The 144,179-nt window shown below is 35.0% G+C and overlaps 1 protein-coding gene and 1 long non-coding RNA gene across 2 annotated transcripts in view; one reads left to right on the top strand and one right to left on the bottom strand.

The window, feature by feature from the left end:
* Positions 1-437: 437 nt before the first annotated feature.
* On the bottom strand, positions 438-63,494 carry LOC143223372 (uncharacterized). The gene is made up of 5 exons (XM_076451273.1): positions 63,202-63,494; positions 40,844-41,971; positions 7,148-9,311; positions 4,037-4,187; positions 438-684 (listed from the first exon to the last, which is right to left on the bottom strand). The coding sequence occupies exons 2-5, from the start codon at positions 41,514-41,516 to the stop codon at positions 610-612; spliced, it is 3,063 nt and encodes a 1,020-aa protein (XP_076307388.1). The 5' UTR covers positions 41,517-41,971; positions 63,202-63,494; the 3' UTR covers positions 438-609.
* A 66,424-nt stretch (positions 63,495-129,918) lies between these two features.
* Positions 129,919-144,179, top strand: part of LOC143224272 (uncharacterized) — a 14,701-nt gene continuing 440 nt past the window's right edge. The window contains exons 1-4 of the long non-coding RNA XR_013013305.1: positions 129,919-130,183; positions 135,019-135,115; positions 139,473-139,664; positions 141,550-141,693. This is a non-coding gene — a long non-coding RNA (uncharacterized LOC143224272). The remainder of the gene's footprint in view (positions 130,184-135,018; positions 135,116-139,472; positions 139,665-141,549; positions 141,694-144,179) is intronic.

The following is a 144,179-nucleotide window of genomic DNA, read 5'->3' on the forward strand; positions in this document are numbered from 1 at the left end:
TCCGATGGTGTTATACCAACCTTTTGAAGGATGTAGTTCAATTATTTCGTTCAGATGATGTACTTACAAGCAATTTGAAGGAGGTAGTTCATTTATTTCATGCAGACGCTGTAGTACAAATCGACTGAAGCCTCTAGTTCGTAAGTTCCATTCAGCTGGTACATTTCTGGTCTAATGAAGGATTTTGCTCGCTGATGCCATTCGGATGGTGTATTCCTAATTTATTTAAGGATCTAATTCAATGATTTTATTCAAATGGTGTGCTTCAAAGCTCTGAAAGATGTGGCTCACTGATCTCATTTAGAGAGTGTGTGTGGAAAATTAAAAGCCATATAATAATTCTTTATTTTCATACTTAGAGTACCTCATAAAAAATCAAAGTTATCATGATATTGTTAAGATTCCTGCAATGCTCCAGCCTCCAGTGTTATGAATCCCCCCCCCCCCCCGAAAAAAAGTTTAGCATAGGTAGGTAGAACATATATAGATTTCGTTGTTGGTTCTTGTAATACTCACTCAGCATTCCAGTTCGTCAGCAAAAAAGTAACATTGCAACTTTTAAGCGATAGATAGAGTTCAAGCCAGGTTCGTTGACCGTTAAGATCTAACCTAGGCTTCCTGCATCTTCTGTTCCCATTGAGCGATGAGCACACTTCGTTTTCTTTGACCACTGAGAATCGAAGGCTGATAAAGAAATAAAAGAGTTCATTACCAAGGAATAAGTTTCACGTAGGTTTTAGTTCTGTACAATACCATAAACATTAAGAAAAAGATAATTACCTATACGTTTCGTCTGCATTTATCAAACAGTATTGGTATTATACTGTGTCTAATTTTTATCCTTTTTTAATAATACGTTTCTATAATCTCGGGAAATACGCATTTTCTTTTACGAAAAATGACAAATTTGGAATATATGGAGTTAGTAGGCTGCAGTTAAGAGCAGCTCTACGCAGTGAGCTATCTGTGCTCTGCAATTTTCCAATGAGTTACTGCGTGTGCGTGTGTGTGTGGGGATTGTGGTGCAAAATAAGATAAGAAGTTTATCCATCTAAAGGAATCAAATTTTCAGAATAGTTCTGTCGAAAATGGGTTAATTCAGCTATTTTTACAAGTTATTTTTAAATTTCTTAATTGTCAATACAACAGTTGAGGTTAACTCTGGAAAGGCTAACTACAATGTACATATAAGATAACAAAATCTGTGTTATTTTTATTTTCAAAATATGCTGAAACAAGGGTGATAATTCCAATGACGTTCGAGCTTAAATTTCAAGTAGCTTTTATACGATTTAAAGTATAATATAATAATTTAAAAAATATCCGGATTTATTAGCTGTAGATTATTGACAAGATCTGGAACAAGTGGATTTTTAAATAAGTGTTTTTAAAATATTCACACACAAAATGTGTTTGCTTGTTACGAATTCTTAATATCATATGAGTCATATAAACCATTGAAACACAAGTATTCTCATACTGTATTAATCTCAGTAACTGCTCCTTTGGTTTTATATGTATTTAAATAGAGAATGAGTGATTTTACAGTTTTTACTTAGTTTGTTTGTGCAACTGATTAGTATAATTGGCATATACATTTCTTAATATGATACACCATGTGCACTCCACAAGTGAGACGAATTTGGCTCAGAAACTGGCGTGCCGAACTATGGATCTGCGAGTCCACCACTCGCAAGGCTTAGCACGACCTCATGGTTAGGGAGTTTGATTCGCAGAGCACGGATGGCGGTTCGAATCTCTTCAGCAGAAATGTTCACTCTTTCATTCATTACGGCGTTGTGATAAGGCAGGAGATCCTATTTGTTGTTGGTAAAAAGTAGTCCGAGGAGTTTACGGTAGGAGGTGTTGACTAGCTGCTTTCTATCCAATTTATTACTTCGAACTTAGGGACGGTTAGCGCAGATATAGCTCTCAAGTACCTTTACCGTCCCTTGTGTCTCGTGCTGGGCAAAAAATCGTTCTCCGCGCTTTGGAACCGTAGTTGTGTTATAAGGGTAATGGTCAAATCGCTTTATTCGATTAGTCTAAGAGCTGGCAATGGTTGCTGTTGACTACCTGCCTTAGTTTACGTTGGTCTATCATAAAAAAGCAGGCCCAGCATGGCCAGGTGGGTTAAGGCGTTCGACTCGTAATCTGAGAGTCACGAATTCGAATCCCCTTTGCACCAAACATGCTCGCCCTTTCAACCGTGGGGGCGTGATAATGTGACGGTCAATTCCACTATTCGTTAGTAAAAGAGTAGCCCAAGAGTTGGCGGTGGATGGTGATGACTAGCTGCCTTCCCTCTAGTCTTACACTGCTAAATTATGAACGGCTAGCACAGATAGTCTTCGAGTAGCTTGTAACAAAAAACAAAAAAACATAAAAAGTAAGGAGTTTTGAGAGAACTAGCACACATAGCATTCAAGCAGTTTTGTGTAAATATCTAAAATGAAACAAACCAAAACTCATCAATATTAAAAAAAATAAAGTCAGTAATTCGATTTTAAAAATATTTTATCCAGACGATATATTACACTGTAGAGAAGTTGATTTGGATAAATTCTATCTTTCAATCCCTATATCACTATATTTTCAAAAGACAGAATAATTCTAAGCATTTGTCTCACAATAAAATCAAAAACATCTTTATAGACTGAAGCTTATAATTTTCATTTATTTTATCTGAATATTTAGTATTTTTAACGTGTTCCAATATTTTAATGGGAGTTTCAGCTGTCAGCTAAAATAAAAACACCCAATAATAATAAAACACAATGCATTTGGTCGATAGTTTCATATACAGACATGATCTTGTTTGGGACAATCATAGGTTTGCGGACTTAAAACTAACAAATCAGGAATTTGATTCCTTGCAGTGGAAATCGCGCATTTAACTCATTATCTAGAATTAGGCTAAAACTAAATACACAATCAAACAAGCAGACTCTAAATGCTACACCTGCTGGTTAGACAAAACCACGTAACACCTATGCACTCTAACATCCATAAATGATTTGGTTTGGTTTTAAAACCACACGAGGGTTATCTGCGCTAACTGTCCCTAATTTAGCAGTGTAAGACTAGAGGGAAGGCAGCTAGTCATCACCATCCACCGCCAACTCTTGGGCTACTCTTTTACCAACGAATAGTGGAATTGACGGTCACATTATAACGCCCCTACGGCTGAAAGGGCGAGCATGTTTCGTGCGAGCGGGGATTCGAACCCAGGATCCTCGGATTACGAGTCGAACGCCTTAACCCACCTGGACATGCTGGGCCATCCATAAATGAAGGCAAATGATATTTCATAATGTATAATAATATGTTATAATAAGTCAACTACACTATATCTGCTGTATCATGTGCCGACGAGGACTTTCGCATATTACCAGTATTCACGACGCCGACTGGAAAAAAAAAAAAAAACAGGCATAGTAGCGATCTAAAAGCTGACAGTGTAAACTATATTATTACATCATTTACTAATCAGATTAAAGTATGCTTGTTTATTTTAGCTCAAAGCCACATTGGACTATTTGTACAATGTACACTGTAGGAAATGGAGTCCCGGATTTTGGCATTGTTAAGCCAGTCAATTTTCGCCAAAATAGTGGCATAGCGATATGTCTTCGGACTAATACTGCTAGAAATTTGGTTTCAATATCAATAGTGGGCAGAGCACGGATAGCCCATGGTACTGATTTATACATAATTCCAATCAATCAACCGTCAATTTATCGCTGACTCACTGAGGACTTTAGGGTAAGAACTGGTATTACAGTATAATCCGTATATGAATGGTTAATATCAATTATTTATCCATGACTTTACTATGATTCAGAAGAACTGAAGTACCAGTTTCTTGTTCCCAGATCTGGTCCAGCAACCTCAGCATTAGCAGAAGAAAACTGTATTAATTATTCTAGGAACTTATGAGTGAAACATGTAATTTAACATGACTTCTTTCTCCTATTTATCGCAATGTTGTACACATACTTTATTCGATAGCTTAAAACAAGTTATACCAACGTACCTTTGGTTGTACGTGACTTTCTAAAACACCATTTTCGGATAGGTCAGGGTTGCTGTTTGATCTCTCTAGATCTAATGGTTCAAGATGGTCGTCGTTCTCCAAGTTGTGGAGATTGGGTTGAGAACTTGCGAGAAGGTGCGCCCTCTGAAGTCTAAAAGGACAGAATTCAAAGAGATTCAAATACATTGAAGGTTAATAAAAAGCAAACCACATTGGATCAGTAACACTTCAGCGAAGTGCACTCAGATGGATGTTGAAGAGAATATAACGAACGAAATTAATCGAATATGACGAACGAAATGTTTAACAAAATATGAATATTGTTTTATTATTTGTAACTTGTTTTATGATCAAACGTAAGCAAGTTAGTTCATAAATAAAAGAGCTTTACAATATGAGACACAAAAGTCGACACAATTAAAATACATCAGCTTTGAGTAACATTAGCAGTCTTCAATTCAATTATATAAAAGGTTTACTCAGTATAAATGTCGGTGTAAGTTTAAGATAAAACTAATTACACGTTACATTTCGAGTTGGTTGTTTCACAAAATTAACCGAATTAAAATAAACTCTGAAAATGAACCCAAGAGATTCTGAAAACATGAGATCAAGCTATTATTAAACATATTTTGATTGAAAATACCGCATTTAAAAAGAAATAAAGTAACAACATCAAACACTCATACGCTGCAAACAATTGAAAAGTTCATTATATAGTAATGGAAAAAGCCGAGGAAAAAGCACGTATTATAATTATGGTGTGTGTGTGTGTATGTGAGTTTACGTGTGCGGACGCGTATATTACTTTTTGGTTCAGACGAAATATATAGGTGAATTTTCTCGATAATAGCAACTTTTTAGTACGTTTTCTCTGAACAAAATGAGTACCTTTCACAAAATACTACAATGCCATATGTAATTATAGGGTTCAAATATAGAAATTACTGTTTAGAAAGTTACTAGAAGAAAGAATAGCACAGATGCCAAGAAAGAAGCACTTATTATTCTCAGATTAGGCACAAACTTGTTTTACTAGTTTTATCATATTCGTGTAATAAAGCAACAAGAGAAGTACAATGAAATATGGCTCCTAAACTTAATGCGGTAGGTAAAATAACTACGTATAACTAGTTTATCGTTCCACAAATTATACTGGAACTGTTTATGTAGCTATGTCTATTTCTTGATATGGCACACTTTTTCACGTTATTTATTTATATTAATATTGCTCTACAGGTTTGCACGTTCAATAATAAGCCATAAGTTCTCCGAATAAACGTGATACAATCAAATTTCAAGTAAAATTACGTAACACTCCACCTATTTCTCGCTTATGTTTTGTTCAACGATTACGTCTATTACAAAGAGCTATTTTCCATGGAAATCTATACACTTGTTTCATTTTAAACACGATTGTAGCAATTAGTTGAGCAAGAGTCCTTTTAGAATGATTTGTTTGGGCCCGACATGGCCAGGTGGTTAAGGCGTTCGATTCGTAATTTAAGGATCGCAAGCTCGAATTCCAGTCGCATCAAACATGGTTGTCCTTTCAGCCGTGGAGGCGTTGTAATGTGACGGTCAATCCCACTATTCGTTGGTAAAAGTAGCCCAAGAGTTTGCAGTGGGTGGTGATGACTAGCTGCCTTCCATCTAGTCTTACACTGCTAAATTAGGGAGGCTATCGAAGATAGCCCTCGAGTAGCTTTGCGCAAAATTAAAAAAAACAACAACAAAACAAACAAACCTTTCAGTCATGGTGGCGTTATAATGTGATGGTCATCTCCCACTATTCGTTGGTAAAAGAGTAACCCAAGAGGTGGGTGGTGATGACTAGCTGTCTTCCCTCTAGTCTTACACTGCTAAATTAGGGACCGCTAGCACAGATAGCACTCGAGTAGCTTTGCGCAAAATTAAAAAAAGCAAGATTTTTTTTAGAATTTCGCGGAAAGCTACACGATGGTTACCTGAGTTAGTCGTCCCTAATTTGGTAGTGTAAGACTAAAGGGAAGACAGCTAGTCATCACTATCGAACGCCAACTCTTGGGCTACTTTTTTATCAACGAATAGTGGGAGTGACAGTCACATTGTAACTCCCCCAGGGCTGAAAAGGAAAGAATGTTTGGTGTGAAAGGGATTCGAACCCACGGCCCTCAGATTACGAGTCAAGTACCTTAACCACCTGGCCATGCCGGGCCTTTTCCAAAGAAAAATGGGTTTTTAAAAAGATAAATTTGACTTTAAAAGCCACAGTTTTCGCTTATGTAATTAAATATTGTTAAGTTCCGATTGAAGTATCCGTGTGTAGGTCTTTGGTTTAACAACTTGAATTTGCTAAACTATTTAACGAAACATCTAAATAGTAGAGATGCCAATATTTACACGTTTAGGATACACTTACCATTTAAAACAATTAAAGAAATATTTGCCACTATCTCCTCAAAATTGTGGAAACAGTCTTATTATGTTATTCCAAACGATATATCAAACAATGAGTTCTGAAAACATATGACTAAAGGTAAATGAAAGAATGTAATCATATGCCAACCACACTACATATACCGTATTTAGAACCCGAATAACCCTTTTTTCCAATACCAGAGATCATCCGTTCATTTGAAACATAACAGACATAGTAGACATCGAGGTAAAAAAAGAATAGTAAAATATCCCCTCCCCCAATAAAAAACAAAACAGACTACAACAACAAAGAGTAAATGTGTTCTTGAAATGCAAAATGAGGAACCACAGATTTGGCAACAGACAAATTGGTATCTAACTTCTAAGTTGCTAACATTACATATTGGTATCTAACATCTAAGTTGCTAACATTACATAATGGTATCTAACTTCTAAGTTGCTAACATTACATAATGGTATCTAACTTCTAAGTTGCTAACATTACATAATGGTATCTAACATCTAAGTTGCTAACATTACATATTGGTATCTAACTTCTAAGTTGCTAAGATTACATAATGGTATCTAACATCTAAGTTGCTAACATTACATATTGGTATCTAATTTCTAAGTTGCTAAGACTACATAATGGTATCTAACATCTAAGTTGCTAACATTACTTTTCAATGTAATACAAATCTGAATTCTTACTTCATTTCCTCTTCTCGATCTTTCAGGTGCTTTAATTCCTCTTGAATTTTTGATTCCACAGATGGAAGAAACTTTTTATTAAACATAGGTGTTTTTTCTTCCTTAATGTCCTTACTTGGAACCACAGGAGGCAAGGTGTTGAAATGATCGTTTGTGTGTTTTGTTTGCTCTACAACTGAAAAACTTCTAACTGGTAAAGATTGTGCGAGGCGTTCTTTGTAATTCGTCGGGTTGCTGGTAGGGGGACATTTCGAGCTAGATAAAGCACGAATTTCCTTTCCTCGACTAGCAATGAACCTATGCATACTTATTCCTCTATTTCCTGTTGGATTTTGAATGAAAATTCGTCCTGGCAAGATGATGTTACTAGAAGAACCAGTGGAGTGAGGAGGGGAAGGAATATTTCTGGGTGTTTTTTGATAAATAAAATCATTCTTGAGAGAAGTCGATTTGACTGGTGATGGAGCATTGTCCACTGCTACACCACGAATCTGAGAAGGCATTTGCCACAAAGCATTATCAGAACACATGTTACGCGATTGAACTGATAATAAATGTGATGATGGGGTAATGCTGCATGGGGGTTCTTTCTGTTGGGTTGATAATGAAGTTATATAATTATTTTGTTGTGGTTCTAGAGTTTCTGAAGGTACTTTTTCTTGTATGATAATATCACCTTCACCTAACCGGGTAACTTTGGAATCAGTTCTTTCTTGAGATATTGTTTGAATGTGACCATCAGCTCGAAGCGCCATCTCACGTTGTGTCTGTTCATCTATTTCCTTCTGGATTCTAGATGAGGCAAGCATTTTCTGAGTGTTACCACTAAAAGTCGAAGATGTAAGTGATGTTAATTGTGGGATGTTGTTTGAGACAGGACTTTGAGGATGAGGTTTCCGTGCTTTACCTACTGGAGTTAACCAACTTCGCTCTTTCCTTAGAGCATCTTCCCTTTCTTTATATAAACGAATTTCTCTTTCTACGGGGGTTTCATTTAATGTTTTACAAAAATGTCCTGTTTTCTCATTCTCCTGGTCAAAAAGTGGACGCACTTTTACGTTTTCTTTCCGTTTATTAGCGAAAGCAAATTCCAAATCGTAATGTTGACCACCATAAAAACCATTGAATGAAATGGCCGAAGTGACATTATTTTCAGGCTGGATAGAACTTGTAAGTGGAGTCTGACGTTCAGAACACGAATTGTCATCAAAGGAGCTTTCATACTTTGGAGAACATTCAGGCTGGGAAGTTCCAGTGTAAATACCATTATTTCCATTGCTTGGCAATGTTTCATTGCTAAGAAGTGGCTGAGCTTGTTCTCGCAGTTGCCTGAGTTCAAGCTCCCGTTCTTTGAATTCTCGAATTTCCATGGCAATCTTCATATTGGTGTCATGACCATTGTAAATATTTTGTGTCTTTTGGTGCATGGGAGGAGTAGAAGATGACACTCTTTCTATTGGATGCTGAGGTACCAAAATTTTATCGACTATTGTCGAAGGGTTATCGCTAATAGACAGCCGATTTATAGCACTCGGAAAAATGTTTTGTCTTTCTTTAACAATCATGTCTTCCCTTTCCTTTTGGACTCGAATTTCTCGCTCAATACAATTTTCCTCCATTTCAAAAGACTGTACAGCTGTCTGTGTGTAAAATGCTGGCTCGATTGTTTTGTTATCGTTGTCATTTCGGTGATCAATATTAACGTCGGCACTCGGAAAATTATCTTCTGCTTCACCGACTTCAACAATTTCATCCGAGAGTTTGTCTGCTAAATGGTCGCTCCGCAGCAAAGAATCTTGAGAACAGTCAAGTAGTCGTGTCAATGTATTACCACTTTTTTTTCGTCTGTGCTCGGTTTCAAGGCTGTCCAGTGCTAGGGTGCCAGAAACAGTATTCACAGTAGTATCTAATGGAGCATCATAGTAATCGTTCAGTTTGAAAAGAGTGGCTTCCTTATGAGAAGTGTCACCGTTTGATTTGGACATAGTGTTATATTTATTGTGTTCGTTATGATCAGTCAGCTTCTCTCTGCAGATCAAGCTTGGGTTGTTAACCTCGGTTCGTGAATAAATAGTAGAAACTACTTTTGAACTATCAAAATTCTGATGAGCCATTCTCACTGTTTTCCAATATTTCGTGGTGTTTAGAGGCAGGGAACTCGAATCTATATGTTGAAAAAATGAAATCCATTTAAAATATGTTAAATGATCGACGGTTTACCTCAACATTTTTATTGCTTCAGATGTTATTCAATATTTACCACATCATTAAATTTTGATCCCAGTAAGACTTAGTGTGGTCAATTCGCTCACTTACAAAGCTAAGTATACGCTTCTGTTGCTTACTTTTTCTCTGGAGTATAGTTTACGACTTTAAATAAATTAAATTATACTGTTTTGCTAAACTATAAACAATACCGAAGCTTTTAAACCAAATTTTGCTTATTTGTTTGTTTAGAATTAAGCACAAAACTACAGAATGGGCTATCTCTGCTCTGTCCACCACGAAACCCGTTTATAGCAGTGTGAGTTTGCAGACATACCGCTCTGCTACTAGGGGGCGCTAAGCCAAATACTTGTTTAGTTTTGCTGCAAAACGTTCAGACATCCAAGTTTTTCTCATTTTTCTTGTTTTGAAGTTAAGCATAGAGCTACACAATTGGATATCTGTACTCTGTCCGCCACGGGTATCGAAACCGGTTTCTAGCGTTTTGGGTCCTCAGACATACCGCTATGCCATGAAATAAAAAAAGGTTACTTAAAATATTTATAAAAATTCTGAAATTGAATATCAAAACGTGGTTCATAAAGCCCTTATTTTTTAAAGCTTACTCTATATTTGATCTTTAAGTGAAAAATTTAAAGTGATGGTGAAACGGATGACACCATTTCTAAATAGATGACAGGGGAGTCTGGATTGGCCAAACTACCATTATGTGTTCTAGAATCATACTAGTTTCGTGTTAATGTTAAAGCACGAGTCGTTACCTGCTAAACAAAGCAAACTCTCTTTATAGGTCAGAACTGTTTGTTTTGTTTGTTTTTTGAATTTCGCGCTAGCCGTCCCTAATTTAGCAGTATAAGACTAGAGGGAAGGCAGCTAGTCATCACCACCAATCGCCAACTGATGGGCTACTCTTTTTTAACAACGAATAGTGGGATTGACCATCACATTATAACGCCTCCACGGCTGAAAGGGCGAGCATGTTTGGTGCGACCGGGATTCGAACCCGCGACCTTCGGATTACGAGTCGAACGCCTTAACACACTTGGCCATGCCGGGCCCAGGTTAGAACTAAACGGAGCTAAATTGAAATGCCGTTCCTATTTATAATGATCCCAACAAATTTAATTTTTTAGTCGTAAGAATAACATCTCACGTGGTTTGACCATGTTAGTCCTAAATCTACATATTAAGACAGCAGTGCAAAATAATCTAAAAGATGAAACATATATAATAACAAATAAAAAACAATAGAATAAATATATATATATATGTGTGTGTGTGTGTTTTTTGTATAGCAAAGCCACAAAGGGCTATCTGCTCAGCCCACCGAGGGGAATCGAACCACTGATTTTAGCGTTGTAAATCCTGAGACATACCGCTGTACTAGCGGGGGACAATATATATATATATATATATATATATGAAACAATGTAACCAGTACTTTTAAAGAAAATACGGAGTAAAACGTAACTTAATGATAAATCGAGTACCACATGAAATTTACCTATGGAGACAATCCTACAAAAAGTAGTCAGGTTTCTCCAAATGAAAGTTTTGAAAATATTCACACAATAAAACAACATATTGAATCAAAACTCACTAAAGTTAATTTTTGTATTCATCTCCATATTCTGGATAATTCTAAAATGTTAAAAAATACAACAACAAAAATAAATGTTTTGCACTGTCTAAATGATTTCAAATGACAATTGTATCTAGGTAGAAAATTATGAGGTAAAAAAATCAGTTATTAAAAGTCAATCGCCGAAACGTTGACAGCATAACATAATCTCTTTACCCAAAAGCCGTGTCCGGCATGGCCAGGTGTTTAAGGCGCTCGACTCATAATCTGGGGGTCGCGGGTTTGAATCCCCATCTCACCAAACAAGCTTGCCCTTTCAGCCTTAGGGGCATTATAATGTGACGGTCAATCCGACTATTCGTCGGTAAAATAGTAGCCCAGGAGTTGGCGGTGGGTGATGATGACTAGCTGTCTTCTCCGTAGTTTTACACTTCTAAATTAGGAACGGCTAGCGCAGATAGCCCTCGTGTAGCTTCGCGCGAAAGTCAGAAACAAACAAACAAACAAACCTAAAAGCTGGCAACCCAGTGACACATGCGCAGGTATGCGGTCTTACAATGCTGACAACCCGTTTAGTAGCTTTGTGTTTAATTTCAAACAACAACAACCTAACAATTTTTTTCAACCAATTAAGCTGCAGTTGATTTCTGTTATCCATATATTTATAAGGTGGTTCAGTTTGTCTCCAAGTTTTACCTGTAGCATTAAAGAGCTACTTGAATCGAATAGTGAGATTTGATCATAGCTTTTATAACCTACCTATAGACTTAGAGTGCTGATATCCATGTCTCGAATCCTCGCGTTTCACTTTAAGATGGCTTTTCTCTAGTCCTAACAAATAAACTTCATAAGTTAAGTACGTTTTTCTTCCGCTCTTTCACTGTACCTCAAAAGTTTTCATATAATCAGACACACTTATACACGTTCTAACCTAAGCCCATTTTGATATATTTTCGGTCCTCAATTGGCTTTGATTTCACTTCAGCGCAAATGTATTTCCAAAACGACCTGTTGTAAAGTTTAAATTTAAGTGCTACATTTTCTGCTTATCGTGTGTAACACATACGTTTCAACTGCGTTCAACATATCAGTAATCCGATGAAGAGAAACAACCTTCAATTACTGCAAATTTTAACTAAATCTGTCTGAGAAATTGTGCACACAACATTCTATAACTTTGATCTGCTACACTTGATGGAAGGCGACTAATTAACAACATTTATTGTCATAACTTGGGCTACCCGAGGTCAACAAATAAAATACATTTACACATAACGTTTTTATTTTACCATGTGAAATTGCCAAAAAACATTGCAACAATCTGTTCTTAAGTAACAACACCCCCTGAAGGCTCAGAGGTATATAAGAGAGCTTATAATGCAAGAAGTTTCGATACCCGTGGTGGGCCTGACACAGATAACCCATGTGCAGCTTCGTGCTTAACCAGTGACAGTAATACCAGGAGGGAAAGTGTAATAATAATAATCGAATGTACCTACTTTTACCTCACGAGCAACATTATAAAAAAAAAAACAAACACTTTTGCCCTGACAGTTGTTAGGGTCTTGAACATTTACAAGTTTACCTCATTGACCATAAAACAAAAAATATAAAATTGTGTTCAATGTTTTTATTATATCTAAACTTACTTCAAAATTCTACAAATTGGGCTCTTTGTTTGTTTTGCAGTTAAGTACAAAGCAACATAATAATCAGTACTGAAGCCAAGTATGTTTGTTTCTTTGTTTAGAATTTCGCGCAAAACTACTCGAGGGCTATCCGCGCTAGCTGTCTCTAAATTAGCAGTGTAAGATCAGAGGGAAGACAGCTAGTCATCACTACCCCCGCCAACTCTTGGGCTACTCTTTTTAGCAACGAATAGTGGGATTGATCGCACATAATAACGCCCCCACGGCTGAAAGGGCGAGCATGTTTGGTGCGACCGGGATTCGAACCTGCTACCCTCAGATTACAAGTCGAACGCCTGCCGGGGCGGAAACTTAGTCTTTATCATTATAAGCCCACCGACATACAAAGTGTCAATGGCGAGAAACTATATTGAATGCTAACCCTGATGGTGGGTAGAATCCATTCAATAACACAGGCTTGTGAATTTAAACTTTATGAAAGTTGTCTGGTTTTCATAATAGATTTTCCATAATTCAGTTACGCAAGTTTCGAAATTAATATTTATTATTTCTATCATGTAAGGATTTTTTTTTACAAATTGAGAAGAAGAAAAAAACTCAACCATAGATCAAATTATTGAACAGTGAACATATTCTATTATTATAATTATTGCAAATGATCAAGAGAAATCTATAGTCAGTGGTTGTTAGCATTTTAAGGGTTAAAAGACGTGACGCTTTTCAAAGAAAATGATTCACTTTTGTAAAACTACATATGACGTTTTGTGAAAAATTTGTACGTGCTAGAGAACAATGGATATCGTTTTCAGATTCAGCGAACAGGAACTACTAATGAACAAGTAGAAGTGTCAAGAAAGTAAAAACATCTCAGACCTGTGTTATTAATACAGTTTAGAGCTTTCCAAAACTGTCTGAATATACCCTCATGTACAATCTTCTTCCATCTTTGGATCAGAGATCATCGAATGCTATTGAACTAAAAGATCATTGTCCTTTTAACGTCAGAACTAAAGGTGAAATGTGCCTATAATCTGTTATTGAATCGGCCCGCCATGGCCAGGTGGGTTAAGGCGTTTGACTCGTAATCTGAGGGTCGCGGGTTCGAATCCCAGGCGCACCAAACATACTTGTCCTTTCAGCCGTGAGGGCGTTATAATGTTACGGTCAATCCCACTATTCGTTGGTAAAAGAGTAGCCCAAGAGTTGGCGGTGGGTGGTGATGGCATTCCCTCTTCTTACACTGCTAAATTAGAGAGGGCTAGCGCAGAGAGCCTTCGTGTAGCTTTACGCGAAATTCAAAAACAGACAAAACACACGGTAGGAAAGACTGCAAGACGTGGAAAGATAATGGTTTGAATATCACGCAAAGTTACTCAAGGGCTACCTGCGCTAGCCCTCCCTAATTTAACAGTGTAAGAATAGCGGGAAGGCAGCTAGTCATCACCACCCACCGCCAACTCTTGGGCTACTGTTTTACCAACGAATAGTCGGATTAACCGTCACATTATAACGTCATTATTAAGGGCGAGCATGTTTAGTGTGACAGGGATTCGAACCCGCAACCTTCAAATTACGAGTAGATCGCTCTAACCACATGGCCATGACGCGCCTTTGTTTAAATCTATAACTAACGAATCAGTTACTAAAATTTAACGTTGGTAAAAAACAGCAAACAAATAGAAAACAACACGAGTATCGTTAATTTATCGAATGTTAATTTTGTTAAACTTTCAGTTTGTGCTGGGATTAATTAAAGTAGTATAGGAACTTTGGAACCTTTCAACTTTGAACCTGTTGTTTGAATGCTTCGATTGTAAATTTGAGCTTTAAAGACAAAGAAAAATGGCTCTAGGTTAAAAACAGAACACAGTAGCCTTTGTTAAAAAAAATCGAATATCTTAAACTAGAGTTGTAATTTCTCTGATTTTTCACGTAGTCAAGCTAACCGTTCATTAGAGCAACTGTGTCACAAGCTGAGCCGATCACCGTATAAGTAACGATTCTTCCTTGTTTCGAGTTTCGTTTTTAAAACCTGATTCATGATAGATGTAGCATTGAAAACTATCTGATTACCTTTTAACCTATGTTTAAAAATAAGCTCAAAGCGAGAAACAAATAAATAACTGGGGGATGGGCAGCTAAAGTATTCAGCGAATGTATTACACCAGCCCTGAAATACACACGATAGTTTCAAGGTTATTATGATCTTTGTATGTCGAGTCTCAGGTAAGCTAAGGTTTCTGAATCAACCCGAAGGATGTATAATAATAGTACATGGACCAGACGTAACTTAGTGGTAGTGTACACGGATTGTCAATTGCAGGGCTCGTGGTATGCAGCTCGTGACTGCTGAAACGTACATTGCACTTTAGTTTAAGAGTTTGCTATAAAAATGACAGTCTGTTTGGTGGCGAATGCTGTTTGTTCTAGTTTATTAGTTACTGACGGTTTGTGAGGGTTGACTTTTTTGTATCACGAAATAGATACCAGTCAGTTAAGGAATCTCTGCTTTAGATATTTAATATTGTAAAGATATTGTTAAAGGACATCGACAAAACTTTCATTCTCATTGTTATTTTATTGTAGATCAAAGAATAACATTCTCAAAAATAATTAACTCTTTAATTTCTTGATGTTATAAAAACACTTAGCTTCAAGAAGTCTGGACAGAAATGAATAAAAACCTTATGATCCAAGAGCTTTCGAAGGGTGGACCTCTCTTCTATTAAACCTTTAATTTATTATTGTTGCATTAAGTGTTTGCTTTGTAAGTTAAACCATAGCTAGAAGGACTGAGCACTTTTTTTTAACAAGATACACTTCTTTGAAGAAGGGATTATATTTTGTTCACGTTTAAACACGTTAAACTTATTTACAGAAGAAATGAGATCTGACCACATTTTAACAAGATAACTTATCTGTAGAAGAAAGGACGGTATTCTGAAAACGCCCTTCCCCCCTCCTTATTAGCTTACTTGTTTTGTGATTTATCTAAAGAATGAACACTGATATCACGAATTAAACTAACATAATGACAGCCACTGAAATGAATTACAGACAAGACAGTCATATAAATATAAATACTGTTTGAAGGAGTGGTATTTAATTAAGTATTAAGAATATGCGATACGATAAACCTAATTTGCTAATTAAAAAAACAAGAGAACAATATCTTATTTGTCTCACTGAGACACATCTATAAACATTTATGACTAAACTACTGATAAACATTTGATTTTGTGACAGTGTACGTATAACAGCTTTCAATGCTGGAAAAAGACCGAGTGACGATGCTATGCTATTCTGATAAGCAGCAATATCTCATATTATTGAAGTTTGATTAACTTGAATGGAAATCTTGTAGGATAACAATTCAGCATAATACATAAAAATAAAAAGTGAAATTGTCAACATATTTACATATTTAGATTGATAAAGAAAGAAAATATGTATTTGTTGAGCTTTGATAAACCTACATAATTACTGTTAGCATTCGCACTAATTTGTTATAAACATTGTATTTGCTGCTTGTTGTGCTAATGTTTACCGCTTTTCTTGCAGTTCTTGTAGTTTTGTAAAAATGTTATATATAGCTATATACACGCGTATGTATTCACACATTCAGAATGAAAGAATACGAGAGAGATTAACTTATATGGCACGAGCGTGAAATTAACAGCATTAATTCTAACGCCCATTAACAAAACTTACCTTATTCTTGGTGACAAAACATTTCAACAACCAACTTAAATTCGAGGACTTACGCATTTATATCTGTCTATGTGTTAGTTAATGTATATCTAAATCAAAACGCCGTAAAGATAGAAACTTCTGAGAATCCCCAAGTGATACGAAACAAGTGAGGTTCTTATTAAGGCCAGATGGTGTGCCGGAACAAAATGTAACAGAAGCTCACCTGATTGGTCAGCCTAGTTAAATAAGAGTCACGAAGTACTTCAATTCAGAGTTTACGCTTAGTTAAGCATACGACTGGCGTTACTTGCTTTAAATCTTGAAAATGTACCCCAGTAACAAATTATAATTAACAATATAATGACTATTGTTACTTTCTCTCTCTTCTGTAAGGCTCAGTAAATCTAAACACTTGTAATGCATGATGAACTGAAATATTTTAACCCTAGATTAACAGATTGGATCCAAAGTGGTTCCCATCAGAATTTTACGCACATTTTTTAAAAGTAATTCATAATGAAGAGAAACCCACTTAAAGTAAAATGTATTCTAAAAACGACTGACATGGATATTAAAACTTCAATTAAAATAAAGTTGAGGACAACGTTTTGACCTTCTTAGGTCATCTTCGGGTTAATTAAAGTTTTAAAACCCATACCAGCCATCTTATGAATACATACTGCTTGTGGGCTCATGACCTTGTTAGTTACAGGGTCCCTAATAACACATGAGTCATACGAGGGCTGTTCAAAAAATACGCGGACTGTTTGAATTGCGCGACTCCAGTTGGTTCCAGAGGAATCCGCTTGGTGTCGCTAGGTTTCCACAAATCAGCTGATTACGACGCCATTTCCCGATTGCAGATATCTTCATTTATGTATTAGCTATGCGGTTTTAAGTGAAGTGCGATTTTTGCGTTTGGCGGATTTCAGAATGAATGACCTGAAGGAACAACGACTTGCTGTGAAATTTTGTGTTAAACTTGGAAAATCTGCGACTACAACTTTTGCTATGCTTAACACGGCTTACGGTGATGTTGCTATGAAGCGTACGGCATATTTCAAGTGGCATGAACGTTTTAAGGATGGTCGACAGTCCATTGAAGATGATGAGCGTTTTGGACGTCCTTCCACGTCAACTGACGACCCACACGTCGACAAAATCAACACTCTGGTGCGGGCAAATCGACGTCTGACTGTCAGGAAGCTTGGTGAAGAGTGTGGGATATCAGTTGGATCTTGTTACGAGATTTTGACCGAAAAATTGAAGATGCACCGCGTTGCTGCAAAATTCAGCCCCTCAGAACTCGTGAGTTTTTGACCAAACACTCGATCACTGTTCTTCCCCCCCCTACTCACCTGACCTTGCTCCTTGCGATTTTTTCTTGTTCCCCAAATTCAAAAGACCCTTGAAAGGAAGAAGATTTGAGACGATTCCCGAGATTAAGGCAAATGCGACGAAGGAGCTGGAGGACATTACAAAAGAAGCGTACCAAGACTGTTTCAACAAGTGGAAACACAATTGGGATAAGTGTGTGCGTTGGAAGGAGAGTACTTTGAAGGGGTCCCAGACCTGTAACTTCTAAATAAAATACAGGCCCGGCATGGCCAAGCGCGTAAGGCATGCGACTCGTAATCCGAGGGTCGCGGGTTCGCGCCCGCGTCGCGCTAAACATGCTCGCCCTCCCAGCCGTGAGGGCGTATAATGTGACGGTCAATCCCACTATTCGTTGGTAAAAGAGTAGCCCAAGAGTTGGCGGTAGGTGGTGATGACTAGCTGCCTTCCCTCTAGTCTTACACTGCTAAAACGGCTAGCACAGATAGCTCTCGAGTAGCTTTGTGCGAAATTCCAAAACAAAAATAAAGTACATTTTGTTTTATGACGTCAGTCCGCGTATTTTTTGAACAGACCTCGTATAGTAAAAAAGTTAAAATTACCATCTGTATTGAAATTATTCCCATTTGATATTGCTGGGGCATTCTATGTGTATATTCCCATGGTAAATAAATAATTTTGTTCACTTTTGCCAGATCAGGATTTTACAATAAATGCTGTAACAGGCAAACATAAAATTACCTGTGATGCACTATATGGACCTCACCTGTAGGAGCTCTTCCGTATAGTTAGATTTTGTGCTGTATTTTCTGTATAGGAGTAGTAGCACTGCTGCACATTAAACTTTCATATGTTATACTTTGTATAATTCTGCGGTACAAGTGTGATTAGTAGATCTAGTCACGTAGAGATTATAACCATAAGTTTGAATGTTGTTTGGCACACTAGATTTCGAGTTGTCGGGAACCCGAGTTTAACGTTTGTAACTTTGTCAAAGAAAACTCAAGTCACATAACTAAAATTGCATATAAACGTGGGAGAGATGTATTGAGAAAAAAACTGAAAAAATAAGTCCTCATAATTGTAGTTACTGAATTATTTAGTGTTAAGAAAACTGAAAAATTATGTCCTCATAATTGTAGTTACTGAATTATTTAGTGTTAAGAAAACTGAAAAATTAAGTCCTCATAATTGTAGTTACTAAATTATTTAGTGTTAAGAAAACTGAAAAATTAAGTCCTCATAATTGTAGTTACTAAATTATTTAGTGTTCATAATTGGTGACAAAATGTATTTATAATTACTCTACAACACGGTTAATTTTGTTTCTTTCTGACAGTAAATCCCGCTATTCGGTTAAAAATAATTTTGAGGAGGTGGACTCTGCTGGTTAATCGTACTGTCTCTGGTTAACAGTTCTAATTAGAGGTCTCTGATCCAGCCGCTTAACTCACGTGCCACGTAATGTGCTGTCAGGTTGAAATCATTAATAATTAATCTACCAAAGTCAGGTTGACAAATATTGTATCGAGTATATCAACGCTCTCATCCTCACTGTGAACACGTTTAATTTGAACCACCCATAAGACCTTATGTTCATTAAGAAACACGGCACGAATAGGCAGGTGAGTTGCACTCGTTCCACATCTAGCACATTACTGAAGTACAAGTGATCCTTTAAGTGTTGTCACTGCTGTTGACGAAAAGGTAAAATGAAGCTTAAAACGAGATCCCGTTGTCTTAATATTACAATTGAAATGAAAAGATTCTATATATATGGTAACTTGTAAGACAAGTTTTGACTAATTTAGATGAAAGGAATTCTTTAACATAATTGTGAAATTTATTGTTTATTTGCTGAATACTCCATTATCGAGTACCAACGTGATTACATTAATATAAAACAGTCTACAATTTATTTTAGCTTGCTGGAACTTTGTTTCATTCGTGATACTAGTACAGAGAGAGGAAACGACTTGACGTAAACATTTTACTTTCAGGATAATAAATATGGGAAGAGCTAGAATGTTGTGCTTTTTTAGGTAGTGACTAAATGCAACAAAAAAAGCAACACAAAAAAACACAAATAGAGAACCAAACACAATATATTATTCTCGAGTTTAATGTTATTGTGATACAAGACAAGACGTACTGAAATCATGGTGTCTTTGAATAACTATTATATGAGTGAAAAGTTAAAATAACAGGCCAGACCTACTGCTGTTATAATGTCTTCGTTTAATATAGTGCACCGCTGGTACAGCGGCAAGTCTACGGATTTACAACGCTAAAATTAAAGGTTCGATTTCCCTCGGTGAGACTCAGCAAATAGCCTGAAGTAGCTTTGCTAAAAGAAAACACACGCACACGCATCCGCTTAATATATAATTTTCAGTATCTATGTGTGTGTGTGTGTGTGTGTGTCACGTAACCCATCTCAAACCGATGGCCGTACGGACTTCTAAGTGGAACCAAACGTATCGTCTCGGTTCCAGGGTTTCCTGAGAGGTAAAAGGTTTCAATCCACTCCGTAAGAAATCCTCGGATTTCCCCAAACCCCTTGTCCTAACCTGCTAGACTCATTAAGTTCTAACATTTAAATGGTGCCAAATGAATTGTCTCGGATCCGAGGTTTTCATTCAACTCTTTAAAAAATTCGGGTATTTCGCGAAAACGCTTTCACGGGGATTCCCCGAAAACGAACTCCAAAATTGGCATTGATTTACGGTAGACCACGTAAATAAGTAGGCCAACTAATGACTGTTCGTTACTCGGCTATTAAATTTGTATGAAAACGGCAATTATTATTAAGCCTTAAAACGCAAAATAATAGCTCAAGCATTACATTTGCACTATAGCAGCCCTGTAAATGTGGGCCTCACACTCATGGGTTTTTTAGTTACATGCATAAAGAGTGGTACTTATAGCTCAGACTTGCAGAAACAACGGTGTTTTTGTATAATCATTAGATGCATATTAAGTGATAATTAGAATACAATTATGTAAACCCCAAGAAGAATTCGTAGATGAATTAACCTCTTGCATATACGCTGACAACAGCATGCATTAGCCAGCCAAATCAAGGTTATTAACCCTCAACAGAAAATATTCAAGTCTCATGGAAAGTGGCAAGATCTTGTGGTTAAGCATAACAAATATTTCGACTAAAGATCACAGTAAAGCATAACAAATATTTCGACTAAAGATCACAGTCAAACATAATTTCAAATGTTTTCTTTTCATCTCAAAATTTCATGCACGTGACAACTGAAACGATGGAAGACTGGGATCGAACCAGTGAACCGAAACGTTCGTGAAAATGTTTGCCGTGTTAACGTGCGACGATCTTATTTCTTATTTGAATTGTAAATACACAAATCTTTGTTGTGTTCAGTATGTAGTTTTTTGTTGTGGAATTGTTTTACGGTTAGTGACCAGTTTGTTTTATTTTAACTACATCCTGCAGTAGCTGCCTGGAAAGAAATCCACAGACTTACGTCTGCCTGTGTAGCCCTCAAAACGCTGTCGTTTCTATTGGAAAGGTCAAATTTAACAACGGATTCATTATTTCGATTACTTGATGTTTTTCACAATAATTCATATTTAGAAGGTTAATAAGGACTTCTATATTATTATATATATGATTTCAGGTCATATAACAGGTAAATTAAAGTTACCAGAACCTATTTGCCAAACAATCTTTAAAATTTTCATAACAGTCAACTTTATGTAAATTCTGCTTTGTATAAACGCGAATTTCTCCTAATTATCAATTCAGGTCGTACGTAATATGCTTATTACGTATCTTTATATTCCTTAGTACGATAACTTGATAAAACCACGATAAAATATACAGGCAAGTATTTTTCATAATGGACAAAGTTTTAATGAAACTGCAAATAGATATTTTCTTTTATGTGAGCTCTTATTGTAACATAACCAGCTTGCTGCAAAAAAAAAAGGGTTATATAAAAATGGTCTAGGTGAAACATAATGGTTAATGTGTTGGGCTGCGCACCATATGTTTGTTGTTAAGCGTCAAATTACAAAATTGGCTATATGTGTTGTGGTCACAAGGGGTGTCGAAACCAGATTTTAAGAGTTATATGTCCGTATACTTACCGCTGAGCCGATGGGAGTATTTACAGACTAAACATTCCTCACAGTTTCAACTGTGGGCGTGTTTCAGAAGTGACAGTCAATTCAATTATGTGTATAATTTTTTTTACGTCTTCGCTTCGTTCATAATATAGGTGCTGGCTCTCTAAAGACACCGATTGTATGATGTACAAAGCATTGAGTATTTATATGTTACAACAATCTAATCTTCGTTTATTATTGAGTGGTAATTCTGTTAAACTGTGTACTTAAGTTTTTTAATCGAACACCAGATACTTATAAGAAAGCAAATTCCAACGAGAGAATGACAACATCATTATGATGGTTTTTTGGCTTATGTGAAATATAGAAAAAAATCGTCTTTTCATTGCCTTTTGCAATACCTTATTTACTATTCCGTGACAGGTTTGGATGCCGTATACCAACTTGTTTTTGTTGAAGGCTGGTGGCCCGGCATGGCCAAGCGTGTTAAGACGTTCGAATTGTAATCCGAGGGTCGCGGGTTCGAATCCTGGTCGCATCAAACATGCTCGCCCTTTCAGCCGTTGGGGCGTTATAATGTTACAGTCAATCCCACTATTCGTTGGTAAAAGAGTAGCCCAAGAGTTGGCGGTGGGTGGTGATGACTAGCTGCCTTCCCTCTAGTCTTACACTGCTAAATTAGGGACGGCTAGCACAGATAGCCCTCGAGTAGTTTTGCGCAAAATTCAAAAACAAACACAAACAAAACAAAGGCTGGCAAGGAATTAATAATAGGAATATTTACAAACGGGCTGTCTCGAGCGGATTTTTTCCTTGTAATAATAAAATGTGTACTTTTTGTGCATTTTAATATCTGTACGGCCTTTTGTAGCTGTCAATAGTAACAGTTTTGAAATGTTAATTGAACTTAATCTTTTCTGTTTAAGGCTCTTTTGCCCAAACGGTTTATTAAGATTTTATCCAATTCTTTGCGACCTCTATTATGAACCACTATTGTTGTTAGCGGTATATCATGAGAAAGAAGTTTAACACTACTTACCTGATTATATTAAATTCGAAAATTGCTCATAAAATTCCCAAACCCAAATTTCTTTATTACTATTATTATTACTATTACTATTTATGCCATATAAGGAACTACCTATTTTCTGTGTATTTTTCCAGTCCATTGAAAAACTGTGACGCCAAAATGCTGTTGATTGACGAGACAATCACCAAGCTGATGCGATGGGGCATGTACAGCGCTTTCCGCAACCAAAAGAAATCTATTTGGACTTCTTTGAAAATTAGTTTTCTTTATCTTCCAGCTTGTTAAGAAAGAAATAAGATAATATATTGTAAATTGTGTATAGTGCATAATACAATACGGAGAAATTGAATAACAAAAATCCAGTTTTAACTTGTCTTAAAACAGTTTTTGTTTGTTCATTAAAATAAGAAGAAACTAAACCAGACATTTACGAGCATTGTTCTAGAACAAACAAGCTAAAGATAGCAAGAAGCCAATAATAAAATTGTTCAAGTTTTAATGTTTATGTTTGCTCAGAACAAAAATAAAACTAATTATTATATGACCTCAAAATATTACGAAAATAGTATATACGTGAGAATTATTACTTCATATTACTTGTCACTGGAATGTTTATAAATAAATAATTCAATATACTTTATTGGTGGTAGTATCCTTCTGGCACCGCAGACTGGGTGGAGGCACTACTGGTTTAAAGAGAGGTCTGAACAGTGCTAAAACTGGTTTGAAAACTAAATGAACACGATTTCATGGTGGTGTTCATGTGATTCAGTGCGTTGTCTATGAAGTCTAAGCTTTATAAAAAAAACTCGACCTCAAGGCCAAAGATTTAATTGTGATTTTGGTAAAATGTCTTTGATTTCTTGAAAAGTATGCACGCAACTGATATTTGGCTTACAGCACTGGCTCATAAACATAATAATACTTCACTAAAATAACGAGAAACGTACACCTGAGTATAGGTTAAAATAGATTTAAGTTATAACGACCTTCCAATCTTTAGTCTATTTCCTAGCTGAAACAAAACAGCTAAGCCTAAAAAATCTTTTGCATCTTTAATTAGTTCTAACAGAATGAATTGAGCTAGCACTTTTGATTGTTAGAGACATTATTTAATTAAAATAAATATTGCTGCCAAAACCGAAGGTAAACAGGCGCACAAACAAGTCACCACGAGTAAGTAACTCATTAACAGACAGCCTGGAAGACAAATATAACCCGAACTAACGAGCGTGTAGAAAGTCTGTTTGTTTTTTGAATTTCGCACAAAGCTACACGAGGGCTATCTGTGTTAGCTGTCCCTAATTTAGCAGTGTAAGACTAGAGGGAAGGCAGCTAGTCATCACCACCCACCGCCAACTCTTGGGATACTCTTTTACCAACGATTAGTGGGATTGATCGTTACATTATAACGTCTCCACGGCTGAAAGGTCGAGCATGATTGGCGCGACGGGAATGCGAACCCGCGACCCTCGGATTACGAGTCGTACGCCTTAACACGCTTGGCCATGCCGGGCCCGTGTAGAAAGTCACCTATTGTAACGTAGAACTAACTCCGTGTAGAACAATCAAAACGTATTATTTCTTCTAATGTTTGCTACTCCTTACTTTTTCTAGATTTTTCATTTTTATATTCACCAATCTATGTGTGTGTGTGTTTTTCTTATAGCAAAGCCACGTCGGGCTATCTGCTGGACCCACCGAGGGGAATCGAAGCCTTGATTTTAGCGTTGTAAATCCATAGACTTACCGCTGTACTAGCAGGGGGCCTTATCTATGTATGTAATTCTGTTTGCTATTTGAGGCTTCACAGTATAAAGTATGACAATTTAACTTCATAGGCAAGTGTTTTTTTAATTTTCCTTAACTTAAATATAATGTAGTATTCTTTCAGAATTGTTGTACTGTACAAGGAAAATATCACTTAAACTAGAATAATAGATTTGTATCTGTTTGTTTGTTTTTTGAGTTTCGCGCAAAGCTACACGAGGGCTATCTGCATTAGCCGTCACAACTTTAACAGTGTAAGACTAGAGGGAAGGCAGCTAGTGATAACCACCCACTGCCAACTCTTAGGCTACTTTTTTTACCAACGAAAAGTGGGATTCACTGTTGCATTATAACGCCCCTATAGCTGAAGTGACGAGCATGTTTGGTGTGACGGGATTCGAACCTGCGACCGTCAGATAACGAATATTTGTATCTAAAAAACATTCGTGCCATAAATATCACCTTCAAGTACTAAGTCAGAATATAAGAAACCTAGTAACGTGAGTGGTTAGATAAACTTGACGTGTTATAATTTAGGAAGGATAAGAAATACTTGACCATTTATTACGAACATACACACGGTAACGAAACATTATAACGTACCTAGCCATTCTTCGTTAGGCTTCCTCCTTTAAAACACCAATAACAAGTGCACTCTTCTCGACTTACAAATCCTCGTGGACTGTGTAGAATTCCTAGAGCTAATAATACTCAGTAAAACTAGAGCAAATAAGAAGCAATGTATTACTTAGCCCAACTATACCTAATAGGTAAACCATATTTGTATCTTATCAAAAAATCTGGCATTATCTGACCAAGAGAGGGCACTTTTATCACTCATTTCATTTGGCAGCAAGCTGGAAAAGAAATAAACAAAAAAATGAATAATGATCTGTTTCACGTAATTACCGGCATTATTTCATTTTGGACTTCAAATGATGTAATAAACCTTTTATTTTTGAGAACCTTAGAAATATTGAACATGAGAGTTGCTGAGTTTATCCTGTTATTTAACGGGCTTTAATAAAACAAAGTTTTCTTCGAATCAAGTAAATTAAACACACAAACTAAGAAGAAGGAGGAAATTAACCCACATTTTCGACCTTCTAAAATAACACACGTGTGGACATAATAAAACTTGTAGTGTTGGTTAACGAATCCGTAACACTTTGGGAGTTAAAAGGAAGTGTTTTTCTAAGTAATTATTTTGTGCCAGACCAACTTATTATTGACTACAATATCCTGTTTCAAGATTATGTCAAATTTTAATTCATAAAAAATTTCTATTGGCCTTTCTACTTGTTACTAATAAAACAGAAACAAGGAGATAAAAGCCACTTAAAAATAGCACTATATCTTCTATGGCTACAGATTCAGAAATAATAAATACGCTTAGTACTTTGAAAATTCTTAAATCTCGAAGTCTAAGTTCAACTTATACTTTAATTAAAGTGTGTTCTTGGGTTATATTAGTTTAGGGGAATCCTATTCCCTATCAGTAACCCTGAACACAAGTTAATCAAAGAGGGAAAAGATGAACCTATATCACAACGAAAAGTATAAAACATATTAAGTTTGAACACGCTCTGTAATCACTAGAACAAAACTGGTATGTGAAGTTAAGAACAAGTGTAATTAGACACGTTCACACCAATATATAGAGTGTTTCAAGATTTCAGAAACTTGTAATAACGGGGTTCGAAACAAAGCTTTGTCGTTGAAAACCTCCCAAACTGAACGGTTCTCTTAAATCGTCACAGTTATAGCTTCGATCCATTCGAATATCTTTTAAATGTTCAGTTTCAATTTTGCTCAATTACATATTTGTATCTGAAAATTTCATGCTGTATATATCACTTAAATACTAAGTCACAACATAAAAACCCTAGTAACGTGAGTAGTTAGATAAACCTGACGTCGTAAAACTTAGGAAGGAGAATAATTTAGCACTGAAGAACTAGAAGGAAGGTAGCAAGTCATCAACACCCGCCAACTGTTAGGCTACTTTTTCACCAGCGAATAATGGGAGTGACGGTTACATTATAACGGTTGTAAGAGTAAGCATGTTTGATGGAACGGGGATTCGAACTGCCTGTCGAGCCTAACTTTTGTATGAAGTTAAGCACAAAGCCGCACAATGGGTTATCTGTGCTCTACTCATCACTATTGAAACTCGGTTTCTATAGTTATATGACTGTAGACTTACTGCTGTGTCACTGGGGGCCTTATTAGGGGGGTGTCATTCAACTTTTCTTTATAAAAGTGCTGATGACGCCTCTTGGAATCTCAACCTGAGCGATGTTTTATACACATGTAGGCTAATTGCTTAAGTCAGGAAGATAGTCATCTAGCAGCACTCGCCGTCATTAAGGGAAGTACAAACTAGTGTGCAATAATTTAAAGTTTAAAAATAGGGTAAAACTAATTACTTCATAAAATGCATTTTTTATGGGTACCACCACTAGAAAATACGGCATCTTTGGTTAATATCACTAGAAAATACGGCATCTTTGGTTAATATCACTAGAAAATACGGCATCATTGGCTAATATCACTAGAAAATATGGCATCGTTGGTTATTATCACTAGAAAATACGGTATTGTTGGTTAATATCACTAGAAAATACGGTATCGTTGGTTATTATTACTAGAAAAAGGCCCGCTTTACCCTTTCAGTGACTCAGCAGTAAGGTTGAAGGTTTAAAAATGGGTTTCGATACTCATACTGAAAGCAGCACAGAAAGCCCATTCTGTAGCTTTGTGCTTAACAATAAAAGATCATCAAAAAATGTGCTATCTGTGACGTAAACATCTGCCTTTTGGATTTTACTGCAATCCACAAAACGAAGAGATAAATTTAGTCATGTGTTAACTCGCAAAAAAACGAACACAAACCAAAATGTTATCAAGACAAAAGGTTAATGTTAGCTTATTGGTGATGTCAATGTTTAGTTTGTTGATTGACTGGTTAATAAAGGTGAAACGTACATCTTGAGGCTTTTGCGGTCAAACACTTGATAGAAGGAAGAGGTCTATTTTTACGCGAAAAGGTTATTTCTATCTCATCTGAATTACGAGTTCGCTCAGAGTGCTAGCCATTGAGTTGATTGTACAAATCATATATAACACCAGACCTGATATTTTGTTTTACTTGTTTATATGCAGGTTCCTAAATTTCATATACACCAAGGAAGTTCAACAGCCGTAGGTCCTGACGTGAGTTTTTACTTACAACTCTGTTGAGTTGTAAACTAGGAAAGAACGGGTGGAATGAAGTTAAGATATACATCCTTTGAAATTAACAGCTGATGATGGATCTGAGTGAAGAGTCAGTAAGTTTTTAGAGTTTTAATAAAAAATATTTTACTAAATAAGTAGTAAGGAAGTTTTGAATGGACATGCAGCTGGTGAATACATATTTGTAAGTACATCTTTGTCAGCTAGTCACTATTTACTGGTTATGTTTGTCAAAGTACTTGTGGATCGAGGAATCAAGAAACAACTACAATAAACTGAGAAACACATAAAAGTACTCTTTTTTTTTAAAGTACGCCCCCCAGTGGCTCAGCAGTATGTCTGCGGACTTACAACGCTAAAAACCGGGTTTCGATACCCGTGGTGGGCAGAGCACAGATAGCCCACAGCTATTAAGCTTTGTGCTTAATTCAAAACAACAACATATAAGTACTCTTTTTTATATACGTTTAAGTGAAGAGTTTCTTTTCATTTTACAAATAGACTTCGACCACCATTTTATTAGGCTTAGAAAGTAAGTTGATTTTCTAAATTTGAAATCGTTAAATATAAATCACCACCAGAAGGCAATGACCTGTCAGATTGTTTGACTATATTTTGAAATGAGTCTAGTAATCTAAGAGAAGAAAAAAATCAGTAGTTTGTGTGTTTATAAAACAACTCATAAGTGATTTACGAACTACTTTCTGGTCTCTGTAAATACTAAACTTTTGGTTGTTTAATCTGAGATACATGGCATCAAATAATAATAGGAAAGTGAAATGCTCAAGCATTCTGATTTGTTGGAAACCTGTTCTAAACAACATGTTTTCAATGCACATCGTAGCTTTATGTTAATCATTGCAAACATAATTTTTCTTGAGGAAGTTCATTAATTATCACATATTCTCATCTACACAGTTGAAATATCACAGACAAGTGTATCTGCACATTAAAATTGTTTATGTTATCAGTTTGCACATTCGAAATACCGACATATCAGCGTATTCGTAAAAACTAATAAAGTTACGCAAGAACATTATTAATATTAGAAATAAGGACCTTATAACACCAAAATGTTGTTTTCATTTAATCAGACACTCAATGTCTCGTATTACACCATCTTCAAGAACGTTCAGTAAAACACAAACTAAAACTAACAGTACAAAGCTTCAGGTTGAAAAGCAGTGTCAAACAGACATTGTGTTGTCTGAAACCACCATTAGCATCTGGTTAAACTGTCAATGTTTTATCCAAAACATTGTCAACATTCGGTCATACTGTCACTGTGTTGTCTAAAACATTATTAACATCAGGTTGAACTGTCACTGTGTTGTCACTCAACAATCTAAGACCGCTATTAACGTCTGGTTGAACTGTCACTGTGTTGTCACTCAACAATCTAAGAACACTATTAACATCAGGTTGAACTGTTACTGTATTGCCACTCAACAATCTAAGAACACTATTAACATCAGATTGAACTGTTACTGTATTGCCACTCAACAATCTAAGAACACTATTAACATCAGGTTGAACTGTTACTGTATTGCCACTCAACAATCTAAGAACACTATTAACATCCGGTTTTTCTGTTGCTGTGCAATTTTTGTTTAATATTCCGCATCGTTATGCAGAATATGGCTGATTCTATGATGCTTAAATTTACAAAGAACGTGATTAACAATCATTTTCCACAAAACATCTTCAAAATAAGATAAAGTAATAAAGTTTCTTATATAAATAGGTTACGAGGACATTCTGTGCTGATGAGTTAAGGTTTACATCCGTTGTGTGTTTGAAATTACATGATCTCAGACAACTTATAAAGATTTTAAGTAGTAAGTGGGAAATACCCGCGGTAAATCCATTATTCTTCAAGGTTTTAAAAAAGACACCAAATGTTGTTTAACATACTCAGTTCCAACTACTTTTTAGCCTGCAGGTTAAAAGTGCCAAATTTTTATTTTCTTCACTCATTAAATAGCAGGGTTTATATAGAGTTTAAGCTATTAAGTAAATTGAATTTTGACTTAAAATTTATAAACATTCCTCATTGTATTCCCGGAGTGTTCTTATTTGGAACATACATTATATTCAAATGTTGTTTCTTAACAACTTACTATATTTACGAAAAAAAGGTTTTTAAATTTTTTAATGTTAAATATTCACCTCAAATCATTAGCTTTGGAGGTGGTTAAAACATTGTAAAATGAAACGAATAAATAAGAATTAAAGATAAGAATTACAAGTACGATACCTCTCTTATAGGGCTTTATATATCAAGTTTACAAGAAACATAGTGCGTTTTAGTACTATTTTTATTCATTTTAATCCGAGACAAAAAATATCGAAAGTTTTGAGTATGTCTTTATTTAACTTATTTAAGATAAGTTTTACACAATAGAACTCCGAGTACCAAATGAGAAAATGGCTAAATTGCAACAAATCTTTCGAACATAGGGAACTTCTTTCTTTGTTCTTTTAGCACATAGCTACACAATAGTTTATACGCGCTGTACTCATCACAAAAATCGATCCAAAGACTCTAACTGCTGCTCATAAAAATACTGGAAAGTTGTGATCAGAGGAGTTTGTGGTCATCGGGAGGGGAGGGGGGCAGGAAGGACTTAGATAACAGGTTAACCTAATTTAATAAAGTTGTGTCCGACAAATATTTACAGAGTCGACACCCACTCATATTTTTATGGGTTTTTTTCACACTTTGATAAACGTTAAATTTACTTGATTGTTTCTTATAGTGGTACACGGATTTGATGTACTTATCTTGGTACACAATACGCCTGTATACATATCGAAAAAGAAATATTATTTACTGCCTTATATACTTCAAAAAATGTTTTCTTTATTTATAGTATGTTTTAACTTTTACCCTATGTTTTTTACCATTAAGAAAATTGTGGCTAGTGAACTAATGAGATTTTACAACTAGACATAAAATATGTATCTCAGAATGGCTGGTATGGGTATTAACACTTTTATATGTGTCTCTGCTTATCAATAAAAGTGTTAATACCCATACCAGCTGTTCTGAGATATATTTTTATTTCAAGTGGATTTCTCGTCATCAAGAATAGACATAAAATATTTACTATTTCTATTTATTTTAAGAGATATGCCCATAGAAAGGCTGAGAGAAACTTTTCAGCAAGCTTGGGTGGTGTGGCCAATTTCTTTGTTTCATTCTCATCACAAAGGTTTACATACTAACATTCAATATAAGTTTGCTTCGTAATGTGACACAAAGATACATAAAGGGCTATCTGCACCTTGTAGTCCATAAAATTGAATTGATAGATTATAGAGAAGACAACTAGTCAGCAACACCTTCTACCAACTCTTGAGCGAGTTTTGTTTGAGCAAATGGTAGGATATGACTGTTACTTTTCACTTTTATAGCGTGCCCATAGCTACAAAATGACGAATGTGTTTTTGCGGTTACGAACCACAAACCACGAATCCTCAGATTTATAGCAACAAAAAGAAACGATAAACACTAGGCCACACCCTGCCGTGGTGTGGTCAGATACTTATTTTGGTAATTTCAGCCCAAACAGTATATTATGTGATATATGAACTAAAGGGGTAGATCAGATATTCCAAAAATCCAGCCTCCTCCAGCGGCTCAGTGATAAGGCTGAAGACTTACAACTCTAAAATTTAGGTTTCGATAACCGTGGTGAGTTAAGTAAAGATAATCCATTCTACAGCTTCGTGTTTAATAACAAACAATAGGACAATAAACCTAAGATTCAGAAGTAGCCATTCCTAATTTACAAAGACTGAGCATAAAGAATCAGACAACCGTACCCGCCACTTACTCATAGCCACAATTGATTGTCACAACTATAACCTTTACACATCTTGTAACATTCGTTTGAGTTTAGTTATCAGTGGTTAACCCAACGAATAATCAGTCATCTCTACTGAACTTGTTAATCCTTTTATACTCACATGGGTGTTATTTAATGTTATTATTTGTGACTAACCCGGATGTCATCATCGCATCATTTTTAATATATCAGTTTTATTATTATTTAAAATTTCAATATGGTAAACTCAACTTCCAAGTGAATAGAGTCATCGTACCATTGTTGACCATTGTAAGTTCATCCTAAATTACATGCAAAGATTCTTCGTTTAGTCTGTCACCAATAGTTTCAAGCCAACAAAAACTTCGTAGCACTAGTTCTATCGGATCCTGCAGAACTGGTTGGCATAACGTCTCATTTCACCCCTGTTTCCAAAGTTGGGTCACACCAACGTATGCCCTACGTTCCATCCTCCACAGATTTCTTTGTTCCTGTTATGTAAAACAGCCATCTTCAACTAGTTATCACATGAACATTAACCTGTATACTTAGAATCGCTATTCAAAAAGTCGACAGTTATTGTCGTGAAAACTGAGAGAAAAAAACAACAACAATGTTCTTTATGAGACTCATGTACTTTGTCTCCTAATCAGGGCTGAAAAAATTATATATTATCCTCTGAACACAGTAAGTGATGACAAATCATGACGTAAAAACTGTATTTCACGTGATACATTAGTTCCATGCTATGCCAAAGTCAAAAGAATATTGTTTGATACAATTCAAACAAGCTTTATAACGCCCCCACGGCTGAAAGAGCGAATATCTTTGATGCAACGGAGATTTGGGCCCGCGGTCCAAAGATTACGAGGCGAGTACCCTAACTACCTAATCGTGGAAGAACTTCCATATTTGATGACTTGGTATCCTTGATAATTCAAAATGGGCTATACCGCTCAGAAACAACTTCTGAGATTATACGAACAGAGTTTTTAAGCCGAAACCTTGAGTTCTTTGTGATAAACCTGAACTACGTCAGATCAACTTGATTTAAAAAAAATTGCGTTTTCAAGATTTTTATCTGACTTCTTCAAAACAATTAAGTCAATTAGTAAAAAATCTGATTTTTTTTCTATTTATATACGATATTTTTAACGTACTTAAATGCCTGTTTAGAAGAAGCAGTGAAATAGAACTTATGAGTTGCCACCCAATTTACTTTGAAGATGAAATACGGATTCAGATTCACTTACTCCAAAGGAATGATAATACACGATCAGTTATTCCATTCAACGTATTTGAAAATACACATTCATCTTGTTCGCTCACCTCACTTCAGTAGATAATACATACCGTACACCAAAAGTACTTTGAAAAAAATAATAAACATTCATTCAGTTCACAGGCCCCCCCCAGTGGTTCAGCGGTATATCTGTGGACTTACAACGCTAAAAACCGGGTTTCGATACCCGTAATGGGCAGAGCACAGATAGCCCATTGTGTAGCTTTGTGCTAAATTCAAAACAACAACAACATTCAGTTCACTCGTTTCATCTGAAGAAAGAACTCGGCCCAGCATGACCAGGTGGTTAAGGTGCACGACTCGTAATCTGAGGGTCGCAGGCTCGAATCCTAGTCGCACCAAACATGCTCATCCTTTCAGCTGTGGAGGTATTATAGTGTGACGTTCACTCCCAATATTCGTGGGCAAAAGAGTAGCCCAAGAGTTGGCAGTGGGTAGTGATGACTAGCTGCCTTCCTTCTAGTCTTCTACTGCTAAATTAGGAACGACTAGCGTAGGTAGACCTCGTGTAGTTTTGCGCGAAAATTTAGAAACAAAAAAAATAAACAAAAGAAAGAACTCCAATACAGTAAATAAATACGGTTAAGAATATTTCGTGTTTTATTAGTCATTTTATTCAACATTTCTTAGTTCCTTAATACTTTAATTATTTTGGTGTAACGAATTGTTATTTTTTTTAATTTAAGAATGGTTAACATTTACTATATGCTTTATTTTTTGCTAGGCGACTCAGTAGTTTAGTTTGTCTGTTTCTCAATTTTGCGCAGAGATGCAAGAGGTCTATTTGCACTAGCCGTCCCTAATATAACAGTGTACGATTGCACAATATTTACCTATTTCTGTAGATTGTAGGGAAGACAACAAGTTATCACCCTTCACCGCCACATCTTGGGCTTCTCTTGTACCATTGAATAGTATGATTAAATGTCACATTATAACGCTTCCACAGCTGAAAGGACGAGCATGTTTGGTGTGAAGGGGATTCAAACTGGTGAAACTGGTCAAACGCCCTTATCGATTGATCAAGGGATAAATAAAAGATACCAAACAGATATTAATAAACAGGATTAAAATATACTCTTCAAAAAAGAGAAACGCAAAAGGCAAAATTTGAGACATACTGTTAACAAGTTTATTCCGGGTAGTTCCGTATGACATGTGTGAAACTTTGCACATTCACTGCTGAACATCCAAAGTCTGCAAAGGCAGGGTCCACGTTTACTAGTTGAAGTTTAACGTCACTCAACGTCAATAACGAGTATGCCCCCCGTGAGCATCAATAACTGCTTGGCATCTCCTGCCCATGGAAGCGATGAGATGATGAATCACATCCTGTGGAATGGCTGTCCACTCAGCCTGCAAAGCTGCTGCAAGCTGAGGTAGAGTCTGCGGTTGAGGTTGTTGCCGTCGCAGACGTCGGTCCAACTCGTCCAAAAAATGTTCGATGGGGTTTAAATCTGGTGATCTGGAGGGCCAGGGAAGAACGTTGATGTTGTGGTGTCTCAAGAAGACAGTGGTGAGTCGGGCTGTGTGAGGACGGGCGTTGTCATGTTGAAAAACGTCGTTGACGTTCACCATGATGGGTTGCACACGGGGCCTAAGAATCTCGTAGACGGTTGCGTACGGTCTCTATTGCGTGTAGGTGGCTTAACACTGAGCTATGGAAACTGAGAACCAGTCACTTTTATAGGGATTTTGCACATGTTGCACTTGCAGAACATGCAGATCTCTCAAACAAATTGATTGGACACGCATGCGTTTTGGCGAAAAATTCGATGTTTTCCTCCGTTTTCAAAGTGCACAACTTTTATTGTCATTTTGGTCTGACAATCAGTGCCTTAACACGTGTAACATCACATACTCTGAGCTTGTAACGTTATTACATATATTTCTCTTTAAAATAAAAAAAATGTCCCTTTTGCGTTTCTTTTTTTGAAGAGTATATATTCATAATTCTACATAAAAGCAATGAAATCCATTTCATTATTTTACTTTTGGAGAACACATTTCTTTTAAACGCATCTAAATTGTATAATTGTTGCTAAAACGAACTCTCCAGCAGTAAGTTTGTTTTACTTGTTTGTTTGTTGTCAGGCACAAAACTACATAATGGCTGTTTGTGCGTTTTTAACCTATCAACTTAATGCTGAACCATCCGTTGGAAACAACAAGTTTGGTTGTAAGTTTGTATTCCCAACCCATTGTTTTCTTCAGGAAATGTTTTATTTTTTTGTACATTTGATATTGTGATTGATACCATGGATGAGAGGACTGATAGCTCATAAACAACAGTTTGTTCACGTTCTATGTTTCGTTTTAACTGACGATGTTAGGCAGGTTTGTTTTTTTTACTTGTTATACAGCCTGGATGTTGCTGTTTAAGTATAATTGTTTCAATAATTTAGTACAAATCCAAGAGATGTTTGAAATGGTACCTGCAACATAATCCAATCCATGAGCAAATAGAAATAAAATGAGGTGGAAAGAAATATAAAAAGAATGTTAAATGTAAATACTGAGGTTAATGAGATGAAAGGAGAACAACAAGTGAACTCACTGAGTCAAGATGAATCGACTGTATAACAAAACTCGGTAACAGACAGTAAAAAATAACAGGTAAACGTGTTTGCCGATAAATTATTAATCAAATAAATTAATTCAATTACAGAAGGGAAGTGCGGATGTTGAAAATGTCTCGGGAAAACCAAAAAGAAATGAATTTGAAAACACATGTATATAATAAAACTAATAGTCTTTCCAGACATGCCATGGAAGAAGCGAACAGATGATTTGTTGCTTGAATCGCTGCAAAAAAAAAATAAAAATTAGAGAAAATCAAATGTAATATCTTATCTGTCTCCTGAGCAGACACCGTAGAGTTTTCGAAAGAATACAAAGTTCGAAAAGAAGACCTCAGAATATTCTGAATGAGTTTTACCTCACAGAAAATGATCTCGAGAGCAATGAATTCCAGTCTAGATTAAATTTATAAATTACAGCGGATGTAGAGTTGGAAAGGATAATTATATTTTGTGGATAATTATTGATGGTTTCCGTTGTTTATCTTAACGTCAGGTGCAGGTAGGTGTTTTCTTATAGCAAAGCCACATCGGGTTATGCCGATTTTAGAATTGTAAATCCGTGGACTTACCGCTGTACCAGCGTGGGACTCTTTTAACTCTTAACGTCAGCTGACTAGCAATGAAGTCAGATGCGTGTGGCAAGTGGCCTGATGAGACACTCACAGTTGAAAAACACGTCTGCATTCAAATAGTTGCATGTGGTAAAAGAACAAAATACCTTTGGAAGTCCAGTTTGGGAGAGAAAAAGAATAAAATAACAAAAATAATCGTGACATTAATTAAGAAGAATAGCTCGCGGTAGTTATCAAAGTGAATTTATATAGGATGCTTAAAAATAATGGTAGACTTGTAAGTAATGAATCAACAAACGTGGAGTAAAAGAAAAAAAACAAGATATATAGGGATCAAAGACACTTGAATGTCATTAAGAGGAGACAGCTACTGTAAACTAAGAGAAAAGTCGAAATATTAAAAGGGTCTGCTTGTTTTAATTGTTTGTTTAGAATTAAGCACAAAGCTACATAATGGGCTATTTATGTTTTGCCCATTACGGGCATCAAAACCTGACTTCTAGCGGTGTAAGCCCACAGACATACTGCTGTCCCTCTGGGGGGGGGGCAGTGTTAAGAGAAAGAAAGACGTAACTAAAGGAATATAACGTGTAGGAATGACTCAAATGGAGATAGTGAGAAGTGTTATGTATCTATATACAATAATGCAGTGAATTAATAAGTACTGGGAAAATCGAACAGAAAATACAACATGAAGCAGACAGCAGGCTGTTTGTTTTGTTCAATCACAAAGCTATAAAATGAGATACTTAATCTGTAGTTGTTATGAAGAATGATCCCTGATTTATTGTAATATAAATTTTCTCATGTTTCCCGTTAATTCATCGGAGAATATAAGAAACTAAAACAAAAATACCAAGAAAAAATATTAATGGAAAAGATGAAGCCAGGGGCAACATTTGTTTAGAAATGACATAAATCTCTAATAAGAGTTTGGTTGCCAACTGTGTGAATTCAAGGACTTCACAGCTCAAAAAGGTGACGCCGTTCAGACTAGGCCTTTTTTTTTTTCGACTAGTGATATCACCATGTTGGACTAGGAATTTTTATTTCGAAGAGAGGGCGTAACCGAACAAAACATTGTATTTGTTACATCTGGAGATTCAATACTGTTGATCTGTGAATTTGTGAAGGTGGTTTGTTTTTTGAATGTTTGCTCGTGATAAGTTTGTCGAACTTAGGAGACTGTGAAAGGGACACTCCAATCGCACAAGTTAATGTTTTTGTGGTATTTTGATGTAGCTCAACTGGGTGTGGTATATACTGGAAAAGGTGGGTGATAGATGCACTTCTGATAACTGCAGAAGGTGGATAAAACAAGCTGATAATATACTGACTGATACATCAACAGAATCATTTGGTAATTTACGAAATCTATGGAGGAACTCTGGATTTTAAGAATAATATTAACATACTTGAGATTTGCAAATAAAGTGATGAGTTTATGGAGTGGACAATTCGCCGTAGGAGCAGTAGTAACTTGCTTGTTAAGGTCAACAAGGAAAGCGATGAGTTCAGGGAGTAGAAAGTTGAACCATGACGGCACTAGTATCACGCTTGTTGGAATCAGCAAAGAGAGTACGTGCAGTAGTAACTTGCTTGTTAAGGTCAACAAGGAAAGCGATGAGTTCAGGGAGTAGAAAGTTGAACCATGACGGCACTAGTATCACGCTTGTTGGAATCAGCAAAGAGAGTACGTGCAGTAGTAACTTGCTTGTTAAGGTCAACAAGGAAAGCGATGAGTTCAGGGAGTAGAAAGTTGAACCATGACGGCACTAGTATCACGCTTGTTAGAATCAGCAAAGAGAGTACGTGCAGTAGTAACTTGCTTGTTAAGGTCAACAAGGAAAGCGATGAGTTCAGGGAGTAGAAAGTTGAACCATGACGGCACTAGTATCACGCTTGTTAGAATCAGCAAAGAGAGTACGTGCAGTAGTAGACAGATGAACCATGGATGTAGAAGGTGAAACTTGAACAATTCCGTATTATACTGAAAGAAATGATGTTTGAGTGGAGGTTTCAGAAGCTATTGGGCTCTTTAAAAAAGGACAGCGTGAGTCACCTTATTTCATCTTAAGAATATTAAAAATAGATTAGTAAGATGACAGAAACAGGGTCCTGTGTGATCATCTGTGTTATATCTAATCTGCCAGATGGGCTAGGAAAGCTAGAGACATAGGGTCGTGTGTGATCATTTGTGTTATATATGATCTGCCGGATGGGCTAGGAAAGCTAGAGGCATAGGGTCCTATGTGATCATCTGTGTTATATAAGATCTGCACGACGGGCTGGAGACGTCTATAAATAAATAGTCTTGTGTGATCATTTGTGTTATATATGATCTTCAGGACTGCCGCGTGATCCACAATCGAATTAAAGTAAATATCCATGGCCAAATGGTTAGGGCGGTCAACTCGTAACCTGAGGGTTGCGGATTCGTATCCCAATCGTACCAAACGTGCTCGTTCCTTCAATCGTGGAGACATAAAAATGTGACGGTCAATCCTATGTTTCGTTAGTAAAGAGTTTCCTAAAAGTTGGAGGTGGGTGGTGATGAATATTTGCCTTCCCTCTAGTCTTACGCTGCTAAATTAGGGACAGCTAGCACAGATATCCCTTGTGTAGTTTTTCGCGGCATTTAAAATAAGATAAATAACATACAATTATGAGTTCATAAGATCTTCATAATTCACTTTTGTGTTCAACCGTCATCTTATTAAGCCAATAGAGTTATTTTATAACGTGTAACATGGCACTTTCTGTTACTTTCATACCGACACTATAAATAAGTTGAATTTATATTCATTGGTTTTTGGTTGAAGAGAACCATAATTCAAAAATGGAAGACAAAATCTTAAAAAAAAAAGGGTAGGTTGTGCGTTTAGCATGTTATTTGTTTCGTATTTCTAACTTAAACGACACCTTGTGCAACACCTAGGCTAAACGGCGAGATGAGAAGTCTCTACGGTTCAGGCAAAATGATCATTAATATAAAACTACCGACCAGAGATAAGGTAGCCAATCAGTAGCACATGCTTCTTGTGCGGAGGATAATCAGTAGAATATCGCATATTTGACTTTGGACCACCGACCACAGTTTGACATGTTAATCACTAGTCAACCCGAAACCATTTATAAAAATGAGTTAAAATGAGCAAAACAGTATATTCAGATACTGTAAAGACAAAACTGCGTAAGTTCCAACTTTATAGACTGATATCTGATACAGTGATCCAGTGAGTTTTTAATCAGATATGTAGTTCTAAACCTAAACAATTCAGAAATGTTCTTATGAACTTTATCAGTCGTTTCAGTTCAAGTTATAAATGCTGATCGAAAGAGCATAGAAAGTTTTCTTGGATTGGAATGTTACTGCTGTAACTCGTTTTGCAATTAATATGAAATATAGTATTTAGAACTTTAAAACTTGAAAAGAAAAGTGTTATTCAACCCTTGTAAGTTGATAAACCAGAAAATAAGACCTATGGTATTAGATCGCATTGCTTCATCAGTTGGCACTTTGCTGTTTATTGCATTTTCGGCCATTATTCTAGCCAATCTTACAATGATCGACTGACACAAGAGATTGAATTTGATTCTAAATATACACATTATTCATCAATGAAAATAGTATTTATAATCATAGTTCAAGAAATATTATGTACAAATTACATATATATATAACATATTTTGTATTTTGGAAAACTAGTTAATATACACCATCATACGAATAATTTTATTATTTAAGAATTACATTACGTGCAGGGTTAAGAAATAAAAAAAAATAACCAAATGAGAGACTAATTCTACCTAACTTTTATGACGTTTTCAGCCAACTAGATATTTTGTAAAGTATTTAAAGACAATAAATTGCCAAAAAGTACATTTTATCAGCAACTCACCATTAAAATAACAGTTTTTACAAAAAATAGGTAGTTATTCAGTACGTAAATATATGTAGGTTAGTGGCGCCATCTAGTATTCATAAGTACAACTGCATAGAGTTAATAGAATATGTGACAGATGTCAACCAATTTGTAAGCGGCAGGTTTACAGCCTTACAACGCTAAAATCTGAAGTTAAAATTCCCGTGGTAAAAAGAGCGAATATAGTATATTGTGTATCTTTGTGCTAAAACAAACATGTGGTAAGTAGATTGACATACTTTTTTATAATATAAATTGATAGCAGGTTTTATTATTATGTCACGATTTCTAACATCATAAGGTTTTATCTCACCGAAAATATTATCATATATAATGATAATATATAATTTAGTCTCTAGTATTTTCACCAGACTATACTGAGATCATTTTATTATGAGTGAAAACTGCTATTCACTTAGGTGTAAGTTTGTGAAAACTTACATGACGAAAAAGTTCAGAGCTAAACAAATTTTTAAAAGTTTTAAAAATGTTTTCCACTAGATGCTGCTGCAATCACAGTTTGTATTGACCCTAAATTAATTAAGGAGCATTCATATAGAAAAGACCATATAATATGCATTTATTTTACACATGTTCACACTTTTTACATAGTACTTTAATTCCAATGGCCAAAATGCATTTTGTCATTTTTTTCATGCATTTTTTAAAAATATTTTCATATTCTTCAGTGTTATGTTATAACCTCTAGAAAGTATCATTGTGACTTTGTAAACAGCGGCAAAATGTAAAAAAGAACAAAATTTGGTTTTCATTACCAGACTTTGTAATGAAATAAATCACATTTTCTTCATTGATAGAGTATTTCATCTAATCAAGGATCGTATAAAATTTCATCTTACCTATAGAATCAGTCTTATCTTCTATCTTAGATGGGCATCTTGTATCGTGATGTTTCCGAAACTGATCAGTGATGTTTTTCTCCCGTTTGTTTTGCTTATCAAACTTCTTCGTGCTTTCCTGGAAATTATTTGATGAAGAACAGGGATTCTTGAGTGATGCCATACTGGTCAAGTTCCGAAGAATTCCCAGATTGTCCTCGTTAGTTTTTGACTCATCCATATCATCTTTCTGGTCTTTCAACGCCCACTGCTCGATTATCTTTTTCCTGACAACCTGCTTGTCGATTATTCGACGCCTTTCCATTTCTATCTCGTAAAGATTCAGTTCAGAATCTGAGTCTGTTGCATCTGAAACGTTTTGAGGATTTGATGTCATATCATGAAGACTCTCTGATTTTGAAATCATGTCTGAAATATTCTGAGACTTTTCTGTTTCAGATGGAGCTTTTTGTGCGTTTGATGCCACATCTGAATCTTTTTCCGGACTTAATATCAAATCTGGAAATATATGTTGCTTAAACAAATAGTCAGTTTCTCTTCTATTTCCCTTGTTTTGTTGTTCAGTAGAACCATTTTCGTTTATATTAGTAACGAAAACCATTTTTGCTCCAACAATTCCATCTAAACTTACGTTTTTGGAAACACTGAAGTTTTCTGACTCCTCAGTTTCCATGTTTCTCTGTGTTTTGATAGGTAGTCTTGTTCAAGTTCAATAATATGTTCTTCCCATTTATAGTTTGAAGTCACAAAAATATTTGTAAAGTTAATGTATGTTCACTATCGGAATACACTGAGATTTACTCAAAAGGCTCCTTGACTTCTTGTAATCATCATTTTTATGGTCTTTACCCTTTCATTTGATTTGTGTTCAGCGTTAGTTTCCCTCTGATAAAATCTAAAGCTTTCAATCTAGTGTTGGTTTCGTAGTCAATGTCTTTCTCAGTTAGTGGCATTAGTTTCACTTTTCGATGCTATTCGATTGGCTAAAATACGTCACTAAGGATCTCAAGATACCACATATTCCAAGGGACAGGAAAAGTTTGGAATGTTTGAACTTTCACCCTAGATGCCTCATTATATCTAAACCCCATTGTAGCATCTTGAGAATATCCAGTGATGGTAGATAATCTAAAAATATAAGATACAAGTTTTTTGACATGAATGTTTACCAAACACGTACATCACAATTTTGTTGTTTATTTGATTTGATGAAATTATCTTCGTGTATTTTTATATACTAAAGTCAGTTAAAAATATCAAAAAACAGCATATTACCATATCTTCTAAACTTCTCTACCCTTGCTTGAAGTATCAAGCCATAATAAATACATCACTCATCCACGTACACATACACAAATTAGGGCCCGGCATGGCCAAGCGTGTTAAGGCGTGCGTCTCGTAATCTGAGGGTCGCGGGTTCAAATCCCCGTCGCACCAAACATGCTCGCCCTTTCAGCCGTGGGGGCGTTATAATTTGACGGTCAATCCCACTATTCGTTGGTAAAGGAGTAGCCCAAGAGTTGCCTGTGGGTGGTGATGACTAGCTGCCTTCCCTCTAGTCTTACACTGCTAAATTAGGGACGGCTAGCACAGATAGCCCTCAAGTAGCTTTGTGCGAAATTCCAAAACAAACAAATACACAAATTAGAATGAAAATCGCAAAAACACAATTTTTGGAATTATGGAAAGCTTTAAATATTTTTCACAATGTCTCAACTGTCAAAGACATTCAAGAGATGATGTTACACTTTTAGTCCTTTATTATTATAATTGATGCAGTTTATATTCATAATTTTTTATAATTTTGTGTTACAAACTTAAAGGTGTTCTTCCAGGAAGTATAGAGTTTTAAAGTACAATTTCGTTTTTGTATATCAAGACCTTATTGACGTTCGAGACACTTTCTTCGTGATTAGAGCTGTGCTTAATAATAATTAACAATAACAAAACCTATTAATGAAATTGTGACACAGTGGTATGTCTGCAGGTTTACAAATCTAGAAACCGGGTTTCGATACCAGTGGTGAGCAGAATTGAGGTAGCCCAGTATGTAGTTTTATGCTTTAACTGAGAATAAATCAGTCAAATTAATCTAAACATCTTAAAGTATTCCTTAACATGTTGGCTCCCACACGACTCACTGGTAGAGGTCGTGCTCTATTTTCTTTTTAAAGGCCCACTTATTGGCTGGAACAAAATGGTCACACATACACTCTTCCTATAAAAGTAATTGTAAAATGACTAGCGAGACCCTAGAATGTATCGACAAAATGGGCTTGGGAGTCAACGTGTTAATGATGATAATATTCATATACTAAATCATACAAGTAAAAGAAATATTTTAAAAAAATGAAATTATAAGAATGAATGCACCAAAAAGTAAGGAAACAAGGTAGGAATGGGCGTGGTGCAATAAAACTTCCTCTGTAAAGGGAGCGTGTCCAGCCTCTAATCCATATCTATTTCGTTGATTCTTTCTATCCTGTACACAAAAGTACGTATGCACTATATTTATAAAAAACTGTGTTATATTTATCACCCAATGACAAGAGGCTTATGTGAAATGAATTATTGGAAGTGAAACACGCATTCTGAAGTCTGTTTATATGACAGCGGATGAATCAGATATTCGTGTGGACCCATAACTTTACAACTTGTCCCTCCTTTATCAATTGCACGAGAAACCAATAGGATTTAGTACATTAGCTATATAGGTGTATTAATATATTAATATACAAAGGTAAAAATTTCAAAGAGGTTTCTATGTATCTACGTCATAGATTCGTTACTGTATATACAATCGTAGACACATTTCTGTACGTACCAGTAAATTTAATAAAAACATCATGAACGCCCTATTTGGTGCCCCCATTCTACACCTTTAATTTTATTAAATATATTTCTGCTTTTTCATGTTTCCAAGCCTTTTTTTTTCATACAAGCTGATATAATCTTATGAATCAATGATTCATTTGTGTTGATATTATGTATGTATATCATCAGTGTTTGTGTGCATCATATTATTAAGTTACGTATTAAATGATTCATGAATTCAAATTAGATTTAATTTACAATACGTATCATGCATTTCTCGCAAAAGAGGATGGCTTATATTTTAGCCTAGAGAGTGAAGCTTCTCTCAAGGCTCACCCAACGTTGATAAACCCAATACTTCTGCCAGTTTCCAGATCTTGTCACGCAGTTCTGTAAATCGAGACGACCAGATTCCTTTCACTGTTTACATACCTATTTAGTGGACGGAGTGAGCAGTCTGACCCATGCACTTTAAAATGACATCACTGTATTACTTGATGTACGTCAAATAGCTCTTACTTTTGGCGATGTTTAGTACATAAAAACGCTAGCAGTAACACGGAATCCTTCTGCTATTTTTCTGTTTGTTGAATCTGTTTGTTACGCACAGCTAGAATTATTCAGTAATGTCAGTTACTTAGTGGAATTAAGTTCTGTGTTTTTGTAAATATTTTGTATCTGCTCTGCTGACTTTTACAAGTGGTTCTGTGATTTTTAATGTTATATGTGGTTTGTTTGTCACGTAAAAACAAATGAAAACAGACATCATCTTCTTAATAAAAACTCACCTAACAAAATGCATTATTAGCTGTTGTTTGATTTCTTTTAGCAGTACTTAAAAACACCCATTTTGAGTATTGCTAAAAGAAATTTAAAAAGAAAACGGTTCTGTTTCTTTGTTTTGAATTTCGCCCAAAGCTACACAAGGGCAATCTGCGTTAGCCGTCCCGAATTTAGTAATGTAAGACAAGAGAGATGGCAGCTAGTCATCACCATCCACCGCCAACTCTTGAGCTACTCTTTTACTACCGAATAGTGAGATTGACCGCCACATTATCACGACCCCACGGCTGAAAGAGCGAGCATGTTTGGTGTGAGGGGGACTCGAGCTCGCGACCCTCGGATTACGAGTCGAGTGCCCTAACCATCTGGCCATGCCGGGCTAAATACGGTTCTACTTTATTCTAATGTATTTGCTTTAACTCTTAACTCTGCTATGATATAAACTTTCAATACCATTTCTATAAGTGTAGGTAAAATAACAAACCTCACGGTAATGACACTGTATTTTTTTTTTTTACTTTTTTATGTTGGAATCTTTATGTGATTTAACACAGACACTTTGAAGATTTATAATGAGCTGATAAGTGAGAATATAAATACAGTTTAATGATTGTTGGCCCATCTTGTTTATGCGTATTTGTGACATACATATTCAACCTATCACAAATATCTCACAGACATTATAGAAAATTTATTGTAGTTATGTGATTTGACAGATGTTATTAGGAAAACATATAAAACTATGTTGATTTTGAAGATATATATTTTCTTCTTTTTACAAAAAATGATCACTACACTTATTAAATATTTTTTTTCCATGATTATTTGTCACAGCATTAGTAAACATGCAGAAATAAACAAACTGGAGGATAGAAGAATAAATCTAGTATTTGGAAATAACGGATCGAGGTTCGCGTGAAATGTTTTGTTTGTTTTAAATTTCGCGCAAAGCTACTTGAGGGCTATCTGCGCTACCCGTCCCTAATTTAGCAGTGTAAGACTAGAGGGAAGGCAGCCAGTCATCACCACCCACCAAAAACTCTTGGGCTACTTTTTTACCATCGAATAGTGGGATTGACCATCACATTATAACGTCCCCACGGCTGAAAGGGCGAGCATCTCTGGTGTGAGGGGAATTCAAATCCGCGATTCTCGGATAACGAGTCGAGTGCCTTAACCACCTAGCCATGCCGGGCCTTGTGTGAGATATGCTCGAAGTATTATGTACTTTTTATAAAGACTAGATTTAAGTTTATGAAGATTGTAGTTATCGAACAAAGTGTCTTTTCGTTTCTTCAGATAAAATAACATTTCTGATTTACGTAAGTTTGTTAAAAATAACCATAAGGTGCCATATCTTATAAGTTATCAATCAATGAAGAGTATTAAAACTGTAAGAAAATTCACGTTTAGAATGACAAATCTTGTTTTAATCTCGCTATAAGATAAAAACATCAAACACGAAATCTGTTTAGTACAGATATACTTTCAATACTGTACTTGTATCTATACATGTATAGCAAAGAATAATAGGTTATTTTACAGAAACATACCTGATAAAAGCCTAATATGTAAAACAGATATGTAATTAAATACATGAAATAATTATATGCCAAAATCTCGCAAAAAAAACGCCCCGTTTAATACAGGTGTATGATCTCTATATGTATTTATACATATACAGCAAAGAATAATATATTATTTTATAGCCCATACATGGTTAAAGCCGGCTATATAAAATAAAGACGTAATTAAATACATAACAACGTTTTATACAGCGCAGATAGCCCTCGTGTAGCTTTGCGCGAAATTAAAAAAAAAAACATTTCATGTGTTTTTCTATGGAGAAAGGAAGTTACAGTGATAAGGATCTTAAGTAAGAGGACATAACGTTAATAAACGTTCTCATCGAATAAATGAAACATTTACCTTTACGTCCAGAAACAACACTCAGACTTTCTGTCACTGTCGATGGTTGGTCACGTTATTTAGTGAGAGAAGCTATTAAATTTTATCTCCTTAGACAGACGAAGGGAAGCGTAATAACGACATGTCTCACACGTGAATACCCTACATCTCATTGACCACGTGAGAAGCGTGGTTGTTTGAGAAACAATCCAGCAACTTTCATACTCTGGCCTTGAATATCTTTAGAATATTCAACATTGTCTAACGGATCAGCTAACTAAGATTGTTCGACATTGACTCGATAGGCTGGTAGTAATTAATCAACAGGCTTTACAAAAGAGAAATAGGGTTAAGTTTAATTTTGGCCCCCTTAGGATATTCTCCGTAGTTTACAGTGTTTACATAACAATTTTAGTTGAGATTGGCCTAATAGGCTCGGAGAAGTTACGATTGGAAACAGACATTTCGTATTTATATATAGATATAGACGACTACATTATACATAGTAGTCTGTATAAAAACTCAGTCTAGACTACATCGAAAGATAAACTACGCAAACTCAAAAATGCTATATTGACCCAATTCAAATGTTTTGAACTCAAGCCCTAAACATGAAATTACTTTACATGTATTTCAATTATAGATTTGTGAGGTTTTTAGCGAAAAATAAAACATTTATTAACGAAAAGCAAACTATATTTCATTCCAATAATTATACCGTAAAGCATAACGTTAAAAGTCTTTCACTTTTTACATGATTTACAAGTAAATAGCTGTGGTACACTTCTGTATGTGACATTCTTATGTCTTAACAAAAACTTTATCACAGTAAATAATTGATCAGAAAAATCAATAACATTACATTCTTCAGCTGGACTTGGAAACTATTTGAAAATCTAAGATAAGTAACAGTTATTAAATTAACTTTATGAAATATTTTCTAACCTTACCTTTAACATTAAACTACCATAGGTTAAAAGTTTTCTTTCTTTACCTTCGAATGTTTGTAAGTTTTCAGTGAAAATAAGTGGTCGTTTATCGGCGAGATCAGTATTAATTTTGATTAGGGATTTACAATATTAAAATCAAGGGTTCAATTCCCCTCGGTGGATTCAACAGATAGTCCAATGTGGCTTTGCAAAAAGAAACACATATACACACACACACACATGAATTTGGAAATGAAAAAAAAAAATCTTTTACAAATTTCTTGTGTGTCTCATTCATCTACTACACTCACTTAACGGCAGATAATCTGATTATTTCTGTAGGTGAAGGGGTAGCATGTCAGATCCGGAAATCCAGAAACTTTGAGTGAGATACATGACTGTTCAGAGCATGTCTCGTGAATTATTATGCTGTTTTCTTTGATCCGAGCTGTCGTTAAGATGTTTCTATCCTACCAGATTCAATCACTCACACGTTGTCGTCATGCTATTTCTCCAGCAAGGTTAGTACTCTTATCCTTGTAATAATCTTCTTAACTCAGAAAACATATTCGTGTACTTTCGTCCTTACCTGATCTTGATCTGTCTCCCCTTTTACTCTGGACCCAGTATAAGTCACCGTCTATATTTGTAACGTTACTGCTCCTTTATAAAAAAAGTACTTCTCTTTGGGCGCTTCACAGAACCTCTTCCTTCGAAGCTCCTCTGACCTTTCTTACGGCTAACATTTCGAACAACTGACGTGTCATCGTGAATCCATCCACACCTGCTACACTTATAACATTTCAGACATTTCGTTACATTTCAATTAGCTTTGAATCCGACCTCGTTTCCATTTCGACAAGAACAAACTCTTAGAGATTCTGACTTGTTGTCTCAGCAGTTTCTCACAAGTTTCACATGCAGTTCAAGAACGTTGACTGTTTTATAGGTAACATGTTACGTCAATGATATGATCGTTGCCTAAAGTAGGGTCAAACAATTACCCAACTCTAATGACAAAATATAATTATAACCCTTTTGAATGTTATCCAGTTATAGATCAGCGCACGCCTCCAGATTTATCATTAAAAAAACATATTCCTGTAAATCCTCAGCCCCCTACAAAAAAAAAATTAAATGCCGGATATGGCTCTTACAGAGTGTTCTATGTTTTCTGCTGCCATTGAGTCGGAGATCGTTTGTTAAACTAAGCATGAAATTACTTTTAACTTGGAAATTAACTGCATTGTTTGAAACTGGATTTTTAAATGGGAACAAGAATGTTATTAGAGGTGTTCGACCTCAGTAACTTAAAATACTTTTATAAGAAAGAATATATGGCGTTCTTTCCAAAGAGTTACTAGTTAACCACAACCGTTCTCAAGTTAAAATGGTTTTTGATTGTGCTGAATAGAGGTACTTCGGCAACAGCAACAAATATTTGGCACGTGCAGTGACGTGAAATTAAGCCTTCCTTTCTTTCCCCCAGTTTCGTATTATAGTTTATCTCGGACGAGTCTCCGATTCGTTATATTACCTACGATACGTATTAGTATTTTAAATAATTTTAAAGTTACTAACATATTAATATGTAGAAAATTTATGATGTTTTGCCAACAAGATTAATACGCACAATTTTCTGTTTTTTTTAAACACAAATATATTTTAATATACAAACACAAAATACAATTCATAATAACGGTTATTACTAATAGTTTTACAGACTTACAAACAGTACTGATTCTTATATTCATTCTACAACTGAATATTTTACCGACGATACAGGCCCATGACGAACAAATTACTTCTGAGTTGATATTGTCACGCCTCGCTCAAGCTAGCTAGCTTGGTTTGTCTCACACCTTTTCAAGCTAACTTTTACCGATGACAATATTTAATGTTCTCGTAGGAATACTAACGTCCGAAGTAATTCACTGAAGTTAAACGGTTTGTAATGTTCCACATCTATAAACATTTTTAGTTAAATGCTGTAGTTTTTGGACTAGTAGGCGTTAATCACAATCATAGCTTCCTAGGCCTATAGCACACTGACTGTAGCTACCCAATAATATTCTTTTTCTGTTTCTCGCTTAACTGCCTTTATATGAATTACAGATTTTCTTAAAGTTTCAACAATGATCAAGCATACTAGCGTTTTCGTAAAACGAGTGTTGATGATTCTTTCCATTAAGAGGATAGGCGGAACTTACTCAATAGACAGTCAACAATATACATCACATGCAAAACAACAAACAACACAGAAACAAACGTAGGCACTAAAATAAATGTACAACAGTAAATCTGTTACACCTCCTACTTTTCAGTCTAAATCACAATTAGGAAAACTATTCTCCGAAAGAGCAAAAGAGTTCATAAAGTTTAATCGAAACCTAGGATCTTCCAGGGTTTTAAAGTAACCCCTGAATCCTGGTTGTAATGGGTGCGCCTATGGGTGTACTCGTTCAAATAAACCTTTCAATCACGCCACTTTAATTTGCATCCTTTATTATTGAGATGTGAGAGACAATAGACATTTAATATTTTGTTTGTTTGCTTGAAATTAAGCACGAAGCTACACAAAGGGCTATTTGTGCTCTGCCTACCACAGGTATCGAAACCCGTTTTATAGCATTGTAAGTCTGCAGACATACCGCTGTGTCACTGGCGGGCAACATTTATTACTCAAACATTTTAAAATACAAATATTACATATTCAGTAAACTCTATTAGACAAAATAAAATATCAGATACAAATATTCCATATTCAGTAAACTCTATTAGACCAGGTAAAATATTAGATACAAATATTCCATATTCAGTACGCTGTATTAGACCAGGTAAATATTAGATACAAATATTCCATATTTAGTACGCTGTATTAGACCAGGTAAATATTAGATACAAATATTCCATATTCAGTACGCTGTATTAGACCAGGTAAATATTAGATACAAAGATTTCTAAATTTATAAGTTTCCAAAATCTTATAAAGTGGAATTAATAAACAAAGTAAAAGAACGAAATGAGTTCAGACAAAGAAGTATAGGTATACAATAATTATTAGAATGCTACAGTTTTTAGAGGAATTTCGGAAATTATTTAGAGTTGTGAGTTCATTTATAGCCCTCTTTAACTAAACATTTAATATCTGATGATCTATATGAGATGACATTCAAATTTTAAAATCAGAATAGTGTGGAAGCTGTTTGAATTATTCAACAAAATTGTTGAGTCTGGTGATTTTGATATTTTTTTTACCATTTACGCTTGATGCTGACATATGTTGACAAGCGTAACATACGTATAGTTTTGTCAGTATAATTGGCATTGTAACCACCACCTGTATATCTATACATGATCCTGGAAATATCAGCGCAGGTAATGGGTATTTAAATCGGAATAAATTTTTTATACTAAATGGTGGTTTTATTATTTTTAGTTTGATCTATAAATACAAATTTTTAATTATTCTTAAAGTTTGTAACTCTAGTATAAAATTTTGTTTACCATAAACAAAAAATACCTAGTTTTTCGTTTGTTTCGAAATTTCGTACAAAGTTACTCAAAGGGCTACCAGTGCATAATCATTTCTAATCTTCAGCTAATAGACTAGAGAAGAGACTTTGTTTGTTTGTAATTTATCACAAAGCTACACACTGGGCTGTTTGTGAACTGCTTATTACGGGTATCTAAACCCGGTTTCTAGCATTGTAAGTCCGCAGATATTCTGCTGTGTCACTGGGGGAAGAGAAGAGACAGCTGGTCAATAACATTCACCGCTAACTCTTGGGCTTCTCTTATCAGCCCAAAGAATGAGAATTTACCGTCACTCTTATGATACATCTAGGCTCCAAAGTGCAAAACGCGTTTTTGTAGCAGTGGATCGTGAAGTCGAAATATCCGGATTTACAGCTTGTCATCAGACCACACGCGACTCAGGTTAGAAGAAAACGAAACTGAAGACGAGCAGGAAAGGTCATCAGAAACTAACTAGTCAAAGTTATTTTTTTTATATTAATTTTGTTGGTTTCAAGCAATTTGAGTGTTTTCTATTACAAGAACCGACACACAATTTAAAACAGAAATCCACCGAAAAATCACCCAGACTGGACTATACATTCCTTGGGACTCAGCACATGAAACAAAACAAAAACTCAACATACAAAGGAACCAAATAAACACAGCCATAAAACTATGCTCACCAGATAAAATTAACGATAAATTAGACAAAATAAAACAATAGTTCATCAACATCAATAAGTTTCCTCCACAATCCGTAGAAAACATTATACGCACACACCTAGACAGAAAGCAAAATCAACCAACAAAAGTAAATATATCTCACGAATCAAAAAATCACGAAACCATATACTGCTGTATACCATATATTCCTGACATCAGCAGAAAAATAACCAACAGTTGGCAAAAACTAGTAACAAAATATGACATTCCAGTTAATACCAAATTTATTCAAAAACCAGCCACAAAACTGAGGTCTATACTATGTAAAACCTACACTGACGAACACAACACCAACATTATGTATAAAATACAATGTGATAACTGCCACGATAAGTTGAACCCAAGTTATATTTTATAAGCCTTCCTCTTTCGTAAATGTCAGCATAGTTTATTAACACTCATTTCCGGGAACAGATAACGTGTCAGTGGGGTGTAGTGGTCTAAGGTAAGGCTTTAGTAAATTGAATTAAATGTTTTGTTTTCTAGAGGGACTTTGGCATAACATAATGATGACATGTCATATTTAAAAGTTTCATGAATTCTAGAATCCAAGTTACATGCTGAGCACGAGACATTTCAATATTTTTAAAACGGTGGGGTAAAATAGGTAATAGATATATAATAACACCATAATATTGTTAGGTACTTAGATACTGATTCGGAGAGAGTTGATTAGTAAGGCAGGGAAACAGTTAGTCAGTTAGTGAATTGTTTGGTTTGAATTTCGCGCAAAACTACACAAGGGCTATTTACACTAGTTGTTCGTAATTTAGCTGCAACAGACCAGAGGGTAGGCAGCTAATTAACACCACCCATTTTCAAGTCTTGATCTACTTTTTACCAACGAGTAGTGAGATTAATTGTTACGTTATAACGTACCCACAGCTAAAAATACGAGCATATTCGGTGATGGGCATTCGAACCCTCGACCTACAGATTGAAAATCTAACATCTTAATCATTAGTTAATTAGACACTCTTGCTGTGTTAATTATTTAGTGTGTTGATCGGATACCTCTGTGTTGTATCGTAGACGCGAAAGGATATTTATTAATACGTAAGTGACTATGAAATTTTATTTATGAGTTAGGCCTGTCAGCGTAATTTGTACAACTTGCACGTTACAGTTTAAAAAATAGATCACTTTCGTTATCGTCGTATGGTCCAGACTTTTATATTATTTTTACCGACCAATAATAATAAAATGATCCACAGAGGGAAGAATTTTTTTTTTTTTTTTGGAATTTCGCACAAAGCTACTCGAGGGCTATCTGTGCTAGCCGTCCCTAATTTAGCAGTGTAAGACTAGAGGGAAGGCAGCTAGTCATCAACACCCATCACCAACTCTTGGGGTGCTCTTTTACCAACGAATAGCGAGATTGACCGTTACATTACAACACCCCCTCGGCTGAAAGGGTGAGCATGTTTGGCGCGACGGGGATGCGAACCCGCGACCCTCAGATTACGAGTCGCACGCCTTAACACGCTTGGCCATTCCGGGCCGGCGGTCATTCAGCAACTATTCTTACTTTGCTTAATATACTGTAGCTACAATTAGTTAGCTATCTACTGTTCATACTTCATGTACAAGCAGCTTTCGCATTTGACTGATACAAATATTTTTGTTAAAATCCATCTTTGTCTACAAACTCAGAGCAAATATGCGAATAAATTTACGTCCGAAAAACGAGGTTAGCGGACATGAACATTGTTAAATTGGTAGCGGGAGACAAAAAATACATGTCTTAAAAAGTATTGTCATAATTTAAACTTTAACAACAACGAAACATTTAAATGCCTGAGAATCAACTTTCATTATCGTCAAATTCTTCGGCAGGTTGTGCTGAATCAACAAGATGAGACAGTACGATTGTAGTCTGAGAAGTATGTTTTTGTGGTCGTAGAAATGGAATCTGTGAGGTATATGTTTGAGATTTCGTGACTATTAACACCAGAATATGGGCTACGTTACAGATTTTTCTCTCCAGGTTTACATGGAAAATTTTCTTAGATGTGGCATTCCCAGCTTATATATATATATATATATATATCTGTGTATAAGACAGTTCTCTTTTGGTATCACTCCATTTGTTTGTGTTGTTTAATAACAAAACCATGACCTGATATTCAAACATTCACAAGGACTGGTTTGAATTCTATTTTTCTGATCGTCTCACATTTTAGTTTGTGCATAAATTTAGCTTTACGAAAACATTTCGAAGTCCTTAGAGAGCACTAAAAAGCCTCTAAGCTAGAGTTTAGTGAACATAATTTTTAAGTTGTCGTGAAGTTTATCAGTTTTATTATTACTTTTTATATAAAACATATTTCTCTTTGGAGCAAATAAAACTATGAGACATTTTTTTTTCTCTTTTTATTAGCTACGTTTCGTGCGCTATCAATACCAAGCGTGGAGCGCTCCTGTATCAGGTTCACTCTTATCACTCATCAGTATCTCTAATACCCTACCATCGAATTGAAATTATTTTATGCAAAATTAAAGCAAATTAATCTATGAGACCTTGGACGTGGTCAAGTAGATCAGTCTAAAGGAGTTGACCTCCTGAGTCCAAAAGTTAATTACATATCAAGAGATGACGGAGCTGTGACCTAAAAGTTTGTACATGAAAAAAAATCCCTAAAAAAACAAACCAGAGTCGTTCTATGAGTCACTATGCTATGGCTAAAAATCCTGAATTACAATGATATTTTCGGATAAAATTCAATAATAGATATTGTCTGACTTTGCAGCACACATTATAATATACCATGAAATTTCACTATTTTCCTCCAACACTGCTAGGTGGCGTTACTCACATAGTACCACTGCCAACTGCAATTTTTTTTTTTTATCGGACATGACGACTGCCCGTTTTTTTATGTTAATTATAGTCCTACGGTTTTGAAGAACAGGAAACTGGATAATTATATCGATTAAACTAAGTTCTATACCTTCTACAAAAAAATGAAACTTCGGATATAATAATAATAATAAAATAACAAGTTAGATATAATAAATTAAAAAATATATATATTAAGTTTAGATCGTAACAACAATACATAGATGTTTTATACTTTTAATTTGACATTAATATTTAAAACATTTAAATTCATTTACACACACATACACAGATATATTTAAGGTTAACAAGTTGGATATATTAAATGGGAGGTCGAGCACAGTCCATTGATTAGTGTTTCGGACAAAGAATCCGTACCATGAGTCTGTGGTTACATTATAAGAGTAACTGTCAAGTTCAAACATGCGACCTTTAGAGAGCAGTCCAGAAGTCGGTGTTGAATAAGCTGCTATCCATCTAGTCTATAAAGCTCGCGAGTAATTTTGCACTAAATTCAACAAACATCAAATTTAAGTGCTATTACTAAAATATGTAATGAGCATAAGTAGAGCACTTTAACAAAATAAAGTGTTAACTTAAATGTCCTTCCGCACGGTCCCCGAAAATGTTCTATTTCATGACTAAATAAAAACCAAAAGTAAGTCGAACAAATATTTTTACTTTTGAAGTTTATATGTCATGCTGTGTTGTAGCTTACAGAGTATATAGTTCTTCTCGTGATTCATGTTATGCGTGTGTTTTACTGAAGTCATGACTTTAGGCATTCTTTCTGTGGTGTCACTTCCACGTTTGTTTGTTTGGTTTTGAATTTCGTGCAAAGCTACACGAGGGTGATTTGCACTAGACGTCCCTAATTTAGCAGTTTTAGACTAGAGGAAAGGCAGCTAGTCATCACCACCCACCGCCAACTCTTGGGCTACTCTTTTACTAACGAATAGTGGGATTGACCGTAACATTATAACGTTCCCTTGGCTGAAAAGGCGAGCATGTTTGGTGTGACGGGGATTCGAATCCGCGATCCTCAGATTACGAGTCGAACGCCTTAACCCACCTGGCCATGCCGGGCCGTTACTTTAGTGTCTACTGACTGACTGACAGAAACCACACTATACTGTTTAGTGGTGCAGCTAGAAGGGAAGTTATCTGTAATATGCTTTAATCGGTTCTTTAAAGATAATATATACATATATAAGTGACTCTAGTTCAATGTTTTTCTCAGAACATCACAACATATGGAAGAAAAAGGTCTGATGAGTTAAAAAGTAAATAAGTCCCAAAATCTGTTAACCAGCAGTTTTCCAGAAGGAAAAATAATTCAACCACCACTATTTATAACAGTAATGAGTAAAACAAAAACAAAATTATGAACTGTCGTAAAGTCTACTATTGAGTTAAATATCAATAACATACTTTTACAGATGCCCATCCATTTTCTACTGATATTATAGGATAAAAGTTATAAAGTTATCTGTATGTGTTTTTAATTCCACTAAGCATACCTTACCAAAGCCAGAAACTGCCTTATGCGATTATAAGAAAACGAAGTAAGAGACGGTTTTTGTTTCTTTGGAATTTCATGCAAAGCTACACAAGGTCAGTCTGCGCTAGTCGTCCCTGATTTAGCAATAAAAGACTCGAGGGAAGGAACCTAGTCGTCCCTGATTTAGCAATGAAAGACTAGGGGGAAGGCAGCCAGCCGTCCCTAATATAGCAGTGAAAGATTAGACAGAAGGCAGCTAGTTGCCCCTGATTTAGCAATGAAAGACTAGAGGGAAGGCAGCTAGTCTTCCCTAATTTAGTAGTGTAAAACTAGAGGGAAGGCAGATAGCTAGTCATCACCACTCACCACCAATTTTTGAGCTACTGTTTTACCAAAGAATAGTGGGATTAATCATCACGCCATAAGACCCCCACGGCTAAAAGGACGAGCATTTTGACGGAATAGGGGATTCGAAAGCGCGATCCTCAGATTACGAGGCGAGTACCCTAACCACCTGACCATGCCGTGCCACTAAGAAAAGTAAGTGAGGTTTACATAATAACCGTATGTGTTAAACCTTTGTGTATGATAATGAAAAAAAGCTCTTTATGTTTATGTTTATGTTTCTTTATGTTTCATTTCTTAACGATCTAAAACCTAATAAATAAATAATGATGTGTATTTTTTTTAATAATATAATTAGTATTTTAATGGTTCTCATGTTAGATGAATGGAATATTCAAGTTATACTACAAAACGACCGCTCATTTTCTGCGTCATGTCCCTCCACCATGGTCAGGTGGTTAAGGCACTCGACTGAAAAATGGTTATTACGTTTCCGCAAGTGAGATGCTGGAATGTGTTCAGCGTAATATAACAGATCGAGCTTTTTATAATCCGCAGCACGGAGTGACAAGAATTAGGTCAAGTCTGTTATTTTTTAATCCAATTTATGTATCGCACTAACGTTAATTCAGCTATCAAGCTTCGTTAGCGAAAATTGATGTTTCACATTATACAAAACCGTACAATACATTCTTGAGGGGGTATTTATGAATCAGTAGAACAATAATTAATATGCACAAAACTGAGGGTTGCAGCTAATCAGTAATGTTAGTATCCCGCTTGCCAGATTAGGGTTGTCCGTACTAAAATTAGACACCAGTCTAAATTTCAAACCAGATTTTAATTTTTATTTTCCTTTGTTAAAACGTTTTGTTTAGTCCAATGATGGCTCAACGATAAGATTGAGGACTTATGACACTAAAATTCTGGGCTTGATCTCCATGGCAGACATAGCACAAATAGCCCACTGTGTCTTTTGGTCTTAAAGAAAATAAAAATAAATAAAAAAACAGTTTTTCTCTGCGATTTTATCTGTATTTAAAACTTTGCGTTTGCACTCTTTACTCGTGTGTATGTACGAAAGATAGTAAGCTTGTTGTATGCTTTGGGGATCCCTAGTATGGTGAGGTATTATCACCTTCGAATTTCCACTAATCTGTGTGCTTCATACTATAAGTTTTGCTGTGTTAACTAATGTAGGAATTACTAGTAGAAGTGTTGCCTACAAGCATTTTTATAGAACTTTTATACACTGTGAAAATCTCCAGTAGATGTGTTCTATGCTCCACAATTCTTAGCAGATAGATAATGTACTGTAAGTCTCCCTGTAATCTACTGTAAAAATATTTGGTGGATGTGTTGCTCATTGCACGAATTTCTAGTGATGCTTTATCGATTTTTATTGTGTTACCGGTCGCAGTAAATGTGTTGTTTCTTTTAAGGATTCTTATTAGATGTGTTTTTTTCTTTGACTTCTTGATAGATGTGATTTTTGTTCTACGGATTCTTGGTAAATGCACATCTTACACTCTATAGACATTCTTAGTAAATGTGTAATCTGTGCTCCAAGGATTCCTAGTAGATGTGTTACCCAGTGTGAATTCTCTTCTCGAAGTTCATTGGTTTCTATTGAAAGAATGAACTAAAATAATGTACACCATTTTCTACCCACAAAGTTTAACGGTTTCTTTGCCGTCATTGGTAAGTTATGACTTCAATTATGGACTTTTGAAACCATGCGACGGAGGACTGTATCATGCACAAACTATATGTTTAATTAATTTCGCTTTCTAAATTAGAACCGATAGATTCTGTCACTTCAAGATAAAAATTTCAAATACTGTTGATAAGTACAACTATTCATCTGTTTCACTAAAATGTAACCTTGACATTTAGATAGATGATAAACCAACATCAGAATTAAAAATAAAGGTCACTCAGCAACTAATGTATCGCGTAAAACGTGTTTATCTTTGAAAATAGAAGGTCACTAGTAGCATATTTCAGATAGATTAAATTAATTAACATATCACACAGTTAATGCACTTTTAGGTTATATCTTGATGTTGAAAACATTTACACAGAATAGGTATGCACTTACTTCATATTTATTTCAATAAGGATGGTTCAAGATAAATTCTTGTGTTTCTTTCAGCTTTAAGTTTTGTATTCTAATTGATTTATTACACATTGTTCTTGAAACTAGTTTGTTTAGTTTGGGTTAAAGTTTGTTTTTCTGTTACTTTTTTAAACGACGTGTAGGTGCCTCTCTTTTGCATAGATTGAAGTTATGGTGTTGATTTTACCGATCACAAAATTTTAAGGTTCTTTAACACGAAATTATAAAGTAAAAATATGACGTAAACTTAATCATAACTTATTTTGATAACTTTACTGGATGCTTAAACATAAAAAAAGAATATATTCACAAAGTCCATTAACAAAAATTCAAAAATGTCTGACAATCGATAATATTCTATTAAGAGGCACAACTCTATGATGAAAACACACTTCATGCTGATATAAACTAAAACAACGGCGTAATATGGTAATAAAAGCACATTTCACTCTGAAATGAACCAAAACGACGACCTAATATTGTAATAAAAACACACTTCATCCTGATATTAACTGATTCGACGACCTAATATGGTAATAAAAACACACTTCACCCTGATAAAAACTAAAAAAATGACTTGATATGGTAATGAAAACATGCTTTATATTGGCAAAAACTAATTTGACGACCATTAATAATATGTTAATGGAAACACACTTCACCCTGACAACAACTAAAAATCATGACCTAAAATTGCAATGAAAACATTTTACACTGGTATACACTAAAATGAAACTAGTTGCTCAAAGCAACACACAGATAATCGACGCAAATATACTGTGATATATTTCTGATGTCTGCGAATACACTTAAAATAAATATTGAAACAAACTGAAAGCAGCTTTTCTTTAAACTGTAGTTACTATTTTAATGGGGCTTATTTTATCTTTATCTCTGCAATAAGACGTAAAGAATAAGGCATAATACCATTTTGAGCTTCATCATATATTAATTGCTTTCTTTCCACATAATCTACAAATTTACCCCTAGTGTGAATTCAATTTATTAAAGTTCACACCTTCAGAGAAAGGCTCCAAAAATTAAAAGTCTCGTTTTCCTCATCTCCAAGATTGTTCATTCGTGTCCTCGCATTTCAAAACGCATTACAGTTGTAACACTTAGTATGTTAAACTTTTTCATACATAGCATTTGTTCACACCGTCAACTATATTCTCAAATTTCTGGCTTCCACAAGCTCAAGTATAACAAAGACAGAGTTTCTTACATTTACAGCCCAGTGTTTTACAATCTTTTGTGCACTAACACGTGACGATCTCCAAGCAGCATCCATAAAAATGGGATCTGTTTCCTACGTTTGTTTCAGTATTTCATTAAAACTGAGGACAACAGAGTATCTAGTTTATACATTTAGCTCCGATTTCTGCCTTTGATCTATTTGTCTTACTGTATCGTTTTGTGTCATACCTAAACCGAGTGTGCAGTTTACACCATTGTGAGCTGATAGAGAGATATAAAAACCCTATAACCCGAGCGGTTTCGAAAGATGGACCTTACTTCTTCAGGCATAAATTGGGAATATATATATATATATATAGTTTGTTACAACCAAAAATTTGTTTTTAGTTATATAACAAACTAACATTAGTCAGATGTTTGGATCTACTGTTTTTAACTCAGTCCTTCTTTTAGTTTTGTTTTATTTTCCCTAACTCTTTAGTATTAATATTCTATATATACATATATTATATACATGTGTAAAGGCAGTTTAGTGATGTCATGAAGATCATTCTGTTTTTTCTATAACTTTCATTATGCACTAAACTCCATTTATATATATATATATCACTCATTCAATTACACCACCATTCCCAGTTTGGCCCCTGAAGTAAGACAGGTCCACCTTTTGAAAGCGCGCGGGGTTTTTATTCACTTCTATCAATACATCTTGAACCTACGTGTTTTTTTAAACATCATAACTGTAAGCTGATATCATTCACTTGCCCTCGTGTTCAGCCTAATTACAGTTCTCTGATGGAATCACTGAACCTCGTTATTGGTTACCAGTTATGCGTTGTACAACCACGAGAAAATCTACTAACCACAAGCTAGTGCTCACAGTACTACCACTTTCAACGAGTGGAAATATACTGTTGTGTTGTCTACAATTCAATAGTAGGTTGTCTCCAACAGGGTATGTCCCTATCAAAGTACAAGCTGAAACACCTACTTTATGAAATCCACATACACTTTGTTGAGTCGTAATTCACATATTAACATAGTTTAGGTGATTAATTAATAAAATAATTAATTTAAGCTCATTTAAAGTGACACATTAGGTGAGTTAATAAGATTTGTTTAGGTGTTATATCACCATTCAACGTCTATAATTAACGTATCTAGTAAACTATAGGTTTAAACTTTAAATGAAAATTGGAAGTATTTAGAGTAGAAAATAAGCTAGGAACCTGGTTTTTATATTTATCAGATTTTTCATGTTCTTTTTTCTGATTCCTTTATCAGGTATTAGACGAAAAAGTAAACACTAGGTTCAGTCTGTTTTATGATTTGCCAAATGATACTGAGATAAATCAGAGATTTCTACCTCTAATCAATAACAATGATGCAAAACATACAAGATACAAATGCAAAAACCATATCTCTTGCTTTTATTAAAATGAAAAATGATGGTGAACTGAGAAGTGACTTTAATGTTAGTTAGATACAGGCTTTTGCTTTGAGAGTTGTCAGACAAGACGTGCTGACTCGATAGAACAATTTTCTTATCACGTTATGTACGTGTTTGGTAACATTATCCATATATTTACTGATAATGTTAAGTTATGTGTCATTTCAAGCTGTTAAATAATCAAATTAAACATCTGTGTTAAATATAAAATCATAAAGAAAGAAAGTTTAATAGAATAGTTGTAACAGTCAGATACAAAATGAACAGTGTCGAACTTGAAAGCATCGTATATATTGGGTTCAGTGCTACCCACGGTGATCTATATAATGCTAAAAAATGCGTTTCGATAATCATGGTAGGCACAGCATAGATTGTGTAGTTTTCTGCTCAGTAACAAATAAACAAACAATATACGTAGTTAGTGAAGAAAATCGAAACCAACTTGCAATGATTAAAAAAAATGTAGATTTAACAAGCCAGAAGTAACCCAAAACTTGTAATCTTTGGTAACAAAGTAAGTGTTTCGGTCTGCTGTGCATTGCTGTTTCTTAAGCAAAGTATTGTTGTTCTCGTGACGAATGACTTGATTCAGCTGTCTCCTCTCATTTTAATTTAGTTCTAGAACTTGTTTTGGCAAATAAAACACCTGAAATCCTTGATGGTACAATGGACTGTTACACAGAGAAAAACATTCAAGAAATGTTATTGTGAATTCCCTTTCATTATATCTTTCAAAAGGTTGAATATCACTTTGGTTATGTCATGTCCATGAAATCTGATTCATAAGTATTGTGTAAAGCACTATTTTGGTAGAATAAGTTACATGTGAAAATGTATTTGGAACAGCCATGTAATTATACAAAACGTGTATTTTCGCCAATATCTTTGCTAATCTGATCAATATTATACCTTGAAAAGAACAACTGTAGTTGAACCTCCTGGTAGTATTTCAATAATAGTATCTCAAATTCACTTTTACATAGCATTATCTTGATAGCACTGTAAAGTTGTTCTAACTTGCTATCATCTTAATAGTATTGTAAGGTTATTTACACATACCATCATCTTACACAGGGCGGTTACCGCTGAAATTAGCAGTGATGCCGAATATAAAATTTGTACAGGCCACCATTTTGCCTTCGGCCAACTCTGTGTTTCATTTCGCCAAGGTGTGTCCCTCAGTACTGAACTGATTAGAGAGAAATAGTGAAAACACGCTTATTAGTATTTACTTTGTTGTTTGTTATTAAGCACAGAGCTACACAAGTGGCTATCCGTATTCTGCTCACCATGGGTATCGAAACCCGGTTTCTAGTGGTATAAGCCCGCAGATATACCACTGCACCACTGAAATGCAAGCAGTATTTCCTTTGTTGTAATGGCGCAGAAAATAATAGCAGTTAGTTGTTAGTGAGTTGTGAAATAAAACACGAAAACTCTGAGATAACTTAAGAAATTGTAGGCCAGTAAAAACCAGAGCACTCCTCGCGATGGGCTCAGCAGATAGTTCGATGTGGCTTTGCTATAATAAATCACACACACCAGACCACTTATTCAAATTGGAGCGTGGCTATAGTCGTTGATTGGGGTTCTGATTACTTGAAAGCCGCTCTTACTAAATCTGTAATTTGTCTGAGTAATACATGTATAACTTCAAAGAAATCCATGTTTAGACCTAGCTGGTTATAACGTTGTGCATTGTGTTAAAGCACTTGGAAAGTAAAGAAGTGATAAACTTCTCTAAGTGGTTTTTAGTTTGTTTTGTACACCAAGCAAGTAAAGTTAATTAAAGTGTTTGTTTAATTAGTCAAAGCTGTTTCAAAGAACGTGATCAGCAGATGTTAATCCAAGAACATGGATTGAGCGTTCTGGGACAGGAAAACTTGGGGTTGCTAAGTTTAACGATCCATATTATATCTTATCTTGAATAAGCTTGTTTACCACTTTAATATGATTTGAGACACATCTTATAAGACATTTTGCGTTATAACACAAAAATTATAAGAAAACAAATACGAGAAATACATTTTGTTTATCGTAGTAATCCTAAAAAGAAAATTATTAACTTAAACATTTCGTTAAGTAAATATACATATACAAGTACAGACGATGATATTTTATAGAAGTTGCTCCTTGGCCAGTTTGTTCAGAATATTTTTGAAAATAAAACAGTTAAAATGGGATCTTTAAATTAAATGTGTAAAACAAGTTACCAAAAATACGAACTTTACCTGAATTGATATTGTTAAATAACATTGCTTGAATACTATTCTGACATTTCCACCAACTGGACTAGTGGAATCCCTCTACTGTTGTTTTGAATCTAATAAGCCTGTCATAAATAGTTCATATTGCTCGTTCAGAGTTCTTTTGTAATTTCGCGCATCGAACATAACGTGATATCAAGACAAACACATTTAAACTAAAGAGTGGCTAGACTGTTGACAACATCTCTTTGTTGTCTGAGACGTCCCATAGGTGGCAGAGACATAAACGCCTGAACCTTTATGTCTGAGTGTGGTCTCGATCCAAGTAGCTCTCTACAGCAGCAAGAAAAAGATAGCTTTGTTTTCCTCTCGTTTCTTGATTGGTTATTCCATGACCTTAGTGCTACAGGTTAACCCTCATTATTTGCTTTTATCTTCACAATACGACAGTTTCAAGTTCACTTTTAGCTGTGAATGCATCGTTGTCGGCCAAGCACGGCCAGGTAGGTTAAGGCGTTCGACTCATAATCTAAGGGTCGCGGGTTCGAATCCCCGTCACACTAAACATGTTCGCTCTTTAAGCAGTGGGGGCGTTATAATATAACGGTCAATCCCACTATTTGTTAGTAAAAAAGTAACCCAAGATTTGTCAGTGGGTGGTGATGACTAGCTGCTTTCCCTATATTCTTACACTGCTAAATTAGGGACGGTTAGCGCAGATAAACCTTGTGTAGCTTTGCGCAAAATTCAAAACAAATAAAGCATTGTTGTTTTCGTGTTTTCTTTTTTTTGTGAACTCCCTTCTGGATTTAGTTCCGACGGATCAATATCTGTAGCCTTACAGCTTACTAGTAGAAATTTACGATGTAGACGTCCATGTTTTAATCAGAAACAGTAAACAGGATCAAGAAAAAAACAAATATTTGAAAAATTACAGCAACCAAGATTAATAAATCTGATTATTCAGATACTTGATCTCTCTTAAAGATGTTATTAAATTAAAATTTTGTATAGAAAGGTAGGTCTGTCAAAACAAACACTTAAAATGTCATCGGTGTCATTACTATGGTATCCAAACTACAACGAAAAGTAAACAAGGTGACGAAACCTCCTGAAATAATTATTAGCTTCCACTTAAACTTGTTTTACGAATATTAAACTTAATGTGAGGAGTCTCTTCTTAGATGAGATTCAACGGGAACTATTTCAGAAGAAAGAAAAAAATAATGTTTGAGGTATGGAGCCGAATCAGAAGAGTTTAACTCTGAATGTTCTTGCATGTTTACTTGTTAAAATAACAGTAACAATGAAGATAATTGGGATATTAACACTACTATCTCCAGTCATATCTGTTTATGTTTTGAATATCTGCGCTAGCCGTCCCTAATTTAGCAGTGTAAGTCTAGAGGAAAGACAGCTAGTCTATGAATAATGAGCGATTATATGCAACAACTTGAACCAGCTGAACATACGGTTTAAGTAAAACGTTTGTATATCCTATATAATTTAAAGATATTTAACTAATATGTTTAACTACAGTTATAAAGAAAGTGATTTGTCAAGAGTTTAACACAAATTGGGAAGATAGTGTATGAGAATATTTGTTTATAGTACTTTAGGGTTAAGTCTAATTCACACTTGTTTTAATGATCCATAACAAACAAACGAAGTATTTAATAGTGCCACATAGCGGGGCAAAATGAAAAGAAAACATACTTTATATTACAGTAAAACATGTTTAATGTGGAATCGCACGGGACCAAGTGAAATGTCCGGCTTAAGCAGGTTTTCCGGCTTAGACAGTGAACATGCATTTCCTTAATCATGTGTAATTTTTGTGCGAAACGTTATACTTGCTTGACTCAAGGGAAGTAAAACGTTTATGAATAAAGTTATTACACTGTTTATTAGAATAAGGACAAAAATAGACATTCAACATATACATAAGTACACAAAATCTTAATGAAATTTATCTGAAGAAAGTGTCCAGTTTCAACTGTTTCGTTTTTTTTTTAATTGGCTTTCTCATGCGGTGAACGCCAATCCTACGGCCTTTTCATGAAGTTCATTTCCTCCCTATATTTTTGGATACAATTTGATAGCGTTAATATAACTCGACACTTGCGATGAAGTTGGAATTTCTATTTCCTCACTATCGTTTAAAATTAGGGAAGACAGGAATTTATTTTTCGTGAGAATTATTTAAAGAGTAGAATTTTCCCCTTAAAAGACAAATATATTTAACCAATAATTACTGTAACATAATGTTCGAGAGTTTATTAATATTTAAACAAATTATTAATTAAACAAGAATTTGTTAATATTTAAAGAAATAATTAATTAAATAAGAAATTAATATTTAATCAAAAACATTTTTTCCACCTTACTCAGGTTCTAATCCTACTTGTTGATAGATGAGATAGGTGAAAGATAGTTTTCCGTTCCCGTTCAGCAGGTTCCGCCATATAGAGGGCATTTTATAAGAGAAATCTTAAGATAATGCTGCAAAAGTTTGATATTTCCGGCTTTTACATGTTTCCGCCCTATGCAGTTTCAGGCTTAAACAGGTTTTACTGTATTATATTAAATTAAAGAGGTAACCAAAGTTATGTTGTTTGCTAAACAGTAGTCAGCTAATCACAGTTAATGGAGACTTTTCAATTTTAACACGTTTAAAGAACAGGTGAGAACATTGGGTTCATCCAATTTTATATAAAAACAACAAACAATTATTCAGGTCTATGTTACCCTTAGACCTACAGAATAGCCCGACAAAACAAGGTATGTCGGGGGGTTGAGCTACCCTGTACTCACTCCATTGTTGCTCATGTCCAGTCTGATTAACATGGTTACACATTATCTGCTGACATGATATCATAACTTTTACCGTAACAGTGTTATGTGAAACGACAATCACCTTTTTCAATTGCATTTATTATATAAGATTTAATTTTAATTTTAATAAGTCTGTAAGCAGTTTTAGCATAAAGAAATGCTCTAAAAACTCGTTGAGGTTGTCTTACTTATTTATTCTCTGTGTTAGATCATCTCTGTTCGTGACCTAAAGAATATTTCAGTAACATACAACATTCAGGTTAAAATGATTAGAACTGAAATTTCATTGCTTGCCGAGTTGGCGTTCTCTGAATGTAACATCTGACAAATGTTGTAAGAAAGTATAGATCATGAGGCTTCACTGTCAACTGGACAAAGAAACTGAGCTTACCTTTTGAATTCAGGCTCGCTTTCTTAGTTCAGTTCTGTTAAGAGATCGTTCAGTAAAGTCTTACCTTTTGAATACCATGTTTATTTCTACATAGATTAATCAAAAAAGAGAAAGCTTTGGAGCTAAACTCACTCTAGTAGAAGCAAGTGTCTTTTTATTTATTTGATAATAACAACCACATTAACTTTTACCAACTTGGTCCAGCCTCGTTATTTTGGTCACACACTAGAGAAAGCCCAGGTAAGTTGTCGGATTTAGAATTTATCTTTTTATTTTCTGAGCAAATCTCTTTTTATTAGTAGGTTCATCTATATGGCATTTATCAGGAGCCAGTTTTTACTTTAAAAATCCATACTACAAAGAAAGGCATGGCTACTTTTAGAAAAGCTTTCCAAATACTTGGGCGTCGTCTTAAAAGACCATTTTGTAGTAACATAAAAGCATAAAAGTACATGTGGACGAACATGATGTCTGTGATGCCAGTTTCTTTGTTACGGCTATCGTCAGTTTCGGGTCCATAGAATGATGATACATGCTCATTTTTACCGCAATAGTTTGTCCAAGTTTACGGATTTTCTTTCGTAACCATATCTTTGGTTTTACTAATGATTGTTTTTGAATTTCGCGTAAAGCTACACGAAGGCTATCTGCGCCAGCTGTCCCTAATTTAACATTGTAAGACTAGAGAGAAGGCAGCTAATCATCACCACCTACCGCCAACTTATGGGCTACTATTTTACCAACGAATAGTGGGATTGATCATACATAATAACGTCCCCACGGCTGAAATGGCGAGCATCTTTAGTGTGATGTGGATTTGAACCCGGGACCCTCTGATTACGAGTCAACTGCCTTAACAACCTGGCCTTGCCGGGCCTTTTGCGAATGAAAGTTTTGATATTTATTAGCTTGAGGTGATAGTTCTAGAACTTTTGTTCCGAAAACACTACTAATGATCAAAAGAGAAAAGGTATATCTTTATAATGCTACGTCTCTGCTTCTTCGCTCATACGTCCATAAGAGTTGATGTCTTAGGTTTTAAACAATACTAATTATGATATGTACCTGTCTTGCTTTTTTTCTCTGTTCACTCGGAAGCCTTACATAAATATACACTAGCAGCTAATTCGAGAACTGACGAATGAAGTTCAACCTCAGTTAAATTGACTATAAAAGCTTCGTCTTTCAGGACAGAATCTACATAAATTGTTGATAAAATGAGATAGAGACGAGTTTATCACTGGGTGGTGTCTAATTTGATTATAAAAATAATTATTAGATACTAAATCAACAACATCATGTTATTTTATTAATGTCTAAACGCATTTATCAAAACATACGTCACTGGTAAAATTAGTTAACGACGAACATACCGCTAGATGGCGTCAACTTTGGTTGTAAACGTAATTATTTGACACAGAGTCAACAGTCTTTGTGTTATTCTATTAATAATTAAATGCATTTATCAATAATAAAACGCTTGCAAAAGTGCTTATGTTTGGATGGATAAACCCTACGTGTACAAACCATAAACTGGTTATATAATTCCCAGTGCTAATATCACGAAATACACTATCAGTTAACAAACAGTATAATTATGTTTCTTGGCACTGTTACTCATGTTTCTGGAATCTGGTAAAATAATACGTTTGAAATATCGATGAAAAAAACAATGGTCAAATCACTTACCTAGTTAGAGCTTGAATCATTTTGGAATGAAACAATGCACGTGTATAAAAAGGGAATGTTTGAAAATCATTCTTATCTGATTAGCCCTGAGGACGGTTGCAAGAACCGCCTGCACAAATATAGTACCATAAAATAATACGTTTACTACTCATGGTAACTGAAGCTGTAATTTAAGACTTACTTTTAAACTGATGCGAAATATCAAACGTCTACAACATTTTCGAACTGAGAAGAGAGCACTGACGTTTTCTGTGCATCATTTGATATTTATACCCTTGTGCAAATTAATTGACACAAATGGTCATTTTACAATATTTTCAACATGGCGGTCGGTGTAGCCTCACTGGGCCCGCTGATTTCCTTTAATAGTCATTTTTTCACACAGACGGCGCCATTAGTGGTGTTTTGCAGTACGGTCGATCTATTTTTTGGATATATGACGATATTTTGAGGAATATTACGTCATTCGAAATTGCGTTAAAAGGGCAAGGAGACCAGTCAAAAAACAACTTCTTACCAACTCAATGAAGAAAAAACTGTATAAATGGGGTCTGAAATACAAGAACTGGACGCAAGAACAATGGAGGGAGGTGTTATTCATTTCTTCGTACAAGGTCAAAGAAGTCTGCATGTTTGCAGATCTCCAGGTGAGAAACTTCGAGAATTTCACATCAATCAGTTCGTAAAGCATCCTTTAAAAAGATGTTTTGGGGCTTTTCCAGCTACTATGGCGTTGGAGGCATACATATCGTAGAAAGTATGATGCGAGGACCATAGTACATCGAAGTTTTGCAGAGAAGAGTCGTTCCAGAATTGAAAAAGAGATTTCAAGGTGGAGCTGGTATTTTTCAGCAACATCTGGCTCCGTGCTACACATCGAAACTTGTGAAGAATTTTATGACTACGAATAAAGGTGCTGGACTGGCCTGGAAACTCTCCGGACTTAAATCCTATTGAAAATCTTTGGGCGATTTGTAAAGAAAGACTTCCGGGAAAAGACTGTACTACGAAAGATAAGCTAATTGAGGCCATAATTGAGGTGTGGTACGCGACCCAAATTAGTAAAGATTGCAGTCAACTCGTGGACTCGATTCCAAAGCGGACTAATGATCTTCTGAAAAATAAAGGCGGTCATATCATGTATTAATTTGTGAGTAATTTTTGAATTCTCAGAAATAAAATGCAAAAAAATTGAAAAAAAATCGTAATTTTCCGTCTTGTTTCAATTAATTTGCACAAGGGTGTATGTATCAATTTAGGTTGCAGTAATTATATTTTCTATAAGTTCAGAGTAGTGACAGATCGAAGTAGTGAAATGCAGAGCTACAAAGTAATGAGAAGTTGAGATATAATTGTCTGCCAGTTGCTTAGTGATATGCTTAAAAAATTATAACACTAAGATTCGGAGTTCGATTAACCGAAGTGAACAGACCGCAAATAGCCTGTTGTTCAGTTTTGTGGTAAAACAGACAAATGAGTAATTAGTGAAATAATATTTGATTATTGTAAATTAATATAATTTATTTATTTAAAAAAAATGTAATATAAATATTTCTCTAAATTATGTAATTATATTGTATTTTTGTAAATAAGTTAATTTGTTGGATTTAGCCATAAAACTTTATCTTCATTTATTCTCATGTTTCCAAACCACTTGAAAAACACGTTTCATCTTTTAAAAAAAAAGTTTGAATTGAAATATAAAAACAAAAAAAATATCGCATCAATTTACTGGTTTAATTGTTGTATCAAAGGTTTCGTGAAAAGTTGCACAAAAAAGCCCTCTGGGTAAAGCCCTTCGTAATTTTAAAATTATAGACTTAGGTAAGGCAGCTAATCAACAACACTTACTACCAATACTAGGGTTTAACCGTTATTCTTACACAATTTCAACAGCCACAAACTGTGGAGCGCTCTTCTGCAACAACGGACTGCGAATTCTGAGCTCCAAGATTTACTACGCGAGTATGATAACCACTGATCCTGAGAACATAGTAGTTCCTACGATACGCAGAACATTTTACATACAAGACGCCGCTTAGACAGTTTGATATATGCAATGTTTAAATACAGCTTCTCTATATCGCTAGATGGCGTACAATAGTTTACTCGCAAAGGCAGAATATATGCAATGTTTAAATACAGCTTCTCTATATCGCTAGATGGCGTACAATAGTTTACTCGCAAAGGCAGAAATCCTATTATAATTGCAATTCAAATTATAATAACCCAAAAGAGAGACGTTAGTTCATCTGGGTTAATATAAGTAATTACTCATAATTTTATTTATTAACACTTAATTTACATTTCAAAATAATTAATTTTATCAACTTTAAACATCCTAAATATTTTTATAGTCAATCAAACTTTTCTTACAAATACCTTAAACTTGGTTAAATTATTTTCACACGATGAAGCACTCGTCTTATATCCGGAAGTATAAGAATATAAGAACTGATAAATTAACAAATAATATGTAGTTGTAGGCATTATGTACTTTCCCGGCATGGCCAAGCGTGTTAAGGCGTGCGACTCGTAATCTGAGGGTCGCGGATTCGCATCCCCGTCGCGCCAAACATGCTCACGCTTTCAGTCGTGGGGGCGTTATAATGTGACTGTCAATCTCACTATTCGTTGGTAAAAGAGTAGCCCAAGAGTTGGCGGTGGGTGGTGATGACTAGCTGCCTTCCCTCTAGTCTTACACTGCTAAATTATGGACGGCTAGCGCAGACAGTCCTCGAGTAGCTTTGTGCGAAATTTAAACTTTTACAATAATGTTTTCACACCTAGTGTATTATCCATGATATAAATGGTATTACTTTTACCAGTCCCACTCTACAGCCCTAGTGTTTGTTAATTATTGATGGACCATATTAGAAGTTCTTGCTCTTTCTTCGTCCAAAATAAAGATACTTCTTGGTCATTCTACTTCTAAACACCTGACATATAATTATACATATGCATGTGCCTATAAAGTGTGATCTATGAATATATATCCTAATCATGTTAGTCTTAACATAAACCATTACTCCCTCAGATATGTTATACTGTCTACCATCATAACACAATTTATATCCAACTAAATGATACGAAATTATTTTATTCTGTATCCATATCTCAGTCAAAACCAATTCATTTACTTTAATTTTCCAACCCATACATTATTAATTTAGTTTGCTTAAATTTATCTCCAGTACTAATTTTATATTTTTATATTTTGATTCATTGTTTTTTTTACAAGTAACAAAAAACTTATTTCTATTTCATTTGAGAAAATCGCGGTCATTTTTATAACTTTATTCAAAATAACTCTCTATTTCATTCTTTCACTCTATTTGAATCATCTTCGTTGCTTATTCTCCATATTTTGTTTTTTTTCTGACTTTCATATGAATGTTTTTTTCCTTGTCTTTCCATTTATTAGATGTAAAATTATACAAAGTATATCATTTCTTTAGGTTTACATTTTAGTTATAATAATTAACAATGATGATATTTTAAAATATTAATTTGGTATTGATATGTGTTAATGATGACAATTTTAAAAACTCAGTGCAACACGCTTTTACAAATGTTCTGGTAAACTTACGTATATGTTGAGAAATTTTACAGTTAAAACATTTTTTATAAGTGTCAAACTTTTATACCCGAAACGTAAGATATGATAAACTTTACAGTTAGGTATATGATGATGACTAAGAAACGCAATATCAAGAATTGTGAAATGTTATTTAAAATATAAAAAAAATTATTGGAGAAGACGATTAAACCGAAATAATGCACTAACAATTTCTTCGAGAGATGGCGCGTTACTAGCTTCAGTTAAACATTGTATATATATATAAACTAAACCTATCTGAACTAATAAAACGAAACCTTTATATTTCTATGCGATTGGTTGCCTAAAACGTTCCATACAGCTTAATTTGATTATCAGAGGACGTAACTGACTGACTTACTTTTAAATAATTTATAACATTTCCTAATCCTGAGAACAGATCACAGGTAAAAACTAAAAAGAAATGAGTACAGCATGTTCGTTAAAAAATAGCAAATTTGTATTCAGACTTAAAGATTCCGAACAAAACGTAGTTCACGGAACTAGTGAATAATAACTATAAAAACACTCGGAAATTTAGAGTGGGAAAAAATATAGTAAAAAAAAAAAGAGGTTTATCAGAACAAATCCTGTAGAAAGAGTTACAGGCTTAGAAAATATACGTTAAAATTGCAACTTAATCAAAGAGCGAACAAAATATGATAATAGTAAAACAACCATTTAGCAACGTATGATTCTGGATAGGTTGGAATACTAAATGAAAAGGAACCCGCTTGTTATCTTTATATAAAGATCGAAAGCAGTGATGAAATATTAAATTTCGTAATGACAAATTAGTATTATGCTATTTAATACTTATATCTCTTTTAATTATGTGTACGTTTTATATTCGGTGATGTGACAAACGTTAATAAGTTGGTGTTGTACAAACTAAAGTGCTGGAAAACTAGTTTCTGTCTAAGTAATATTTATAAGCACATAATATATTTAGCTTTGTGAGAGAAAAAAAGGAGATATAATCCTTAAAATACTGACTTCTCGTATCGGAATCAGTACGTTTTTTATTCAAAAAATAATAAAGAATCTGCCGAAATGATATTGTTTTTCCGTATTTCAACATTCTTTGCATTGTACAACTAATTATAACTATCCATCCTCGCTGTTCTTATTTTCCTGGCATCGTGATCTAACAAATTTCTAAGCAAGGATGGCATTATTAACGTAACTGGCAGATACATCTGTAACCACGATCTTAAACATAATAATCTTGAGTATATACCAACATGAATTACAAGTGGTAAAATATGGTCAGCATGTGTGATCACGTTCGCTGTACATGGAACATCATTATCAATGAAGCAGGAGAGCAAAAGTAATCCAGAGAGGTCAATATTTAGTGCTTGACGCAACCAACTAGAGTAAAGTAATCCAGATAGGTCAATATTTAGTGCTTGACGCAACCAACTAGAGTAAAGTAATCCAGATAGGTCAATATTTAGTGCTTGACGCAACCAACTAGAGTAAAGTAATCCAGATAGGTCAATATTTAGTGCTTAACGCAACCAACTAGAGTAAAGTAATCCAGATAGGTCAATATTTAGTGCTTGACGCAACCAACTAGAGTAAAGTAATCCAGATAGGTCAATATTTAGTGCTTAACGCAACCAACTAGAGTAAAGTAATCCAGATAGGTCAATATTTAGTGCTTGACGCAACCAACTAGAGTAAAGTAATCCAGAGAGGTCAATATTTAATGCTTGACGCAACTAACTACCGTGTTTCTCCGATAATAAGACCTACCCATAAAATAAGACCTAGTGTGATTTTTGGGGATAGTTTTAATATAAGCCCTACCCTTAAAATAAGCCCTAGTTAAGAGTGGCAGGAAGAGGAAAGAAATAAAAAAATTAATTTATTAATTAGTTTAATAGTTAGTTAATTAGTTTGTTTAAGTATTAATCAGTTAGTTTAATAGTTAGTTAATTAGTTTGTTTAAGTATTAATCAGTTAGTTTAATAGTTTAATAATAGTTTATTTTAAATGGTTAATTTAATAGTTTTACTTTGTAACTTCATTTTTTTAATATATCAAAATAAGACATCCCCGAAAATAAGCCCTAGTGTCATATTTTGGAGTGAAAATTAATATAAGCCCTGTCTTATTTTCGGAGAAACACGGTAGTGTAAAGTAATCCAGAGAGGTCAATATTTAATGCTTGACGCAACCAACTAGAGTAAAGGAAAAAAAACTTTCTAATGCGAATTCAGTTATCTGTGACCATGGTAAAACAGCTACATGCATAATTAATTCGTTAACTCGAGGAACTGACTGATGAAAACAAACCAGGGATTTGGGAGGAGTTGTTACGAAAACTAATTTGATCAGATTAATCAAGATTTACATTTTCTTGTCAAACGGACACGTGTATGTATATAGGAAACTACACTTAAAGTGTTCAATTTCAACCCTAACACGTGCTAATTTTTTTTGTTATAGGATAGGCCTTGTCTTCATGTTAAGTACTTAGAACGGTTAACATTTTATGGCATTGGTCTTATGTTGATCTACGATAATTGCAATGAAAGAAAAGTTAGAAACTAGTCGCTATGAAAACACATAGGAGACCAGATTGATCCTGTTGTGTATAAATTTTATGTATCTGGTGATGCCGTTTTTTCAAATGAGCTTTTTGCTATATGAAGTCTTTCTGGATAAATGTTTTCAGTTTTCTTTTTGTATTCAAACTCATTATGCAATAAAAATTATTATAACAAGTAATCTGATAAGATGGCGCTATTTCATCTCACTAAAATCATATTCTAAAAGTGAGTCGATCCTCCTTTACTATCAACCAGTCTGAACTAAACAACAACAACAACAAACTTGCCACTAACGACTGTTGCACATTTAGTGAAATAGACCACCACACTGCTTGCAACACAACTCAAAATGGAAGGAAGTTTTGAATATATTCCTTCTGGTACTTACACCGTGTTTTAAAATGTTTCAAAGCGATATTGATTAGATTACGGTGAGGGTTTTGTACTTGGTTAACACAGGTTCTTGTTGTTGTTTTTTTTGCAGTCTGCCTTGGAGCATCATAATGTCTAAAGATATATGATTCTTCTCAACACTGCAGATATTGAAACATCACTCACAACACTACAATACATTCATGGATTTTCAAGCACTTCCAGAGCTGACTTAAAGGTTATAATGAGTGGCTTATGAACTGTAGTCCGTCAGTAAAATTAAACAGCATAGATAATAAATACTTTACCATCATCTGAAATATGGCTGTATGTGACGTCACAAAACTTGCACCCAAGGTACACGGTTTAAACTGTAAAGGTGTGCAGATAGTTTTATTATGCATCCCTGAATTCTGATTAGTTTCTTGAATGATGGATTTAATACCAGGTGTAGGGTTCATTTTCACAAAACTATTGAAATCATATATAATTCGAGGTTGTTATCTCTCACATTTCCTTCAACATACCTGTAATTTTTTTAGTGCATTGCCTGTAGTAGATTTCGGAATAGTTGGAAAAGTCTGAAAACATCTAGGACACTTATACCATCAGTGCTACATCCAAAAATCATTTTTTTTATGATTCTGCAAACTTTTTTGCTTTTGAAAGCTTGACTCCGACTTGCGTATTTGTCAGTAGTATCTTCTAATCAACATATATTTTACGCAACAGTACGCCATTGGATTCACAATTAAAACCAATACTGTCAACTTATTGTTATTTACAACGTAGTGTCCTATTATTTGTGACAATATATACATATATCCGATCATTATATACGTTGTATGAAAAATCAATATATCACATTAAAAAAAGTGATAACACCTGGTGATTTTCACAGATTTATGGTTTGGTCATTGTTAAGTACAAACCTACACAATAATTTCGAAACCCAGTTTACAGCGTTATAAATCTGAGCCACTGGGGAAGAAGGATAAGCCAGAGACAGAAAAAATTTAGTGTGTGTGGTACCATCTATTGAGCAATATTTATACAGTGGTAAGTTTAATTGATTACTGTGTAATGGTTTAAAGTACAAATAAGAGTAATAATATATAAGCACATGTTTAATGTCGCTTCAAACATGGTCCTACAATAAGTCTATATGATGGTTAAGATAGTATTATAAAATTAATAATTAAGACGAGACTTAATAATTATTGAGATAATTACAGTACATATATATAAAACGTTAATGATGCCACAAGAATACGTAAACTCAATAAGTCATAAAATAAAACAATGAAAACCTTATCACTCGAGCGTTAAAGAAGCGTTATAGAACCGTAAAGAAGTGACATTCTGAGTTTGAAAAAGTTAATTTCATCTGCAGTGGTGTATATATATATTTATACATATTATTTTAAAAAAATGCCGTTTCAAGTTTTTCTGAAGTGCTAGGCTTAGTTATACATAGATATACTTGTATTCATACACAGGTGGTGTTGTTTTTTTAATTAGAAAAAGGCAATTTTTAACAATATAATACATTGTTTAAATTGTCAACCGAGAAGGCCCTTTTTTTTTATATAGGAACAGTTCCGTAAATTAATCTTCATGATAACTTTGAGGAAGTTTATGTTAAGGTTGCCGAAGAATTTGAGCCTCATAAAATGTGAAATGTTTGTTCTGTTTCTACTTCCAAGTGGTTCAGTAGGTTCATGACGTTAAAAACCGGGTTTAAGAGACCTGTAGTAAGTTGAACACTTATAATCCATTATTTAGCTTTGATCTTAAGAAAGAAAAACTTCGTTTTTAATATTTTGCTTTAGAAATAAATACAGAAGCAAAAGACACAGAATAGAAACTCAAAACCTCGTAAATGTTCCTAAGATCGATTATATGACGCAAATATTTGAAGCTGAATAAAGGTTCGTTAGCCCATCTTATCCAACACTTGTAACTACGAACCTTCGAACCCGGCCTGGCCAGGTGGTTAAGGCATTTGACTCGTAATTCGAAGGTCGCAGGTTCGAATCCCATTACATCAAATATGCTCACCCTTTCAGCCGTGGAGGCGTTATAATGTGACGGTCAAAATACCCCTATTCGTTGGTAAAGTAGCCCAAGAGAGGGGGGTGGGTGGTGATGACTAACTGTCTTCCCTCTAGTCTTACACTGCTAAATTAGGGACGGCTAGCGTAGATAGCCCTCGTGTAGCTTTGTGCGAAATTCAAAACAAACAAACCAATCTTTGATGCCGCTCTATTCTTGGCTATAGAATCGTGCATTTCTAAGCTTAAAATTATTGGGCTTAACTTCTTTCATAGTTTTTATTCAATTCATTGTGATTACTGTTATTATCAAGCAAATGTTTCAAGAAAGCCTTCATATTTTCAGATTTAATGATATAAAAAAACAACTTTTCATCACGTGACATTTACCATTCAAAGCTTTCATAACTTGCACTGTTCTTTAGAAACAAATTCAAAGGAAATATATTACAACATGAATCTTTAATGCTATCCGCTTATTAACAATACGCTGTGATCTATAAATAAAAGTAAATGTTTTTCATATTTCACTCTCAAAGCAAAGCCTTTGTATAAAGTATGTGAATTTAAACATTTTATTTCTATTTTATACCACTAGATGTCGGTCATTTCCCTAACCATTACCTGGTTATCTGGATGTTATTACGACTGATAACTACTTGGCCACTCCTTTTCTCACATAACAGATGTGTGATGATAATATACAAAGGTACAATTTTGAAATATAACAACCAGTTTATAAGTTTTTTCAGATATATACAGGCCGATAAATAAATACATGTTACACAAAGATAAGTATATATGTATATACATAGTTAGTATTTTTGAATACCAAAAACTGGGAAATGCCGAGCTACACAAGCTACACTACAGTAACAACAGTCTACAAGACACTATATGTACGGTTTTATATCGATGTATTTGTTTTTTGTAGGAGCTCAGACCAGAATTTTGTGGAGTTATTTGATCTGATTCGACTTACATTGCTAGAAACCAGGTTTCGATGCCCGTGGTGGGCAGGGCAAAGAAAGCCCTTTGTGTAGCGTTGTGCTTAATAACATACAACAACAATTACATCTTCATGAGCGACTCATACTTTGACAATGTTGTTGATGTAAAAGCGAAACGTTAAACGAATTAAATTAAATTCTTTTCATATTCGTGACGTCATAAAAACTTATTTTATAGTTTATATAACGCGTAGGTTCAATAAGTCTTGATAGATTGTTTGTTTTTGAATTTCGCGTAAAGCTATACGAGAACTATCTGCGCTAGCCTTCCTTAATTTAGCAGTGTAAGACTAGAGGGAAGGCAGCTAGTCATCACCACCCACTGCCAATTCTTGGGATACTCTTTTACCAACGAATAGTGGGATTGACAGTCACATTATAAAATTCCTACGGCTGATAGGGTAAGAATATTTGGTGTGACGGGGACTCGAACCCGTGACCCTCGGATTACGAGTCGAATGCCCTAACCATCTGGCCATGCCGGGACGTCTTGATAAAAATAAAAAAAAAAACCTATAGCCCGAACGTTTTCGAAAGATCCACCTTTCGAAAGTAGTAGGGTTATACGATTTTCATTTCACTTCTATTTTTTCTACATTTAATATTATAAGAATGTTCCGAACAGATCTCAGACCAATAGCTACCGTGCTGGACTGTGGCACTGATGTTCCTTAGTGTAATCCTCGTTACCACAAAATACATCAGAACACAGACCTTGATGTGGTCCATTAACTCCCTTCCATCTAGTTTATCACTTCATAATTAGGGATAGTTGACTTCGAGAGTATTTCAACAAATAAACAAAATAATGGAGTATGTAAATATACAATATGAGGTAATTTAATCTATAAAAAACTAAAGGTCCACTATTACTATATGGTATGTTTATAAGGAAACAAATTTCAAAACACCCACGTCTTCTCATCACTCCGATTGAAACTTATATACTGATCTTTGTTTACTTTTACTTTTCACAAGCCACTTTGTAAATAGTAATAAAATGCAAGACCAAAGGTCGAATCTTTATTGTTTTGGAGAAAACTAGAAGTGGTAACAACTCTTTAACAAAGAACACAGCTAGCTATGAGTTACAGACAGCTTGTGACATGGATTTTTTGTAATGGAAAACGTTTCAGTACGGAAAGCTTGTAACTTGGATTTCTTGTAATGGAAAACATTTCCTTACGGCATCTAAGTTAATCTTCACATCGTTACGAAAGGTTTCGTTACAAATGTGTTTTGTTGTTTTTTTCTGTAGCTAGTTAATTAAGTTACTAGTTGCACTACTACCTAATTCAGCACCAGAGTACACCACCTCGCCCCTCTCTCGCAGAAAGGAATCAAAAGTTTTAAAAGTCTAAAAATTCTGAGTTCCGGCATGACCAGGAGAGTTAAGGCGTGCGACTCGTAATCTGAGGGTCGAGGGTTCGCATTCCCGTCACACCAAACACACTCGCCATTTCAGCCGTGGGGGCGTTATAATGTTACGGTCAATCCCACTATTCGTTGGTAAAAGAGTAGCCCAGGAGTTGGCGGTGGGTGGTGATGACTAGCTGCCTTTCCTCTAGTCTTACAGTGTTAAATTAGGGACGGCTAGCACAGATAGTCCTCGAGTAGCTTTGCGCAAAAAAAACAAAAACTAAAAATTCTACCTCGGAGAATGATCAAATTTTTTTAAAGTTTGACAAGTTTTCCCATTGATGGATATGGCATATCTGAGAATTAAATTTCCAACGTTTTTAAGGAATGGTTAGAGGTCCATCGTGAATGATTTTGTATACACCAAACAAAGGGCCTGTACTGGCGAAAACTTGTCTCAGTGACATTGCGAAATAAAAATGATACATGATACATTTATGTTTGTAAATGTTCAATGTTATTAAAGTAAGTTAAATTAAAATAAATGTAGTTCATGTTTCATGTAACACTGTTCATGACACCGCCTACTACCCTATAACACATCGTAATATAAGCTCAGACAACCTCCCAAACCATAAGTGATGTAGTTTTTGAATGATAACCAAATGGTTGTGCAATTTAGGACAAATTTTTTAGCCGCGGCAGATCGGCTCACAGAATAGCTTTCAGTTATTTTTGTGTGTTCTTTCAAGTACAAACTTTTATCTTGTGGCTACGTCATTTCTAGAACGATTTGAGGTCTGATTACAATTTTGGATTCACGAGATCAAATCCCTTCGATTGATGTTTTTGGCCACTGCCAAGGTTTCGTAGGTTAACTTACTCTAATACTATCTAAAATAATTTCAAGTTGACGATAGTCTGGTAGAGACCCTGATGACTAATAAAAGAGAATCGGGTATAAGTCGCACTACAAGGTTGTTTATTTTGAATTTCGCGCAAAGCTACTCGAGGGCTATCTGCGCTAGCCGTCCCTAATTTAGCACTAGAGGGAAGTCTAGAGGGAAGGCAGCTAGTTATCACCACCCACCGCCAATTCTTGGACTTCTCTTTTACTAACGATTAGTGGGATTGACAGTCACATTATAACGTCCCAACGGCTGAAAGGGCGAGCATGTTTGGTGCGACCGGGATTCGAACCCGCGACCCTCGGATTACGAGACGAACGCCTTAACGCGCTTGGCCATGCCGGGCCCCGCACTACAAGTGATGCGGCTACTGAGTATTTCCTCTTGTTTATTATTGTCACTAGTCAATTTAATATTTATAAACCTACCTATCACAAAAATGTAAATGGAATACACCCCTCACAAGATGTCCTAGTAACAATGTAGAGATAACGACATGTCCAGTAACTAAATGTTCGTAAAAAATGCCCGGATTCCCTAACTAGTCAGCAGTCAATCGATACACTCTAAAGGTGGTTAGGACACTTAACTAGCAATATGACAGTCCCGGATTTCGATCCCTTTTCACCAAACAAGGCCGTTCTTTCATTCGTGGAGGCATTACAATGTTTTAGTTAATCTAACTGTTCATTGGTAAATGAAAAGCCCAAGAGCTAGCAGTGGATGGTGATGACTAACTGCCTTCCATCTAGTCTTTCACTGCTAAATTAGGGACGGCTAGTTCAGATAGCTCTTGTGTAGTTCTGCTCGAAATTCAAAACCAAACCAAACAATAGTATGTACTTTGTGATCATGTAAACAAGTATTAAATTCACCGTATCTATTCATTTTAATTGTCACTTTCGAGGCAGCTATTATTGTTTTCAGATTCTGTGTGGAGAAAAATAACACAATAAAAGTAAGTAATTGGTATCTTTTGATGTTTTATCACGTGAATTACGTAGACCTGGAGACCATATTGTGTCATACATCAATAATTCCATAGATCAGAAAATCATGTTTGATCTCATATATCGCAAAGATTTCACAGCTTTGGTGTTCACGTTTGAATTTGTTTAACGTAAGGGTTCCATGGCACAAACAATTATGTTTGAACTTGTTTAACGTAGGGGTTCCATGGCACAAACAATTATATTTGATCTTGTTTAACACAAGGATTACACAACTCTGAATATGATAGTTAATCTCAAGTGTCACAAAAGCTCTATAGCGTTGAAAATCACGTTTTAATTTCTTTAAAGCAAGAACTGCACAGTTTTAAATCTCATGTTTTAACCAACGCTCCGTTAGATTCTTAAACGGAGCTCAGTTCCAAACGAGGCAGAACTTTCTGCGTTTTTTATAGTATCGATCATGGGTTTAAGTTCCGAGTTTTCAAGACACCAACTGAAGATTCGGGGTCCAAACCCCATGTGCTAGTGTCTAGCCGGTGCCTGTGTTTTATTTCATACATCACTAGGACTGCAGGAATCTAAACTGCTCACTGTAGCTTACATAGCTCAACCAATCTTTAATGAGTTTACACGACTCAATAAATAATGGTTCAATTCCCAAAATGTGCACAGGGCAGGTATACCACTATGTGACTTTGTACTTAAACACAAACACATAAACAAATAAGACTCGGTATTATGCTCAATCCTCTTGTATATGCACCACTTAGGAAGTGTGGTTCTGTATTCTACAAGTTTTCTCATGTGGTATGTAAGTGGCACAAGGCTGTGAACGTTGTAAACAAGAGGCACGCATACAGAAATAAAGCTAAATATACTTTTTAAACGATGAAACGTACAACAAAGAAGCTTATCTTGTTAGAAACAAGGTTAGCATACGAGTGTGTGTGTTTTTTTCTCATAACAAAGCCACATTGGGCTGTCTACTGTGCCCAGCAAGGGGGATCGAATCCTTGATTTTAGCGTTGTAAATCCGAAGACTTACCGCTATTCCACCGGGAGACGTTAACACATACGACTAGGAAAAAGTTACATTTACTAAACTTTGTACATTCTCACAATGCTCGTAATGCATATCAACAAATGTATTATCCTTCCATCCATTACTTCAGGATACCAGTAAACCCCTGCTCCACAAAAAACATAAACATGCGCAAGGCGGCGGGGTAGGGGGTTAAATGTGTTCAGGTTCCTACCTTTTTTCTCCGTCATGGCAAATTACCCACAACTAACAAAAAATATGCTTCATTCTATACCCTACTTACTGCAAGGGGCCCGGCATGGCCAAGCGTGTTAAGACGTTCGACTCGTAATCCAAGGGCCGCGGGTTCAAATCCCGTTCGCACCAAACATGCTCGCCCTCCCAGCCGTGTGGGCGTTATAATGTGACGCTCAATCCCACTATTCGTTGGTAAAAGAGTAGCCCAAGAGTTGGCGGTGGGTAGTGATGACAAGCTGCCTTCCCTCTAGCCTTACACTGCTAAATTAGGGACAGTTAGCGCAGATAGCCCTCGAGTAGCTTTACGCGAAATTCAAAAAACAAAGTTACTGCAAATTAGGGAAAAAATAGCTTTGAAATGAATGGCGTACAAAAATTAACAGTTTTTTTATAGTAATATATATATATATATAATTGTAATATGCTATTAAGTGTTAATAAGTGACAATTCGCTGTTTAGTTTCAAACATGTTTATAAGACCAATGACATATGAATGAAAGATGATCTGTTTGCTTCTTATTGTTTTAACCTTGTGTGTATCACAGGTAATCTACAATCCCTCTAATCTCCCCTAATACTCCCCCACCCAAAACAAAGTCTTGCCTTAATATAATTCAATGTGTTTCTGTATGATTGTGATTTTCAATAAACCACTGTCTTTTTAATATCCTTGCAAGTTATTGAAAATCTGGATTGTTACACTCGTCAGATGATCTGAGGGTCGTATCTGCGTAATTGTGTATCAGTTGCTGGCTTTCGTTCAATAAGAAAAATCTCCGAGGATCTGAAGATCTATTTATGAGCAGAATATTTAAGTGTTAAGTTTTGAAAACACCTTCAGTACATTAAGAACACAAACAGTTGAAACTCCTGGTCATTTTTCTAATTGTTTACTCAGGATGTGTATTTTAATTTTACTAGTGTGGTTATTATTGATATAATCCGGTTGTTTCTTATGTCACGAATATGATAAAAGAAGGAAAGGAAAAAAAAAGAGCTATAACCGACTAACTAATCCAAAATTTAAAACCATGAGCATTTATCTTTAAAGAATGCTCATAATCTTTCCCCGTTTCAAAGTAGGAGTTTAAGTACCCCGGTGTTTTGTTACGGCAGTTTAGCTAAGTACTGAAGCATCTGCCCCCTTGAGGTCAGCGTTAAAATTAATCATGTGTGAAACGTCTTAACTTTCTGGTTTCTTAAACCTGATCGCTTCAAAAGAAGCTACGGACACAAGGTTTACATGATAAAATGCACGCGCAAGTCCTGAGCGTGTGACAGATGGAGACATCGCTGGTCTCCTGTGGTGGCAAAGCTGTCGTGGGTTGACGTTTTTAAAAAAATGCCCACACTAAGTGTTCGTTATACTTAGTAACACTGTCAGCACCTGGTTTCAGTTTTCTAAAGAGTGTTGTGGTTGGAGACAACATAAAAATGTGTGCGTGAAAACGTGTAGTTTTACAACACAAACACTGTCAGCAGCACCCGTCTCCTGTATGTACACATTAACCTTTGTCTCGTTTCTGGTAAATTAGCCTTTTTCAAGACGAACCTTTCTTAAAACTCATAACCCGTAGTTGAATTCTTTACCTGAAATGGGACCAAGTGAACCATTTCCATGGCAAAGAACCTCTCTTTTACTTTCTGACGCTTTATCATGTTTGGTAATTTCTAAGAGTATCCATTAAAGAGATGCCAAATATTTTCCTTTCAATGCGTTCCGGTTGCTCATTCTCTGTTACTTTGTATTTTGCAGACATTTGTCAAAATGTTTTAGGCGCACTTTAGAAATTTCTAGGAGCTACGAAAAAAAAAGAAGAAAAACCATTTTTAATAAATTTACACACATATCCACCTATCTATTAGTAACTGTTTGTTATTAAGCACAAAGCTACACAAAGGGCTATCTGTGCTCTGCCCACAGCGGGCATGAAAATCATGTTTCCAGTAATATAATTCCGCATACATTATGTCAATGGGGGAATCTATCTAATACGGAAATAAAAATAATTATGTCCGCAGATAAGTCAATCATGCTAAAATTTGCGGTTCGATTCTCTCCGTGGACACAGATAGCCCATTGTGTAACTTTAAATTTCAACAACAATTACATGAAAGATTATAAAGAGCTCTTACTTTAATAAGAAAAGGAAAAAATAATAAGATGACGTTATTTCTTCGATGTAATTACATTGGGAGAAATTACAATATTAAAATTAAACACAGTCAAATCTCATTTCCTGTTTACTAAATATGTGTAAGAAGTAGAGATTCGCTTTCGAGCTGCTCATTAGAATGTAGCAAACAGCATTTATGATTTTATTCTTCGTTCTCTTTTGATATTAAAGCTGTCATTTTCTTTTGCAGAACAATCAAACACAAATACAAAAAAAATCTCCAAAATATTAACAGCATGCGTTACAAATACCCTCTTTCTGATCTGTTCTTTTACTTCCTTTGGAGATTAAATTAGGAATTCAAATTCGTAGTCTGATTGTGGGAAACTTCAACATAAGATGAACATCGAAAGATAAATAAGCTTTTAAATTAAACTAATTTAAAATTTTGATTCATTTTCGGAATAATTTATTCTAACTCTGTGCATTGATACAGGAAATTAAGTAAATAAATCATATCAAACCGACAAAATTCGTGACAGAGTTTAAAACTACGGTTTTAGTCTGTGATAACGCTAAGTGACGGCTTACAGAATCTAATTTAGGGTTCTTTAACGATTTTATTTGATTCTAAAAAAAATCTTATATTGTACTTTCCGATTAGCATCTTTTTCTTGGTATTATTTTATACAACTCCAGTGGTATTTCAACATAATTATTTTCTTATTTACCTACTGTCCCTTTAAGTTCTTTGCTATGGAAGACTTGAAACCTAACAGAGATTTAACAGTGCAGAAACCGATCAACGTATCTTCAACAAAAGAAAAATTTTAAATGGTTTATTCGTTTATATTGTAATTTATTCGTATTTAAGAAGTTCTGGTTTCAAAAATATTAACTTGGTTGGAATAACTTTTATTTTAAATCTTTATATACAAAATTACAGTTACTTCTTTCGTGATACAGTATTTCAATAACAGGTTTTTCTACAGCCAAGCATAATAACCTATCATTAATATACATATACATTGGGTTATTTGTAGATCATTAATATACATATACATTGGGTTATTTGTAGATCATTAATATACATATACATTGGGTTATTTGTAGATCATTAATATACATATACATTGGGTTATTTGTAGATCATTAATATACATATACATTGGGTTATTTGTAGATCATTAATATACATATACATTGGGTTATTTGTAGATCATTAATATACATATACATTGGGTTATTTGTAGATCATTAATATACATATACATTGGGTTATTTGTAGATCATTAATATACATATACATTGGGTTATTTGTAGATCATTAATATACATATACATTGGGTTATTTGTAGATCATTAATATACATATACATTGGGTTATTTGTAGATCATTAATATACATATACATTGGGTTATTTGTAGATCATTAATATACATATACATTGGGTTATTTGTAGATCATTAATATACATATACATTGGGTTATTTGTAGATCATTAATATACATATACATTGGGTTATTTGTAGATCATTAATATACATATACATTGGGTTATTTGTAGATCATTAATATACATATACATTGGGTTATTTGTAGATCATTAATATACATATACATTGGGTTATTTGTAGATCATTAATATACATATACATTGGGTTATTTGTAGATCATTAATATACATATACATTGGGTTATTTGTAGATCATTAATATACATATACATTGGGTTATTTGTAGATCATTAATATACATATACATTGGGTTATTTGTAGATCATTAATATACATATACATTGGGTTATTTGTAGATCATTAATATACATATACATTGGGTTATTTGTAGATCATTAATATACATATACATTGGGTTATTTGTAGATCATTAATATACATATACATTGGGTTATTTGTAGATCATTAATATACATATACATTGGGTTATTTGTAGATCATTAATATACATATACATTGGGTTATTTGTAGATCATTAATATACATATACATTGGGTTATTTGTAGATCATTAATATACATATACATTGGGTTATTTGTAGATCATTAATATACATATACATTGGGTTATTTGTAGATCATTAATATACATATACATTGGGTTATTTGTAGATCATTAATATACATATACATTGGGTTATTTGTAGATCATTAATATACATATACATTGGGTTATTTGTAGATCATTAATATACATATACATTGGGTTATTTGTAGAGATATTAATATACATATACATTGGGTTATTTGTAGATCATTAATATACATATACATTGGGTTATTTGTAGATCATTAATATACATATACATTGGGTTATTTGTAGATCATTAATATACATATACATTGGGTTATTTGTAGATCATTAATATACATATACATTGGGTTATTTGTAGATCATTAATATACATATACATTGGGTTATTTGTAGATCATTAATATACATATACATTGGGTTATTTGTAGATCATTAATATACATATACATTGGGTTATTTGTAGATCATTAATATACATATACATTGGGTTATTTGTAGATCATTAATATACATATACATTGGGTTATTTGTAGATCATTAATATACATATACATTGGGTTATTTGTAGATCATTAATATACATATACATTGGGTTATTTGTAGATCATTAATATACATATACATTGGGTTATTTGTAGATCATTAATATACATATACATTGGGTTATTTGTAGATCATTAATATACATATACATTGGGTTATTTGTAGAGATATTAAACAATCCAGAAATATGTTTTAAGCTTATTTGCACGCGCACAAAATCATAATACTTCGGCCATCGTCAGGTTCACAAAAAAAGAAATGGTTACTGAGCGGTAGCTGACCACATGTTTGAAGGCGGTTGTGCAATTGAGAGTAGGAATGTAGAGGGCGTGCTTAGATGTTATATATATTATTTTAATATAGGTATAAAGGTGTTCCTTTGTATTGGTTTATTTTGGGCTTGAGTTGTTGTATAAGTAAGGCTTCTTTAATTTTGCGTTTGTTTATGTTTGTTTCTTTAGTTAGTATTTTGGTGTTTTCTATGGTTATGTTGTGTTTATTTGATTTGCAGTGTTCGAAAACGTGTGAAGGTGACGAAACGTTGTTCGCTCCTCTATTTGTGCCTTCTCTACTCGCACAAGCCGTTTCTAATTATATAATGTTCTCTACAAGTGGGTTTTCTCGTCATCACAGATTTCAGAGACTTTAAATACAGTGTGTATTACACTAGTATTTGTATGAAAATGAGAAACTAAAGAAATAATCTCCGTCATACAGATTATATTGAATGTTAATCACCAAATACAAATGTTATTTTTTCTCTCTGTGATATTAAAGAAAATAAAAATATAAAGAAATTACATCTCATGGCAGTTTTTGCATTTTGTCTTTCTGTTTTGTTTGGATTGATAGTGCAGGATGCATATAAGAAAACAAAAGTTTAACCAACAGTATCATCATTTCACAATAATTATACCGTATAGAAATTGAGTGTACTTCAATGATATAACCTTGAGATAATTGAAACTAAACACAAAACCCAGTCTAACATTCGCTTCACTACTTATCACTGTGCCATGACAGTTTATAAAGAATCATCCATCACTGAACATATCGAATAAGGACAAATAAAATGAAAAGAAACAATATTACGTTTCTTATAGTGGTTCACCACAAGTTATTTATCTTGTGTTGTTACTTATCTTTTGCTTACTATAGTTAATATATTTTATATAGGATTTGATGATACTTAATATTGATGTAATTAAATTATTTTTCTATATTACCAAGTAGAATTTACGTCTAAACTACCAGAAACAAGTCCAGTGCGTATTTTACAACCACTGGAGGCCTAGATTTGTTTGTTTGTTTTTCGATTTACCTTGGCTTAGGGTTAGTCACAAGCGGTAAAACAAATGAGTTTTTTTATATATTAAACACACTGTCTGCTGAATAATTAATTCGGAATAATACATTAATAGCATCAGTTCTGCATATTCTTCCAAACATATATGAATATAAGCTCATTGTAATGAATTAATAACACCACATATATAATTACAAACAAGTTATTAAACATTAGTATGATTGGAATATTGAAGAGGGCGTAACCTTCTGATGGCTCACTACCCCACTTCGGGTTGAAATAAAATGTCACATTAATAAAAGTATGCATGTTTGTATAAGTGATTCTATTTCCCTAATGAACTAAAACTCACGGGGTTCACTGTTTGAACTTAAAGCTGTACAACAATAACATTGGTTTCGTAAATACAGAAATTTCTGTTGTCACATATCACTTAAGTCATAATAACTGAACCTAAGTCATAATAACTGAACCGTTTAGTTATTCTTTTATTTCTTTTTCTTTTCAACAATGTTTTTTCAGTTTGACTTCATATTTATATTTTTTCTTCGTTTATTGTTTGCTATTATTTTCGTCTTTTGGTCGAAAAGTGGTTCTAACGCTCTGATGGTCTGCCAGTCCCAACATGGCAGGCCCGGAATGGCCAAGTGTGTGAAGGCGTTCGACTCGTAATCCGAGTCTCGCGGGTTCGAATCCCGGTCGCACCAAACATGCTCGCCCGTTCAGCCGTGGGGGCGTTATAATGTTACGATCAATCCCACTATTTGTTGGTAAAAGAGTAACCCAAGAGTTAGCGGTGGGTGGTGATGACTAGCTGCCTTTCCTCTTGTCTTACACTGCTAAATTAAGGACGGCTAGCGCAGATAACCCTCGAATAGCTTTGCGCGAAATTCAAAACAAACAAACCCAACTTGGCTGGAATGAAATTACACAGAGGAAAACCTGTCTAAGGTAAAATTGCACGGAATCGAGTAAAATTTCCGGCTTAAGCAGTGAATATGCATTCTTTAATTATATATAATATTTGAGCGGAACGTTACACTTGCTTGACTGAAGGGAAGTAAGACGTTTGTGATTAAAGTTATTATATTGTTTTTTGCTATATTTATTGGAATAAGAACAAAAATAGACATTTTGATAGCGTTAATATAACTTGACACTTGCAATGAAGTAAGAATTTTTGTTTCCTCACTATCTTTTCCATTTTGTTTATCTTCTGAATCTCTCACACTGTTACCATTTTGCAATTCTATTATAGATTTTAAATCAGTTTCACCAGTTTCTGTTCAAACATTCTTGTCAACGTTCACAAAACTTTTTTGCGTTCACAGAATCATCTACATCAATCTTCACAATCATAGTTTGGATTTTACTAGAATCATCATAACAAACAACTTCTCCACAATCTCCGCCATTATCAAGAATAAATTCACAGTTTCGAAAGCACTTTATTACACATTCATCTTTTACGCATTTGATTGGATGATTGGTTGGTTGGTTGGTTGATTTAGTGTTTTATGGCACAAAGCAGGTAGGCTATCAGCGCCAAACATCCGGTGAAAAGTTAAAATTAAAGTAAATTTAGTAAAATTCATAAAAGGAAATTAAGGTAAAACAAAACAAAGTTTAAATAAAACATAAATAGCATAAAACCAATGTTTACATCCAGTCTACAACGTCAAGAGAAAAACTACAGTAATACAAGTTGTAAAGGACTTTCTGTAGCATAATGGTAATTATCATAACTCGCAAAGAAGACTAACAGGTGAATACAAAAACCACCGTCAGTCACTTGAAGTTGGCCTCTCCAGTCCTTGTTCCGAGTTATTTGACGTTATGGCCATCTACAGAAAGTAAAGTAATAAAAGTTTTAAAAGACTTGTAGCGAAATGTTAATAACAACTCGCCAGGATGACTAACAGGTAGCTCAAACAGCAGTGTTAGTCACCTGAAGTTGGCCTTTGCAATCCTGGTTTCGAGTTATTTCACGTTATGGCCATTTTCTAATTCAAATCAAACTAGATGGACTTTGATCCTTAAAAGAAAATCACATTAAGAAAAGGTCTAATGCATGAATTAAAAAAAAAACTTAAATGGCATTAAAAAGGTTAATAGTTCTTAAAAAACTAAAAACATTACCAAGACGGACAGTGTCATTATCACCAATAATACTATTTAATATTACGGACAATCCTTGAGACAGAACATGTTTAAAATGGTGCCGTTGTTGATAGTTTTAACGATGGCAAGAGAGTAAAATGTGGCTTATTGTGACCTAAGTGTTACACAGACTACACACTGGTGCATCAGTTCCAGATTAAAGAAAACGACGAGTTAAAAAACTATGATCAAAACGTAGTCTAGTTTGAACAACTTCCTTTTTCTGATCCTTACGGAAACAAGACGGCCAAAGTCCAATATAAGGTTTTATTTAGAAAAGCTTGTTTTTGTGTTGCTCACTCCAAGTCGACTGCCAGCTGGCATTGAGCCAAGCCTTGAAAACAGGACCATAGTCCATGAATGGAACAGGCACAGCGGTGGTAGTACCAGAGCAGATAGATTTAGCTGCTGTGTCGGCGAGCTCGTTCCCACGAATACCAACGTGGCCCAGTATCCAGAAAAAACTAGATAGAAGTAGATGTTAAAGAGAAATGGGCCAGACGGTTTTGAATATCAGCGAGAACATGGTGTGAACTAGCGCAAAGCTATTCCAGGGCCTGTATAAGACTAAGCTAATCCGTATAAATAGTGCAGTTTGAATACTGTTTAGCTTCTATGTGATGCAGGGCAAGAGAAATAGCGTACAGTTCAGCAGTAAATACAGAAGCTGAAGAGAGGATTCTGCGCGCAACCACTGAACCACAACAAACCATGGCAGAGCTCACATTTTCACCTGATTTTGAACCATCTGCATAAATAGGAATGGAAGGGTTGATCTAAAGATGTTCAGCAAATAACAGACAGTATTTCCAATCGGGAGTGTCTACTTTTCTCAGATGACCTAAAAATAGGTTGCATTTGATGATTGTAAGAAGTTATGTTGAGATGAGCTGACGAATGGATTCAGAAATGTTATCCAAGACAAACCCAATTCATCTAACTGTGCCTGGATATGAAAGCCAAAAGGAGCAATGGCAGATCGTCTGTTCTGAAGAAGTGTGGCCCACCGAGGAAGGAAAACACAACCCCAGGTGGGATGCTTTGGTAAGGAACGAAGTTTCGAAACATATAGTAAAGACAGTTGCAAACAACAGAGATGCAAAGAAAGTGCATGAGACTCTACGTATAATATCTAAACTGGAGATGTGCAGAAAGCCCCCGTGCAGAGCCGAAGTCCTTGATGACGAATGCGGTCCAACATCTTTAAGGGCGAGGTGCTGGTAGAGCCATAGACCAATGATCCATAGTCGACTTTTGATCGAATAATAACAAGATATATATTTAGCATAGAACATCGATTCGCTCCCCAGTTGGTGGAAGAAAAGACATGGTGGATGTTCAGTGCTCTTGTACTTTTGACCAGTAGCTACAGAGCAACCTCTTATATGAATATCAGCACTTTCCCAAAGGGGATGTTGTCCATTAAAGTCTCCCTGGATTAAAAAGGGAGACGGCAACTGTTCAATGAGAGCATCAAGGTCTGATTGATCATAAGTCTCTCCAGGCAACAGGTAGAGAGAACAAACAGTGATGGTATGACTCAAGGAAACACGGATGGCCTTCACTGCAGAAACTCCTGGAGTAGAGAAACTAGCGAGAATCTCTGACTCGGGGATGCTCTCCAAGTCCCTCTCAACAATAACTCTTCGTGATGAATTCAAAACAGCATGAGGTATAACGTCAATATGTATATTCCAAGTCGCCTTTGAATGGAAGAGGAGTTCACTTTTTGAGATGTGATGTTTCCACCAATATGTCACCAGATCGAAGCTTCTTTACTGACTTTGGAGAGCCAGCAAGTACCTCTAGTCCCTTCTGAATTAAAAAGGGAGACATTTGCCCTAAATGTTTGCCCTAAAGAGAATGTAGGTTAAGAAAATGAGGTACAACAAGTCTTACAGATGTTGAAGATTGCTGCTCAGAATCATCAAGACGTGGTCGTTTATCTGTGGACTGTTTTTTACTATTTTATTTTATTTTGTATTTGGAGGATCCATAATAAAAAAAGGAATTTTTGGTGCCCAGTGACCTCACCCACCATGGAACCCTATGAGGGGACGAACTACAATGTCAAACAAGGACATTGCAGCAACGTCAGGGTTTCGTGAGCACAATACTCAAACACCAGCATCAGATACAATGTCCACAACACCTGTTGAGAACATCCAACACTGGTACTTTGTTGACCTTAGCCCAGGTGGACCACCCCAAGGCCACCCGTCTACAAGAATTCGAGGCTAAAGTGGTGTGTTAGGGTTGGACTCCTCAACCACCAGGATCCTCTCCTCCCCTTCACGGGTCGTCATGCATCGCAAACACGGAGGAGGTAAACTGAAAGAACAGAACCTTCCCTGGGAGGTCCCCTGTGATTGAATGGATTAAAAATGCAATTGCATCTCACACGTCGACTTTCATGGTCATTTCGGATGCTCTCTTACAGTCGTCCATGTTTGCAGTAATAAGGTGAAACATCAATTTTCTGTATTTCAATTTTATACATTGTATAATTCCATTATCTAGTGGCTGTAGAACTGATGTTGTACATGGAGGTTGAAAGACTAAACGAACATTTGAAAATTGAACTTTTAGGTGGCAAGTTACATTATCCAGGTGAAGTAGAATATTCCTATTTTCTTGTTCCATTCTTTTGTTTAATTTATTCAAAAATTCCTCAAATATACCACTTGTCATCCACACTTTATTATTCGCTTTCCATTCCACAGAAAGTTGATTCTTTCTTAAATTTTTTGAAACAGCGCAGATTTTCACTTTTACCTATTACCCATAGTTTCTCTAGTGTTCCATCAGCAAATGCGACCAAAAGTACAGTCAATCATTCTTTCGAAAAGTGACCTCCGGAATAATGACGGCAGAAAAAAGAACAGAATATATTTAACCAATACTTACTGTAAAAAATGTCCAAGAATTTATTAATATTTAAATAAATTATTAATTAAATAAGAAATTAATATTTAATCAAAAAATTTTCCGTCTTACTCAAGTTCTCATCCTTCTTGTTGATGGATGAGGTAGGTGAAAGATAGTCTTCCGTTCGCGTTACGCAGGTTCTGCCATATAGAGGGCCTTTTATAAGAGAAATATTAAGATAATCCTGCAAAAGTTTGATATTTCCGGCTTGTATAGGTTTCCGCCCTAATGTAATTCCGGTTTAGACAGGTTTTACACACACACACAGAGAGAGAGAGAAAGAGAAAGAGAAATCTTATTTATCATTTATTATCTTCAACTTTTATCGTCACGTCTTCTGGCTGAAGATAGAAGGTAATTTTCTCAGACTTTGAGTGGGATGAAATGATTTACTTACAAATATTAAATAGGGAATAGAAAAAAAACATAATTGTAAATCTCTATACATTGTATTTTTATTATCTTTCATGGAAGATGATTCATATTCAACGATAAACATTTCAATTTATATCCCCCGCAGGCCACCGATATACCTCTAATTCTTTACACGTTTCTTTTCGATTATTATCACCATTATTAACTTTGTAACTCACTTTAGGTTGTGATATCGTAAAGTGTGTAATAGTATTCAGATTTTTATTGGCGATATATTTCTTTACAATAATTATAGTTTGTATAAAATAATTTTCATGAGAAATCCAGACTATAGGATATGTAATCAAAAACACCTCAGAGGTAAGAGAATAAAAAAAAAAATGTGACCAAAAATTTATTGAATGAACAACTTAAGGGAATGAAATCAAATTGCAGCCAAACTGGTTTGGCACTGATAATACTTATACGGCAAATATTAATTCATTAGTTAGCCAGGGCGAATTTTTTGTTGAAATTTGGGCAAGATGTTGAGCAAAAGAAAACACGTGGTGTGGTTAACTAACAAATATATATTTCTGTAAAATTCTTGTCAATTATTGACAAGCTACCAATTTGGCCGACAGTTTTGATTTGATTTCTCTAAGTCGCTCTTTGAATTCATTTTTTGTCGTACCTCTATTCACACCTAAAGTGTTTTTGATTAGATATCACGATTTTTTGTCAACACACACTAATAAGCCACAGTAAGTAAAAATGCCATTCGATAGTAACCAACATTAGCTTTAAGATGGCAACCCTATTATTTGGAACAGACTCTTACTTGAAAGAACCATCCAGATTCTTTAAAGTATATGGTGATAATTTTCCTCTTTAGAAGATTGTTATTTTTTGTTTTTGTTTTTATACTTACGCCATGGAATTTAGATTAACAGTTTTTTGTCATCAACGCCATGCAATGGCTACAGCCGTATAAAACATCGTTATTTACGCTAACTGTGAAGCGTTCCTTTAATAGAAGGATTTAATAAAGTTTGTCAAATTTATGCTTAAAATTTAACATTGAATTATTACCGTCTACTCCTCTGATTTTTTTTGAAAACTTGAGCTAGGAACTGGCAATATAGTTGCTTAACGAAACCAATACAGTGGATATTTATGTATCTACACACCCTCCTACTTTATAGTTTTGCTCTTCAAAACCAGCCGTATTTAATCTGGATAACAAGAAACCAAAACAGTCCAATTTTCTCTTCGGGTGCGTTTCTTTTATAGCAAAGGTACGATGGGCTATCTACTGTGTCTACTGAGGGAAATCGGACTCTTTAAATCCGTAGACATGCTGTTTAAGTTTGACTTGGTTTGTTTGGCATTTGGAAATAAGAAAGCTTAACGTACTTTGAGCGTGAAAAACCAGTTGTTTTAGTTACTCCTATAGTTGAGGAGCTATTTATGATCCTCCTTTCTTCCAAGCTTAGAAAGTCTTTTCAAATACTTCCCAGTTGAGGAACTGCGTATTCCTAACGGACAAGACGTAGCATTGCTGCCACAAAGGTTTTGAGGACATATCTATAAAGTATTAAAATAACCTAAGGGTTCAATATTAAACTCCGTGAAAGCATGCACGAGGATAAGTGGTTAATTCGATTTCTAAGCATATTTTTTAAATGTCATTGTTAAGGTTACAAATTTCAATACCGATCCACTTCTAAAATAATAATTATTGATTATATTCTAACGATTATAAATTTACAAAAATAACATTCATACAACTAGAAATAAAACCCAGAATAGTATGGGTACCTCTAGTGGCTGAGCCATACGTCTGATGAATTATAACGTTAAAATTCGAGTTTTGATACCTGTGGTGGGCACAACACAGATAGCTCATTGTGTAGTTTTGCGCATAGAAACAAATAAACAAAGTAATATGAAAGAAAATCCCGGTTACCGTATATTTACTACAATGTTTAGTGAACGTTGTAAATATTATTTATTTATGGCCCGGTATGGCGCTCAACTCGTAATCTGAGGATCGCGAGTTCGAATCCTCGTCATACCAAACATGCTCGCCCTTTCAACCGTGGGGGCGTTATAATGTTTCAATCAATTCTACTATTTAATAGTAAAAGAGTAGCCCACAAGTTGGCCATGGGTGGTTTTTACTAGCTGCCTTCCGTCTAGTCTTACACTGCTAACTGCTAGTGCAGATAGTCCTCGTGTAGCTTTGCGCGAAATTTAAATAAGCAGTTCTTCATTGATAAGCCTCTAATGATAAAAAAATGTGAAATATAGTGTTACATAACAATTTTCTAAACAATTTATCACAGCGCAAAAATATAATAAAGCTTGCCAAATAATACTGCCGTGCTAAGCCTAACTCCTTATTGTTATAGGTGTAACGCTACATTTAATATCTATTAAGTATAATTGCCTCTCGTATAGATCACTCAGCTAAGAAATGCTTTAACTGGTGGAATAACTTTGGCTGGCGTTTTTTTATTTTCAGTTTAAAACGTAATTCCTTTTAAGTCCTCAAAAAATAACTAAGTATTGTTAAACAATTCTTGTAGCCTAAAGTCGTTTTATATTATATTTATTTTATATGTTTTATATTTGGTTATTAGATATAAAAAAGTAATTTTATGGTTTGCAGAACTTGTGCATTACGTTGAAATGACTTGTTTTTTTCGAGCTCTCTCTCTCTTTTTATAAATCAACCTTTGGCTATAAAACGACTAATAACTGATTTAATGGACTTTCCAGCAGGTGGTCGCTATGTGGCATGCCACGTGAATAAGCAACTCAAGCGTATGTCATCTGCATTCAGTTCACGGGTAACCATGCCAACAAATCAAATAATCCTATAAAATCAGTTCCTTAATCTCCAACTGAGCACTAAACAATAAATTTTAACAAGCAAAAGTCGACATTTTGAATGTTTTCAAACTCAACACTTAGTTCCTTTTTTTGTGTTAAATTATTTACTGCTCCAGGTTATAAATTATTTAAAATAATCAACGGGAGACCTATGTTGATCAAAAGAAATTCAAGTTATGCTTGTCAGTAATTTATGTTGAATTTTGCTTAATTTCTTTACGCAATCAACCACGTGTGTAATTTTTAAAGTCCTTAAATAATGTATTACCAAAGAGATTTAAACGGCACAATACCTTTGCAGCTCACGTTATTATACGACAGCCTAGAGACAGTTGACTGAAGATATCGTAAAATAGGAGACTACTTACATCTCGAGAAACATCGCTGCAAATATTACATTACTTATTTTATGACTAAAATATAATACTTTGAATAGTATTTTTAAGACGCAATAAAGTAACTTTGTTATTGTGTTATGGCTTACATCGACATTAGTTGAAGTGAGGGCAAAACATTAAAGTCTTCTGCCAGTTTGTTTATTCATTTGTCTAGACTGCAGGCAGTAAGAAAGTGCTTAACAAAATCTTTAATATATATCGCAAATTTACTTTTTTTTTTTTAACATAAAGTCATATTTACAACTTTGAGTAAAATTTCGTGATTTCGTGAAATGGCTTCATGTATTACATTTAATACATTCAAGCCTTGAAAAAGAGTTTGTTTTTCTTACATGTTACGATTGATTTATTTATTCAATGTATTGAATAAAACGTTTTTTAGTTAAATAATGGTATACTTTAGTTTCGTGTTGAGTTACTTACTGATGAACTATAATGTATTACAATTTACATTTAGTTTCTAGAGCAGATACGACATTTAGTTTCTAGAGCATGTTTGTTTGTTTTTGGAATTTCGCACAAAGCAACTCGAGGGCTATCTGTGCTAGCCGTCCATAATTTAGCAGTGTAAGACTAGGGGGAAGGCATCTAATCATCACCACCCACCGCCAACTCTTGGGCTACTCTTTTATCAACGAATAGTGGGATTGATCGTAACATTATAACGCCCCCACGGCTGGGAGGGCGAGCATGTTTTGGCCCGACCCGGGCGCGAACCCGCGTCCCTCAGATTACGAAGCGCACGCCTTAACGCGTTAGGCCATGCCAGGCCTGTTTCTAGAGCAGATGCGACATTTTAGTCACTAGTGCAATCGTTATTAAGTACACAAGTGTTAAATACTAAACTTTTGTACTTAACAATGATCGCACCAGTGATTAACACGTCGAACCTGTTTTAAAAACTAATCTTACTTACTGTAAAAGCTGTAAACTGTAATGAAACAATATACTTTTAACTGACTAATAATGCTATATAATAGAAACTTCCTAATTTTGTGTTTTAGCTTTTGCACGTAATGAGCATTATTTAACCCTAACATTGTTCAACTCCGATAAAACTGACATTATTTTGTTCTAAACGAAGAGAATTAGAGGGTTGTTTTACTAAGTAGTTTTATAAGGCTAAGCCATGTAAACTACTAAACAGAGAAGCCTGTGCTCTGAAAATGTTCAAGCCCATGTTTGACTTGAATGAGGGAAGACTCGCATATTTATAATCCCGTACAAAATGTATTAGTGACGTGTAACTGCTCTCTAAAAGCCAGTGTTTTGTAATCGTCCCTATGGATGAATTTGTTAAGGAAACGAGAGTAAACATAAGGCTTGTAAGCAAACCTAAGCCTGCATTCTTTCTAGAACGTTCCAGACTTGAATCCAACTTGATCTCCAATTCCGAATTCTTTAAGCTCGTGATATATTCCAGCGTAGCAGCTCTGATGTTTGTACATGTTTCCCCTCTCCCGGCTTTCTTTGATGAGCAGTTGAGAGGTCAGTATTGGTAGTTCTGCTTATCTCCAGTTTCTTGCACCCTCGTTTTTGTCTGGGTGAGAACCGACACCAGGAACAGCTTGTTAAGTAGCGACATTATGTATAAAACCAGTGAGATTACGTTCAGCACCAAATACAGGTTGCCTGCTTATTTTTATCACAACATTGTATTGACTATAATCCAAGCCAAAACTTAACAGGATTTCTGGAAGATAATGAAGACGCCAAAATGTTATTTTCAATCTCTTACATTTATTTAACGGTATCAAAATATTGTATTTCACTGCTGAAAGGGCGAGGATGTTTGGTGCGATAGGAATTCGAACACTTTAACCCACTTAACTATATCACCAAGTGAAAATATAAAAACGATCAAAAGCACAGTGAAAGAATGTGTAACTTGATTGGAAAGAAACTTGTTTTTAAAACGCACGCACAGATATTTAATGTTAAGGGAAGGGTACGCTATTTGAAGTACGCGAGTAGAACAGTTCAGAATTACGTACAAAATTATACGTTGAAAACGAGTCAACATTGTCTTGAGAAATTATCATTATTAACCGTCCTGCAGGTAACTTAAAACCGGTTTGATAAGGAAGGAGAGAAATGTTGTAAGGATGTAGTCTTGTACACTTCCATCATAAAGCTTCACATGTTTATCAGTTAACATTTGTAAGCTAGCATTGATTATATAAAATTCAGTTAATAAAATACTAAGTGAGTGTGTGTATAACACCGTTCATTTAAAGCTATGTGTGAATGTAACATAATCTATTTAAAGATATGTGTGTATAACACCGTTCATTTAAAGCTGTGTGTGTGTAACACCATTCATTGAAAGCTATGTGTGAATATCACCGTTCATTTAAACCTATGTGCGAAGTAACATAATCTATTTAAAGCTGTGTGTGTAACACTATTCATTTAAAGCTGTTTGTGTGTCACATTATTCATTTAAAACTCTGTATATGTGTGTATAACATCAGTTATTTAATGCTGTGTATGTGTAACTTCATTTAAAACTTTGTGTGTAAAACTATTCATTTAAAGCTCTGTATGTATTGCATCACTTATTTAAGGCTGTGTGTGTATCGTCATTCATTTATTTAAAGCTGTATGTGTAACATCACTCACTTAAAGCTATGTGCATGTAGCTCTACTTATTTAAAGCTGTATGTGAAATGTCATTCATTTAAAACTGTATGTAACGTCATTCGTTTTTAAAGCTGTATGTGTAGCACCACTTGTTTAAAGCTGTATGTGTAGCCCCACTTGTTTAAAGCTGTATGTGTAGCCCCACTTGTTTAAAGCTGTATGTGCAACATCATTAACTATAAGCTGTGTGTAACGTCATTCATTTATTTAAAGCTGTATGTGTAGCATCATTCATTTAATGTTATGTGTGTGTAACATAATTTATTGAAAGTTGTGTGTGTGACGTCATTCTTTTAAAGCTGTCTTATTTGTGTAACATTATTTATTTAGGTAGTCATAACATTAATTACAACTATTGGAAAAAAATAATAAGTAAAAGAAACTATACAGACTAGCTGTTGAGCTTGACAGAAGTGACCAAATAAAACACAGATGGAAGTGGACATACCATTTGTGATCACCTAGAAGAGGACACCATCCCGACTTACATTGAGAATAAAAATCCATATATTACTGGCTATCCTATTTTGTCTGTCGAAAGCTTGTTGTTTGAATAGAACCTCAGCTTTTATCATCGTATCTTTCCTTTAGTTAACGTTAGAATACTACTTTTATGACTATTTACAAGATATGTATTTTATGTGTAGAAATTGTGGTTCTATTTGTCTTGTCGGTGAGGAAGCCAGCAATGTACTAATTTTATTCTATATGTAAAATCAAGACTGTCTAATCGGCTGTTTGATCATTAACTGACTCTATCTTGTTCGGTTCCTTTTTTTCAAGTTCATTAGCCAGCTCCACATAACACTTTTATTTAGCTGTCTTTTTCCCCTAATGCTTTTATTTATTTTTTAATAAGATGGTGCACTTGGGTTGCTAGGTTACAGACTATATTCTAAAGTTTTATAAATTTTGCACAAAATAATAATAAAATAGGTAATCAAATGTCATGAATACTGTTTTGCTCTATCAATTGGTGATAAAATTACAGTTAGTGTTTGAACAAAGAAGGCCGACAGACGTGTTGAAGAAACATGGTGACGAACGAAAATAAGAAATCAAGGTTTTGGCTATTGGCCTGTTTTCGACATTGGGACGTTTTGTATAGTTGAAAAGCGACATTTTACCAGAGATAGAACGATTATGCCAGATAGTTCTTTAAGCCTATCTTCTCATGACCCGTACAGAAGAAAATCCAAATGTCTTCTGTACTTCTTTAATACGGGTGTTTGTGTCATCATAACCTATATATGGTTTCCAAGAAATATTTTCCTATTAGCATTATTTAGGGATAGTCATTCAATGGATTTGTGATGCGTTTGCGAATTAACAACGCAAAAACCATGGTTTCGACTCTTCACGATGGATACGGCAAAGAGCCCAATGCAGCCTTGCGCTATAACAAACAAAGCTAGCTTTCGTGATTTACGAGTTATTTTTGAAATAACTGAGATCGTTCTTGATTAACAAAGTTAATTTACTAAGTTAAGCTTAAAAAAGTACTTCTCTAAGTAGAGGCACTTCTTTGTCTATTAAATTATATTACAAAATAAAATATTTAGAGGGTCGCTTTTTGTCCTCATTCTTAATTCATTAGTCGCTCATAGGTAAGTCAGCGTATAAACATATGTATACGTACTTACCTGTATATTGTCCTACACAATGAAATCTAGATGATCTAATTAGCTGTCAGCCATTCTCTTTAATAAAATGCATTTTAAAACCGTTTATTTAATTTGCAGTAACTAAATTTTTGGTTCTCTTGTATGTTCCCAAAAGTAGATGAAGTTTCGTTACACTGTATGCAACTTTCCATTTTGTTACAGGTTTCAAATAACCGTTATAATATACTTGCAATGAATTGGTTTGCAACTACTCTCCCACATAAATATGTGCACTACATCAGCACTGTGAACTTATCCATGTGAAGTACTCTACATCGTGTATTGGTTCTAACTTCGTTATTTTCGTAATAAAATGTTATACATTTATTAATTTTAACTTTTTAAAGAAACTGAAATCCTTTACTAATATAGAGCTTTCTTGCCGTTTCTAATCGTGAATTGACAGGTTATAGGAAAAACAGGCAGTCAACAACACCCACCGTTTACTCTTGGGCTTCGCTTTACGAATGAATAGTGGGGTCAGCCGTCAAACCTGCGACCTGCAGATTGTGAATCGAGTGCCCTAACCACTAGATAATGCCACGTTTCTACAGTTCTTGGAAAAACTAAATATATAAAAACTCGTTTAGGAAACTGGTTTATTTGATTTATTTATTTCTTTTGAATAAGTAAAATGTTTGATACTTTCTATCTGAGTAGTTTATTACTTGAACGTGAGTTACACCACCAGTCAAAGCCCCTAGGGTTCAGGTATAATCGTCGGTGATTTTGAATTGCTATACGGATGGAAGGCAGCCAGTAGACAATACCTTCCGCAATAAGGCTTTGTTAAAACCGAGTAATGGAGTTCGTTGCAACATTTGTAATACACCCACAGGTGAAAGAGCGAAACGTGCTCAGTGGTATAGCGACACGAACCTTGGACCTTGTTACACACAACACAAAACGTCAACCACTAGCTTATTCTCAGCACGAATAAGCTCAGAAATAAACATTTTTTTCAGATCTTAAGTATTAACCTTGCTTTAACCGTCAGATTTTCATATTTTCTTTTAGGGCCGAGTACGATCAGTGCTTCGTGGGGGAGGTATATACCCTCCTAGGTGCTTCTTTAGTTAATCCCCTAGTGGCGGAGGTATATACCCTTCTGGATGCTTCTTTAGGTAATCCCCTAGTGGTAGAGATATATACCCTCCTTGGTGCTTCTTTAGTTAATCCTCTAGTGGCGGAGGAATATACCCTTCTGGGTGCTTCTTTAGGTAATCCCCTAGTGGTAGAGATATATACCCTCCTTGGTGCTTCTTTAGTTAATCCCCTAGTGGCGGAGGTATATACCCTCCTGGGTGCTTCTTTAGTTAATCCCTTAGTGTCACAGCGGAATGTCTGCAGAGTTATACTTTTAGAAATTGGGCTTAGATAACTGTGGTAGGCAGAGCACACAGATCACTCTTTGTGTAGCTTTGTGCTTAATAACAAACAACAACAACCATTCAGTTATTCTTATTTTATTATCATGGATGAAAATAAAAATACTCCAATCAGGTTTCTGCACAGAAGAGAGCAACTCACTGTAATGGAAATTTACTCTGTGCTTAAAAGTTCTTGCAAAGCTATAACATGATGTTGTGCTATTTCGTAAAAATAGACACTTTCACGACGATGATATGGTACAAACATGTACATATACCTTTATATACAAACAAGGTAAGTTTAGTTTCCTCATCTCATTACAGTCCACTTTACTACGACCGACCATGCTCTATTTGACGACCGTACATCTGTGTAACAACTGTTCAGCGTAATGACTATTACAAGAGACTCCATCGCATAGCTTTCATGTTCAAAGCACATATCTTCTCTTTAAATGCTTTCGATAAGCCATCTAGTGAATGAGGCGGACAGTTTTTTCGGACGCCTATTTTAACAGTATTATCACAAATAAATACGTAAGTGCTGTGTCTGGTAACTTAACCGATATGGAATGGTGTCAATACTTTGTTAACTCTTCAGTTGCTTAAGGCATGCAACGACTGGACACAAATGTCGTGGATTAAAACTGTATAAACTTTACTTCGTCACTTTTTCAGACAGGTTTTTTTATTATGTTCCGTACTATTGCCTGGAGAAAGAGAGCAGCCATTAACGTTTCTGTTTGTGTTTGGATTTGTATCTATTACACGTCATCGAGCTTGGAATACGAGTTCTTTTAAGGCTCTTTCTGGATCGTCCTAGTTCCTCAAGCTGATCCATATTCCTGTGTTTTCCAATGCCATTAAAATCAAGGGAAAATATAATTCCCTGACGTGAACATATCACCGGCTTCCTTTGTTATACATATATGAATATCTTGCGTAGGAATGAGCTTTTGAATACACATTTCCAAACCAAAAAATCTTTGATGGTAATACACTACCTACGAAATATCTAATACGTACGATATCTAATATCGTACTGTCAAAATGTTATTCTGATACATGAAGTTACAACCCAGTTTTATATCAACAAAATATGCTTTTCGCGGAACTTTCTGATTTGCATATTCAAAATCATTTCAATAAAACGTACACAACCCTTCTCTTTTCTGTGCTTTCACATCTATTTCATATCTGGTAATAATCAATATCGAAAATCACACTAAAAGGGCCCCGCGTTAGAAAGTCATAATACATATTAAATGTTAGGGCATAAATATAATTTTTTACTAACTTAATACCATCAGATAAAACAAAGAGAGAATAAAATAATATTTGATAAGTATGACGTCATTTTTGGTTTTATAAGGTTTATGATGTGTCATACTACTGTTACAAACATAAAATACAGTGACATGCAGTCCACGAAATCCAAATCAAAATAAAAAGTTAGATATTTGTTAAACATGTAACGACCAGTATAAAATTTGACGTCTATGTTTTTTAATAGTGAATAAAATCAGTAACTTTTAAAAATTTCCCGAAATAAACCCTTTGAAACACTAACTTCTAGGTCGTAGTGTAGCGTTTGTACTACTGTGTGTGTGTTTTCTAAAAGCAAAGCCACATTGGGCTATCTGCCAAGTCCACCGAGGAAATCGAATCCTTAATTTTGGCGTTGTACGTTTGTACCATTAATATCAAATTAAGTTAAATAATGCAATACGATTTCATCAGCTGCTTTTATTAATGCAACCTTCAGCTCTGGACACGCCATTGCAATAGCTTTTAACACTTTAACAAGTTTTTAATACATTGAAAACGCGATGTTTTATTTAAGTTTATTGTCAAACACAAAGCTACACAATGAATTATCTATGCTGTGCCCACCACAGGTCTCGCAAACCGATCTGTTTAGCGTTATAAGACGACAGATTTACAGCTGAGCCGTTAGGATGCGGACAGCTGGTTGTGTTGCTAAATAATGATGAACAGATACACTAAAACTATTTTTAGGGTTAAGCGTTTTGTTTACGTTGCTTACATCAAGTCTTCGTTTCAATTATAGACACGTCACGTGAGATTACAATTTCCGAACAAAAGGACAACCGACAGAATCCGAAAGAACACAAGAAACACTTTTATTTACCTCCGATCCACAAAGTCAGTTCTGTCTTTATTTTTAGCTGCAGTTGTGCTCTACATGTTATATAAAAAAGAGAAATTATATTATTAAGTCAGGTATATAGTAAAACAATTAAAACGTTCATTTCAAGGCAATTTTACGTTATGAAGAATACCTAACAAATAGAATATATTCTGTAATTAAGACCTTTTTTTAGGGTTGCGAAGTATGCCCCGTAATTGCAGCGTGAAGGTACTAAAAACGAATGGTAACTAGAAAATTAGGGAGATAATAGTAAAAAAGCCCAATTACTCTTCATGCAGGAAGGGGTGCATTTTTGTAGCTACGTCACTGCTCTTTTACTTATTTTTCTTTTTACACAGAATAATATGCAATTTTAAAATAGTCCTTGTATGTACAAAATAATGACAGTCCGTAACGTGCGCTTACGACAATAGTAACGACGTATTTTCATTTTAAGAGAGATTTTTTTTCCCCAATTTTCTTGTAAATCCAGGAATTGAGATTTCTATAAAACGAAAACCCATGCATTCGGTCACATTCTTATCTTTACCTCATATTCAGTTTAACGGATTTTATTCACAACTAAATGTTCAAATGAGGATAAGGTAGTGTTTTAATGAATTTGATGAAAATTCCCCGAATGTTAGTGAAGCCAAAAAAAAAGAACCTAGACAAAGATTATTGCATTCCATGGGTATTCTGAAAGCGTTGGTAAATTTCTTTGCTAAAGTTTGTCTTTTATATAAAAAACAAATCACAAACATTTGTAGGTATATCTTTAACTTTATTTTTTTTCCTTTTCTTCAATGTTTTAATAAGTACAAAACCCGTTACGTTACATTTTCTTCCTTAGATTTTCTAACCTTTATAAATTCCTTTAGATGGCAGCACTGGATTTATGCATGTTAAAACTAACATGAAAGGCAAGCTTTCCAATATCTCTGCCAAAATATGACAAATAATTATATAACTACTTAGAAAAGTTATTTCACTTAAAATACTTTGAAGGATAATCTTACAACATTAGGGTTGAATCAGGTTATTTTTCAAAGGCTTTTGTTGTTTAGTTAGTTTGTTTTGAATTTCGCGAAAAGCTATACGAGGGCTATCTGCGCTAGCCGTCCCTGATTTTGCAGTGTAAGACTAGAGAGAAGGCAGTTAGTCATCACCACCAACTCTTGGCTACTCTTTTACCAACGAATAGTTGTATTGACTGTCGTATTATAACGCCCAAACGGATGAAAGGGCGAGCATGTTTGGTGTGACGAAGATTCGAACCCGCGGCCCACGTATTACAATTCAAATATCTTAACCCACCTGGCTATTCCGGGCCCTATTTGAAATATCGCGCAAAGCTACACGCATAATTTAGCAGTGTAAGACTAAAGGGAAGACAGCTAGTCATCACCACCTACCGCATACTCTTAGGCTACTCTTACCAACGAATAGTGGGATTGACTGCCACATTATAACGAAAGGGCGAGCATGTTTGGTGCGACGGGGATTCGAACCCGCGACCTTCAGATTACGAGTCGAACGTCTTAATTCAACTGTCCATGCCAAGACCCTAAGATTTCAGAAAGATGAGTGAGAAGTATTGGACGTACAGGTTAAGATCGGCTAAAAAATATTCTAAATTTTAGTAACATTACAAGGTTAATTCAAGGGTTTCATGCTCTGTTTATTTTGTAGTCGCAAAGTGTAGTCTAATCACTTGCAAAAATGTAATAATAACAATAATAAGAAAGAGCTAAATAATTAATATTTGTTGCTGAAAGATGTGACGTTACGGTTTATTATTATTACTGATTCTGATGAAGAACACACTTCTTTGGAATATTTGAATAATAAGAAGAGAAAAAATTAATTTCTATAAAAATGTGTATTTAGATAACGCCTTCTTTACAATCAACCTATTTATACCACCTTTACTTAACTTGTTAACCTGTTATCCTTCAGTATTGCGCTGCACTCAGCTATTAATAATAATGCCATCTCCACGTTTCAATAAGGACAAATTATTTTAACCCTAAAGTCGACTTCCTTTCTCTTCTCACAACACTAACCTTCTTAACTGTTTTCTCAGGGGAAAAGGGAGATCGTTTAACAATAAACGGAAGTAGATCTAATCTGTCCAAAGTGGACAGGTCCGAAAACTCACGTCCCACAACAACAGAGGAATCATGCACTATAAGCAAGCGACCTTTGGGTCGTTAAGTTTGTCTGTGAATTAACTGAGGGACTATTACTGACGAACTTTGAGATACGTTAATTCCCGCGGTAGAGTGAAGATTAATGTGAACCTTATTAGATGCTCATTATGGGCCTAAGCTCATTTTATTTACAGGATAAGGAATAGACAATTTGTAACTTTTGTCTCTTTTATTCGAGTTCTCACACAATGTTATTATTAAAGACTAGGAAGACAGTTATTGGTTCTCCATCAATATTGTGTGTAGAAGGCGTTCATGGTTGGCCATGTTGATATTACTAGGTATTACTTCTTATGTAGAAAAGTTCGTGCATTCGAAAAAGCTGCCTTACTGTTATAGGAGTAGCACAACCATTTATAGCTGCACTGCCCAGCTAGCAGTTGATAAACAGGTAAGACTGCACACTTCAGAATATTGCGAGGGTGAATAAAAATTAACTGCCTACTGTCTGTTACACATTAATTTTGTTTAATTAAGTTGTTGTGAAAAATATGCAACTTAAAAGTATGCTTGAAATGAGAACATATTAATAATTACACATTTTAAGGGCGTAATTTAAGGGAGTTCTGATGCTAAAAAAATATAACAAAAACGACATCTATAAAATATACTTTTTGTTGTTTAATATACAACAAGCCCTTCAGCCGTAAGTCTACAGGCTTATAAAGCTAAAAATCAGGTTTCGATGCCCGTGGTGTGGTGGGGAGAGCACAGACAGTCCTTTATGTACCATTGTCCATAATTATTGTGAAACTAGATGACAAAACTCTGTATTTAACAGAACCCTTTCTGAAACTTACCTTGATATATTATAGCCTGCGATTACTAATAAAACTCATTAAAATATTTAACATCGGTTTAATAATCCATGTGAATGATAAAATAAACTCCTGAATGGTGTCAACTTCCTATTTTGCTTCTACAATTTCTATTACGAGCGTATACATACTTTTAAGAAAATGCCCTTTTGGTAGTTTCTATTCAAAACTTTTCGAAATGTAATAATGTTTATGATTAAATTACATTTTCTTATTCAAACAGCTATAAATGTGGTTTTAACCTTATTAACGCCCCAACCTCGCTTTTTCTTAGATCAATCGGTTGTTCCGTTAACAGGATAGCACAATCATATCTTGAGTTTTCAATGCTTTTAAAGAATGATTCCATAGTTCTCACTGATACTGTACACAGCCTGCAAGGCCTTTTTGTTTTCCACCTATTTTGGAAAGTTTCTTTTTATTGTGAATGACACGATCGGAGTCAGCATTCTGTTCCCCGAGGAAAATGTAGAGGAGATTTGATTATTTTGCTATTCGTGTGCCAAGCGTTTGTTCTTTTGTCTCGTGAATCGACTGCTGTACAAGTTAACATTGTTCTCAGACAAGGAAGTGCGTTTTTTATCGCTTAGATTCTGTAGTGACACAGCAAAAAAACGAAAAACTGTACACGACCCTGAATTTATTATCAAAAGTGTCTTACGTGCTTTTATTCCTGCGTAACATACGTACATAAAATAAATAACTTAATTGTTATTTTCAGAAAAAACACAAATTCATTTAGTATTATTATGCACTTAACTGTAGCACCTCGGTGGAGTCTCCTTGTACCCAGTAAAGTGATGATCACTTTAATCACTCCGACTTCTAGTTCAGATTCTATAAAGACGTATATACAGCGGCACGTGGAAAACCTTCCAATAAACAATGACAAAATTAAGAATAACTACACAAGGCTTGCTGAGGATCTCGTGTTATAGCATATCTTGTACCTAGGTTTCTTACTTTCACATTGGTGTTATAGAATATCTTGTACCAAGGTTTCTTACTTTCACATTGGTGTTATAGCATATCTTGTACTTAGGTTTCTTATTTTTACATTGGTGTTATAGCATATCTTGTAACAAGGTTTCTTACTTTCACATTGGTGTTATAGCATATCTTGTACCAAGGTTTCTTACTTTCACATTGGTGTTATAGCATATCTTTACCAAGGTTTTTTACTTTCACATTTGTGTTATAGCATATCTTGTACCTAGTTTTCTTACTTTCACATTGGTGTTATAGCATATCTTGTACCTAGTTTTCTTACTTTCACATTGACAGTCATAAACATTACAGATTAACTACCAGGTTAAAAACTACTTTTCACATACTTGCAGCTATAAGAAACTTTTTCCTGGACGAGAAATATTTTCTAACCTTCAAACTTTATATTTTATAAGCATTTATATCTGTGATTTGGGGACGGAAGAGAAAGAACTTTGTCTCTCTCTCTTCCCACTCTTGAGTCCAAGAACTATGGAATCGATATTCGTAAAACGGCTGGTATGAATATGAAAACTTTAACTAAAATAATGTACATAACAACCTTCTTAGGTCATCTTCAGGTTAACAAAAAAGTATGATGGTAGGTTTCAATAAAAGTATTTAAAAGTCATGTTTGTCATTTTGATTATGAGATAAGAAGAAAGTTTTTAAAAATCAGCATTATAATAGGTTATAATGAAAGTTTCTAAAGGTCAATCAACATTCTTTGTATAATGAAAAGATAGGAAGAAAGTTCTTAACGTCGACTTTATTAGTTTGATGCGTAGTTAGGACTAAAGTGTTTAAAGATCAAGTTTCCTAGTGTAATAAAGATCCAGGAAAACGAACGTTTTTAAAAGTCCAACTTGTAGGTATGATATGACGAAAGTGGATAATTTACACTATATTTGTTCATCTGCACAGCATTATTTTTCATTTTTGTAAATATATACTTGATATTGCAGCTTTATATCAATTAGGTGTAAATATGAAATCAAATACGTTTCTCGATTTTATGACTTTAAAACATGCAAACTAAAGCATTTGTCGAAACCTAGCAAATTTCAATTTCAAACTTTCTTTTGTTAAGTTTACTTGAACAATAAAAACAAAACAGGAAACATAAATTATCTTAAATAAGCTAAATATGTGAGAACATAAAAGAAACTATGTATTAATGTAACTGATTTTGTACAATGTAAATTATATTTAGTAAATTAACTAAACTAGTTGATATTATTAATCAGTATAAAAGAAAACTAAAAGCGTTTCAAGTGTATTAAGCACCTTCGCTCTTAAGGATGTTTTCGCTTAGACTCAGTAAAATATCACGAAGTTAAAAAGCTAAAGGAAAGCACAGTGGTAAAAAAGAAATAGAGAATGTGTAATATATAATGAAGGGTTTGTTTATTTTGAATTTCTCACAAAGCTACTCGAGGGTTATCTGCGCTAGCCGTCCCTAACTTAGCAATGTAAGACTAGAGGGAAGGCAGCTAGTCATTACCATCCACCGCCAACTCTGGGGTTACTCTTTTACCAACAAATAGTGGGATTGCCCGTCACATTACAACGCCCCCACGGCCGAAAGGGCAAGCATGTTTGGTGCGACCGGGATTCGAACCTGCGACACTCAGATTACGAGTCGAACGCCTTAACACACTTGGCCATGCCGAGCCATAATGAAGGGTAATAGTTTCTTCCCAGGATTTAAGTTTTTCTAAGACTTGTAATTAAAATTACAGTAAGTTAACAAAGGTATCGTTATGAATTATATCAACAAGCTAAGAAAAGTATAGTCGTGACTAAAGCCAGTAAGCTAACAAAACTAGAGTCATGACTTATGCCAATAAGACTCAAGTATAGTCACAATTAAAGACAATAGGTTAATAATAGTATACTCATGACTAAAGCCAGTGAGCTAACAAAACTATAGCTATTACTTACGCTTTAAGCTAACATATAACTATAAATTAACACATTAGTATCTGAGTTATAGCGAAACTACTAAGCCAATAAAATACTATTTATGGCTAAAACCACATGTAAACACATTCACTTCCATATAAATATTGAATCTCTGGATAAATGCTTTGGGAATGTGGAATGTTGTTGATATTAGGAAGTAAGGGTATTTATTCCCAAACTTCCCAATGTTTATGAGTTTCAAGTTTCAGATAAGTTATAAAATATTAAACTGTGTATACTTTTGTTTTTATTGCTTTTCTTAAAGAATAAAACTGAAATTAGGGAAATTATTTATCTTTAAAAGTGAGGATGAAAGTGTAGCTACGACTAAAATCACTAAGATAAACATATATGTAGTTATAACTAAAAACATTAAGCTAAGCAAATGCATAGTTATAACTGAATCCGACAAGTTAACAAATGTTTAATAATGGCTAAAACTAATGTTATGAAAGTTTTAATTATAATGGAAATAATAAGTTAACAAACCTGATGTCATGAACGACGTCTTGCGAATACGTAGACGCGGTCTAATAAACCATTAAACTAAACAAGTTTATAATTATAATGAATGCTAGTACTTTATGTAGCTGCAGACATTTAAAAATATAATAAATGCATGTTTCTAAATAAACTAAATAATTTAATCTTAGGCCTTACACGTTTTAGTATAGTTACGTATATAAAATTAAATCAGTAAAATAATTCAGTATCAATATTTATTTATTTATTGAGTCATATTTTATTTTATAGACCATGAAACATGGGGTTGGAATACAGCAGAAAACGCATAATTTCAATAGTGTTAAGGTTAGAATATTATTCTAGAAAACAACCAGCAGTACTAAAGGTATGCAATACAGCTTAGTGATATCTGTCAAATGAAACAATAGTGTTTCACTTACCATACAGTGATTGCAGTATAAACACGATAAATATTCATAAAAACGTGTGTGAAGGTAGTACTTTCAGTCCTATTTCAAAATAGATAAACAGTTTGGTTTATTACAGCGTTTACTTGTTCTGAATTTCATGCAAAGCTAGACGAGGGCTGTATGCGCTAGCAATACCTAATTTAACAGTATAAGACTAGAGAGAAGGTGGCTAGTCATCATCACCCACCGCCAACTGTTGGGATACTCTTTTACCAACGACTAGTGAGATTGAGCATCACATTTGAAAGGGCGAACATGTCTGGTTGGAAGGGGATTCGAACTTGCGGCTCTAAGATTGAGTCGAGCACCCTAACCATCTGGCCATACTGAACACTAGAGCTTTTATAGACATAAACTGGGGACATAAATATAAAAATCACCTTTATTTTATATCTTGGCTTATTACTTGGGTAACATCTGACGAGAAACGTGTTGGAAATGATTTGCCAGAGTTAAGTTAACTTTCGGTAGTTCATGTGTTGTTATTCCCATTACTAATATAAATAGTTTCTCAGGCACTATATTCCAGCATGCTTAAAGAGCTTCGTCGGCACTAAATGTAGAAAATGTAATATTTTCGACATTTTATTACACACAAACTGTTTTACTTTCAATCAGAGGTTCCTATTAAAATTACAAAAAAATACAACTACCTACAAAATAGTCCGATATTATAATGAATTCATTTATATATGGTTTATAGTATGTATAAATACCTTTCAAAGAGTTTGTAACTCCTTATTACACACTATGTAGTTATCTAAACCTATATATATATATATACCATGTCTTAGTTTTTAAATATCACTATTTTTATTATACTTCGGTCACTAGTGACTATACTTATCCTTAACTTTGTATTATAAATAACTTCTTAAACACCTATAAAGTGCTTGTGTTTTGGTATCTTATTCTGTTTGCTACAGCGTTCCTATGATACTTAGCTCAACGTACGAAACAATTTCTACTGAATTAATTAAAAGTTATAACGAACGTACTCGTAGTGGATAATTTGACCAAGAAGACGTACTTGTTTTAGCAAAATAGTTTGAAATCTAAACACTCATATATCTAAATACTTCCCGCTAGTTTTGTTTTGTTTTAAGTTTCGCTCAAAGCTACACGAGGACTGTCTACGTTACCCATCCCTAATTTAGCAGAAAAAAAGAAACAGAACATTCAAGCACGTATTCCTTCCTATAGCCATAAAGTTAGACAGACATTAAGCCTTTCTTTCTCTAGAAATATGCCCTTTGAAACTGCATAAAAACAGTTGAAATTTGTAGGGTACTGACACTTGTTGTGTTGTCATTAGCTAATAATTGGGTAGATTTCTTCAAGTATTTCTTTCTCGTCATTTCATCTGTCATGCATATCACGTAATCTAATAATAACTTGTGTTCGTGATAGTTTGATGTCTAAGTTTTATTAAGAAGTTTCAGAAAGAACCACAGCCGACGTCGAGTCGGAATGTTCAATTGATGAGATTAATAGTAAGTTTCTTTCTTCTTTCATGTTAGCCAGTTTTTTTTCTCTATGTTATATAGACAAGTTACGTCATCTAAACAGTGCCTTGAGGAACCAATCATAACTTACTGTTAATAAATCAAACTGAAATACTGCCGATTCCTTCTCTATAAAGAAAAGCCGGTTCTGTAGCCTCTGGAAATAAATGCGCTGAGTTAGAAAGTGGGCCTATTTTAATAGCAACTACAAAAATGTTTGTCAGGGGCAAATATGACCTAAAGCCTTCTAGTAGCGTATCATTTCGAGAAAAATGGTGATTTGTTAGATGTCAGAGGTTCTATATAAATTATGCATTTCTTAATATATATATATAAAGACCAAATAAGCTCCGAATTAAGAACTTAGAAAGAAGGACAAGGTTCGTAAGCTATTCAAGCAAGTGCAAACCCTTATTAAAAAGCAACATGAATGTCTTTTCAATTTTAGACCATCTAAAACATTCTACAACATAGATGGTTTAGTCTGGACATATATGTATTGTGTATTCGTAAAATCAGAGATAAATTGAAGTATAGACAAAAGCAATGTTTGAAAAGAAATGTCTGAATTTTGATACATTAGCCAGTCAGCGTGTTTGTTATTATCTCTTTGGGTGTCGTAGGTAAGAATGTTAATCATGTGGTTTGGTACTCAACAGTTTCGTTATATCATAATACTAGGTCTTGGTATAGTATTCGTATTCTCAATTTGAACGACATTTTATGTGACACATGACAGTTGTCTTCCGTTCGCTGAGACAGTGGTAAATATACGGATTTACAATGCTAAAATCATGGGTTCGACACAAGAGGTAGCCCGATGTTGCTTTACCATCAGAAAAATACACCTAAGTTATACTTCCAAGTTAGAAACCCTTAAGGTTTAGCAAATCTCTTCTTAATTTCGTTTTGATAACCAGGGAAGATTAACCAGTTAGTAGCACCCACTGCCTTCCTGGCTACTTTTAACCTAATAAATAAATTGCATGTCAAAATTATAGTCTCACTACGACTGAATTTACAGAGTCTATTTAGCAAGATATGACGGCTTTAACATCAAACCTCTAGATACCGAGCCTGGCACACTAGCTACTTGGCCAAACTCTGACCAGTGTGAGAGTTGTGTATGAGACACCATGCTATTGAGTAAATGAGAAATAAAACTTAGATAGATATATTATGATAATGCATTAATAGTATTTTGTTTGTTTGTTTTGAATTTTGCGTAAAGCTACACGAGGGCTATCTGCGCTAGCCGTCCCTAATTTAGCAGTGTAAGACAAAGGGAAAGACAGCTAGTCATCACCACCCACTCTTGGGCTACTCTTTTATCAAAGAATAGTGGGATTGACCCTCACATTATAACGCCCTCACGGCTAAAAGGGCGAGCATGTTTGGCGCGACGGGGATGCGAACTCGCGACCCTCAGATTACGAGTCGCGCGCCTTAACACGCTTGGCCATGCCGGGCCTCATTAATAGTAGGTGATTTTTTATCACTAAGCACAAAGCTTCACAAAGAGCTATCCGTGCTCTGCCAACCACGGGTATCGAAACCCGGGTTCCAGGGTAATAAGACTGCAGATATGCCGCTTTGCCACTGCAGGGCAATGATAGTTAAACCAACATTAACTGAATTTGTAAAAGAACATTTAATTATGAAGTGCATTATTTTTCAAAATAATTATCACCATTGTATCTTCCACTACAAGTAAACTGTCATATCTAGGTAAAGTATATGCTTGTGTCGTTAATACATTTTATTTAATTAGTAACCATCAAACTGATTATAAGGTCTATGCTGGCCAATAGTGAAGATTTGATTTTCGGTTTCATTTCGATCTCGGGAGTTGAAACCTGGTTGAAACTATAATGCCACAGTGCTGTCTCTAAGCAACATTCTAAATCTTTATGTATGACCTTGGCTATCACGTAGGTCATTACTTTTAATCTTTCATTCCTTTTACAGACAACATTTATTTAAACACCACCATCGTTGTCCATCATTTAGGCTTACGTTTGTTTCTTTTTCAGTAACCAAAACCCCTAGCCACTGATGTCTTCGTTTACTGTTGTCAAGGTTGTAGAAGACGTTTGTGTACGAACAGATGGCGCACAAGAGGAGCTCAATTTGCAGTCGAAAGAAACTGTGATCATTCACTGTCTTTCGAGTCCGGGTCCATTTCTCTGTTAACAAGACATACTCATATGTGTAGTTTCAGGTGAAGTAACTGATCTCAGTATCGATTTGTTTTTATTCGCTGTGTTCATTTGTGTTCACATATTTCATTAAATTGAGTAACTTTATGTTATTTCTCATTACAACATTCAGTGTAAAAAGCTTATCCAAAACCATTAATTTCTATGTAAAATAAATCCCTAAAATAATTAAAGGACTTTCCAAGTGTCGACAGTATTTTTATTTGTGATCCAAGTACGCTTTAATCAACCAATAAGAAGGTTATTTAGTAAATTGCAAAGAAAACCGAAGTGATAGACAACTCTAGTATGAACTTCTACCTGACTTATAGTAGTTATTCTTTGTTTTGTTTTTAGCAAAGCTGCATTGGACTCCTTCTGTGTCCATTGCAAGGAATCGAACACCGAATTTTAGCATTGTAAATTCGTAGACTTACCGGTGTTCCATCGGACTAGTTGAGTACTTTTCTGTCAGAAACTTCGCCAATATGGATTATATTTTTTTTTTTACTTCTTGTTGTTATTGTTTTTGCACAAGTGTATATATATATATATATATATATATATGATTTCAGTCACGCACTTTTGGGTTATAAATATATTTGCATAAGTGTATATATAGGTATATATATATATCTGTGTGGGTGTGTGTATGTGATGTCAATCTGGTATTTTTGGGTTGTGAATATACGATATGGGAATATTTGATTACAAAGTAGAATGTGAAATCCATAATAAAATGTGTTTAATGTGCCCAAGAATGGTATTATGATGTTTCACAAAGGTTCATTTTTTTCTCTTTCTGGAAACATTTTACTTTAAAGTAGAAAAAAAACTCGAATCACCTAAGCGTTCAATTTAATCGATGGTTTTATGAACTAAGCTTGTAAAAGGTGATTAAGATTTATCACTTGAGCGAGCGGTACATAACTTGTTATATAACAATTCTTAATTACACATCACCTGCACTATACCACACATGAACAAACACCTGTCATTCTTACGAGGAAAATTACTGAAGTTTCAAAGAACTTTGTAAGTGTTATTAAGTGTGAATGCCATTTATTCTTTTACGTCAGCACTCCTTCACAATCTATAGGCGATTACTCCTATAATTTCCTGTCTATATTCAAAATATGTTTGATGATATATAACTTCTAGAAGTGTCTGATGACTCGACTGTAATAATTTTTAACATGTAATATGTCCAAAGTAATCCATGCAACAAAGTGTTTAAGTTCTTTTTTAAGTGTGCATGAATATGCAGTTCTCTATAAGTTTTACGGACCTTTTATTTACCCCCCAATTAAAAAAAATTGGTGTCATATATTGGGCTATTTCTGCGGCTTTTTTGTGCTGTTACCGTTTGTATTTGTTATTGCTGTTACAACTAATTTGAAGATAGCTTGAAACATGTACAAGTTTGTGAAAATAGTAACACGAACTGATACATCATTTCGCTTAGACATGTTATTAAAGTGGTTTCTCAAAGTGGAATCTTCTTTATCACCTTATTTGAGAATTTTAGTACAATCTTTCAAGCTTCAGGTTTAAAGACAGGGAAACTGTCGAAAAAATAAATGCAAAAAAAGGAAAAAATATTAAAAAATCAACTTTTTATAAACACTAATAAGGTGACGAAAGTAAATATGAAAAACAAAACAAAAACGTAATTTGTCTTAAAAGCTTAAATTAATTTGTTTTGTTTTTTTAATATCACGCAAAGCTACACGAGGGCTATCTGTGCTAGCCGTCCCTAATTTAGCACTGTAAGACTAGAAGAAGGCAGCTAGTCATCACCACCCACCCGCAACTCTTTGGTTACTCTTTTACCAACGAATAGTGGGATTGACCGCACATTATAACGCCCTGTCACGGTTGACAAGGCGAGCATGTTTTATGCGAACCCTTAGATTACGAGTCACACATCTTAACCCACCTGGCCAGGTCAAATTAATTTCTTAGCGGCAAAGTTTAAAATTGATTTATCTGAAAAAATCGCTGTTAAATTATAACTTAATATTTTAAAGAGACAATGCAAATGGATATTACGTTCTTAATCACTTTTAAATGACATTAGAAATATAATGTTATTTTTAGACAGTCTTATTGCTTTCAACACCTAATTTATTGGTCCGGCATGGCCAGGAGGTTAAAACACTCGACTTGCAATCCGAGGGTAACGGTTTCAAATCCTCGTCACACCAAACATGCTCGCCCTTTCAGCCGTGGGGGCGTTATAATGTGACAGTCAATCCCACTATTCGTTGGTAAAAGAGTAGCCCATGAGTTGGCGGTGGGTGGCGATGACTAGCTGCCTTCCCTCTAGTCTTACACTGCTAAATTATGGACGGCTAGCGAAAGTAGTCCTCTAGTAGCTTTGCGCGAAATTCGAAAGAAACCAAACAAACAAACCAAATTATATGGCGCCGAGAGTTTTGTTGCTTGGCGCCAATAAAAGCCAAACAGCAACAAACCTAATTTGTGTAAGTTTCCATGTAACATATTTTATATTTGACATATTCTTCAGGAATATATAAAAATTTAATGTAACCTTTGCAACAAAAATACTCAATTTGGAAAAGTTAGCAGAGAATTGTGAACCAGAAATGGTTTTGGAAACTTATCTTTCAGTCATAACAGCTTAAATGAAGTCGAATAGATATAAGTCCTCAACTAGCTGGCGAACTGACCTGACTGACTTGGGCATAATAGCTTCTGTTCCGTATCTTTTCTCTCTTTTTGTCGAAGTAATGATAACGAACGAAAACATTTTGTGCCCATAATGGGTGGTAATTTATTACATTTTTTTTTTCACGTGAATCGTAGCTGCATAGCTTCTAAACTCGTAAAAGTATTACTAATAAGATTTATCAGGAACTTAATGGTTTCAGATTTAATCCGTTCAGTGACAGCACGTTGCACATTCGGTTGAGAGATATTTGAAGTTATGTCAGAGAAGTGGCTTTTCTTGTGTATTTTAAAACGGCTGGTATGGATAGTGCCCTTTCTTGCCATGAGTACAATATGCGGTATTTTAGAATGTTACTAAGGGCTTGCTGTGGCCAATTGGTTAAGACGTTCGACTCGTAATCTAAGGGCCGGGGTTTAAATCCCCGTCGCACCAAACATTATCGCTCTTTCAGCCCTGAGGACGTTATAATGGGATGATCAATCCCCTTATTCGTTGGTAAAAGAGTAAATCAAGAGTGGGTGGTGATGACTAGCTGCCTTCCCCCTAGTCTTACACTGCAAATTTAGGAACTGCTAATGCAGGTAGCCCTTGTGGAGCTTTAGGCGAAATAACAAAAAAACTAATGAGTGCAACGAATATTTCTACCAAACTACCTTGCAATATTCGCAAAAAATAAACTCAAACGTCCTATTTGTTAACAATTTGAAATTCTCTAGTTTACAAGCTTTATATATATGTATGAATATATATTTGATGTTTTACTTTAGCAAATATATAAACCATTAAATATATTACGTGTATACTTTAGCTCAGTTATCTGAAGTTTGTTCTTTATAAATATTATCCAGTGATATTTGAGTATATATTTTTGGAATAAAAATGTGCGAGAAGACAGTTTAAAAACATTTCAAACACCAACAGTTGTGAGGTACAACCATATTCTTCCATTGTCATTCGCTCCCTTAAAATTCTGATCGAAAGGTCTGAGGTTGGAGACCGTGAAAATTCATTGAACACGCTCCAAATTCCCGTCTGCAGTCGCATTATAAAAGTAATAGCCAATATTGTGGTTTGTTAATAGTGCTATAGTTCACTGGTTGGTTATTTGGCAAAGTAACTGGACTATCTGAGTCAAAGAACCGCATAAAAAACGTAATACTGAAATCTTTGCAAAATGTAACATTAATCAAGCTAAAATTAATGAATCTCCAAATAGTAGGTAAAATAGCTTAAGTAGAATTAAAAAGGTCAGTGGTCTTTAGAAATTGAAAAACATAAGTAGGTGAACAGTGTAACCATTGCCAGTGACACTGTCCAGCGTCAGTGGTAAGCCTGTGGCAAAAAACCTGTCTATTATGGTGTCGTCGTTCAGAGTCTTAACGACTGCACATTAGTCGTAAGACGTGTGCTATTGTGGATTGAGTGTCACAAAGGCCACATATTGGCGCATTAGTCCCAAATAAAAGAAAACGATGTCTGAAGAAATTGTGACCAATGCGAAACCTAGTCAGGACAACTTCCTCTCTCCAATCGTCACGGAAACAAAATGGTCAAAGAGCAACAGAAGGTTTGATCTGGAAAAGCTTATTATTATGTTGATCACTCCAAGTCAACTGGCGTGGAGCCAAGCCTTGAATAGAGGACCGTAGTTCATATATGGGACACGTTGGTAATACCAGAGGAAACGGATTTAGCTTCGCAGTGATAGCACTAGAGCAGACGGACTTAGCTGTGGTGTCAGCAAGCTTGTTTCCGCGAATGTCAATGTGGCATGTTATCCAGAATAAATGGATAAAAATAGATGATAAAGAGAAATGGTTTTGGATATTGACAAGAACAGGGTGAGAACTAACGTGAAGGGATTCCATTGTCAATAGAGAGGTAAGCGAGTCCGTATAAACAGTACAGATGGTATACTGCATAGCTTCAATATGATTCAGGGCAAGAGCAATGAAATACAATTCAGCAGTCAACACAGAAACTGTAAAGGGGATTCTGTGTGCAACCACCGAACCCCACAGACTATGTCAGAGCCACAGTGTCACCTGATTTCGAACCATCTGCATAAAAGGGGATGGAATGATGGTGTGAAAGGTATTCGGCAAGTAGAACATGGTACTTACAATCGTGATTATCCGCCTTCCTCAGATGACTTATAGAACGATCACAATTGGGGATGATAATAAGCCACAACGGGATATGCTGACCCCATGGAAACAGCAACATTATCTGAGATCAGAACCAATTCAGCCAACTGTACCTGCACACAAAGGCCAGAAGGAGCAATGACAGCCCAGCTATTCTGAAAAAGCATGGCTCACAGAGGAAGGAAAACACAACCCTAGGTAGAATGCTGTGGTTAGAATAAAAATTCTGAAGCAGAGTATAAAGAATATTGCAAACGGCGGAGGTGAATAGGAGATACATGAGACTCAGTGTTCCAACTTTGGACTGGAGAAGTGTAGAAAGCTCCTGTACAGTGCTGAAGCCCCAAATGGTGAATGAGCCAGAAATTTTCAAGGACAAAGTTCTGGCAGAACCATAGACCAGAGACCCATAGTCCAGTTTCGATCGAATGATGGCACGATATATCTTTTGCATAGAACATTGATCCACTCCTGAAGAGGTGAAAGAGAGAACACAGAGGACGTTCACTGCCCTTGTGCATATCTGCTTGATGTGTGGAATGAAGGTCAGCTTATGGTCAAAGATAAGAAAAAAATCAAAGAGGTGTAGCTCTGGATCAAGGTGAACACCCCATTGGCAGCAAACGGGCATGCAAATACTTTTAGAGAAAGAAGTGATAAAACTATTTGTTGTAGTTCACTTCAACAAACGATTAAAGACAGGCAATGGAAGGAGGAAGATGTGCTGTGAGGGCATTTAACCTTTACACTAAAAAGTGTAGCATTCATGACAGCCCTGAGGGGGCTCCAAGTTCCTCTGGAAAAGAATGGGAAAGCGTCGAGTCCACATAGTCTTGGAATCGCTGGTCCATTAAAATGTTTTTGATAAAACAGGGTAAATGATCACGCAACCCATATGAGTAGAGATTTCTCCAGATATCTTACCTCCACATAGTATCATAGGCCTTTGCAAGGTCAAGGAATACAGAACCAAAATGATGACATTTCTATTCGAATCAGGTGGTCCATCATGGAGCGCTGTCGTCAGAACCACATAGGGTGGGTGATAGGAGGTTGTTAGATTCGAGGAACCAAACAAATGGCCCCTCGATAGTACATTGGTAAGCCTACAGATTTACAATACTAAAATCAGGGGTTCGATTATCCTCGGTGGGCTGAGCAGATAGCCCAATGTGGCTTTGCTATAAGAAAAACACACACACACCAAGCAGGAAAAGCATTAACCATCTTCTTTAAAATCTTACAGAGGCAGCTCGTCAAGGTAATTGAACGAAAGTTAGAAAGAACCTTAGTATCCCTCCGAGGCTTAGATAAATTGAGAATAATAGCCTGGTGTCAAGCATCAGGAGAAATATGCTCCTATTAGATATGGTTAAAACAACTTGAAGAATAGCAAGAGAGGCAGAAGATAGATAGATCTTGTAGTGAATATCATTCGTCCTACTGAGTCCTACTGATGCATTGTCAGACCAATGAAGAGTAGGCTTGAGTTCAACCAGTGTAAAGAGGTGATTATAGTAGAGAGACGATTAGTTTGAAAGGAAAGAGGCGATTGCTATGCCCGAATTTGATAGCCAAGAAGGTTGTGAATGAACAAAGTGTTAGATGTATGAGAAATATTTTAGCCGAGAGTACTGGCGATATTCTGGGCATCTGCAGCTTCCTGGCTATTAGAGAGCAAGATTGAAAGGGGCAAAGAATCTTGCCCTATATGATTTTGGGACTGGTGGAAGAAGAGATGCTAGTTGTGAGCGTAGTTCAAGATTCCTTCTGTCTTTGACGTCTTGCACGCCAAAATAAGACTCAGGCTCACTGAAAAGTAGTGGGGTTTGAAAGTGTGGGATACCTACAAAAAGTATTTTAGACACGCTTTTGAGTCTTCCATGATATTTGGAGACAGGACTTCATCATGGACGAAGATACGTGTCGAGGTCTCAGGAATATATTGAGCAATTGCTTGGATAATACAGTCAGTCAATGCTGCTACGCAGTCGTCTTTCTATGGCACACAGACGATGGAAGGATCATACACTGAGAGAACAATATCTTGTCAAGCTTCCACTAAAGTACGCGGGTCGGGTGCATCGACCATGGCCAGTATCTCTCAAAATGATCACTGTGATCCTGGGCACTGTCAAACCTCGATGAAAAGTGAAAGGGAACAAATAGAGATATCAATAGCAGTAAAAGACTGAATAGGTGTATGAAAATAAGTATAAGAACCAGTACTGAAGAGAGAAAAATTGTATATGCTCTCGGAACGACTTCTCTCATCAATATCAGCATCACCATAAAATGAATTATGTCCATTAAGGTCCTCAAGATGAAAAAGAGAGATGGCTACTGTTCAATGAAAGAATCAAAGTGTCATTGATCATAGTTCTTTCCAAGAGACAGGTAGAAACAATAAACAGTTATGATATGACCCAAGGAAACACATATGACGACGACATCCAAGGGTGTATCAAGTGACAAAAATAGGGTAGGTACGTACTGGTCGACCAGTATTGCCACCCCTCTGGGCACTCGTCCATCTCTCAACCTGTCATTCCAGTATAAGGGAAACTGCTTAAAGTTGACTGAATCGTCAGTTTCAAGATATTATTACTCGTAAAGAAAGACACACGAGATAACAGGAATCAGTTAAAGCTTTAATGTCATCCAGATTAGAATGGAAACAATAACAGTTCCATTGTATCAATGTGGTCTTTTTTATTTAGGTTGAAAAGAACTGGGTGGATAACCCTTTGGTTTACGATCACGTCATTTTTCGTTATTAGAAGGAGGTCTTTCGACCTCCAAGAATCCTGCCATAGATCTAGTGGGAATGTCTCTTTCAATAGATGTAGATTTCAGAAACTGAATGCGAGAATGAATAATCGTTTAACATCTTGGGGCCAAAAAAAGATAAAACCGAGCATATACCAGAAGCCGGTGCCAAAGGAAGTTCCTCGAGCAGTCACTGGAACGAATGGTGGGAACAGAAACAGGAGTAGAAGTGGACTTTTTAAAACGTTTATCCAAAGAGGGCAAAATACTTTATACACGGTTTGAAAACGACTCAAATGGAGATGTGAAATGATCTGTCCGCACTCCCACTGAAACAATGGCGACAATAGCTTTTGAGTGGCAGGGTAAAAAATATTGTGAACCACTTTCTAACGCTGTATCTTTTTCTCCTCCACCCATCTAGAGCAAGAATACAAGTAAGAGTAAACAAGTAAGAGTGGGCTAGAACCACTGCAATTAACACAGTAAGGGTCTAGTTTGTACTCGTAGGCATCATGATCTTTGCCACTGCAATGAGCACAACAAGAGCCACAACATGATGTTTTAGAGTGGCCAAATTGCTGACATCAGAAACATCTGAGAGAGTTGGGAATATATGGTCGTGCCTTACAGTTCAGATAACCTGCCTTGACAGTGGCAGGTGGATGTGATGATGTAAACTTCAAACTTAGAACATTGGTAGGCAGAATAATTCCGTCCTTGCGAGTAGAGAGAGATTCGCCTCCCTGCAGAAACTCCTTGAGTGGAGAAACCAGCGAGAATCTCTTACTCTGTGATTTCTTTTTCAAACCCTTCTGAACAATAACTCCTTGTAACAAATAAAAATTAGTATGGGGTGTAACCTCAATGGGTATATACCAATGACCTTTGAATGCAAGATGAGTTCACTGTGTTTTGGAGTGGATGTTTCCATCAGGATGTTGCCAGAACATAGCTTCTTGACTGACTTAGTAGGGCCTTCCTGAATAAAAAAATCGAGATATTTGCCCTAACGATTTGTCTGATAAAGGATGCAGTATGAGGAAATGAGGGACATGTCAAAAGATGATCAAGACTGTTGTTTAGAATCTTTAAAACGGAGTCGTTTATTAATGAGATGATTTTATTTAGATTTGAGAATTCATAACAGAAGAAACAAGATTCACTGCCCGCTAACCCCACCCACCATGAAACCACTACAAAGGGATGGACTACAATGTCAACCAAGAACACTGCAGCAATGCCAAGGTATCGTAAGCACTATGCCCAAACATCAGCATCAGTCACAACGTCCACAATACCCGTTGAGAACGTCCAACACTGGTACTCAGTTAATCCTCGTCAAGAGGTCGCCCATCTACAGGATTTCAAAGCCAAAGTGGCGTGTTGTGGTTGGATCCCTCATCCACCAGGTTCCTCTCCTCACATTCACGGGTCACAACGCACAGTTAAGACGTTGATGAATGTTGAAATCCCAGAAAAAAATAAACTGAAAATACAGAATCGTCTTTGAGAGATCTCCTACCACGTACAGGAATCCACCTCGAGGACAATAGCGGTATGGAGACAGACTAGTTGACATCATCAGAAGTTGGTGAACCCTACTCGTGTTGATCGTCAGCCATATTGTTCAATCTCTCGTATCCTTGTAACTTCGACATCTCCGTTACAGTTTTTTTATAATAACTGATAGAAAAAAGTTATTACATGCATATCATGAATAGATTTTATGTATAACACAGAATGAGTTATATGTTATCTATTCTTAGTAGATTTGACACTTGAGATAATTTATTTTGTTGCATCGATTTTTTTTACAGTCCTACAGTCCATATTCGTATTAAGCATACTAAGGGGCTATTTTCATAGTGATTTCATTGTATTATGATTAATAAGTTAAAAACCAATTGCATGTGCTTTGAAAGGTGAAAAAAATATTACGTCATGTCTTTGAGGATTGGTTTAATATATTGTATAATATATTAAACTGTTTGAGCACTACACTAGGGTTATCTCCTTTATCCTTCCCTATTTTTAGAAGTGTAAGACCATAGAGAAGGCAGCTAGTCATTTCCATCCACCCCAAAATCTTGGGCTACTCTTTTACCAATTAATAGTGGGATTAACTGTTACATTATAAGGTATGAAAAGGTGAACGGGTATGGTGTATGTAGTGATTCGATCCCTAACCACACCGCTATGCCTGGCCTGTTTCATTCTTCAACTTTCTTTAATTTTGCTGTTTCAATGGGAGTGGAAACAAATCTAACAAACACCCAAGACCGTCATTTTATCGGATCCCTAAAGTAATATTAGAAACAGTTTATGTGTTTATATTTGTGTAAAAACGGCTCGTTTGGGTTGAGAAAATTTTTTACGTAGAGGAGCGAACAAAGTCAGGTTCACAAAGAAAGGAAGAGGTAACTGACCGGAATATAACCACATGTTTGAAAGGGGTCGTGAAACTGAGTGTCGGAATGTAGAGGGCGTGCTTAGATGTTTGAATATATAATTTTATATTATTTATGTGTTTATCTTAAAAATGGTTTATAGATGTTTCTTATTATGTTTTAAAAATTGTGAATCAGTTCACAAATATTCTTAATCACAAAACATTAGAGGTTCTAGTCATATTTATAATTTGAACCCAGTAAAACAGAAAATGTACAATTTACTACAAGCCATAAAAGGAACGTATAAACCGAAACGTAAAAGAAAGATTTTAACCTCCTCCGAAAAATATTTAACATAACTGTTTTTAATGTTCAAAGGTATTAGAAGAACAAATTAATATTTAACTCTTGAAATGTAAATGTCTTACCTATTTTCTACAATAAATTGTAACAATAACGTTGTAAGACTATATATACTCCTTAAAGGTAATATATAATAACCTATCTTTCTGCTAAACCAGATATTCACAAATGAACTTTTAAAATGTATGTTAAAATTAGCCGTGTTTACATTAATAAAACAAGTAATAGCATCTTTCTTAAACAGAAGCAAATGTCATACAATTCACTGGGTTTAATAGGTTTTCTTACACTCAGCAGAACTACACTAATTATCCAGATATAAATACAAGCTACTCATGTTTACCAAGGATCTATTACGCCATTAAACACATCATGCCCGTTAGTGCTGTGTGTCTAATATTTCAGGTCACAACCATCACTTGATAGCTCACACAATCATATGTAGCATCAACAGGCAAGATACGAACAGTACGTGGCTTAACACTTTTCAGAAATGGATAAAATACGAGATTTTCTTGACCAGACATACAGCAAGTACGGCAACTTTATAAATGTCGGTATAATTTCACAGTAAAAAGCATGTTTTATACTTGAAAAGTAATATTTAACATGGTAATGGTCAAGTAGCAGAAGAATAACATTGTTTCTGAAGTAACATTTTAGAAACAATGATCTCGAGCTTATAAAAAGTTATTTTTCAACGCCATCTATTTTACCATATTTTAATAGATTAGTAGTTTCTTTAAAGTTTCAACTTACATCAAAGTATTACATGGTCATTTACAAAAATATTTAACAAAGGAAGTATAATAAAAACAATAAAAATAGCTAGTAATAAATTATTTCATAAAGCGAAGTATTAAACCATTACACCAGGTTATGTTTTGTACTGAAAAATGTCGAATGTTGAATTTAATTTTATTAGATCACTGAAAATATACAAGTTTTTTGTTTTTTTTGCTAAATGCTGTCGTATAAATCTGGCTCGAATGGCCAGGTGGGTTAAGGCGTTCGACTCATAATTTGACGGTCGCGGGTTCGAATCCCGGTCGCACCAAACATGCTCGCCCTTTCAGCAGTGGGGGCGTTATAATGTGACGGTCAATCCCACTATTCGTTGGTAAAAGAGTAGCCCAAGAGTTGGCGGCGGGTGGTGATGACTAGCTGCTTTCCCTCTAGTCTTACACTGCTAAATTAGAGACGGCTAACGCAGATAGCCCTTGTGTAGCTTCGGGCGAAATTAAAAAATAACAAACAAGTCATACAAATCAACCTTAACATTTTTCAATATGTTCCTGTGTGTTTCTGTACCATGGAGATGCAAAGAAAAAATTCGAATTGAATATCGTAATCGCATGTTTTGAGGGTCTCACAAAATCGGGGTTGTTTATCTCGAAGCTCTTATTAAATTATCACTTTTCTCTTTGTCAGCAGTTTGACCGGCTATGACGTAGCGTACACGACATGTCCGCTTAGCTCGTGTATTGCCGTATAAAACGCTTCCAGGCCTAAAATACCGGAAACACTTCAAACTCCTTCGGTCCACATGGAATAAGGAAGTGGTTCCAACCTAGCGGGGTTTAATATTTTTGTAAAAAAAAAAAGTAGAGACGGAATGTTTCTGAAATGTAAAAAAATCATCATAGGAAATCTGTTTTAAGATGACCTGTTGGTGACGCGTTTTGTAAGGTTGACATGTGGATGACTCAAGCAGCAGCAAAAAGTTTTACTTTCCGAGATTTGTCTTCCTAGTGTCAGAGCTAGAAGACTTACTTACTGAAGTATGCAAGTTGAATTTCGTTATTAATTACGTTACTGGTTACTGATTAGAATAAATATTTGCAGTATTTCCAATCGACATACCACACCCGTAGAGGGCAGAGCAGAGATAGCTCCTTGTGTACGTTTGTGCTGAATTTGATGCAGACAAAATCTACTGTATTATAATTACTTTTTCAATGGTGAAATAAAACTTACGTAATAACTGAAAAATCACAACGATAACAAGTCATTTTATAAATAAATTACTGTTCGGGTATTTCATTAGATACTGAATATATTTATATATATATATGTTAATAATTTCTCTACGTATAGAAATACCAGTTGGCGGTGGGTGGTGATGACTAGCTGCCTTCTCGTTAGTCTTACACTGCTAAATTAGGGACGACTAGTGCAGATAGCCCTCGAGTAGCTTTGCGCGAAAATTCAAAAGACAAAAGAAACAAATTGATTTTATAGAGTTTATTAATGTGATCAGGTGATGACACAATTAGAAAACCAGAATTACCCTTTTCTCTATGCATTTTCTCTGGATAACATGTCGCTTCCAGGCATGAACTAAACTACATATATAGCGACTCTTACGTTGGTGGCTTGACATATAATTACAAGAGAATACAATCACTATGGAGACCCACCGTCTAATACACATAGAATACTCCGAGAAGTAAAGCGCAATAACAGGAAATATATATATGCACATAAAACGTAACACTATGTCGTTGAATTACGTCAATGTTTACGTAATTGTACCTATTTTTTTTAATTACAGATAGTGGAAAGAAAAAAAACTGAACTAGCTTACACATTGTTCGTCCTTCAAAGTTGTTTTCCATGTTAGATTGCTTTATGGAAAATAGCAACCATAAATACTTTCCCGCCTGCACTAGAGATGCTCACGTGAATATACATAGTATGTAAAAAATGCGATTTGGAATCATATATGGCGATCAGCATCCTTAATTAAAAGTTACAAGAACAAACAAAATAAAAGAGGAAAAGAAACCAAGAAGGTTTCGATATGAACAACAGAACACGATAACAAGTGACAGTGCTGCCACCTCCTAACTAATTTGTCAGGATTAAAATTCCAATTATCACCGTATAAAACATATTCATACATCCATTCTGAGATAGGAGAGGGTAATTAAAAGCTAAGGGTTAGTGGATATTTTAAAGCTCCAGTAATGATCCATGGTGATTTTACAGGGGCAATATTAAATCATTTTCAGGAATTTGTGCTTTAATCTCTCTAACACATGCACGAACATACACAAGAGAATGCCTCCCCCTAGTACAGTGGTAAGTCTACGGATTTACAACCCTAAAATCAGCGGTACAATTCCACTCGGTGAGCTCAGTAGATAGCCCGATGTGGCTTTGCTATAAGAAAACAAACACTCACTCACAAGAGAATGCATTTTTTACGACACCACTTACGTCGGGAAACGTAAATAACATAGAAAAATCAAGCATACACATTAAGAGTTACTATACTTTGTATTTGTGTTTTAGTTTATGATGGTCCTGCAATACAGTATTAATTTTCAAACTTATTTTAATTACCTTGTTTTGTATTACCCAACATTCCTTGCGAGGTTGTGATTACAGGCAACTAAACTTGCCTGGGATCTGAATTTAGAATAAACGAAGACCTTTAAGCTTTCCTGGATTTCTTTTCATGGATAATTTTATTAAATCATAACAAGCTCATCAACTAGCTATGTTCTGTGCTCATTTATTACTGTTGGGGAACACAATATTTGATTTAAATCGCCTATTAAACTGTGTGTTTTATTTCTTTCCATACATTTAAATGCTTTCGGAGATGGTTTCTGATTTGCAATATGCTCATATCACCAACGTCTTATTTAGTGTATAATAGAACATTTTTATTGGTTTGTTTGTTTTGGAATTTCGCACAAAGCTACTCGAGGGCTATCTGTGCTAGCCGTCCCTAATTTAGCAGTGTAAGACTAGAGGGAAGGCAGCTAGTCATCACCACCCACCGCCAACTCTTGGGCTACTCTTTACCAACGAAAGTGGGATTGACCGTCACATTATAACGCCCCCACGGCTGGGAGGGCGAGCATGTTTGACGCGACTCGGGCGCGAACCCGCGACCCTCAGATTACGAAGCGCACGCCTTAACGCGCTAGGCCATGCCAGGCCAATTTTTATTGGTATAATGTCAAGCAGTCTTTAGCACAAGAAGTCTAATCTAGCATATCCATAATGTGGTGAGTCCAGAATACGATTCAGGTGTAAGTAGTTGTTGAGAGGAATAAATATGTTTAATATTCGATTTGAAATGATACACCTCACTAGATGGTTAGACAATCAACCAAACACATAGGTAGACACTTGCAAAATATAACATGTTTATTACTTTATTGAAACCTACTTGAGAATTAAGGCATCTTTTCTTTTTCATTTTATTTCAAAAATAATTCTATTGGGATGAAGCCAACTCTTACGACTATTTTCTAGAGAGGAAGGACTTCCCGCAGTTATAGTCATATTATCTTCATCATTCGAGCTCACTTCGGCCGATTCAGCATCACTGTTTGTAACCAGAAAGGAAAGTTAAATTTTAGTGTTAACAGTGGAGCTGAGAGTTCTTATAATGTTCTCTGTGAAAGGTAAGTCGATCTCGTGATTCCGTGTTGATTAAGCCGTTTCAATAAATTGGTAGTTGGCGACTTCTTGTGTGATTATTTTTAGATCCTTGTGAACGATAACAAAACATTTGTTTTGGATCCAAAGTAAGACATCCTAATACGGTTCTTTTTTTACATAATATCATCCCATCCGTGATACACATTAATATTATTTTCAATAACAGTTGCGATATGACATTAAAACAAATTGAAGTAAATTGTTTTAGTCATACTCATTTCATTTTTGTCACTAACTAAATAATGATAATTAACATTTTAAATGCAGTTTTACTTCTTCTTACTTGCTTGTGGTGGCGTTCTGTGAATAATTTAAAAAACTCGTAATGTGTGTGTTTGTGTTTTTCTTATAGCAAAGCCACATCGGGCTATCTGCTCAGCCCACCGAGGGGAATCGAACCCCTGATTTTAGCTTTGTAAATCCGGAAACATACCGCTGTACTAGCGGGGGGAAACTCGTAATGTAAACGTAAAAAAAAGTAGTCAAGGAACATGTACTAACAAACAAAATGAAAGGCCAGGCATGGCCAGGTGGTTAAGGCACTCGACTCGTAATCCGAGGATCCTGGGTTCGAATCCCCGTCGCACCAAACATCTTCGCCTTTTCAGCCGTGGGAAGTTTTAATGTGACGGTTAATCCTACTATTCGTTGTTAAAGAGTGGCCCAAGAGTCGGTGGTAGGTGGTGATGACTAGCTGCTTTCGCTCTAGTCTTACACTGCTAAATTAGGGATGGCTAGTGCAGACAGCACTCATGTAGCTTTGCGCGAAATTCAAAACAAACAAAGTGAAAAAAGTACTGACCCTCCAGGGTACGAACACATCATACCCAAACACCGAGAGAGAGAGAGAGAACTAGCCAACTGTAAACAATTCTGAAAATATTCATGGTTAGGCAATGTCCAAGAAGTGCACGCAAATGATAAAATAGTTACAGTTAGTAATTCCACCTGGTGGAAAAGGTTAGATTAGTGTAATTTTACCAAAACTCTTTAACTCTTAAAACTGTTCACTTAAGCCTTAAGGGCTATTTTCATTTCTGTATCTTTACACATATAGAGAAAGCAGTCAGCAACCAATTCTAATCTAGATCCAATATAACAAAACACAACATAAACGTTGGACATGCACTATTTTATTCAAATACCTAGATGTCTTTTGTCAAACAGTTTATCAAAAATCTCAGAGGATCAAAGAATAACATCATTCTAAAATAAGTTATAGTTATCAGTTCAACATTATAATTTACTCGAGATATTTAAGAATCATGAAATGTTGCGCACGAGTTTTATTCCTGTGCAAAAGCTTCTTTCTTAGTCAAATCAATGTGCGTGAATGACGTACACGTGTCAATCCGTGTATTTAGTAGTGATGTTTTTTAATTATTTCACGACAAGGAAACTGTAATTCTAACTAAAATGTTTGTTTCTTACATTCTCTTGGAATGCACAGCAGGAAACATCATGAATCTGTGTTGTAACATTTTTATCCTCCACATCCTTGGTTTATAGTTTGTCGAATCAGAGAGTATTAAATCTTCTTTCACGTCTTTAACCATGTGGGAAGTTGAAACGTCTGGTTCTTAAAACATGAGAATGTAATGCTATTCTAGTTATACGGTAGGAATCAGATAACCAACACCCTATTATTCTGTTACAATCCCAATGACTTTCAAGTAAATTTTCTCGTTCAGACAGTATGAACAAGTTAAAATACTATAATTTACAGGAAAAAGAAAGAAAGTCAACCAGAAAGGCTTTCTGTTGCACTGAGCACTTGGTGTTCTCATTTACGTATGAAAATATCGTGACAAAACAGTCATACTTTTCCCATATCTATAAGTTTCCGTATTTTAACATTGTTTTTGCATTACCAGATTTCTCTTTAAATACTTGTAACACTTCTGATGCTCATAAGCTTCTAAGAAATATCTCTACCATTCACTTTATTTCGAGAAGAGTTTATTCACTCTTTGCTTCTTTTGATATTTGTAAATCTGAATCATACCTTATTTCAGCACGCGACCTAAATGGTCAGGTTACACACTGCTATGTTTTAGGAATGGTCATTACTAATTTCGAGTCGCTGACCAAACGAAGAATAACAACTACTCGGTAATTTTTTACTGTCTATGTCACTTCTACTGTTAATCAACAATCAGAAACTGCTGCATATCGAGCGTCTTTTTCCGATTCGAAACTTTGAAATAATAGCCCACAGCTCAACACGCTATCCACTAAGTAACTCTCAGCCGTTTTCACTTTTTGATTGTTGTTGCATTGTTATTACATTCCGTAAAGTTTACTAATATAGATTGACTAAGGAGTCGTTTTTCGATACTAACAAAACTTACATCTTTTAAGTAAAATATAAATTTCTCCAAGCCCGTTCCATTGTCTGTGGTTTCGTCAGATAGTAGATAGGGACAGTGGGAATCTCGTTAATCCATTATGCACGTCACTAATTAGATGATGAGGCATTTGGCTACCTTAAGAGAGTCATAGTATTAGTATTCTCCTATGGGCTGTCTTGCAAATAGTAAATATAATTCTTTACTTGCTTTTGTATTGTAATAACGTTATAGTCTCAAAGACATACGATTAACTCAATATGAGACGACCACTAGCATCCGCTTTTACTTTTGAACTCTGTTTTAAATCTTATGCACCAGACAGGCTCCAAAAGTTAATTATGTTTATAGTTTATTCGTCGTCAGGTATTTCACAATGATGCAGAATAAACAGTTATTTTTAAAATCCTTGCTAAAGGTTAGTCAAAGGAAAAACTGAGTTACTTCTTGCTCTGTGTGTCTCTATCTTTATAACTGTATAGTTCCTTTAATACCAGTAAAAACAAATCATTTATTACGTGCGTGAATAATGGTCATAGGCAAAATCAAGATGAGCTACTACTATAAGTAATATAGATAGGCTATGTGTTATAATTATCACATCTGCTGTTAGTTTAAACTAACTTCTGCTAATCGAATATGATGGTTATCACATCTTCGAGTCGATTTTCGTTGTGCAAAATTAATGAATATTGTAGAAACATTGTTTTGGAAATTGATATTTATGGGTTGTATACAATGAGCAGCAACTGTCGCGTGCATTATAGGTGTTAATATCTACAATAGTAAAATTTCGGATATATTTTAAGCATTAGTAAAAATTGATTCAAACCGCTTCCAGACAGTTACCATAAATTTTAAACAATCTCTTTACATTTTGTGGTTATTTTAGAAACCTAGAAATTCACTCATTTAGGCTATTAACACGATATTTCTTCAGTCGCACATATCTCTTTTCTGTGATACGTTGATGTGACTGGTGGAACTATATGGAAAAACATCTATACTTTTTCATACCTATATATCTTGGACTTTGTATCTACACCATTCTTGTTCCAGTCTCAGGAAATAAGGTTGTTGAAGACACTTGTTATTTTTTAGAATTTGGTTGTGTTTCCTTCAGTTACTTAATAAGGTATAGATTCTTAAGTCACAATATATATATAGTTTTAGTCGTTGTAAAGAGTTTTTTTATGTGTCACAATAAGTCAAACAGCAGAAAGCATTACATGTATGTAAAATTTGACATTTGTCTCTTAATTTCATGCAAGACCGAAACTTCAGTACTGTTTGGTTTGGTTTGTTTTGAATTTCGCGCAAAGCTGCACGAGGGCCGTCTGCGCTAGCCGTCCCTAATTTAGCAATGTAAGACTAGAGGGAAGGCAGCTAGTCATCACCACCCACCGCCAACTCTTGGGCTACTCTTTTGCCAACAAATAGTGGGATTGACCGTAACATTATAATGCCTTCACGGCTGGGAGGGCGAGCATGTTTGGTGCGACCGGGATTCGAACCCCCGACCCTCAGATTACGAGTCGAACGCCTTAACACGCTTGGCCATGCCGTGGCTTCAATACTTGAAAATATTCCTCACTCAGTACACTATCCATAGAAAACTACGAATCTACTATTTTACGTTTAACTTATCTTTTAGGATTTCTCTAAGTAAGAATGCTACAATGATTAACCTTTTAAAGCTAACAAAGATCCTGGTCCTACGATGAAACTGTACCACACACCATTACGCCACCTCCAGAAGCTTGCACTCTCAGAACACTAAAAGCAACGTAACATCCACTCAAGTGCTTTTTATCTATATTTTTAATTATTTAACTGCAGAAAGGGACATAACAGACTACATCGCACGACACCTGGTGTTCACTGAAAGCGTTATGCACTGGAAACTCCACTCAAGCCATATTTTATTATTTGCTTCTGAAATAAGTAGTTTATATCTGTTTGTTTGATACCATATAAGAGTTTTTCTATTATCCGTAATTATTGTCAGCTTAATGTTGATCAGTGTTGAGTAGCTCGGTCAAGCAACACAAAGTCTGATGTTTGCTGCTCATTGCAAGCCTTTTTAGTTGTTTCATTTTTCGTTAAGTCGACAACAGTTACGGCTAATGTTATCTTACCAACAGGTTTATCTCCTTTTGTTTATGACACTCTCCATAGCTTGGCATCTGTTAACATGACCTTTGAATGTGGGATAGATTCTTGTTCCTTCCCATAGTCTTGTAAGACTAATCATATTTTTTACACATTTCTGTATTTATAACTAGCCTATTTTGGATGTACAAAATAAATGTAATGTTTTAATAATGTCTTTCTTAGAGGATACTTAACAATGTGTCCAAATGAGATGTTATTAAACTTTTGCATTAAAGTTAATTATTGATGTACCAGCAAAATTATATGAAACATTTTTTTATTCGTATTTATTTCAGATGTCGCCTTGCTTCAAGTTGCAAGATAAACATCACAAGCGCCATCTTTGTCGACCTTGTCCAGAGAATTTCAAGAATTTAGAAGTGCAGTATAAATGTATTTCAGATACGCTTTCTAATTACTTTGTAAGATTATGTAGAAATATAATAAGAGAATGAATAAATCATGGCCTAACATACAGCATATTTTTTTATATAATATTTTAATCAGTATGATGCAAAGTATAGTTTAAGAATGCTTTCCTAAAAATTTCGTGTTTCTTAAGTTTGTAATGCAATCACACAATTTCAAAGATTTATTAATGCAACTAAGCATTAGATCAATCCACCAATAAAGACTGTAAGGAAGTCAGAGCTTAAGCGGGTTAACTTGTGATTATGATAAAAGCTGGCCCGGCATGGCCAAGCGTGTTAAGGCGTGCGGCTCGTAATCCGAGGGTCGCGGGTTTGCATCCCCGTCACGCTAAACATGCTCGCCCTTTCAGACGTGGGGGCGTTATAATGTTACGGTCAATCCCAATATTCGTTGGTAAAAGAGTAGCCCAAGAGTTGGCGGTGGGTGGTGATGACTAGCTGCTTTCCCTCTAGTTTTACAATGCTATTAGGGACGGCTAGCACAGATAGCCCTCGAGTAGCTTTGTGCGAAATTCAAAAAACAAACAAATAAAAACAATGATAAAAGCTGTTTGAAAATACATTATACATACATTTTTATTTGTCACGTTACGTATTATAATTTATCTTGGACGAGTCTCCAATTTATTATGTTACGTATGTTAATGTATTACGATTTCAAATAGCTGGAAATTTTAGTTATAATTTAGAAGTTAATTGAATGTCAATATATGATATTTGCCAACAAGGTTGATGCACACAATTTTCTTTCTTAACACAAATATATTTTAACATATAAACAACAATACAATTTATGATAACTGTTATTACACATAACGTTTCATTTACAAGAGTTTTACAGATTTACAGACAATACTGAGTCTTCTATCTGGTAGAACTGGATCTTTTATCAACAGTTCATGGAGAGCGAATTCATTGTATGCTAATGTTGTTGTTGTTTATGAATTAAGCACAAAGGTACACAATGGGCTATCTGTGCTCTGCTCACCAGGGGTATGGAAACCCGGTTTTTAGCGTTCTAATTCCTCAGACATACCGCTGTGCCACTGGGGGACTTCTACGTTGATATACAAGTACACTCTCCTTGACGGAAAGGCTAGGTAGCTCTATTATTGGTTGGCCTCACGCGGTTTAAATCTTACTTTTCATAGAGGAAGATACCTAATGTTCTCGTAGAAATACTGACATCCGAAATTCATTCATTAAAGTTAAACGGTTTGTAATGTTCAAAATCTATAAACGTTACTAGACAGATACCTGTAGTTTTACGATTAATAAATGTTTATGACAGTTGTAGCCTCAGCAGTTTATAGTATACTGACTGTAGCAAACGAACAATATTATATATTTAAATGATCAAAGTCTTTAGACACATTTCTATGTTATTCGGCGAGTATGTAAATCACTACCAGAAATAAATGACCTTATAACACCAAAATATTGTTTTTATTTAATTAAACACTCACAGTTTTGCTTGACAGCTTCTGCAAGAGCGTCCGCTGAAACACAGACCACAAGTGACAGGACAAAGTTTCATTTTGGTGTTATGAGGTCGTTTATTTCTAGCATTAACATGTCTTCTACACATCAACATGCAGAAATTAAGTAATGAGTAGTTAACTGAACAGATAATTCTGAACTTTTGTGATATCAATATATATACTCTTCAAAAAAAACAAACGCAAAAGGGATATTTTTGTTATTTTAAAGAGAAATATATGTAATAACGTTACAAGCTCAGAGTATGTGATGTTACACGTGTTAAGGCACTGATTGTCAGGCGAAAATGACAATAAAAGTTGTGCACTTTGAAAACGGAGGAAAACATCGGATTTTTCGCCAAAAGGCATGCGTGTCCAATATATTTGTTTGAGAGATCTGCATGTTCTGCAAGTGCAACATGTGCAAAATCCCTATAAAAGTGACGGGTTCTCGGTTTCCGTAGCTCAGTGTTAAGCCACCGACACGCAATACAGTTACGCCAAGACTGACTGAAGCACAACGCCATTGGTCGCTTGGAAGCAGGCGAATCTCGATCAGATGTTGACAGAGCTGTGAATTTCCACCCAAGCACCATCACAAGACTATGGAATCGTCACCAACAACATGGATCAACTCGTGACCGTCCACGATCTGGCAGACCTCGTGTGACCACGCCCGCACAAGATCGCAACATCCGGTTACGTCACCTTCGGGATAGGACCACCACTGCGACGTCTACTGCCTCAACCATACCAGGGGTGCGTAGGATTTCCGATCAGACCGTACGCAACCGTCTACGAGATTCTTAGGCCCCATGTGCAACCCATCATGGTGAACGTCAACGACGTTTTTCAACATGACAACGCCCGTCCTCACACAGCCCGACTCACCACTGTCTTCTTGAGACACCGCAACATCAATGTTCTTCCCTGGCCCTCCAGATCACCAGATTTAAACCCCATCGAACATCTTTGGGACGAGTTGGACCGACGTCTGCGACGGCGACAACCTCAACCGCAGACTCTACCTCAGCTTGCAGCAGCTTTGCAGGTTGAGTGGACAGCCATTCCACAGGATGTGATTCGTCATCTCATCGCTTCCATGGGCAGGAGATGCCAAGCAGTTATTGATGCTCACGGGGGGCATACTCGTTATTGACGTTGAGTGACGTTAAACTTCACCTAGTGAGCGTGGACTTCGCCTTTGCAGACTCTGGATGTTCAGCAGTGAATGTGCAAAGTTTCACACATGTCATACAGAACTACCAGGAATAAGCTTGTTAACAATTTGTCTCATATTTTGCCTTTTGCGTTTCTTTTTTTGAAGAGTATATATATAGAAACTAATACTGATAAAGTTAAGTAAACAAAATCAAAAGGAAAGACTGCGTCAAAAACAGCAAATCCAAACTTCTGACCAATTATATTAGTTTGTTATAATCCAAAAACAAGCCGAAAGAAAAATAAGTTAAAAAATAATAAACAAAAAACACTGCACTAATTAAAAAGATTTTTATTGTTATTTTTATTTTTCAATTACTTATGTTTTCTTTACTTTGGAGAGCAGTCACCTTCTCACAACTGTCTGCAGGTAGGAGGAGGGGTGATATAGATGTGGGTCCTACTTCCGCGGTAACATCCAAAACTTAGATTACATTTTATATCTCGCATTATAGCTTGTACCCTAGGATCTTTTAATTAATGCGGGAATGTTTTTATTGTTTTCCATTTATTTTCGTTTCGGCTTGTTTTTAAGTTATAACAAACTAATATATATATATATATATATTTGTTTTAAAAGAGTGTTTAAAAGTAACTGGTGTAAAACCAATCACATAAAATAATTAATTAATATTGACATTTTTCAATATTTACTGGGTACGCAAGATGGCTCTGTGGTACAAAACCCTTACAATAGACATCCAGGCTTGATATTAGTGCCTGTCCTTCTTTATGAATAGATAATCTTGACCACAGAGTTAGTACATAAACCATAATACGTCTCACATTGATCATAGAAGCGATAAAACAGCAAGATATGGTAAAAACCAATAATTAAAAGGTCTCACATCCGTAAGAACCCGAATTACAGATTTCTCATCCGAATTATCATCATTTATCCATTTAGAAGAGTTTTATTATTATTTAAAAAACTGAATGTTGGATTCGTACATAGATTTGATAATACAGTTTAAATTATTATTATTATACATATATAATAATTATTATACAGTTTACGTAATAGTTATTATATATATATATATATATATCTTCTCTTATTATGTGTCGCATCCTTTGGTATGGACTTTCCAATAGATTGAAGCTTGCAGACTTAGGTTAAGCCTAATATTACGTTACAACAATTGGGTAAAAAGTATTATCAATTCTAAATACTGTCGTATATTAGCTAAAACATCTGCTTGTTTTAAACTGACAAAACTCATTTTAGAACAAAGTGCCCTAAAAGTAACTTCATTTTCGAATGTTTTCTTTTTTCTTTCTTGTTAAGTGTAACTTTACTGACTGATGACAGTGTCGAAACTCAAACAGGAAGGTTAAAGAAATGTAGTGAAAGGTTTTAATAATCCGGACAGAGTTAGTAGGCTTCGTAAAAATTACCGTGATGGACTTCTCACGAAAAAGCGTTTTCGGAGCAGTATTGTGTGTAGGTCATAACCAGTATGTAGAATTGATTTTCAGACGAAAGTAAATTTACTGATTTGATTTTATATACATAAGCAACGTTTACTTGTATTTATTTTACAGTTTTAGTTAAAGCCATTTTCTACGAGTAAATTTTGCCAAGACGATAAACTGATGTCTTCTCTATTGTTTCAGATCGAAGCTGAAGAATCCATGCACGGAATATCAGGGAATTTGTCCGATTCAATCCGAACAAAACCGATGTGTGGTTGAGACGTACGACAATAGACGACTGTAGTGAAGAAACGTGTAGACAAATTGAAGAATAAGGTTCTAAAAACAAAAGATGAGAGCCATCGTTACAAGACTGTGCAAGGCGTATTTCAGGTACTTTAAAAAAAAAAAAAAAGTTTCTAAATGATCAGCGGAAATGAAACATTTTCATGTTTAGTTTTCACCAAACTATAACCATTTTCTAGGTTTTGAAAGTAAATATGAACGTTGATTACTTAGTTAGTTTGCTATATTTAGAATCAAACAGTTAACAAATGAAGCTATATTCAGTTCGTAATAACATCCTAAAGATTTGCTTCAATACCATATTTATCACTATGGCCAATAAAACTAGAATACTCAGTTATATAAAACAATATGGTCTGTTATTGTAATGAAAATGTGAAAGATTCTAATTGATTTCAACAGTTCTTCAACATTTAGCAACTTAATTTTTTGAATGTATTGTTAAGCCTTTTTATTTTATAATTTTAGAATATATTAGACGCTATCAGCATCTTAACTGCAGACGTACGACGCGACTCCTGGTTGGGTTTACCAGAACCAATAAAGCGCATAACGGCATCTTCGCTTATGGAATCTTTAGAATCACATAGACCTTAACAAATTCCACTCAGGTCCGGCATGGCCTGGTGGTTAAGGCGCTTGACTCATAATCTGAGAGTCTTGGGTTCGAATTCTCGTCACATCAAACACGCTCGCCCTTTCAGCCGTAAGGGCGTTATATGTGACGGTCAATCCCACTATTCATTGGTAAAGGAATAGGCCAAGAGTTGGCAATGGGTAGTGATGACTAGCTGTCTTCCATCTAGTCTTACACTGCTAAATTACGGACGGCTAGCGCTGATAACCCTATTGTAGCTTGCGCAAAATTCAAAAACAAACAAATTCCACTCCATTCGTCGACCAACTACCATGGTTAAGAACAACGTTTGTACGTAGAGGCAAAATATTTTAACGTTATATGGTACGAATAACACACCTGATATCTTCTATAAATGTACAATCCTGACATAGGAAAGCATAAGCTACAAATAATTTAGAGAAAGTGAGCAGATGTCCATTGAAACATAGATCATATAAATATATGTACTGTGTATGTATATGCGAAACACACAGAAAGAATAAATGTGCTCAAAATGCCACGTACTTAATCATGAAAGTGTTTAGTTTATTATCTATTGATTTGTCCTCGTAAAAAATCGATTTTTTAACTTAACTGCTACGTATATTGTCAACACGTAAAAAGAGAAACTTGAAAATCACGCAATATAACCATTAGTGATCCATGACAAAACATACAAAATGAAGAATAAGTGTAATGGACAAACAGTCTATTTTATATATATTTTTATAAATATTTACACCATTTAAAAAACGTGTATCATTTATTCTTTGTTTAATATATTTGTTAAAAATAAGGAATTGTAGGATTTTTACAATTTATTTAGAAAAATATATCGAAATAAAAATTGCTTTGTTAAATAGATTGTAAGCAAAACAATAATTATTCGATTATGATATAGCAACAGATTTAAAAGTTGTTTTGTTAAACAGAATTGAAACAAAACAACAATTCTTACAAGTTTTTTTTTATCTGTTGCACCTATTAAAACCTTTATGTCCCACTCGACGATGCCAGATAAACCTTGTGAATAAAAATTTAAAAAGGTTTTAATGAACCTCTATATGAACTTATGTAAATTCTAAAAACATAGTTGTTTCTAATATTTAATTAAAAACGACAATTGTTCGTTTGTGACTTATCAACGAGTTCAAAAGTTTCTTTGTTAAAGCGAATGCAAACAAAATAATAATTATTCGATTAAGATTTAGCAACAGAACTTAAACAAAAAGACAATTTATCGATTATGATGTAGCAACGAATTTCAAGCTTCTTGATTTTTTTGCCACCAAACTTGATAATCTTACTTATAGCAGTGTAGTGACAAGTTTGTATCACATCGATATTTTACAGTTGTCTCGGTTCACCAGGTTTACACTTGATCGATGTCAAAGGTTCGATTTCCAGGCCTGGACGACAAAAATGATCCTTTTTGGACTCAACAGAAAGATATAATAGAGCTTCCGCTGACAGCTTTGCTTGATGGATCTAAAAACGGTTTGTAATTAAATATTTCTGTGTTTGAAAGTGCAAAGTGACAAAAGAAAAAAAAATGGGTAAAATATACGACTGTTGTGTAAACTGTATATCCTACATCTTTGTGATTTGATACAGGTTTGTAAGAACATATGAAGGACACATTTATAAACACACAAAGAGAAAAACGGTTAATAAAAGCAATCATCCTAATCGATTGGTGAATGAACGAGTCCTGACATCAAAGTCACACTTATAACAGAAATTCTTAAGGACGTAACGTAATAAGCAAATGCTGTTTAAAGATGTTATTTCAGCTCCACCTATGGTCTTTTTTTTTTCGGGAATAATTTCCACTTACGTTTTTATACACGTGTGTCAACTGTCAAAGGTAATGGTTCTCCCACTACATATGCGTTTATATTCAAATTTAAGTTTGTACCTTTAGAAATAATAATTATTCACAAGTATTTATGTGAAACTGATAACTTATTTTTTATGATGTTTAGTCAACTTATATGTTTACTATATATTCTTTATGTGTTGTGGTAATCCAATCAACTGAGAAAAATCTTTAAACAGTTCATGTTTATAAGAGAACTGAGTATTATTTTTCAACCTGTCATGACCCTTCATAACCAGGTGGTTTGGGCGTTCGAATCACGATCTGAGGATCGCGGGTTAGAAATCTCGTCACACCAATTAAGATCTTCCTTTCATCCATGGAGGCGTTATGATGTCACAGTCTATCACACTATTCATTGGTAAAAAAGTAGCCCAAGAGATGAGGGTGAGTAATTATGACTAGTTGCCTTACCTCTAGTCTTACGTACATTGCTAAATTAAGGACGACTAATACAAATAGCCCTCGTGTAGCCCACGCGTAGCTTTGAGCGAAATTCGAACCAAACGTAAATCAAATCTCATTATTATCTTTTAGTATATAAAATATTAAACTAATGCTCAAACAAGTTACATAACATCTATTTCATCTTTTGAAACATATACAGCATTATGGACAGCTAATGCAGGTAATCCTCGTGTGGTTTTGCACGAAATTTCGAATAAATAGTCATCTTATCATATACAAATTGTTGAGTAGTTAATTTAAAAGTAATTTGTACCAGCTGGAGTATTTGTCTCCTGGACAGAAGTTATGTAAATTCATGATTTACGAAAGGGTGTTTTAGAACACAAAAGTTGTTTTCCTTACATACAATTATTAAAAAAAACGTCCTTAAAAACCGCAAAACTGCAAATTTTTATGTAGTTATCCATCGATGAAATGAACCTTCAAATCTAATATGGTAAATAGTCATCCAAAAGAGGTGAAGCCGCGGTAAAAATTCAAAACATCCATTGATAGCTCGAAACTCAAAACAAGAAATGCAAAACTAGAATTTGTATGCGTCCCTCCATGAACCTAATGAACCCCCATGGCAACTTTGTTGAAGAACCATTTACACCCTGCGAAGTAGTTACTTGGACATACAACAGACAGTATTATTGTTCTTATGGATATGCACATAATCAAGCCATCTAACACCACAACCAATATAACGTCATGATGGAACGAAATATATCAGAACTATATTTTGATATTGTTTGGCAGTTTCATGGGTTGTGTGATGTCGCAGAAAATCGATTCATAAGGGTGTGTAACATTCTCCTTTGACACAAAATATGTATACAATCAGGTGATAGAGGTACATTTAATTCGAAGGTTTATTATCTATGAAATAAAGACATTTATTGTACTTAAGGGCATTGGAAAACAAAGAAACTTCAATGAACTTGAGAAACCAGTATTATCCAGTAACGGTGAAGAATATGTGGCATCTTGTGAAAATCTACGAACACAAAGATCAGTGATAAAAGCCGTCTACATGCCCTAGGCAAAAGTACCCAACATAATCAAGAAAGCTCTTGGTTACGGATACACATAGCTTTCATGATACAATTGCTTAATTGTTACGTAACTCACGCAACTGGAAAATAAAACGATTATTCGTGCTATACCATACGAATACATGCCGGTCAGGTCTCCGGATGCATCTCGTGTGGATTTATGTCTGATCAGACTATTGAAAAGTTTGAGAAAAACCATCTTCCTCCTATACTAAGTGGACCATGAAAGGCCTGCAGGAAAGAATACTGTTATACATGACAATCCTTACAACGGAGCTTTTTGCATGGAAATTACACTGCAGAGTTAGTGTCAAAATGCACAGTCACTGATACGTGACCGGACTTGATGCCATGTACTTCAGTGACGTACTGTGGAGCTAGAATTGTTTTAATATAACATACCTTACATTTGAGCTTTAATTTTAGAGTATCTTTATCTTATTAAATTTCTAGCCAAAGACGCAAGCCAACGTGATAAACGTGAGTCAGAAATTTGGCATGTTAATTTACTTTCAAAAATCAAAGTTTTTATCGTTTCCATGTCAACGGTATTATTGCGATCGTATAATCCATGTTATAACTAATACGATTTCTTAAGA

Source organism: Tachypleus tridentatus, chromosome 8 (assembly GCF_004210375.1).
Source record: "Tachypleus tridentatus isolate NWPU-2018 chromosome 8, ASM421037v1, whole genome shotgun sequence".
NCBI lineage: Eukaryota > Metazoa > Arthropoda > Merostomata > Xiphosura > Limulidae > Tachypleus > Tachypleus tridentatus.

What these genes read in the sequence shown, in the direction of transcription:
- LOC143223372 (XM_076451273.1), bottom strand. Translation starts at nt 41,516, where the DNA reads ATGGAAACTGAGGAGTCAGAAAACTTCAGTGTTTCCAAAAACGTAAGT. An exon ending in GATCGAGAAGAGGAAATGAA is followed by an intron (nt 4,188 to 7,147) that starts GTAAGAATTCAG and finishes CTGTCCTTTTAG; the next exon opens with ACTTCAGAGGGCGCACCTTC. An exon ending in AAAGTCACGTACAACCAAAG is followed by an intron (nt 685 to 4,036) that starts GTACGTTGGTAT and finishes TTTCTTTATCAG; the next exon opens with CCTTCGATTCTCAGTGGTCA.